Genomic DNA, 119,432 nt, shown 5'->3' with positions numbered 1-119,432 from the left:
AGACTTTTTGTGGTACTAAGACTGAAGGGTGCTTTATGCCCCATGAACAATGTGATACGTCACTTGATGTTGTTCAGCTCTACTTTTATTGCCATCAGACACGGAGGGGTTTTTTTTTTATATGTTTTTAACGTTTATTTATCTATTTTTGAGAGACAGAGAGAGACAGAGCATGAGCGGGGGAGGAGCAGAGAGAGAGGGAGACACTGAACCTGAAGCAGGCTCCAGGCTCTGAGCTGTCCGCACAGAGGAAGATGTGGGGCTCGAACTCACAGACTGAGTATCAGATCTTGGGAGCAGGAGTGAATATATATCAGAATATTCTTGCTGTATTTTTCAAATTTCTAGAATAATTTACATCAACAGTATCTACTACACAACATTTCTGTTCTTACACAAATGCTGTGAAGTGGTAAACCTTTCCTGAAATAGTGTATCATTTCCAATTCTACTGTGCTTATGAGAAACTGTCTTATCTCTGTCTTGTCTTTATTGGATTTTGTATATGATTAAAGGCACCCTAGAATGTTTAGTATCATTTTACCCACAACTCTTCAGTTCCAACACTGAATATCATCAATGTCTTACGATTCCAGTGGTTTTAGTGTAACGACGTTTTCTCATTCTGTTCCACAGCTAGAGAATCCTCCTCCGGACTCATTTTAAAGATAAAGAAGCTTTTTAGCTTCAACACAAAAGTGTTTAAGAACTCTGGTGAATATCGTAAAGCTTCTGGATTCAAGCAAGCACTTTCAACATCTAGTTTAATACGTTTACACTTGTCTTTTCTCTCTCTCTCTCTCTCTCTCTCTCTCTCTTTTTGGGGGGTAGCCTCTCAAATAGATTCGACAAACCATTCCATTTTTACCACTTTCTTCCTAGACCAACATACTATGGTACTTTTATAAGTGTTTGAAACTTTCGCTTGGAAGACACCGGCTACTTCCCTCATCGTTCTCTTCTGTGAACTTATTCTAGTTGTGTGCTGCCTTTGCTGTTGGCCTTTGCATCAGTGAACATTTATTAAGTGCTTTTCTGTCTGGTGGCAACACGTGGGCTCTGGAACTGGAAAGATATAACAATAAAGCCAATTTCAACCTAATAATGATTTATCCATGTCACGGAGCCCTCTCACTGGGTGCATGGGATCCCTTACCTGCACTCTCAGTCTTCTCAACAACCCTGCAAGAGGGCCAATGTTATTCTATTTCCTAAGTGAGGAGACTGAGGCTTAAAGAAGTGAGTAGAAGGCCAAGGTAGCATATTTGTTCAACAACAGAATCTTATTCATAGCCAGGCAGACAGAGAGTAAGTGCAGCAAACACCAACTATTCTTCCTTACAGAGGAGACTGTGGCCCCACCTCTGTATTCAGGTCATTAGGAGCCATTTGGAACACGGGACTTTCCTTCTACCAAGGGCAAGTATGAGCATCATAAAGAAAAGTGCAAAGTTCTTTGGGGAGATGGGGACATCGGAAGGAGTAATTGATTTGCTATGGTGTAACACAATTTTTTTTAACATTTATTTATTACTGAGAGACAGAAACAGATGGAGCATGAGCATGGGATGGGCAGAGAGATGGGGACACACAGAATCTGAAGCAGGCTCCAGGCTGTGAGCTGTCAGCACAGAGCCTGACGCGGGGCTTGAACTCACAAACCGCGACATCATGACCTGAGCTGAAGTCGGACGCTTTATCGACTGAGCCAGGCACCCCTATGTTGTAACGTTTTAATCCATAGTTTCCCACTCATCTATACTCCTTCATTCTGGAAATAGTATATTTTTTTATGTTTATTCATTTTTCAAAGACAGAGAGAGACAGAGCACAAGCAGGGGTGCGGCAGGGGTGGGTGGGTACACAGAATCTGAAGCAGGCTCCAGGCTCTGAGCTGTCAGCCCAGAGCCAGATGTGGGGCCCAAACTCACGAATCGTGAGATCATGACCTGAGCCAAAGTCGGATGCTCAACCAACTGAGCCACCCAGGGGCCCCTTGGAAATAGTATTTCCTGTACAACGCTTTTCCCCCTGAGACTGAAGGGAGGGCCATTCAGATAAACTGTATCTTAACTGCTAAGTCAGGGTTGGCCCGCACATCATGCACAACCATGATCTTGTTGTTTTATACTATTCATTCTTTGGCTCCTTTGCACCTTTTCTCCACACAAATCCCCCCATCTCATCTAATCGTTGTTGAGATTAGAAGTTTCATTTTCTTTTTTCCACGGATCAGTTGTTAGTACATTATTATGAGTAACAGTATGATTATGTTTGCTCATGTATTTAACAGTCCCTTCCAAAGTCTCTCTGTTTTTCCATGTACAAAGATAAAAATAGAGCTTGTAGAAACATTTCTGTATGTCCTCCTTTCTCAGGAACCGCCACGCCCATTGTGTCCATGACATTACTCTCTGCTTTCTAGTGATCTGTTGTTCATAGTTGTTTATCCCAAAAAACTTCATGACTTAGGAGAATGTCCCTCTTGTTCTTCTTTATACCCCCAGCTGGACCTTACACTGTACTTGGAAATAATGGATAATCAATAAATGTTTACTGAATAAATAGATGTGTGTTCATTTAAATATAGAACATTTTTAATAAGTTTATATAGAGTGTGCCTGGTCACATTGAGAAAATAATAGAATTTCCTTCAAGCTCTATTGATAGGAATGGCTCTTACCTCTTTAAAAACCTTATACTAAGCATATTTGGGGTTGTCTTTCTCTCGGCTCTGATTTTTCAATTGTTTGATCCTATCTGACCTTTCAGATTCTGTATGCATCATTCTTTATGCCTCACAGTGCTTATCATTATCAATGCTGCAGGAACATACGCGTTTATTTGTAGTATACGAGTGTGACCATTCATGGTTATGAATTTTATTTGAATTACCCTCTGACAAGAGTCTCATTCCCTAACTATAGGGCATTGGTAGTTGAATTCAAGGGACACAACAATTCCAAATCCAAACATGTATTTTTCTACACTCCCGTTACCACCTAGACATTAGACTGTGAAGGTAGACTCCTCATGGCTTGAAACTGAAAGTTATCTTTAAAATAATCTAAATTAAACCATCCTCTGTTGGATGCAGGCTGTGGCTTATGTAACCCCCACAAGGTCTGATTGCGGGCATCTCGTGAATTCGTGTAGAGTGTCGGCCACACTCCAGCAGCATCCGGGTGTGCACAGGGCCTGAGTCGATGAGCCCTCTTGTCCTCCAACACGGGCTCACAGTACAACCGCCCCATCCTGAAGGTTGCCTCAACTCTCCTCCATTCGATCTGGCTCACCTGGTTCTATAGATCCATGGTCTGCTCAAATATATACACAGACACATGGGGTTCTCAGTTAGCTTTGAAGAATTTTACAAGACTTCAGTTACAATGACAATTTGAACCAGAATTAGAATCCTGGTTCAAAAGCGAAAGTCCCTGAGAACTGGAAAAGAATTTCTCCATGGCCTTCGAGGACAAGTACTCTGAGAAGCAGCGTGATGCCGGCATGATGGCCATCCCTTAATTTTAAGCTTTTTCTTGGTGGTCCCTGTTTAGGAGCTTTTAAGATTTTCTTTTTGTATTTGTTGCATTGCTGCCTGTGTGATCTTTTTTGTTTGTCTGTCCTCTTCGCATTTTCAATCTGAAGCCTCGGACCTTTCTTTTACCCAGAAAAAGCTTCCCCTACAATTGCTTTCAATATTTTCTCCCGTTTACTCTTTGTGATTGCTGTTTCTGGAGCTTAGGATTTTTCCCAGGCTCTGTTGGAAAGAACAGCTCTTACCTCTCTGGTAACTTTATACTGTGTGTATCTTGGGTTGTGCTTTACTCTGGTTTTTCAATCAATTTGATCTCATCTGGTTTTTATCTTTCAGAAATACTTTTGGGGACATTTCATTGGGATTTCAGGAGTAAGGTACAGTGCTTAATTATCTTCGTAGGGCTGATTTTCTGACGGTAGGCACCAATTCAACTATTCCAGTTGTGAAAACACTGAAATGCTCACTACTGGTTGGTAAATATCTATTTCCCTGAGCTGCCATGAACCACCTGTTTATTTTCCCTAGAAAGTCCTCCCCAGACTGCAAAGGCTCCTCCTGATCCAGCTCTTGAAAGATCAATGCAAGGCTGGGGTGCCTGGGTGGCTTGGTCGGTTAAGCATCCGACTTCGGCTCAGGTCATGATCTCACGGTCCGTGAGTTCGAGCCCCGCATCGGGCTCTGTGCTGACAGCTCAGAGCCTGGAGCCTGTTTCAGATTCTGTGTCTCCCTCTCTCTGACCCTCCTCTGTTCATGCTCTGTCTCTCTCTGTCTCAAAAATAAATAAACATAAAAAAAAAAAAGAAAAAGAAAGAAAGATCAATGCAAGGCTAAGGAGGACGTCTCCAGGGCTGGCTTTGCCCGTCAGCATAGCTTACATTCTGACCGTCATTGCCTCTGTCTGCTTTACAATTTTTTTACTGTGTTGAAATATCAACCCTGACTATTGAGCTGGAAATCAAGTGGTCACATGCTGAAGAGCACTTCATCAATGATAAATTTATTTTAGGTCATGAATGCTTAAATAGGGGAAATTTAGGAATGAATTCAGAATTACCGAATGATCGTTTAATTAATTATCATTTGTTTCTAAGAAATGAATGCGATCTCTCAAAATGTGTGGTAGGGTGGTGGGACGTATTCTTCAAATTAGTCAGGAAAAGCATGAAGGAATGAGTCTTTGGTCATCAGATTCATCCTTCCTGCTTGCTAGTTTAATTGGAAGTCTGACTCATTGAATATGTTACTAGATTTGAGACAGTCTGAGCTTGGTTACATCACAAACATCAAATGGCTTCACCATTCTATCTACTAGAGCAGGCAAACACCCTTTGACTCTCCCTTACTCATTTTTAATAACACTCTAAGCAAATCTTATTGCTTTCCACTCAACTTCCACTACTTATAAGCCCATAATAAATTCTAGCTAATTCAGATTAAAATTTTAAAATCACACCCAGTTCCATATTCTTTCAGTAGTGTCGAGGCCCAGGCCCTTGGGCCCTAGAGTACGGAGGAGTGTATATCTACTTTTCACTCTTTCTTCCTCTCTCCTTTTCTGCTTCTGCTTCCACCCGCCCTCCAGAGTGGGGCAGCAATGGAATAAGGAGAATATTACTAATGGGACAAAAGCTGTCCTCAAGCCTGGTAGGGTCACTGTCTTGGTGGACAATGCCCTGAATGTGCCAGGTACCTAAGTGGAGGCTCTGTGATGAGGTGTATACATGACTTCTTTTGGGGGGCCAGGGAGCCTGCCCGCCATCTGGTCCCCTGGTATCAGTGAGCCACTCCCGTTGAACTTCCAACTCCTCCTTAGAGTCTGTCCATGAAGGGAAACCTTATAGACCTTTCTTTCTAGGGTCTCTCCAACCAGGGAACCACTCCATTGAAGAAGGTACTGGCAAGATGATTCAAACTGATTCCCTGTTTAGATCTGCTTATTCAGTAGCCCTGCTGACCTGCCCTGTCTTCATGTCAAGTAGGGGAAAGTAGAGTTGGAGGAAGATGGCTGTGAGGCAGACAGGCCAGCAGGAAAAGAGGCCTGTCTTGTCACCTACTCAGGTGGCACTGATGCATGCCAGGGAGCAGAAGGATGGACTGTGTCCTGCAGGGCTGCCTGAAGAACCCGCATACGCACTGCACAAGAGGGATGTTACTGGAAGGTTCACAACACCAGGGTCATGAGCATGAAGCAAATGTGATGAGGAAACCAAATTCGGTGTAAAATTATTGTTCTCCTCTTCTTCTACTCTACCTGTTCCCTATGGAGAGGAGCAGAAAAGGAGGATGCGGTAAGGAATGAAAAATCAGATGCGTCCCATCCCTAAAACCAGGCTTTTTAAGTTCAGACTTGGCTAGCATTGGAAATAGCGAGGACAGGGATATTCAATTAGATACAGAGGATAGTTTTAAACTTGAGTTTAAAATTGGAGTCATTTAATTTTTAGAAATTGAATTCAATAAAATTGAATTTTTAACACTCACGAGTGACTGTAGAGATATGCCTGAGATTTAATGAAAGAATAAACAGGGAAGATTTGCTAGAGCCCATTTTAGAGACTGTGATTTGGGGAAAAATTAATTTCATGCTGCTTCTCATCCCAAAGATTTCCATAAGCAATTAAGACACATCTCTAAGAAATACTTGTTAAACACAAATTAATTATGTGATGAATCAAAATGAGAACTGATTCAGTTATTCATTAACTTGAAGGATTGCTTAGACTGGCAATTGAACATATGGATTTTGTAACCAATGCCAACCAATGTTCATTTACAGTTTAATCCTCTGACTCTGATTAGTGTTTGGTTACCTCTCGCCTCTAGTCCAAAGAGACAAGAGTACAAAACATTTCCCTCCCCTTCCTCTCATTAACAAATGTATGAGTGTGAGCACTGGAAAGAACACAGAGCTCATTAATGCATCTTTCTTCCTGATAATGAGAATTGTCTCACACTTTCAGTCACTGGGGAGATGTTTATTTAATGACTTTTTATGTTAGGAATGTCTGAGAAGTTCAAAACTTTCAAAGCGATTGTCGAGTGCAGAAAGAGACTGAAAACTTTGTATGATGCAAGATAATCAAAAGTTTGCCTCCAAGTCCTGCCCTTGATGTTAGAAAATATAATCCCTGAAAAGCATGATTGCCACTTACCCTTGATCGTTATCTGATGCATTCCCTCAAGATGGTCTAATGAGCAAGATAGGAAGACTCATACATGTGCAAGAATTGTAGATTTAGGAAATGCCTCTAATTTACATGGCATCTCAGCTCTGGGCTAGTTGCTGTTTATAGACTAACCCCAGATATGAGTGTATAAAATAACCTAGATTCTGCTAATAACTTTCAATGATATAGAAGAAAGAAAGAAAGAAAGAAAGAAAGAAAAGGAAGAAGGGAGGGAGGGAGGGAAGGAAGGAGGGAGGGAGGGAGGGAGGGAGGGAGGGAAGAAGGAAGGAAGGGAGAAAAAGAAAAAGGAAATTTGCATAAGAATTCTTTTTCTTAGTAGAAACCTCATATTTCTTTCTCTAGAAGGTTGATTTCTTGGACATCTGCTTCCATTGGATCATGTCAGATTTATTAACAGTCCTTATTACTTCATTGTCTTTATTTAGCTTAGAGTTGACCAAATGCTGCCCAGGTTTATTTGAGGGAGTAATAAAAGGCTTACCTGCTGAAAACACTATGTTTGCTATTAAAAATATCAGTGGGGAGCCCCTGAGTGGCTAAGTCGGTCAAGCGACTCTCGATTTTGGTTCAGGTCATGATCTTGTGGTTCGTGAGTTCAAGTCCTGCATCAGGCTCTGTGCCGACAGTGTGAAAGCTGCTTGGGATTCTTTCTTCTCCCACTTGGTCTACCCCTACCCCCTCACTCTCTCTCAAAAATAAATAAACTTAAATTTTTTTTAAATAGTAATGGGTCAAGATAGTGGTTTCTAGAAATTTGGATCAGAAATAATAAAACTGGTTAAAAAATTTGGAGAACTAAACAGATTAATTACCAAATTTTAACTTTGCCAACTAAGGTCATGATAAAAAAGCAGCAATAGCACCAGGGACAACTTCCAGGTACTTTGCCATAATTTCATGTGAATAATGTTTTAATATCAAAAGTTGAAGAAGAATATAACCTAAGAATAAAGGACAGTCCTGTAAATTGAATAAAATTTCCATCATGTGACACGTGTCCCATTGTTATTTTTCTCATCTTCCTCCCCCCAGTGAGAGGTTTGCCAAAGTCCAGTGCTGTTCCCAGACTGGCATCTCCGGGTAAGACAACACCAAAATGCATAACTGTTGAGAAATAACATTAGAGACATGTTTCCTTCTGTGTGGAGTCCCTGCACCTTCCAGAAACCTAGCCCTCACCTGATGACTGTGCTTCCCAGCAGGCAGGTGATGAGGTGGGTATCCTCCTTTGTTTGTCCTCGTGGTCCTAGAGCATTCTTTCTTCACCCTCCCTGAATACCCATCTCCTATGCTCTCCTCAGTATTGTCCAGCATGGACCCCAGGGTGCTCTTTCCTTATTTCACGTGAATGTTTAATACCCTGCACTCTCTCAGTCTCTCCAGCACTGCTCTCAATACATACAACATGTAAAACATAAATACCTTGCTGTATTAGTGCTTGAGAAATAGTAATTCGTAAATAACATAAAAACAAAAAAAATAGAACTGTCGTATGATTTAGCAATTCCCCTGGATATATACCCAAAAGAATTAAAAGCAGGATCTCAAAGAAAAAAAAAAGAAATATTAATTCCTATAATCATCAAAATAACTCCACGAAGAAGGTAGTATTGGTATCCCCCTTTCACAGCAGAGAATACTGAGGCCCAGGAAGGCTGAGAAGTTGGGGAGAACTGGATTCTAGCCTAGACCGACTGGACCCAGGGTCCATGTTCCGGTCCATGTGCTAAGCTGCCTTCGGGGTCCTGGAAATCCTCTCCATCCCACCTCAGTCTCTCACTCACACCGTCACAGTCGTTTCCAAATTAGGGCATCATGAAAAGGGGTGATTTTTTTTTTTTTTCTCTTTAAGCCGCAGGATACCGTCTGGCTCTCAGGCTAGAAAACGCATTCACAGAAACACTAACTTTGCCATTCAAATTTCCCCACAGGGCCTGAAGGGAGCCAAAGCATGCCGTAAGAGTCCCCTTCCATTCCAAAGCCTTTCTTGCCAGTGAGGCAGGGTACACACTAATAAGCAACCAGTGTAGACTCGCTCCGCTTTGCCTGAGTACCAAACTTAATGAGGGGGCGCCTGGGTGGCTTAAGTGTCTGACTCTTGATTTAGGTTCAGGTCATGATCTCATGGTTTGTGGGATCGAGCTCCATGTGGGGCTCTGCACTGAGCACAGAGCCTGCTTGGGATTCTCTCTCTCCCTGTCTCCCTCTGCCCCTCCTCTGCTCACGCTCTCATGCTCTGTCTCTCTCTCTCTCAGAATAAATAAACATTTTAAAACATAAAAAACAAACAAACAAACAAACAAACAAACAAAACCCAAATGACATTCTCGGTTAACAGAGGCACAGGTTCAGGCCATCTTAAAACAAGCAGTTCTTTTCTGTGTAGAGTCTGATCTGCCCACATCACCCACTGTTCAGAGACCAGGAGAAGCACGTGCTCATATGTTCCCTAACTTCGTGGGCGGAAAGTACCGTGGCCGTGGCAGTAGCTTCTCCTTCTGATGCAGCCCCTAAGGGTGCGTGCATGAATGGACACGTATGCACAGAAGTGCACGCACATGCGTATGCACATATGTGTGCGGAAATGGCCCAGCCTTTGGGATCTCCCTGCGTGTCTTCAAGCAGAAATGCCACACATTCAGCCCCCGAGGCCCCTCTGTGCTCTCCCAGCCCAGCAGATCCTTGCGGAGTAATTCTCTCTACTCCGGAGCCCAACAAGGAAAAGGAGACCTAACCCATCGGTTGGGTGGCCCGTGGTCGTCAAGACTGTCCAGGCCGTGAGAAACGGGGCCCAGACCAGAGGTGGCTGGGGAGATGCGACAACGAAGTGCGATCCTGGATGGGATCCTGGAACAGGAAGTCATTAATGGAGACGCTGGTGGCATCCAGATAAAGGCTGGGGTTCGGTTAACTGTATTCTACCAATGGCAGTTTCGCAACCGTGACAGAGGTCCTATGGCAATATGTTAACAATGGGGGAGACAGAGTGCACGGTATTCAGAAATTCTGTACTAGTTTTGTAACTTTTCTGTAAACCTAAAATTACTCCAAAATAAATTTACTAAAAACAAAAACAAAACCAGGCAGTATGGGTGGGAAGGCCCCCTCTACTGAGGGCAGGACTTCCATGCTGGGAGGAAGTAGAATTACCGAGGTGAGACCCCGCAGCAGCCGCTTGCCTGGGGACAGCTACTGATGCCTCCTAGGGCCTCTTCCACCTCATTAGTTACAGTTTGAAGGGAAATACGTTGCTTAACCATGAAGGTTTAGGAGTTACTTATTTAAACAACATCTTTTTGGATCAGTGTCACCAGCTGGGACTTTGAAGGGAAAAGGAAAAATCTTTTTGACGTCCAAGGGATGCCATGCCATTTGAGTTCCCAGAACTTTCTTCCTTCCCACTTTTAGGTGCAAAGATTGAGGTGTGTGCCCAAGCCAGAACAGCTGGCATTTCCAGCGTCTATCCATGGATCCCCTCAACTCCCGAGTTCTCCCAAACCTTTATCTTCCCCTCTGCAAAAAATAGGCTAATCTGATTTACAAACATTCTTTCCCCCTGGTTAAAACCCTAAAAAACTTCAACAGCATGGCAATGTTATGGTTAACAGATAATGAGGGATCCAATGATCTAGTATCTTCACTGTTATAAAATTCATCAGGAATCAACTATAATAGCGACACTTGCTCAGCATGGAAATCATCCAAGAAGAAAATTTAAATGTCTACTGGCATGTTTATAGAAGTTAAAAAAAATTTTTTTGGTAATGTGGGCCAAAAGTAACTGCGAATACATTGTTGTATATGAAATAGATGTTTAAAGAACCTGCAGCAATAAAAAAAAAAAGTAGTCCCTAAAAGATACCAAGGCAGCTGCAATTTAGTTTCATTAGGTTAAGAAAAAATATAGCAAATATATATGTTCAAAAGATATTCTCCTAAAATAAAGCAAGGAAGCAAACAGACAAATCTAATTTCAATGTTCAGGTAAGAATAGAGATATATGTTAGAATATCAATTTTAGTATGTTTATTTCATCACAAACACTAAAATGATAAAGATAAATGCAAAGAAACCCCCTTCACAAACTGCCCATTATATATAAAGCTGGACTTTGTAAAAGCATATAGAAATATGTGCTTTATATATATGTATATACAGAAATATACATATATGGGAGCCGTGTTACATCTACTGTTTTATAATCTGAGTCAGAGTGTTTTGCTTCTGTTTTGATTTTAATAAAAAAATATATTGTGCTTGTCTTTCCCTGTCAAGAGTTATACAAAGAATGCCCTGGTCATGCTTATTTCCTTGCCTGGCTCTTTTCTTAGGATTACTTTCTAGAAATGGAACTACAGAGTTAAGTGACATGTATGATTTAAATTTAATATAAATATTTTAGTTCACTTCAGAAAGGAGGAATTAAATTATATTTTTTCCCAGATGTATAGGAGCATGTTCAACTCTTATGAGGGTGCATAATTTCCCACACTCTAATTAACATTGGGTTTTATGGATCCTTCTAATATTTGCCAATTTGATATATGAAACTCTAATACATTTTTATTAGTATTTTAATTATTTGTATATTTGGTATTTTAATGTGTTCGTTAGTCATTTGTATTTTCCCTCTATAAAACTGTCTATTGACATGTTTAGTGTAGTATTTGTCTATGTCTTACTGTTTTGTAAAAGGCTTTTATGTTTTGAAAGCTATTAACCCTTCTTCATCATGTAAACTGCCAATAGTTTTTTCAGCGTTGTCTTTTTTTCCTTAACGTGACTTTGTTTTCTTTTAAAGTTTAAAAAATCTTAAAGTAGTGCATGAATCCCTGTGGGTTTTCTGTTATTATTTCACCAATGAAAAATTATAAAAGCTTTATTTTCTTTAATTTTTATAAATCTGATAGAAATCCATTTTGATTTTGTGAAATACACGAAGCAGGATGCTGAACAATATTTTTATCAGAAAGTTAAATACCACATCAACATTTCTTTCTTTTAATATAATTTTTAGTGTTTATTTATTTTTGAGAGAGAGAGAGAGAGACAGAGTGCAAGCAGAGGAAGGGCAGAGAGAGAGGGAGACAGAATACGAAGCAGGCTCCATGCTCTGAGCTGTCAGCACAGAGCCCAATGCAGGGCTCGAACCCATGAACCATGAGATCATGACCTGAGCTGAAGTCGGTCGCTTAACCGACTGAGTCACCCAGGCACATCAACATTTCTTGAATCGTTTTCCCATAAACACAGTGTTACTTCTTTTTATCATGGAAAACATATAAACTGTGGACACTGTTTAATAGAAAAAAAAAATGACATAAATTTTCCTCCATGGTGATTGAAGATAAAAAAATAAACCTCGTGATAAGAAAACTATCATATGAATAGATAATCACTGTTGAAGAAATTGTGCCATCTGCTCATGATTATTCCCACATTTACATTATATGCCCCCAACATATAAAATATGAGTCTTGTCCTGAATTTGAAATAGCTCACCTTTATGGTTGAGAGACATCTTAGAAGCTTCAGAAAACTGCCCCTCCCCGCCCCGCTCCAAGAAACAAGCTGTTCAAAAGAAAACAAGTTAACCCAGTTCAATAAAAGGCAGGAAATACAAGACACTAACAGGGAACATGGGATCAGGAAATCTTTCACAGTGAAAGAAAGGTAAGAAAGGAACGTGAGTCCTGGAAGACAAAAACAGCAACTGACAAAGCAGGGAACTGCACAGATTTAAGGACCCTTGTGCCAACCATTATTGAGTAAATACATTTCTATCAAATGCTTAAAGATGTTCATTTCACCAAGGAAGTAAAAGCCTATAGGGTATGCTACTAAAATTGAGGTACCATTTCTCCGCCATCATTTAAAATGTCATTTTAATGTGCTATAATTCACATTTATAATTATTAGGAAATTTGCAACACGTCACCAGATTGATGTCTTTTTTTCTCAAATTAACAATTTAGGTTAATTTAGAAATTAAATTTGTGGTCGATGAATGCTCTTTTACTTATAATAAGTTTTTCCTGCTCTCCCAAACCAAGGGTAAAGCATATATCAAAGAATTTAGAGCAGAGTTACAATAACCAACCCAATAAAATATCTCATAACACATGAAGGTGTTATAAACCCCTAAAAAGAATCAGTGAATGAATCAATTGCATGTGGTAATCATGAGACCAAAAATGCTACACTGTGCCAGGGTATCAGCTGTTTTTCTCTCTTTTAGCCATCCTAGCCTGGCAAGTTCCTGATAATGATTTTGTTTTGTACTAACTAATATTTTCAATCTCTTTAGTATGTTTTCTAGCCACAAGAAAAATATTACTAGATGTAATATTAAGAAAGCTAAATGTGAAAAATAATAGAAATTCTATCACTATCCAGAATTGATTTATAACAAGCTAGCAACCACGTATGGAACAGAGGGCACTTACCAATTCCTTCATCCCATCCTCATAGGCACCCAGTGTATACGCTGTATACAAGAGGCAGGATCCAGGAGCTGCTGAAGCAAATTCCTGACACAGACACCATGCAGACATCCAGCATAATAGATTTCGCTGCTGCCCCAAGTTTTCCTTTGGGAAAAGCAGCAAAACAAAGCCAAAAACAAACAAAACAAAAGCAAAAACAAAAACAAACAAGGCAACAACCATGTGAAAACTAACCACAGAGAAATTTTTGACAAGTTGGGAGTGAGCAGAAAACTTTCTAAGGAAAAGAGGAAAGAATTTTTTTTTTTTTAAAGGTGTTTTCAGGCTACGAAGGGAAGAATCAATGAAATAAAAGAGCAAAAGGGAGGGAGGGAAGTATGTGCAGAAAAGGAGGTATGGTGAGCTCTGTAGCCGTTAACAAATAGGGATTTGACATTTACCAGTCATGCAAATTGTTTTTTGAGAAATGACAAGGAAGTGCACCGTTAATACTGGAAAGCATTGATTTATCCTGTTAAATTTGAAGAGTAAATGGTTTTCTTTTCATTAATAGTCTTACTTGATTTTTACCAACTCATGTCATATGGAAATTGTAAAGATTGAACTTCGTCAGTCCAAATGCTTACATTTGTTCAGAGAACAAATTCATGGTGGCTGAACTGTCCTCGAAAACCCAACCACTCATGATAATTTTTAAGGCCTTCCTGAACCACGGGTAAAATAAAGCATAAATCAAAGGGTTCATGGCTGAATTGTAATAAGCACACCAACAGCAAATCTCATAAATGTAGGCAGGGGTTATGAAGCCCATATAAGCATCAATTAATGAGTCAATACTGTACGGTAACCATGAAATCATAAATGCTACCACAGTGATACCCAGGGTTTTTGCTGCTTTTCGCTCTCTCTTGGCCACTCTGGATTTATAACTAGCTGATGACAATACTATTTTGCCCCCAGTGTCTTCAATCTTTTTAGCCTGTTGTCTAGCCACAAGAAAAATATTGCTATAGAGAATTATCATAACGAGGGTAGGTATAAAGAAGGATAGAAAATCGATCAACACCCAGTTTTGATTTACAACGGTCTGACAACCTCCTACGCAGTTGACTGCACGAGATAATTCCTCCAGCCCATCATCATAAGCACCTGTGTAGAACACGGCACCACTGTATACAAGGGGCAGGATCCAGGAGATGCCGATGCATGTCCCCGACACGGACACCGTGAACTTGGTAGGATAGACCAGAGGCTCAGTAACAGCGATGTACCTGTCGATGGAGATGAAGCACAGGTGGAAGAGGGAAGAGTAACAAAATGCCACATCACAGCACGTGTGGAAGGTACAGAAACTCGGCCCAAAGTACCAGCAGCCCTCCACAGACCTGACCATGCTGAAGGGCATGACGGTCACCCCCACCAGAAAGTCAGCACAGGCCAGAGAGGCGATGAGAAAATTGGTTGGCGAGTGCAGCTGCTTGAAATGCAGGATTGAAATCACCACCAGGAGGTTTCCAAAAGCGGCCAGCACAGCCCCCAAGCTGAACAGTGTGTAGAGAATGAGCCGGGGTCCTGGCGAGTAGGGGGCTTTCGCGCAGGATCCGGTCACGTTCTGGTAGCAGAGCTGCTCGGATGCAGCGGGGGACGGGTTGGTGCTCATGGTGCACGTGGAGACGTAAATATGCCAGGTTGTCTAAAGAAATTATCAGATACTATTACTAATGTTTTTCCACTTTCCACTTTCCACTTATAAATCTTAAATGCTTTCTATATAACCAACTAAAATTGAACAAAATTATATTGTAGGGGCACCTGGGTGGCTCAGTCGGTTGAGCATCCACCTCTTGATTTTGTCCAGTCATTGTCTGGCATTTCCTAAGTTTGAGCCCTGCGTCCCCTACTTGGGGTTCTCTCTCGGTCCCCCTCTCTCTGCTACTTCCCCACTCAGGCTTGCTCATGCTCTTTCTCTCAAAATAAATAGACATTTAAAAATTATATTGTATAAGGTTAGTGGTGTTAATTTCAACTAAATAATGCCTGGTTTCTTTAACTTGATAAAATTCCCTTTTTTTCACAAAAAAATATGGTTTTCTTTTTACCTCTAGTGTTCTTCTTTGCAACAGCTGCTGATATGGGATGTAACTGTGGAGTTGAAGGATCACCTCCTCTTTATCTCTGTGTTGTCGGACCTGTGTTACTAAGACATGCAGTCCTCCCACATAAATAAATGCTATCAAAGGGGAAATCCCTGCATGGAATCCCTATAGTATAAGGTGTGAACTTGGAAGATTATTTTCAACAGTGATGATTAGGAAAGGTATTCTATAAAACAACTCTTAACATTAAATTAGCTTAGCCATCACGCTTCTTGGGCCAAAGATTTCTTTTTTCTTAGACTTGAGTCTTTCCCCTATTGTCAGTCCTGATGAGGTACCTCTTTGGATTTTTGCACAGAGACACAATATGGTGTAAATAGTGAGAGTTAATACTTGGCTTTTTCTCTCTTGGCAGGAGCCATTCTTGTGTCTGCACTGGCTACCAAGAAACAAAAAAGGTAACATACATTAAGGACGGTTTGAGATTGGTGAAATACATCACACACAAGCTTTAAAGAACAGCATGGTATTTAGACACACCAGCACTTCTGAGGTATTATGACTATCAGTGCTGGTAGAAAGGAGATCGGTTCTGTGCTCAGACATTGTCACTGGAAGCATATCTGTGATGTCTCTGTCCACGTGATAAATGGGCAGTGAGCCCTCTGACTACACACATTTGTGGTTCTAACTGATAGAACTTCTGTTCCGATGCTGAGTGAATTCAAATAAGGAGTAATGACCAGAAAGTTGGAAAATGGGAACACAATTCCTTGGTAATTTCCTAGCCCTGCAATGTTGAACTCCACAGAGCACTACTCAGACTTCTCGAAGAAAGGGTCAAGACTCTTGCCACTGCAGGGCTGTGACCTACACATGTGTGAACTTGCTTTTCAAATTATAAAGTGCCACAGGTATTATTATTAATCCATCTGTCCATCTGCTTCCTAATCTAGAAAATTAGATTCTTTCTAATATTATTTCTAATATTTCCTGAGAATCTGGTTTTGTAAAATAATAGTAATTGTTTCCATAGGCAAAGGTCTAGGCCAGGCTTTCTCAATTTCAGCACTGTTGACATTTGAGATCAGATAACTCTGATGTAAGGATGTGTCCTGTACATTGAAAAGGATTTAGCAGCGTCCCTGCTACTAGATGCTGGTAGATTTCAGTAAAATTTCCCCAAGAGCGTAAATCAAAAATGTCTTCAGACATTGACAAGTGTCCTCTGGAAGATAAATGTCTCAATGACCTGCCTATTGAGAAACATTATTCTAGGCAAAAAATAATGATACATGATGCACACATTTAGGCCAGAGAAATAACTTTATATCTCCCTTCATATTCTGAGATATATTCATTCATTCATTAATCAATTCAATATATATTTGTTGAGTGCCAGGAGTTGGGTGAAAAGCAATGAACAAAGGAATGAACAAAAAATCTGGGTACACGTGATCCCTGTCTCATGAAGTTTGCAATCTTGAGCCGGAAACAAACCTTAAGCAAGTAAACAAACAAATGGATATATGAATACAAATTGTGAAAAGTAGTAAAAAGGTAAAAGACAGTAGCTCATGATGCAGGAAGCACTTAGGCAGGTGTGGATAAAGAGGTTTCTTCAAACAGGGTAAGGCAAACAAGCTACTTCAATATTTACAGAATTTTAATATAATATATGTGGGGGAAAGGAAATGAGAACAGAGTAGAACAATAGCTGGGGTTTTCTGATGTTTTCTAGCAGAGGGCAGCTTAATAAGAAAGGGATATTATGCCCAAAAAAGAAAAAGGCAGAGAGACGAGAGACAGAGACAGAGGCAGAGAGACAGGGATGAAAGTCTTGCTGTGGTCTGGAAGCAGGAATGAGGGGAAGACCTGATGCTTGTTCCAGAAAGAACCTGGACAGAAGCCCAGATCTCCGTACCTTAGTTTATAAAACAAAGAGCTAGACATCTTCCAGTTTTCTACCGGGTCTAATTTCTAATTATTCCCTCTTAGCTAATTTTTAGGATATTCAGTTAGTATTTATATTCTTCCCCTTTTCACCTGTCCCCCACAACTTTCAGGGTCCAATTTAGGACAGGTTTAGAAAATGCTACCACAATCAACAGGATCAAAACAAATTCAGAGTGTTACATTTTTTGAGCCGAGGCGTAACAGAGGAAGATCTTAAAGTAGGTGCCCAGCCCCACCCCCTTCAGCTCCCTTGAATGGACCCAACAATTTCTAAAATATAATCGAGAGACCAGAGAGAGGGGGCAATACCTTGTATGGTAAAATGCTATTTCCAGAATGAAGAAGTATGGATGAGTGAAAAACTGTAGATTAAAATGTTACACCATAGCAAATCAATTACTCCTTCCGATGTCCCCATCTCCCCAAAGAACTTTGCACTTTTCTTTATGATGCTCATACTGCCCTTGGTAGAAGGAAAGTCCCATGTTCCAAATGGCTCCTAATGACCTGAATACAGAGGTGGGGCCACAGTCTCCTCTGTAAGGAAGAATAGTTGGTGTTTGCTGCACTTACTCTCTGTCTGCCTGGCTATGAATAAGATTCTGTTGTTGAACAAATATGCTACCTTGGCCTTCTACTCACTTCTTTAAGCCTCAGTCTCCTCACTTAGGAAACAGAAGTAATAACATTGGCCCTCTTGCAGGGTTGTTGAGAAGACTGAGAGTGCAGGTAAGGGATCCCATGCACACAGTGAGGGCTCCGTGACATGGATGAATCATTATTAGGTTGAAATTGGCTTTATTGTTATATCTTTCCAGTTCCAGAGCCCACGTGTGCCACTTAAGACAGAAGCACTTAATAAATGTTCACTGATGCAAAGGCCAACAGCAAAGGCAGCACACAACCAGAATAAGTTCACAGAAGAGAATAATGAGGGAAGTAGTTCGTTCCTTTATAATGAAAGTTTTTAGAAACTTACAAAAATAGAACAGTATGTTGATCTAGGAAAGGAAGTGGTAAAATTAGATGATTTGTCTAATTTTGAAAGGCACTAAAAAAAGACAAGTGTAAATGTATTAAACTAGATGTTGAAAGTGTTTATTTGAATCCAGAAGCTTTATGATATTCTCCAGATTTCTAGAACACTTTGGTTTTAGCTTCCTTGTTCTTAAAATGAGGCAGCAGGATGATTCTCTAGCTTGCAGAACAGGATGAGAAAAAGTTACTCTACTGAAACCACTAGAATCAGAAGAAATTGATGATATTCAGTGTTGGAACTGAAGAATTGTGGGTATAATGATACTAAACATTCTAGGGTGCCTTTAATCATCTGTAAAATCCAATAAAGATAAGAGTTTCTTACAAACACAGTATAGTCAGAAATAATACACTATTTCAGGAAATTTTGCCACTTCATAGCATTTGTATAATAATAGAAATGATGTGCTGGTAGATAATGTTGATTTACATTATTCTAGAAATTAGAGAAAAATAGCAAGTATTATTTTTATGTATTCATTCCTACCCCAAAGATATGATGCCCCGGTTTTGAAATCTTGGTGTCTGATTGCCCCAAAACTAAAGCTAGAATAGAATCAAGTAGTTTAATTGCATTGTGCATGAGATGTAGAGCACCTTCCAGTCTTACTACCAAGAATAAGTCTTCATCTCCGAAATAACTATTCCATCCACTGTTAATTGCATAGCTAATCAGTTTCCCTTTTCTACCAAAACCAAATCTATGGGTCATAATGAAATACACTTACTAGGTTCTGTCTTATTATCATGTTATGCCCTTCATTTCAGTTTTATTTGACACATTTTTTGGATTAAATTTTATTTTATTTCATTTTACTTTATTTTATTCGATTTTCTTCCAATATAGTTGACATATGGTGTTATATTAGTTTCGTGTGTACAATATAGTGGTTCAACAATTCCATACATCATGGAGGAACTCATCACAAGGGTACTCCTTAATCCCCATCACCTATTTCACCCTTCATCCCTCACCCACCTCCCTTCTGTTATTTATAGAGAACATCAGTTTGTTCTCTACAATTAAGAGTCTATTTCATGACTTTCTTTCTCTCCTTTTTTTTAATTTGCTAATTTTTTTTTTTTTTTTGTGCTTTAAATTTCACAGATGAGTGAAATCATATGGTATTTGTCTTTCTCTGATTGGCTTATTTTGCTTAATATTACACTCTCTAGTTCTATCCATGGTGTTGCAAATGGCAAGATTTCTATCTGATTAGAGCTGAGTGATATTACATTGTATTTGCATGTGGTGTGTGTGTGTGTACCATATTTGCTTTATTCATTCATTTGTTGATGGACACTTGGGCTGCTTCCATAGTTTGCCTATTGTAAATAATGTTGCAATAAACATAGGGGTGCATGTATCCCTGTTAATTAGTGTTTTTGTATTTTGGGGGTAAGTACCCAGAAGTGCGATTACTGGATTGTAGGGTTGTTCCGTTCTTAACTTTTTGAGGAAACTCCATACCGTGTTCTGCAGTGGCTGCACCAGTTTGCATTTCCACCAACGGTGCAAGAGAGTTCCTTTATGTACACATCCTTGCTAACACTTGTTGTTTCTTTTATTTTTTATTTTAGTCATTCTGATAGGTGTGAGGTGATATCTCATGTAGTTTTGATTTGTATTTTCCTACTGATGAGTGATGTTAAGTATCTTTTCATGTGTCTGTTGGCCATCTGGGTGTCTTCTTTGGAGAAATGTCTGTTCGTGTCTTCTGGTCATCTTTTAATTGGATTAAAATCTGAATGTGTATTCTCATATTTAATATAATTGTTGCTGTATTTGGGTTTAAACCAACTAAATATATTTTTTCTTCACATTTTTTCTTTGTTCTTTTATTACTCTGGACTCATTTTAAATTATTATTTTTTATTATTCACCCTTTTTCTCCCATGAAATTATAAATTGGACTTACTTATACTGTTGTGTTGGAATCCTAGAGTTTTAATATGTATCCCTGATTAATTAAATTCTCCAGTGTTAATAATTTTGCCAATTCAGGGCAATGCAAAAGCTTGCCAGGCATTTCAATATATACTTTAACTCCATTTGTCTTGGCCATTTTATTGCTACCGCGGTCATTTATTTTAATTCTGCGTATAATTTAAGTCAAAAAGACATTTATTTTTACTTTTAGCATTCATTTTATTTTTCTGGTATTGACACTCTGTGGCACACTTCATTACTTCCCACACTACAGTGTTTCCTCTGGGATTATTTTCCTTCTAGGTTGAAAACTCCTTTTAGAGACGCCTGGGTGGGTCAGTTGGTTAAGCGTCGGACTTCGGCTTAGGTCATGATCTCATGGTTGGTGAGTTCTAGCCCCACATCGGGCTCTGTGCCGACAGCTCAGAGACTGGAGCCTGCTTTGGGTTCTGTGTCTCCCTCTCTCTCTCTGCCCCTCCCCTGCTCATGCTCTGTCTCTCTCTGTCTCAAAAATAAATAAAACTTTTTAAAACATTAAAAAAAAAAAACTCCCTTTAGTTTTCTCTTTGCATGGGTATGCTGGCAATGAAGATTCTCGGGTTTTATTCATCTAAAAATATTTTTACTTTGCATTCAATTTTGAAAGGTATTTATGCTACCTTCAAAATTAAGGCTGTCAGTTATTTGTTATAAAGGCTTTAATGATCAGGGCACCTGGGTGCGTAAGTCGGTTAAGCGCCCAACTCCTGATTTCGGTTCAGGTCATGATCTATCTCACAGTGGTGAGATCCAGCCCACTTCCAGCTCTGTGCTGAAAACACGGAGCCTGCTTGGGATTCTCTCTGTCCCTCTCTCTGCCCCTTACCTGCTTGTCCTTGCTCACATGCACACACTCTCTCTCTCAAAATAAATAAAGTTTAAAAGTAAAATTAAAGAAACAAACAAATAAATAAAGGCTTTAATAATAATACTGAGTTTTATCCAAGTGTGTTGGGAGCAAATTTACCAAGGAGATGAACTTAAAATGTGTCTAGTAGGTTAAGAAGAGAGATTTATGGTAAAAACAGAACATCCAGAGGCTCCTGGGTAGCTCAGTTGGGTAAGTGACCGACTCGGCTCAGGTCATGATCTCGTGGTTCATGGGATGGAGCCCTGCATGGGGCTCTGTGCTGACAACTCAGAGCCTGGAGCCTGCTTCTGCTTCTGTGTCTCCACCTCTCTCTGCCTCTCCCCCACTCACACGCGTGCTGTCTCTCACACACAAAAATAAATAAACATAAAAAAAAACAGGAGGATATCGTCAGAGAGGACAATGTGCACTAAGGTGTGGAGAGGGGAGAGGATATACAATATACACGGTGACAGGTACAGTTCTTGGCTACCATTTACTCAGGTGTGCTACAGTGCAATTTATTTTTCTGTAATGCTCTTTTTTAAAAAGTTTATTTATTTATTTTGAGAAAGACAGTGTGAGTGGGGGAGGGGCAGAACTCATGAAACTGTGAGATCATGATCTGAGCCGAAACCAAGAGTCAGAGGCTTAACAAGTCGAGCCACCCAGCTGCCCCTTGTTTTACAATATTCTTAAATCTTGCTTAGAGGTTCATAGCCCACCAGGAACAAGAAACAGATCCCAGTACATTTAGGGATTCTGCTCCTTCCTCCCCCCCCCCCCCCATCCCGGGGTGACATCCAAGCTCCAGGGGCCTTGGCCTCCACAGTAGCATCTATGGGTGTTCTGTGAGGTCTATTAAGGAATCCGTCTCCCTGCCTCTAAGGAGCAGACCCAGGGGCATCCCCTTCAGGAAGAGAAGTGCTCCTTCCAGCCTGCTGGGAAGCTGAGTCTCTCAAAGCAGGTGATGGACTGAACATCTGCCCTGTTGCTGTTTTCGCTTTTCAAGAGGGGACCTAAAGCGTAAAAATAAAATACAAATGACAGATTGAGAAGTGACTGTTGCTAGCTCCCATAGCTCCTGAATATAACACATTATTATTAGAGGGGAAGAGTTCGAGAAACTTAGAGATCTGCTGCAAAACAAACAAACAAACAAAAACCCAAATGCTTAACAACATTAAGATGTAATTCCTAAGATAATTTAATCACTTTAAGATGTAGTCCCTGAAATATACCAATGCAGCTACAATTTCAGTTCTTTAGGAAGAAAAATGTAGCAGAGATATATACTCAAAAGATCTTCCCCTGAAATAAAACAAGCAAATACATCGATAAACCTAATTTCAATGCTCAGGTAAAAGTAGAGACATGTATGGGTAGTATCTCTTTTGTTTGTTTATTTATTTATTTATTGTAATATCTATTTCAATATTTTCATCTCATTTTCATACATTAAAATGATAAAGATAAATTACAAAGCAAATTCTCCACCCCACCCCACCCCCCACCAGATACATACTGTCTATTACACATAAAGTTACACTTTGTAAAAGCGTGTAGGAAGTGTATCCATATATGGGAGCATATATCAACTTATACAGAACTCATTAGTGCTTTTTTTTTTTTCTTGACAGAGAGCTTGAGCAGGGGAGACGCAAAGGGAGAGGGAGAGAGACAATCTTAAGGAGGTTCCATGTCTATGATCTCTCGATCATGACTTGAGCTGAAATCAAGAGTTGGATGCTTAATCAACTGAGCCACCCAGGCACCCCTTGTTAGTGCTTTTTAATGGCATCAAAACATCCCATTATGTGGTTAGGGCACACACTGCTCCTAGATTATTCCAAGTAATAATTAAGAATTATACAGTAAATGTCCTTGTGATGTTTGCTTCCTTGACTGACTTTTTTTTTTTTGGATTCCTTACTAGAAATGACATGTGTGTATTAAAATTTATAAAAAAATTTTAATTCCCCTCCGAAAACTGATACTAAGTTGTATTCTTGAGAGATGTATGTGAGCAAGTTCTATTTTCTCAAGAGTGCCCAATTTTCCATACCCTAATTGTTATCAGGTATTTCTTATTCTTCTAATATTTGCCCACTTGATATATGAACCAGTGCCACATTTTAACATTTTAAAATTATGTGTACATTTGGCATTTTAATGTATTTATTAATCATATTTTTTTCCTCCGTAAAATTGCCTATTTATTTGTATGGGAGGTGTTAAGCTATGCCTGTTTTGGAAAAGGCCTCTATGTTTTTAAATCTATTAACCTTCCCTTCACCATGTTCGCTGCCAGTAATTTCCCTCAAGTTTGCCTCCCTCCCCCCAAATTTGGCTTTGTTTTCTTTTGAAGTTTTAACATTAAATTTTTTTTATTTATTTTTGAGAGAGAGAGAGAGAGAGAGAGAGAGAGAGAGACATACAGAGCACAAGCAGGGGAGGGGCAGAGAAAGGGGAGACACAGGATCGGAAGCAGGTTCCAGGCTCTGAGCTGTCAGTACAGAGTCTGACCCGGGACTCAAACACACAAACCATGAGATCATGACCTGAGCCGAAGTCGGACGCTCAACTGACTGAGTCACCCAGGCGCCCTTGAAATTTTAAAATTTAAATTATGTGCAGAAAGCTACAGGCGGTTTCAGTCAGGGTCCCTCCAGTGAAAAATTATAAAATATTTTCTTTGACTCTTCTAACATCTGAAAGAAATTTGTTTTGCTTTTGTGAATGGCATGACATAAGGTGTTTAACAATATTCTCCAAAGAGCTTTAAACCATATCATCCCTTCTTGAACAGTTCATCCTTCTACCATAACTTATAATATATTGTTATTTAGTTCACCAACAATGTACCACTCTGGATAGTGTAATAAAGAAAAAAGAAATGACAGAAAACGGCCCTCCACAATGGCTGGAAGGAAAAACAACATACCTCATAGGATAAGAAACAATCACATAAAGGACAATCTCTGGTATGCATTTTACAAGGTCTGCTCATAATTATTCCACAAAATATCTCCAACGATATAAAATATGAGTCTGGCTCTGAGTCTGGCTCTAAGTCTGGAGTGACCGATGTGTATGGCTCGGAGATCTCCAGGAGCTACAGAAAGATGGGCCCCCAAGAAACAAGCAGCTTAAAATGGAAGTCAAGCATACGGAGTCCAGAGAAGACAGGGATGGCGAGATTTCACTGGAAACCTTTGAAAGCGGCTTAAAGACAAGGTTGAAAGGGAGGCCTGGACATGAAAAATAAGTAAGAACCGACAAAACAGGCAAGTGCACAGATTTGGGGAAACTGGGAAATATAAACTCTGTGTCAACCATTGTTTAGTAAGCACATTTCTGTCAAATACTTGAAGATGTTTATTTAGTTCACCACGAAAACGAAGCAGAAAAGTTATGCGCCTGAAATTGAGGTACCATTTTTCCTCCTCAGTTTACTGGGTCATTAAATTCCCAATATATCAATAAATTCCTCAATTTGAAATTTAGGGTTTTTTAGAAAACAAATTCATCGTTGATGAACTGTCTACTCTTAATGCTTGACCACTTATAATGAGTTTTATTGCTCTCCTAAACCAAGGGTAAAATAAAGCATAAATCAAAGGGTTTACAGCAGAGTTGTAATAACCAAGCCAGCAAAATATCTCATAAACATAAGAAGGTGTTATAAACCCCCCAAAAGAATCAATGAATGAATCAATCATGTACGGTAACCAGGAGATCAAAAATGCTACCACCGTGATACCCAGGGTTTTAGCTGCTTTTCTCTCTCTCTTACTCACCCTGGTTTTGTATGTCCCTGATGCTTCTGTTTTGCTACTAATGTTTTCAATCTTTATAGCCTGTTTTCTAGCCACAAGAAAAATGTTACTGTACAGCATCATCATTACAAAAGTAGGTGTGAAAAATAATAGCAAATCTATCAAAATCCAAAACTGATTTATAAGTGGCCGACAACCGCCTACGCAGCTGAGGGCACTTACTAATTCCTCCAGCCCGTCATCATGAACACCTGTGAAGAACACGGCACCACTGTATACAAGGGGCAGGATCCAGGAGATGCCGATGCATGTCCCCGACACGGACACCGTGAACTTGGTAGGATAGACCAGAGGCTCGGTAACAGCGACGTACCTGTCGATGGAGATGAAGCACAAGTGGAAGACAGAACAATAACAAAATGCCACATCACAGCACGTGTGGAAGGTACAGAAACTCGGCCCAAAGTACCAGCAGCCCTCCACAGACCTGACCATGCTGAAGGGCATGACGGTCACCCCCACCAGAAAGTCAGCACAGGCCAGAGAGGCGATGAGAAAATTGGTTGGCGAGTGCAGCTGCTTGAAATGCAGGATTGAAATCACCACCAGGAGGTTTCCAAAAGCGGCCAGCACAGCCCCCAAGCTGAACAGTGTGTAGAGAATGAGCCGGGGTCCTGGCGAGTAGGGGGCTTTCGCGCAGGATCCGGTCACGTTCTGGTAGCAGAGCTGCTCGGATGCAGCGGGGGACGGGTTGGTGCTCATGGTGCTGCTGCAAACAGCTTGTAAACGTGGAGAAGTTCTGCCCTTGGCCAGTCGCACCAAGCAGAGCGGTTTCTTATTTCCTAAGGCGGAGAAAAGGTCCTTTGCAACTGCCTACCTTTGTTACAGTTATCAGACAACATCTCCATGGCCTGTCAGGTACTCCTATTAATTTTAATGTCTGAACACTTGAAGTAATATATTCAATTCAAATGTTCAACAAATCTTAGCTTAATTCATTGTTACCATTATTTTGCTTACCTTAGAATATACTTGGAATCCATTTTCTAAGTGCAATTGTTTAATTTCAAGTACATCTTTTACCAATTTGCTAATCCCAAAGATTTCTTCTTGCCTTACAACTTGTCAATAATCTTTTATTTACCTGGTCGTGATACAGGGATATTTCTCTTTGTCAACGTTAGTGAGATATGTGTGATTTGTTATCTATCGGTTACCTTTTATTACACCCACCCCAAGACTGTCTGAAGAGTAATGACAAAATCCCCAGAAGCACTGCTGAATCCCACACCCCAAATCCACACCCAAAAGCTAAGGTGGAATCCCTGTAGCGTAAGGTGTGAACAGGGACAAGAAACTTATATTTAATTATCTCCACTAAAGTTTGTTTGGCTGTAGCCTCAATGCTAAAACTCCCAGAGACAACTTGAAAAAGGAAAATGAGAGAAAACTCTCACTCATAAGCAACGATGCAAAAAATCCTACACAAACTGTTACAAACTCAATCCAGAAATATATAAAAAAGATCATACATCATGATTCGAGTTGATGCCAAGAACGAAAGTTTGCTTTGAAATTAGACGATCTATTAATACAAATCAGCATTGTAACAGATTAAAATCTAACAATCATCTGATGAAGTGAGAAAATGTATTTGATAAATTTCAAACTGTATTCATCACTAACAAGAAAAATTCTTAGCTTACTGTAAAAAACTAGAGGTCTTTTGTACCTATAGAGGTCTGTACAAAAAGGACCTATCGCATATGATACACTCAATACTGAAATGTGACAATATTCTCTTCAAGATGAGTAAAAAGGTTTAGATGCTTTAGTAAAAGATTCAGGGAACAGAAGTTCTCCCAAGACGCCCATAAATCTGCCTGCAGTTCAATCATTTGTGTAGTGCAATATTTATATTTGGTTATTTATGAAGCATCTATTTGTGCAAGGTCTTCAACATACAGGAATAAACACAAAATCTCTTCTTCCCTTAGCGGGAGTTTCCATGTTAAAGTGAGAGACAGACATAACATAACAATTCACTGTGCTTCCAGCTAAAATTAACACATGTAAAATCACAATGAGATACCCCTTCACACCTACCAGAATGGCTAACATTAACAACTCAGGAGGCAACAACAGATGTTGGGGAGGAAGCAGAGAAAGAGGATCTCTTTTGCATTGCTGGTGGGAATGCCAACTGGTGCAGTAACTCTGGAAAAACAGTATGGAGGCTCCTCAAAAAATTAAAAACAGAACTACCCTACGACCCAGCAATTGTACTACTAGGTATCTATCCAAAGGATACAAAAATGCTGATTCGAAGGGGCACATGCACCCCAATGTTTATAGCAGCCCTATCGACAATAGCCAAATTACATTATGGAAGGAGCCCAAATGTCCATCAACTGATGAACGGATAAAGATGTGGTATATATATACAATGGAATATTACTCAGCAATCATAAAGAATGAAATCTTGACATTTGCATCAACGTGGATGGAACGAGAGTGTATTATGCTAAGCGAAATAAGTCAGTCAGAGAAAGATAATGTCGTATGATTTCACTCATATGTGGCATTCAAGAAACAAAAGGGGAAGGGAAGCAAAAACAATATAAAAACAGGGAGGGAGACAAACCATAAGAGACTCTTAAATACAGAGAACAAACTGAGGGTTGCTGGAGGGCTAAATAGGAGATGGGCATTAAGGAGGGCACTTGCTGGGATGAGCCCTGGGTGTTACATGTAAGTGATGAATCACTGAATTCTATCCTGAAATCATTATTACACTATATGTTAACTAACTTGGATTTCAATAAAAAATAAAATAAACACATTTAAAAAGTGTAAAGTGAGAAATGACGTCAACAACTAATAGAACTGGGGTGAATAAATAGAATTCACTGAGGGTATAAATTTAGGGCCTGGATAGAAGGATGAGGAGGAAAGGAAGGTACTAATGTAAAGAACAGGGAAAGATTCAGATGTTGTGCACAGCTTTGTACATCCCAATGATCATTTCAGATTTTATCCGATGACTAGTGCGTGGAGGTAGAGAAAACATACATATTAGCAGGTGAAGATCTCACCTACCACAGAAGGCAGTCTTCTTGATTTTTTGGTAACATGTCTTTAACTCTCTTGTAAGCCCCTATGTCATGGGATCCCACTGTCTTCTTCCAAGCTTTCCTCTAAATTCCAGGGTCCTATGCAGTCTGCCTCGATGCTGCATGCATAGACTGGGATTGTCTTTGTAGGTGTCCTCTAGGATGAAATGGCCGTCTATCTCATAATGAAAACACGGATGTTCACAGGACCCTAAACGCTGAATAATGTGCTTATCAATAGCCCCCCTCTAGACTATGAATCTGGCAACCTTTTACACTGCTCCAGTCCATCCAGGTGTGGCTCAGTGAATGGCATGCTGTTTTGGCTTTTTCAGAATTCACAGCCTCATCAGTCTTTCCTCTATCTCCAGGAAAGAGTTCCACTCTTTTGTTTGAGAGTATGTGATTAATTGAGGGTCTTAAACCTGAGTCTCAAGCCCCTTCCTTTTCGGTGTCCTTGACTCAGAGATTTGAGTTACATCAGAGTAGTCTGTCATTTTCTCTCTAGCTTTCCTTCCCTCCTTCCCTCCCTTGCCTCCGCTCAGCCTCTGCTAATACCTCATGTCCGTCCACGAAATTGAAAACATTCTGAAGTTCTCTTTCAACTCTGTCTCATCATAGTAACCAGGTATTTCTCAACATGTAACTGCGGAGCACCTACCTAACATCTTTATACAAGTTTTCTCAGAGGGGCATCTGGGTGGCTCGGTCGGTTGAGTGTCTGACTCTAGATTTCGGCTCAGGTCGTGAACTCACAGATCGTGGTTTCAAGGCCCGGGTCAGACTCTGCACTGATGGTGAAGAGCCTATTTAAGACTCCCTCTACCCCCGCCCCTCTCTCTGCCCCTCCCCTGCTCAAGCTCTCTCTCTCTCCCTCTCTCTCTCAAAATAAATAAATAAACTTAAAGTTTTTTTCTTATAATTTGGGTAATAGCTCTTATCTTACGGCTTTTAATTGTCTGTTTTACAGAAATGCTTCCTAAAACATGGTAGTAAATCTAGAAAGACCCACAAGTATTTTCTGTGAACACAGGGCACAGGTGTGCAAAACGTGTTACTTTATTGTTTAGGCAACTATCATTTTCACAGTAGCAGACAACTTTTGAACACCTGCTATATCTTGGGAGTTTACATGTATTCAGTTATTAAACTGACACACACACAAAACCCAATGAGGTCAGCATAGCTGCTAACCCTATTCTGCAGATGAAGGACTGAAACCCTGCAAGTTGATCACTTATCCAGCGTGAACTTCTAGTAAATGGTAACTGGGGATTTGTATCCAAGCAGTTTAGCCCCAGGTTTTGTGTTCTGCTCCTCTATGTTGTACAACTATAAATGAACCTAAGGTCTGTGCCATGCCCCTAACTTCCAAGTGATAAAAACTTCCTCTCCGTCTATCTGGGCTTTCCCTACCTTCTTCTCTGAGTCAACCACACATCACCAATGACTCTGTAGATTAGAGATCTGGTCTGGGTGACCATCCACTCTCCCTGATATTCAATGAGATGTCCTGCCTGGTTTCTGGACGTGGGCCCAGTCCTGTCACAGAGCAGTCATCGTTCCTACCTGGTAGTAAGGCTTCTTTAGCTCTTACATTTATCGGCCAATTCCTTTCCCTTTTCAGAAAAATTCAGCTATACTTGTGGCATCACGGGCGGTGGAACATTTGGAGGGGTTTCTAGGACCTGTCATGACTCCAAGGCATGATCAGGGGCTCAAGAATCTTTTACTGTCCCTGTACCACGCAGAGCAATGAGGTGCTCTGTGGTGCTGTCTCAGGCTACGTGCTCAGCCTATGCAGCCATTTCTGCCCGGTGGTCTTTATACACACTGAGTTCTGTCCAGGGAAAGGAGAACGAGTTTCCCCTTGCATTTGGAGCTTGTCCCTGCAAACAGACTTGATATATTAGTTTCCTGTCACTGCTGTAACAACTCATCACACACTTGGGGGCTTATAACGACAGAAATTTTATTCCTGTAGAGTCTTGGAGGCTGAAAGCATGAAATCCAACATCAAAGCAAGGCGGTGCGCCCTCTGCGGGGGCTTGGGGACAATCCATCCTTCTCCCTGCTTCTGCTGGCTGCTGACATGCTGTGGTCTCGTCGCTCCAGTCTCTACCTGTGTGATCACACTGCCTTCTCTTCCGTGTGTGTCATCTCTCTCAGCCTCTTTCCTGTAAAGACTCTCGTGATGGCCTTTTGGACCCACCTGGACAATCCAGGCTAACTTCCCCATCTCAAGATGCTTAACTCAATCACACCTTCAGCGACCTTTATTTTTTTTCTCCAAATAATCTTTAATATGTATAGGTTCCAGGGTCTAGATATGGATCTCTTTGTGGGGTTCTTATTCAACCCACCACAATTGCATATCAGTTGCATATCACCCCTTTTCTCAGACCAGACCGTATCCAGGAGAAATCGGGTGCTCCTCCCTCAGAGACCTTCACTATTTTCTCACTTATTTTTGTACTCCAATTATCTTTCTACTCTTGCTCGGGGATGTAGGCAAGCTTTTCTATAGCCCTTACTTCCCCAAATCTGTTCAAGGTAGGCTCTTTTTCCTTTCTCCCAGGGCCTAGACTTTTGAGACTCAAGGCCAAGAAAACAAACATCTTTTTCTTTTTTCTTTTTAAATTTTTTTTGATTTTTATTTATTTTTAAGAGAGACAGAGACAGAATGCAAGTGGGTTAAGGGCAGAGAGAGAGGGAGACACAGAATCCGAAGCAGGCTCCAGGCCCCGAGCTGTCAGCACAGAGCCCGACATGGAGCTCAAACTCACGAGCTGTGAGATCACTACCTGAGCTGAAGTCGGATGCTCAACTGACTGAGCCACCCAGGTGCCCCAAACATCTTTTTTTTCCTCCATTTTCAACAAAAACCATTAGAATAAAATAAATATTCTAAAGAGTTTTTTCAAGTTTATCTTTTTGACATTTTGACTTACCATGTGGAAATATTAAATCTATAGTTAACCTGGCAATCTTTTCCATGAGAAACTATGAAAATAATCTCCAGCATTATCTTCTAAATTTTCCTGGCTTTATATTTTACACTAAGATCTGTCCTGAACAATATGTATGTAAGGGCACATGTGTGAGTAAGGGAAGAGTGAGAATCAGAACTTTTTTTTTTTTCCCAAATAGATATCAAAATATTCAAACACAACTTCTTGACTGGCTCATCTTTCCTCATGACTATGTCACATCATAAGTTTGCATTATGATCAATTATGACAGCGGTAGATGATGTTTATAATATGCCAGTCAGTATAGGGCAATTATTCCCATGTCATGAGGAAGAAATGAAGTGACATACCACATGAAAGTAATTATATTGAAGAACTATTTATTGTGGTGAATGTATCATTTTGTCATGGTTAATTGTCCAATGTCCTCTAAACATTAAATGTCAGGCTTGAGCCAGATCTGAATGTGACATCCGATTCCCTTACTGTTGGAAGAGAAGTAAGAGGAACTCAACTCCTCGCTAGAGCATGAAGCAGAGGGAGCTGAGGACATTTAAGAAAAGAACTCCAGCAAAAGAAAATGTTGGAATGAAAGTTGGCTGAAAAAAACAAGAGTCTAGGGGAAGGCCAAGAGCACATGACATTAATAGAGAAGAGGAAGAAGAAAATGAGCATTGAAGCTAACAGGGAGGTAAGCATAAAAAGTGAAAATACCAAGAAATTCACCACCCTCCCGAACCCCCCGCCACCACCACCACCAAAGACAGGGAAGCAGAAAAGTGACAGAGCAGAGAAATGGGCAGAATCAGCGGTAGGAAATAGGACCTCGTTCACCACGTCAGTCAATCTGTTTGTAGATGCTTGGAGAAGCTCACTCTAAACAATATTTAATTGAACTTGAAGAACACCTTTTTTCAAATTTGATATCATAATCAACACTGTATTCTACATCATAATACATCGGAAATTCCCAACATCCCACAATTTCCTTGATCTTAACTTAGTTTTATCCTGAAAACATATTTATGTTGATTTCTTTACTTTACATTTCTTTACTTCTTGACCAGTTATATTAAGTTTTAATTCTCTCCTAAACTAAGGATAAAATACAACAAAGAATTTAATCCTGAATTTTTGAATCCATATCTCGGGTAGTCATTCCTAGGAAAGACTATCATGAAATACATGGAAGAATCTAATTTCTTTCTTTTCTCTCCTTTGTGACGTTTCACATACCCAGCAGATTTCATATTTAGAATTGTATTGGAAGTCTTGGTAGCATTTGCCACAATATATTTTGCTTGCCCATAAGATAAATTTCAAAAATCCTTAATTTGCCTTTGAACTTCTGTCATATTCGTTGTAATTTAGCAACAATGTAATGCTATGAGACATTTATAAAATGGGACCCTTCTACTCTCTCAGTTACTTTTTTCTATGTTTGTCCTCTATACTCTAAAAATAAGGAACATGAAGTCCTTTTTAAAAGCTGTGACAGCCAATCTGATCTATTGAGTATATAGTAAGTGGCAGCACGAATTGGTCATTGTGCTATAATGTATTCATTGTCATACGGTTGGCCAAGCCAATCCTCTATTTGTGGAAATTAACCCTCCTGTCAAAAAATGTCCACACTCCTGTCTGCCTATGAAAGTCCAATGCTTGAAGACTCATCGAAAGGCCCTCCTACTAAGGAAGTAGAGTCTTTGACAATTTTTAAGCCCTCAGTTCATGAGACCACATGTGAGTGAGAAGACAATGTCCTAGAAATGCCCAACACCTAACACCACCCTTATGACAAATAGTGACAATGAGTCCTCTGTTCACAAGACTGAGCATCTCTGACACTTTTTTCATTCTCAATAACGTAATTTAAAATGTGTAGCCCCTATTACCTACAAAATCATGTTCCTTGAGGAAAACACTATATAAAACATACTTTTTATTGTTAGCTGTTCCTAACTCAGGTACTTGCCTGTAATTTATGCTCAATATTTGCTTGAAAAAAATGAAAAATCTCAGTGAACGCCAATGGGAAAAAAAAGATTTCAATCATCTTAATTGAGTGACCCAAAGATAAACCAAAAAGAGAAAAAAAAATGGTTTTGAAACCAGTACTCTATTACAATTTAGATTCACTATACAAAATACTGTACATATGCATTCCAGAATACTTTTGTTACATCAACAATGTAAAATATTCCAGAGAGCAAAATGTAAAATTAGAGCATCGTTTTTTATATCCTTTTTATTAGAAGTTTTTGCAGCACCAGCAAAGACTTTTTCACCCCCACAACATTCTGGGAAAGGGAAGCATGCAGTATATTCAGGTGAGAAAAGTTAGTGTCACTGATAGCAATAATTGATCATTCTTTCCCTTGCAGAATTTCCAATTGCTAATGATCGCTGGGCCACCTTTCTTGTGGCACATTTTTCCATTAGCGGTTTTTCACTTCTGTGCAATGTCCGTAGTTAATACCTGATTCCAAGGCCAAATTACTGACCCCAGGATGTTACAGGTGAATATTCCAAGATTCTGCCCAGCCATTAAGCAAGAAAGGCTTACCTCCTGCCCCAAAAGCTCCTGGAAGGTACAGACAGTATCACAAATCATTTGCTGAACAGACCCTTGGGTAGTGTCACCAACTCTGGGCTTGTGCCTGTTATGGGCTGCATGGTATCCTTCCAAAATTCATATATCAAAGTCCTAACCTCTAGTACTTTAGAATGGAACCATGTGCTGAGATAAGACCTTTTAAAAGGTAATCAAAGAGAGTTTTAAAGGGTGATCCCCAGCCCAATATTCCTGGGCTTCTTACAAGAAGAGGAGATAAAGGGATCCTGGGTGGCTCAGTCAGTTAAGCCTCCGACTCTTAATTTCGGCTCAGCTCATGATCTCACGCTTTGTGTCATTGAGCCCTGTGTCAGGTTCTGCACTGACAGCATGAGCCTGCTTAGGATTCTCTCCCTCTCTCTCTCTCTCTCTTTCCCCTTTTCTTGCTCATGCTTGTATGTGTGGGTGCAATGCTCTCTCTCTCTCTCTCTCTCTCAAAATAAATAAACATTTAAAATGTGTATTAACAAAGGAGATTAGGACAAGGACATAAATATGGCATAAACCATATGAGGACACAGAGAGAAGCTAGCCACCTATAAGCAAAAGAAGTGGGCCCTCAGATGAAACCAGACCTGTTGACACCTTGACTTTGGAAGTTTAGCTTTGAAATCATTAGGAACAGAATAAATTGTTCTGGTTTAAGCCACCTAGTCTGTGGTACTTTGTTATGACAGCCCTAGAAATTAATACAGTGTTGTAAAAGACCATTTGAAGATACATGAGAGGTGAGAGGTGACCATAAAAGAGAAAATGATTAGAGAGATCGCAACCGAAATGAGATTCAGAATTCAATGAAATTGGACGAGACAAGTACATATAACAAGGACGTGTACAGAGCACCCAGGCAGATTACGTACGTAAACCACTTCATTATTTACTGTTTGGTTCAGTAATATTTCTGCAATGATTTAATGCAGTTATCTTCTTGTGATGTTGTTCCTAGCTAATTTGAAAAATATATAGCTATTTCCCCAATTTTGAAAGGCTTTATTCATTTCTTATATCTAATTTCATCATAAATGTATCATTTTAAAAATATTTTTAAATTTCTCGACTTCGTGTTCATACTTATTCAACAAATAAACTGATGGTTGATGAGCTCTCCTTTAAAAATTCTCCACTTAAAATAACTTTGATGGCTTTCCTAAACCAAGGATAAAATAAAGCATAAATCAAAGGGTTAATGGCTGAGTTATAATAAGCACCCCAACAGCAAATCTCATAAATATAGGCAGGGGTTATGAAGCCCATATAGGCATCAATTACTGTGTCAATTGTATATGGTAGCCAAGAGATCATAAATGCTACCACTGTGATACCCAGGGTTTTAGCCGCTTTTCTCTCTCTCTTGGCCACTCGGGATCTGTAACTGTCTGAGGATGATTCTGCCTTGCTACCAGTATTTTCAATTTTTATAGCTTGTTGTTTAGCTACTAGAAAAATCTTACTGTAAAGAATTATCATAACAAGGGTGGGTATGAAGAATAACAGAAAATTTATCAAGATCCAGTCTTGATTTACAACAATTTGACAACCACCTATACAGTTGAGGGCACTTACTAAGTCCTTCATGCCATCGTCATTGACACCTGTATAGAACACGGCACCACTGTATACAAGGGGCAGGATCCAGGAGATGCCGATGCATGTCCCCGACACGGACACCGTGAACTTGGTAGGATAGACCAGAGGCTCAGTAACAGCGATGTACCTGTCGATGGAGATGAAGCACAGATGGAAGAGAGAAGAGTAACAAAACGCCACATCGAAGCAACTGTGCAGGCTACAAAATCTGGCCCCAAAGTACCAGCAGCTCTCCACAGACCTGACCATGCTGAAGGGCATGACGGTCACCCCCACCAGAAAGTCAGCAAAAGCCAGAGACGCAATCAAGAAATTGGCAGGGGAGTGCAGCTGCTTGAAATGCAGAACGGAAGTCATCACCAGCAGGTTTCCAAACACAGCCAGAAAAGACGCGAAACCAAACACTGCGTACAGAATCACCCTGGATCCAAGTGAGTAGGGAGTTTTCACACACGATCCGTTCACATTCTCATAGCAAAGCTGCCCAACAGGAGGTGGGGAAAGATGGCCGGGCATGGATTCTGCAGTTTGATGCCTGCTGTCTTTCTGCCCTTCCTTGCAGTAGGAAATAAAGTTTTTCAGTTCTGAGAATTAAAAACAAAAAAATCAAATCGCATATTTGAGCAATTGCTTTTAAGTATTGCCTCCTATTCTATCCTTTCCCCATTTTAAGTATAAAGAGAAGTTAAAAGAATTTCAAAACTCAGAAATGCATCCTTTCTGACTTTAATGCATGCAATTATTTCTGTAATTACATCTAAAGCTCATAGATACTGAATTCCAAGCTAATCTATTATGAATTTTCATCAAGCCCGAATCCATAGTATCTGAAAAATTAAAGAAATGCAATTTAAATACCTGATTCTTTATACCTGTGAGGTCCTTCCTTGCAACGAATAATCACATATAATATAATTACATATTTGAAAAGTCACCTTTTAATAGACTTCCACCTTCACATTGTCTGAGAAGTTAACACCTAGAATGTTTTAGGAAGCCAGCCAATAAACTTCACCCATTATAAATCCTCACTAGGAATCCCTACAGTGTAAGGTGTGAATCCAGAAAGGAAACTTTTGCTAATTATAATTAGTTAAGTCTTTCTGCAGAATGTATTACTTGGTGTTCTATTATGTCGCAGAAAGACATGATTTTCATAACCAAGAGATTTCCTTAAGTTCAACTGTCCCAAAATAGCCTCATCCAGTACTTGGCAGTATATTACCTGTTTACAAGACTGGCTGCATAATTTGTAGAGACCAGGACAAAATAAAAACATGGAGATCTTTTCTCAACAATATGGACAAAAGTGCCCCTGAGTATAAAGCTTTTTCCTTTTTTCTGCAGTCTTTCTTGAGCTGCTATGATGTTTGATTTTTATTTATCATGTCCCACTTCCTCAGATATGGAGGTGTTTGCAGGGCAAGTGCAGACCCCCACAGATGCCTGGAGACCCTGCCCTAGGACTCAGTACACCTGGCCCACCCATTGCCAGTTTTCCCCTCCCACCAACTGCTGAAACAATGTGCGTGCCCAGACTGGGGGTCTAGGAAGCCGAGGAAGGCATCTGCCCTTCCCCCGGGGCCTGCCACCTCAACCAAAGGCAGATTGCTGATACCCTCGGGATTGTAACCTCCACATCGGGCCCCACTCAAAACGTGGGCTGAGGGTGGGTAAAAGGATTGCACTTGCTGTGGCACCCTTCTAATGTGCTGTGGACCTACCAGCCTGGATGGGATAACAACTGCGGTGACTTACCCTAAGACCATGGAGCGCCATCTTGCTTCAACCCTCCCTGCCCTGTATCTGGTCCTCCAAGAGGGCAGTCTTAGTAGGTCAGGGTGAGGAAGGGGAGGCTGGACCAAGTTGAAGGTGCCGGTGGTGGAGGGGCTGGGGGACAGGCGGCCAAGAACTAGTCCAAGGGAGCAGGGGAAGTTGTATAATGCAGGATAATCGCATGTAATGTGTTTTGAGGTTCCAAGCCCCCCATGCATGCTGTGTTGTGTCTTAGGACTTTACATACAAACTCCAAGTCAAAGATAAAATTTTTGAACATTTCAAGATGACAAAAAACAGACATCAAACCCCAATAGCAGAGTTCTGTGCCACTGGGCTGTTCATGAGCCCAAAGAAGGGCCCTGCCTATTTCATTTCAGAGATTAAATGAGCTCTGCAATAGCAATTAAATGATGAAGCAAAGAAAATCCAACGGGGGTGACAGTGAAACTGCCAGATGGGAAGGCGCAGGAGCTGAGAGCTAGGGAGTTCCAATAGTAACAGCCTTTCCTGACACAGACGTTGCCCTTGCAATATTAACAGGAATTTAGGGAGCTCAAGTAGGAAATTGAAGATACTGAAAGCTACATAAAAAGATTTCGGGTCTGAGGAAATAAGCTACCTTTGATCTTATAAGGCTAGTAAGAAGTGCTAAACACTTCTGTCCTCCACAACAATATATTTAAGACTTGGAAAACACAAATATGATCTGTCACTTAGGATATAGTATATTGGGACTCCTGCGTGGCTCAGTTTGTTGAGAGTTTGACTCATGGTTTTGGTCTAGGTCACGATCTCACACTTGGTTGGGATGGAGCCCAGGTTCCACACCGACAGCACAGAGCCTCTGTGGGATTCTCTCTCTCCTTCTCTCTCTGTCCCTCCCCCACTTGCTCTCTCTGTCTCAAAAGTAAATAAATAAATAGATAAATAAATAAATAAATAAATAAAATATATTGGAATAAGAACAGAACAGATATTAAAGGTGTGACATGAAAACAATTATTCAACTGATCATCCACCAAATTCCTCTCGGTGATACTATCTTATCTTCTCTTTATATTCTCAAACCTGACTTGATTCCATCCCACTCTAATTCAGTAACTTTGCCTCCCTGCTTTCCGAAAATGTGAAACACACAATTGAAAGGCTGAAAGAATGTAGGGCTCCAGGGATGTATGATGGAGGCAGGAAACACGGATGACCCCTAGATTTTTAACTTGCCAACAGGAAACATACAGTGTGTAGAAGAAAGACGACATTTGGTGAGGAAAGATGATGGGTTAGGTTCGGATTGGACGGCGCACAATCTTGTGTTTTCAATGGCAAAGAAGGAAGCACATTACCTGGTGGACTTCTTCGGGATCCAAAACAACTTATTCCACCCTTAGGAATACTGTTCGGGTCCATATACTGAGTAACAAAAAAGTCTGCCAGATTTGTATAGGGATTGGAGTCTGGGTCTGGGCTACAGTTAATTGCCATGCAATTTAGTGGCCTAGTGGTGCTAGAGGTGTTCATAATGGTAAAAAAAAAAAAAAATGCAGTTTAGATTTTATGGAAGTTTTCAGTGGGAGAACTATAATGCATTCCTCTGGGGTTCTGAGCAAGGCTATGCTATTTAAAGCGAAGGATAAAACACCTTTTGAAAGATGGCTCTTTGGGTGCTATAGAGGCCAAATAGTGATGGGACACTTGACATTGTGATACCAAGTGATCATCTGTGTCTTACTAGCCATGATTATGTAGGTCTTCTTGAATCTTCAAAGTCATAAAGTTGGGTGGGTCTGGCAAATTCTTGGTGAAATGGAAACTATACACCCAGAACCAAGACTGAGCAAAGCCGGACAGCATGAGCCTGGAGCCCATGTCACCCACCACAGTTGCACCAGTGTCCCTTCCGTCTCACATTTCAGCAAACTGAAGAGGATGAAAAGATCTAGCCTGGTTTATGGATAAGCTGTCTCAGTCTGTGGGTGCAAACCAAAAATAGACGGCAGTGGCCTTACAGACTTGCGTTGGCCCAGGGATGAAAATCTTCTCAATAGGAAGACTTTTGTTTTGACTAATTATATTAATTGAAGGACACCAAAAAGTTATTCTACCTGAACTTCACTCTTCATTAGCATTTTATTCTTTTTCTAAAGTACTTCTCTCTGAATGTCCCCTAAAGTGTCTCTTGGGCCTTCATCCACTCCAAAGGGAAACTCTGAGAATAGTATGTTTTATTGTAAATGCTCGAATGTGAACAATTAAATTAACTTAGCCGATGGTTATTGCTTAGGAGCTCAAATTACTGGTGGGAAAGGACACAGCACAAATAGTTGTTCCCAGCCAGCAGTGAAAGGGAGCTCCTAGGAGATGGTAGAAAGTAGAGACAGGGCAGGCTGGGGACTCAAGTGGAATTTGTCTGTCCCGTAAATGCAACCAGGATGAGTCATAACAAGGATCTTATCCGTTCTTACCTTTGAAATGGTCTATACTCCTTAGCTTAGTACAAACCTCAGAAGCTAATGAAATTTGTCCTTTGGCATGAGACATAGTTGAGGGCTTATCTTTACACTTGGGCTGTGTGTGTGTGTGTGTGTGTGTGTGTGTGTGTGTTTGAACACAATAAATATGTCAGCACCCAAGCAATGCTTGGGAAGATAGTTCATGCGTTTTCATTTCTGAGACATATTGTTAGTTTTTCTGGCTGGGTCACAATGGTAGGAAAGCATTGACTTTGAAGGCTGACAGACAGAGGTCTAAATACGTAGCTCCAGCACTTAGTGCATATAATTTCTGCAGAGCTGGTTTCCTCATTAATTATTCCTATGACTAATAGTAGCAAGAAAAACAAAATACTCCTCATAATCCACATAATAGGAAAGCAAGGTAAGCAGTTTATACACATGTCCTTTTATTTATGTAGATATATGTAGTTTTTGATTCAGATTTTTAAATTTCTGCCTTCCTTGACTCTTATGAACACACTTAGAGAAGTTATTCTCCATGAAGGGTTTATTTTGACCTTACGTCATTTTCTGAACCAGCTAAGTGGTTCATTCCACAGAACCCTGCAGTTATTCCTGCATGAGCTCTGATTTCTAATCAGAAAATATTATGTTGGGTGGGTTTAGGGCAACTTTATCAGTAAGTGGCAGGGCTGTGAATAATCCGTCAATAACACATTACAAAGACAGCGTAGACCAGGACTAGGTGCTTTCAGAGAGCCAGCAGTGCAACTGGGCACTGCTGTCACGGCATTTCCTCATTTATTCCTGATGTCCTAATTGATGATCACCTGAACCACAGCTATTGTTCTGTGACTTTCAATGTCTGAGCTCTCCATTTCAACTTTTTTCTTTTTTTAATTATACAAAACCTTATACAATGTAGCAGCCGTACTTTCAGGATTTACTAAATTGAGAAAAATACATGTGGACAAAAGCTATTATGGATTCAGTAAGGCTTTTATGTGAATTTTTAGTTTATGAATTAAAAATAAACACGTATTTTAAATAGTAGTACATACATTGTATTTATGTGCCCTACAACATGGGGCATAAGTGGTCTAATTAGTTCTTTGCAAGAGTTCTGCTGCCTCCCGTTGGCTGAAGCAGACAACTTGGGAACCAGAGCTCATTAGGATTAAGAGACGCAGCTCAGGAACAAGTGTCAAGGTCAGGTTTTACTCTGAGGACAGTCTTGCAGAATGAAGCCTGTTTCCCATCGCCAATGTGTCTTGTTTCGAATGGATCGATGGCCCTGATGCCATTTGGTATGCAGCTAGCCAAGAAATTAATAGCTTACTTGTATAAATAATTGAGGTGTAGAGGAGGGGAGTAATGCTATAGCAATGGTCTAGTTCGTTTGGGGGAAAATAAGTCAGTATTATTTTTTTATAAAAAGCTTCCTACAAGAAGAATAGAAAAATAAACAAGAGAGAGCACATTTGAAGTATTATTCTCCATTTACCGATATGTACAACAGCTTCAAAACATCACTGGACAGAATTTCTGTAATTTTATCTAAAGATTACACTCTACATAGTGCGAGTGACCAGAAGTCTAGTATATATTTTTAAGCCTCCCTGATTGATTTTTCTTATTGTTTATGAGTGTCAGTGTAAGTTTACACTTGCACTTGAGAGAAGGACACGTTTCTATGAAGACAACATTCCTGACTCACCATCAAAGGGAAGGAATGTGGGCGGGGCACCTGAGCTGTGAGCCTTTGAAAGGTGGTCAATACACTTGTTCCTTGACTTTACCATCTCAATCACAAACAGGTACTATGCTACAAAGGCATTCATTCGTATTCCTTTCATCCTCTTTAAGTTATCTTTAACTTCCCCCCAAATTCTCTGAGCTCTGTCTGAAAGATATTAACATGCCAATATGAAACAGCTTAATTTCATATAAAATATTTCCAAACAAATTTATTTACAAAATCTGTAACATGTAAAGTTTATGTACCTCTATTTACTTAGCTATCTCTTCTTTTCATTTCATAAAACAGATTTGTAGAGAACAGTCTGTGAAAATAAGCAAAGATTTAAGGCTGTGAATCAAAGATTTGAGAAGGCGAATCACCCTATTACTAGTTTCTTTCAAATTTTAACTCTACCTTAAAATAGTCAACATATATTCTTTTAGTTAAAATGAATTAAAATTCATGTGGCTAAGGGGCAACCGGGTGGCTCAGTCAGTTAAGCGTCCGACTCCAGCTCAGGTCGTGATCTCACCGTTCGTGGGTCCGAGCCCCCCGTCAGCCTCTGGGCTGACAGCTCAGAGCCTGGAGGCTGCTTCGGATTCTGTGTCTCCCTCTCTCTCTGCCCCTCCCCCACTCACACTCTGTCTCTGTCTCTCTCTGTCTCTCTCTTTCTCAAAAATAAATAAACATATATTTTTAAAAATTCATGTGGCTAAGACAAGCTATCGTATGAGAAAACTGGAGCTATTCCTAAAATGTATAATGCCAGTTTGGGTGTTAGCTATTCCAAAATAATACTTGGTTATATTTGGGTCACTCAGCTTTATATTTCCAATGTCAAATACAGTGTCTGGTGCAAAGAAAGGACTCAAAAGTCACACATTTGTGAATGTGAAAATTATACATATTTTACTCCAAATTTCTAAACAAGAAGTCCAGAAACCATTTTCTTGTTCACCTGCTTTTTGATTGTAATAAATTATGTTACCCAAAAGTAAGATGTAGTGTGTAATCACATAATCATCACACACGCTTTTTGTGAAGGCAGCCTCTGTGAAATGGAGACAAAGCACTGTCAGGGTTCAGAAAACACAGGAGTTCCAGGGTTTTTTGCACAATGTTCAGTAACTAGGAAATTCCATATTTCAACTCTCTACAAAGTCCTTTTAGACTAAAAAAAGTTCCAAGAATTTTAATCTTGTATTTACTTTTCAAACAAAGTATACTTTAAAGAGGATTTTGGCCCCAGGGTGCCTGGGTGGCTCAGTGGGTTAAGCATCCGACTCTTGGTTTCAGCTCAGGTCATCAGTCTTGCATGGGGCTCCCCTCTCACAGCGTGGAGCCTGATTGAGATTCTCTCTCCTTTTTATCTCTGCCCCTTCCCAGCTCTCTCTCTCTCTCTCTCTCTCTCTCTCTCTCTAAGTAAATAATAAATAAACTTTAAAAGAAAAAAAAAAAAGATTTTTGTCCCTAAAACATCTAACTTACAAGTTAGGCAGAAACTCTTCTTTTGTTTCTCTGTTTTTTGAACAACTGAACATTGGTAATGAATGTGGGAGAAACTACAAAGCTTCAAATTGTTTGAAGAAACAAGTAGGAAATTCAGAGAAGATGTTAGAAATCACCATAGAAATTAGAAACCCATAGAGGAAAACTAAGAATACTAAATAGGAAGTAATCAGGATTTTTTTTTTTTTTTGGTCTATAACTAAATTCAAAAAAAAAAAAATGCTGAAGTACATAAGGACAACAAATGCTTTAGAACAACTAAATGTTGAATATAACATCCTCCCACTTGGCAGATGATAACACTTGCCTCTCTTGATTGAAGTGCTTAATTTCACACTTGACCTTAATTCCATGTTAGTTTCCAAATCCCTGCAGCCATCTTGTCACTCTATATCTGCTTCTTCAGACAACAAATTGATTGTTGACGAATCTCTCCTTAAGACTTTACCACTTATGATAAGTTTTATTGCCTTCCGAAACCACGGGTAAAAGAAAGCATATATCAAGGGATTCATAGCTGAGTTGTAATAAACACACCACACTAAAATCTCATAAACATAAGGAGGAGTTATAAAATTCATGTAAGCATCAATCACGGCATCAATAATGTATGGCAGCCAAGAGACAAGAAATGCTGTCATAGCAATACCCAATGTTTTAGCAGCTTTTCTCTCTCTCTTTGCTACCCGTTCTTTGTAACTCTCTGAGGAAGACTGAGCATGGCTGGCTGAACTTTCTATTTTCCTAGCCTGATGTTTGGCCACCAAAAAGATCTTACCATATATAAACACCATGGCGACAGTGGGTATAAAGAATAGAAGGAAACAAAGTAGAACCCAGTTTTGATTCAGTGGCGCCTGACACCCTCCTACACAGGTGAGAGCAACAACCAAGTCCTCGATTCCTTCCTCATTGGCCCCAGTGTAGAAGATGGAAAAGCTATAGGTGATGGAAAAGAACCAAGAGAGAACAATGCATATGCCTGATACCAAGACAGTAAACTTGGTTGGATAAGTCAGAGGATCGGTTACAGCAATATATCTATCAACGGAGATACAGCATAAATGAAATAAAGAAGCAAAACAGAAGGAAGTATCAAAACATGTATGAAATTTACAGTAACTCTCCCCGAAGTACCAGCAGCTCTCCACAGACCTCACTGTGCTGAAGGGCATGACAGTCACCCCCACCAAGAAGTCAGCGCAGGCCAGGGACACGATCAGAAAGTTTGTAGGTGTGTGCAGCTGTTTGAAGTGAAGGATAGCAATAATAACCAGTAAGTTTCCAAACATGGCCAGCACAGCCCCAAAACCAAGGACTGTGTACAGAATTGCTCGAGGACCCGGTGAGTACGAGGTTTTAATGCAGGATCCATTCACATTCTCATAGCAAAGTTCCACAGCTGCAGCTTGGGCGGAATTGTTCACCATTGCCCTGTGGTTTGAATTACTTTAAAGTTGTCAAATTCCCTATTTAAGCGATTTAAAACAAGAAGAGGTTAATTTCAAGAGTGTCTAGGAGGGGGAAAATATCCGGTTAAAATGGAGGCTAGTAATTTTCTACCTTTTTTTTTTTGGCATGTTAACTACCACCCCTTGATCTTTCTAAAAAGTATCCCCATGTTTTTAATATATTTAGAGTGGGAACTTGTTTCAGAAAGCCATTAAAGTATAGTCAAGTATAGTACAAAATAAATAATTGGCAATACATTTAGTCCAACGATATATATGTACATCTTAGGTATTAGATTGATATCAGATAATAATAGATTAATATATATTAAAATGTAATTGGCTCATCATTAGAAAAATCCCCTTTTTTGTGTGACTTTACCTTCGGAAATTTCACCTGTAACCACCTGAGTTGAGAAATAATTAGGCTACCAAAGGTTGAGTTATATTCACTAAGTTATCTCCCCTGAGTAGCTACTTCAGCAGTAATGACAAGCTATACTCCATTTTTTCAAGAAGGGAAAAATAAATTACGTCTTCAAATTATGACCTCCAAATCCCTATAGTATAGCATGTGAAGACTGAGGAAACATTTGTTCATAATAGCTTGCTAAACTTACTTAGGTAACACACTTCTTCTATTGCTTATATTTTCAGAGTTTGGGTGTTTTTTTTTTTTTTTCTTTTTTATTTACTCATGGTTTGGACAGCTTGAGATGATTTGCAGAACTATTCTTAGAAAGTGATACTAATATAATTTGTGTGTAAGTATTTTCCAGGCTAATAGCTAGTTTCAGATGTCTAAATTCGATAAGATTGTTTGAAATAAACAATAATTCCCCTAGATGATAAGATTGATTAAAGTAAACAATAATTCCTCTAGACCTTCACCTCCCCATTCTTAAAAAAAAATAGTATAGTTGTAAAACTAGCACAGAGAAGTAGGCACTCCCTGCAGTACACTGGATCTAATTTGTAGATTAGTCACGTCTCTGGCAGGAATGGATTCAAGCAAAGTTACCCAAAGTTCAAATAGAGAATACGTTTCTTTCTTTAGGTATCTGAGAGTTTTTCTTTTAATCCTGAGACACACAGTCTTAAAACAGTTTGCAGATCTCACCAAGTAACAGTGAATAATTAATTTTTACTTTATTTAATCATGAAAAGGTATAATCTTGCATCTAAATCTTAATGTTTGAACTAGAGAGTGGAGTATTTGTATTGCCATGTATCCCATATCATAGGTCTGACCTCTGTTGAAAGTGAAGGATCCTAGAAAAAGCTATATGCATGGGGCGCCTGGGTGGCCCAGTCGGTTGAGCGTCCGACTTCAGCTCAGGTCATGATCTCACAGTCCGTGAGTTTGAGCCCCACATCGGGCTCTGTGCTGACGGCTCAGAGCCTGGAGCCTGTTTCAGATTCTGTGTCTCCATCTCTCTCTGAACCTCCCCCATTCATGCTCTCTCTCTCTCTGTCTCAAAAATCAATAAAGGTTAAAAAAATTTAAAAAAAAAAAAGAAAAGAAAAAGCTATATGCATACATATAGGTGTGTTTACCTTTTATCTATTTATCTATACTCTCCAGGTAGTAGAAATCACTGGTCTGTAAATTTTAAGTGTTTGTGTACAGGGGTATGTCGGTGTGGGGGGTGTGGGAGGCGGGGGTATACACCCATGGTGTTTTCAGGCTTTGCCATTCTGGGTGTTTTAAGTCAATTCATTTTTCCTTTTATTTCTCAGTTTAATGCTTTATTTAGGCCCTCACTGGTTTGATGGCATAAATCTATGTCCCATCTTTACTCCTGGGATTCCCCACTTGAGTGCATCCATGTACTCACAAGTTAGTCTACCCAATAAAATCTCCATTTGACATGCTCTGTATTTTCTTCTTCTTCCTCAGCTATCCTGATAAAGTCTACCAGATCTCTTATTTTATTCTCAATCTGACTAAAGGAATTTTACCATTGCCACCATAGATGATGCCCTACCTGAAAGTCTGAGTGTCTATGTAAAAGATAATATCCTCCCCAACCTTTAACCACCCCCCCCCCCCGCCATTTCATTGGTGTCCAAGTAATGCTTCTACTGTGAAAAAAAAAAACAAAAACCCTGAGCCCTTCTTCAGGCCTTCATACTCGGACCTTAGAATAACAGATTTCAGTCCTATAGAAGGTCTTAAAATGTGTCCTTCCATAGAAGCAAAGACCCTTGAGAAGTAACGAGTACTCCTAAGACCCACATCTTTGTGCTTAATACTTTTCGCCAGTAAAATGAAATAGAGCTTCAAAAAAACATGGTTCATCCAAGTGATGGGACAGGGAAGGTATAGGAATAAACTGGAATATATTTTTATATCAGAAACTAAGACAGAGATTTTTTTTTTAATGTTGGCATTTTACAAAGACACTGTTGCTAACTTGAATAGACTCCCACTAGTCAAATTTGGATAATTTGTGTGCCAAAATAATGAGGGAGAATAAAAGGTTGTAAATGGGTGTGTTGTATGGGGAAAGGGAATCTATAAAGCCATGCTAATGATAGATAGATTAGATAGATAGATAGATAGATAGATACATAGATAGATAGATAGATAAAGAAGGGCTCTTCCTTATAGTAGAATACCAAGCACAACTGACATAGAGAGAGAAAGTGCTAGAGCTGGAACATCATAATTTTGGAAGCATCACATTAATATTGACTAAAGCAAGAATCATCTATTGATGCTAAATCTTAGAATAGGGGAGAAGAATTTTGATGAGAATCTGGTATTTATATGGTATAAAATGTCATCTCCTACTGACTCCTTATTAGTTGCAAGAGAAATAAAAATAGTAGCTATCCAGTGAAGAAACCAAATAAAACCTTGACTGGGTAATCAAATCAACATCACTAATGATGTTGATTGAGGAGGACATGGCCACATATACCTCTGGAGAGATATTCTGAGAGGCACACGATAAGACGTATACGGCATTCCAGTCAGGAATGCGTAACCAGAATCTAATCATGAAGAAATTTCAGATAATACCAAGTTGAGAAACATTCTATTTTTGAAAGGCAGGAGGAGGGAAGGTTATAGTCTTCAAAAATGTTTGTGTGATAGAAGACTGAAGAACCTTTCCAGAATAAAGAAGACTGAAGGGCAAGACAACTAAAGGAAATGTGTGGTTTTAGAATGGAATGTATTACTGGGCCAATCGACAAAATGGAAGTATGAGTGGTAGATGGTAAAAGTATTGTGTCGGTATTGAATTACTGAGATGTTTAGGGCTAATGGGCCATGATGTATACAACGTACTCTGAGATGGTTCAGGAAGAAAATTATATTCTCATACCGATAAAGAAGGTGAGAGAGAGGGCAAATGTCAAAGCAAACAGGGCAAAATTTTCCTAGGTGAACCCAGATAAAGAGTACGTAAGTGTGCTTTGTACAACTTTGCACAGCTTCTCTGCGGGTGTAAAATTATTTCCAAATAAAAACTTTCTTTTGCAAAACACAATTTTGAAAACTTGGACCTTTAGTAGCTTCCTTTTTATTCATCATCATGCGCAAGCCACTCTCAACCCCCCACCACCTTGCCCATAGAAAACCTCTATACCAGCAGTGGTTCTGGTGTCCTGCCTGAGTGAACCAACCTCTCCTGTTCACACCGCCACTGTAAGTGCAGAAAGCCTTGAGATGCATCTCATTTTAACATAATGCTACCTTTTACACCCCCGAAGCACAACACTTCACATCTTCACTCGTATTTCTGCAACTTCATGATTTCTCTGTGAACAACAGAGAACGTAAAATGAGTCTATCTGAGTGGCTACGGTTGTAGAATAGGGAGGAATAGTTTGCCCCATCCGAGAGGCAGGGCTGTGAATCATGGAGGAACTTAGGAAACCAGAGAAAGGGAAAGGGTAATTGTGCTTCTACCCAAAATTGACTTCGAAGTGGTTTTTCGGGTGCCCAGAATATAATCCTACACCAACAGAACCAGAATTTCATGTAAGGAACCTAGGCATTGTAGGTATATTCAGTGACCATATAGTGAAAGCCATTAGCAATTGCCAGAATTCAACCAAATGTCATTTTAATATCTAAAAATTGAGACAGTATTAGGAAAGAATGCATGAATAAGGCAGAAATGAGGTGCAAAGATGTTAAGAGGTAGATGGAACATTCATGGACAGGATCTTCCTTTAGAAAAAGAATACAAAATTACAAAAGCAAAGTTAGTTATGTAACTGTGAAGCAGAGAAAAGAAATCACCACGGTTTCTTAGCTTTTACCTAAGAAACTAGGTAAACTTGAGCCTAAGTGTCCATCTTGTTATCAAGCACCTGATGTGAGAGGTACTTCCGTGACCATCCACTTGAAAATTGCTTCTTCCCATAATAATCACTGTGGCCCTTGAGAGCTTGGAGATGTATCATTCAATAGAAGAATCCTTCCATATTAATTTCAACAAACGTGAGTAATCATTTAATTCAAAGCTGAGATTGTTATCTGGTCATTTTGGGCTCTGAAAGCTACCAGGCATAAAAGGGGATTAGGGGGGCGCCTGGGTGGCTCAGCTGGTTAAGCATCTGACTCTTGATTTTGGCTCAGGTCATGATCTCACAGTCATGAGATCGAGCCCCACGTCAGATTCCATGCTGACAGTGTGGATGGAGCCTGCTTGGGATTCTCTCTCTACCTCTCTCTCTGCCCCTCCTCTGCTTGTGCTCTCTCTCTCTCTCAAAAATAAATAAATAAACCTAAAAAAAAAAAAAAAAAAAGGAGGTTAGGATATTTGCTCCTGCAGCAGTAACCCTGGGCTGTCCCGTGCAGTGAGCACAGTAAATGATATGGCTGGAACTCTTGACCAGTGGCAAAGGTTAAAGAAATAACTTAGTCAAATAAAGGTAGGATTTCTAAAGGCTCGATTTGCTCAGAAATGAAGCACCCCCACTGAGTAAATAAACCTAACAGCGAAGGTACTGGCCAAAGGCAAAGGAGGACGAAATCAGTGGTGGGAAAAAAAAAAAACAAAACAACATATGTCAACTACAACCCCATGATCAATTGTAGAAAAGGGGATTGTTTCACTTAACATAATTTTCCCAGTATCTTAATTTTAAAACATGTATAGTATAATTCCCTTTTTCATTTCTTTTATCTCCCTCTATCTCACTACTTTACATAGGGTGTATTAGTGGTGTTTAACTTTATAATTTACTCTGTAAGCTATTGGACATTGAGAGAGGATTGTATGCCATCCAGAAATCATAAACTTGGAGCTGGAAGCAATAATTAAGAGGACCGAGTTGCCACTTGGGTAAGAGGTGAATGTGTGTGGGGTTATATAAGGAATACTATGTGAAGAGAAAAAGAAGCACTTGAAAATGTAAGTATGGGGAAAAGAGAATGTTGACTGTAGGCGACATGTATTAATTTGAATGCCCAGTATTCAAATATTCTTCCTATTGTGACAATACCAAGCTAGGGGAAATCAACAGCTGTGATATGACCCTCTCCTTACACCAATGCCCAAAGGGTGAATGCACATATCCATTCAGAACTCGGATAAGAGATTCTTCACAGCAGCTGCAGTAGAGTCCAAAGAGCAGGAGATAATGTTGTTCCATTAATAGGGTGGCAGAGGCCAGCTGAGAAAGAAAATTCCTGCAGAGGAATCTTCCTCTGGTTCCTCTCTGAATCTGGTTCTCCAGCCTTCCTAGAGATTTGGGGGCTTGATCTCATGACCCTGAGATCATGACTTCAGCTGAAATCAAGAGTCAGATGCATAACCAGCTGAGCCACCCAGGCGCCGCCCCCCCCCCCCCATCTCCTTTTATGCCTGGTAGTTTTTGGAGCTCAAGAATCTTCCTAGAGATCTCCTGCTTACCCTAAACCTTTCTAATTAGTTGAATTTCTCCATAAAACCACTTAAAATGAGAAATGAGAATGAGAAAAAATGAGAATTCCAGGGTGATTGCTTGCTTTGGGGCTTAGATTACCCACAGAGGAGAAAGTTGGGGTAGGAGCTGGGGAGGGCAGGGGATTTTCAGGTGGGGTTTGTTGAAGCTGAGATGCCTATGGACAAACAACCTGGGACTTGTCCACTGGACAAATGGATAGATTTTTGTAGAAGCAAAAGGCTAGCAAGTGTTATTGGGGACCATCATATGTCATCATCAATCGCTGAGGAAACTGACGGTGCTAAGGGAATGATTACTTATTATGAATATACTATGTGTCAGACATCTACTGAGAGTCACTATAACACCATAAAATTACAAGTCAGTGAATGACTTTACAATTCCACATTATGGCCTGAATAAAATTTTCCAAGATGCTAGATTTATTTTGTAGAGCATGGAACAAATCAGGTATAATGACGAAATTTCCATTATTAGATTCTCTCTGGACCAAAATCTTATTGATGCAATATTTTCCGTCACATAGTTCAAATGATATTATAGGGTTTTTTTCAGCCATTAAAAAAATTTCCGTTTCTTGACTTATCGGTGTCCAACATATCGTCAGTTGAGACAGTTTCTTTGATTTTAAGACAAAACTGTGTTTCTAAACACTATATTCTTGGTTTGGAGAGGATTTAATTTATAATCTAGAAGTCATATACTTAATAGTAATATAAATTATTACGCTTGAAAATTGGATCCCCAAAATAATAGGTAAAAATGTGAAGGGGAATGGGGCATATTAACTCATTACCTCTTGGCATGTTTTTTTTTTTTCAAATTTTTACTTAAATTCTAGTTATTTAACATATAGTGTAATATTGGTATCAGGACTAGAATTTAGCAATTCATCGCTTACATATAATATCCAGGCTCATCATAACAAGTGCCCTTCTTAGCACCTATCACCTATTTAGCCCACCCCCCACCTACCTCTTCTATCAACTCTCAATCCAATCTCTATCATTAAGAGTCTCTTGTGGTTTGTTCCCCTCTCTGTCTCTCTTTTTTTTCTTCCCATGTGTTCATCTGTTTTGTTTCTTAAATTCAACATATGAGTGAAATCATACGGTATTTGTCTTTCTCTGACTGACTTATTTTGCTTAGCATCATACACCCTAGCTCCATACATGTTGTTGCAAATGGCAAGATTTCATTCTTTCTGATGGCTGAATGCCCTGTCTTTCTTACGGAACTATTTCAAAAGTGAGGTTTCCATTCTCTTTTACGACGCTCTCATTTTTTCCCCCCATACTCTGCTGCCCCTTAGCGGTCACTCTGAACAGTACTGGGCAGCCCAAACAAAAGCTGAGTCGGTAAATGCCCAGAAGGAAGTATCTCTTTAAAAATGAGCCCCTTTGCCAACAAAATTAGCCCCTTCCCCCCATCCCTGCAAAATAAGCCCCACACCAAACACTTTGAAAGCTTGTCAGGTAGGTGGCTATCTCCACTCTCTCTTCCAAGCCAGCCCTCCATAGAAACGGACAATTTTTCAAACTTTGGTCCTCATTAGAATCATGTGAGGTTCTTAAGCTCTCCAGTTGCTACACCCCAAAGTTCCATCCTCTCTCTAGCACTGAAGTAAAACCCGAAATATGCTTCTTCAACCAAGCATCCCACACAATTCTGTCATTCTTCTACAGACCCCTTTTTTGAGAGACACTGCTCCAGGGGAATCAGCACAGTGGTCAAGGACAGAACTCTAAATTTAGGTCAGAAAAAATCACGTCCATTCATTCCACTCAGACTTGCTGAGCACCTTCTAGTGCCAGGCATCCGTGCGAGGTGCTAAGAACGCAGATAAAAGCCACAATCCCTAACTTGAATAAGTTCATAGTTGAGTTTGGGAGAGGCCAAGTAAACAATTACAGTGCTCTGAGATAAGAACTCTGGAAAGAGAGACTCAGACGAGCACTCCCAGAGATGTAGAGGGGGGTAGGGGAGGGCCTTGGGGAGAGCCAGTTTGATGGCATTTACCTTAGAAAGTTCTCCAGGTAGAGACTCTGAATTGAGTTAGGAAGGATGGATGAGTGGCACTTAAGCTTCCCGTTTCTGTGACCCTGCACACATCGCCAAACTCTCTGAGCTTCACCTGGTCACTTGCATAACTAAAGGACAGGTTATATGCCTGTGGATTTGTAATTGTGTGGCTGTTTCTGGTGCTTTTTGCTTTTACTTGACAGTGTGTCTTAGGGTTTGCTGTCATTGCAGTGTTTGTGACAGGTGAAATAAAGCACCCCAAGATGTCGTTCACTGACTCCAGATAGATCCACCCCCCTAATGTTTTATGGTCCCATTTACACATAGGGTGCAGATGCCTTATGAAGGACAGCTGCTACTCTTCCAACTAAAACAGGTAAGATCCTAACTGCTCACTGAATCTCCTTAATAATTTCACGATAATCAACCAAACGGAAAGCTGTAATGCATTTATATGTAGCCTTGTCATTGATCGTGCAACTTCAGTGAAACCCAAGAAATGTTTAAATGGAAAACAGGCTGAGACCATGTAAGATGAGAGGAAATGGGAAGGACCAGAGATGGAGGGAAGGGGTAATGAGAAGAAGACAGAGGAAAGGATGGTAATTCTCCCTCCTTCGCAGCCCAGCACCACAAACATCTCTTCATGAGGTCCCTCCTAAAGCAAGGTCACCAGCCGTGCACAGTGTTTTTTCTGGCCCACAATTCCTGCAATAGTGAAAATTAACACTTACCCTGTGCTAGGCACTCTCACAAAAGCATCTTTTCATTGTTAACTCGTTTAATCATCACAATTCTATGAGGCAATGTTATCATTTCTACCTGACGCATGAAAATGGAGGTAGGGGCTTTGACTCACTTCCCAGGATTCACAGAGAGTAAGGTGCAGAAGTAGGATTTGTATGAACCTGTCCTAGATTTCCACTCTTTCCGTAAGCTATCTGAGGACAAGGACTTGGTAGTGGCCTTTTATCTCCGTCTTCCTCATTTCAGTGGCTTGTGAAAAGGGAGGCACTGAAAATCATACTGATGACTTCAGGAAGGAAAAAGGAAGTTGGAGAAAGAGTGGTTTAGCAAGTTTTGAGAAGAGACATTGGAACTCATAACCGGGAGAATTCAAAGCCAAGACTCAGCTGATTATCTCCTAAACTATAGATGAGCTGACTACTGTAGGAAGTCCTTCACTATTTTTAATATTTACACTTTTTTTACAATCTCCAATAATCTTTACTCCAATCTTTAACACCATATTGCTTTTTAAATTGAGATATAATTGACATTAAGATGGTGTTAATTCTAGGTATACAACATAATGGTGATGAGGACTTTTAACATGGACTCTCTTAGCAACTTTCAAATATACAATACAGTATTATTAATAATAGTAACCACTCTTCCCTGGATTTATTCATTTTATAACTAGAAGTTTATAACTTTCGACCACCTTTACTCATTTTGCCCACCCCCTACCCCCTCCCCTCCCTCTGGCCACCACCAATCTGTTCTCTGGCAACTACCAACCTATTGTTTGTACCTTCAAGTTTGTTTGTTTGTTTGTTTTCAATTCTATGTATGTGACATACAGGTTTTGTCTTTCTCTATATGATCTATTTCATTTAGCATAGTCATAGTGCCCTCAAGTTCCATCCATGTTGCAAATGGCAGAATTTCCTTCCTTTTTATGGTTAAATAATATTTCACTGTGCATGTGTGTGTGCCTGCGGGCATGTGTGTGTGTGTGTGTGTGTGTGTGTGTGTGTGTGTATTCCAGTTTTTTTATGCATTCATCTATCAGTGAACAATTAGGTCATTTCCCTGTCTTCACTATTGTAAATAATGCTGCAGTGAACGTGAGTATGTAGATATCTTTTCAAACCAGTGACTTTGTTTCTTTCAGATAAATACCAAGAAGTAGCATCAGTGGATCATATGGTAGTTTTGTTTAATTTTTTGAGGACCCTCCATGCTATTTTCCATAGTAGCTGCATCAATTTACATTCCCACCAACAGTGCATGAAGGTTGTCTTTCTCTATATCCTCACTAATATTTGCTATTTCTTGATTTTTGATAATAGCCATCCCAACGGGAGTAAGAAGATAGGTCATTGTGGGTTTGATTTGCATTTCCCTGATGATTAAAAATATCTGCACTTCATATACTTATATATGTGTCTTCTTTGGAAAACTGTGTATTCAGGTCTTCTGCCAATTTTTAAGTTGGATTATCTTTTTGCTATCGTCATATGAGTTCTTTGTAATTTTTGGATATTAAACCATTTGTCAAATACATGATTTGCAAATATCTTCTTCAATTCCATAGTTTGCCTTTTTGTTTTATCGATGATGTCCCCTGCTGTCCAGGAGCTTTTTAGTTTGATGTGGTCCCACTTGTTTATTTTTGCTTTTGTTGCCTTTGGTGTCAAATCCAAGACTGATGCCTAAGAGCTTACTCCCAATGTTTTCTTCTAGAAGTTCTATGGTTTCAGGTCTTATGTTCAATATTTTGCATGTGGTTCTTCAGTTTACTTAACACAATTTGTTAAAGAAATTATTTTTTCCTATTGTATGTTCTTGGCTCCTTTGTCATAAATTAACCGATCAGATATGCATAGGTTTATCCCTGGGCTCTGTATTCTGTTCCATTGATCTATGTATCTCTTTTTATGACAATGCCATACTATTTTTATTACTATGGTTTCTAATATACTTTGATATTTAAACTTTCAAAGACTGCGTTCCAGAATAATCTCACCACAAATAGAATTTATGGAAAACATTCTCTCTTCAACTATAAAGACCAAAGGATATATATAATGGAATATTTTATAATATTATTATACATATTATTGTTTATATATGTATGTATATTGTGCATATGTGTATAATATTATTGCATATATAATAATACTGTAATATAGGTCATTTCATTATAGTTGCCCAACCATTTCCTCAGTATAGACTTCTAAAGGTGAGAAGGATGGGTTGAAGAGCTAGTACATCACATTTAAAAGTTTGCAGGGTCTGTGTCAATCTGTAGAGCTACAACTTTGTAAGCGTGTCCATTCCCCCCATACACCTACACCTGTCAGTACTGTGTTATTATTATTCTTTCTCGTATTGTCAGTCTGTTAGGTCTAACAACGGTGGATTTTACCTGAGCTCTGTGATCTTGGAAAACAGCTATGGTTAAGGTCCTCGCACCTTTGGTGCTCTGGGAAATGACTTATTGAAATAACCACCCTTCCTTATATGACACAGATAAGACTCACAGATGTCTCCCCACCCCCCCCCCACACCCCCCACATTTACCTATGACAAGGCCGGAAAGAAAAGGTTCCCATTCTTTGCTTCATAAATGATTAGCTGAACTTCTGGTCTCTACAGATCAGCTGGAACAAAATGCTTGTTAACCAAACTTTGCTTAACACTTGCTCCTTCCCCAGGTGCCTGAACTTTGGTCCACCACCCTCAGCCTGAGCCAGCACACAGCTGGCCTCTCCAGCTGAATAGACCCGTCTCAGGGTAAAACATTTTCCGATCTTGTTTTCCTACCCACTCCAAATGCTCACACCCAGTTCTTTCTAGTTCTGTTTACTCCCGTCTATAAAAGAAAAGTCGTATGGCCTGACTCCTGAGACATTTGCAGATCTTATGGTCAGAGGGTTCTCCCCATCACAACAGCCTCTTCCCCCCATTGCAATAACGTTTAAGTTAAGTCTCTCCTTACTAAGTCCAGATTTGTTTTTTACTTGACACGTCAAAACGTTGACGGCAAAACAGCTTGTTTTGGTTCACTTTCCTTTGCGTAATTTTGTTTGCTTTCCAGGTGTGGTTATTGGCTATTTTGGTGTCTCTCATTCAGTTTACAAACCTTCCCAGATTCGCTCACTCCCAGCGGATTCCAGCCATTTGTTCCCAGAAGATCCAGCCACCGGGTCAACACTGGTTCAACAGTGCTGGGTCTCTCAACATGCCTACCATGAACGTGGGTTTCTGCAAAGCCTTCATTGTGGGCCCTGAGTGAGCCACAGCAACAACAGGACACAGCCACAAGCCAAGCCAAGCCACCGAGGCCACAGCCTCTGTTTCACTTTTTCCTTGAAACAATGTACAGTTCTGTTTGGGATCTGACTTTCTAGAACTTAGGTAACACAACCCGAAAGTGCAGAGGGACTTAAACGCCCATGGGGTGACCTTTGGTCCATGAAAATCAAAAGACGAAAGGGAAGCAAACTTAAATACTCCTCCCTCCTCCCCTTTCCCTCAAGCTTCTCCAGATTTGGTTCCAAATCACTGTGGGTATCTGAAAGGCCGATCTGGAAGATGTCCCACGCCACTGGTCCCAACTGCCTAAGCCATGCTTTCTTGGTGATGTGCCACTTTATATTTCTCTCCCTCTCTCCTGCCTGGCTTCCCCTTTCCCCTTGCTCCTGCTGCCCTAGGATTACTGTAAAGCTTTACTATGGGGATGGGGAAGGAAAGGAGATGTTGCATAAAGATACAAACTTGCAAACCAGTAGACAAATAACCTGGAGCACAGTGTAGTGATTAGAGACAACAATATTGCATTATAAACATCAAACTTGCTATTAAGAAATGATTAAAGAAGACAGTTTAAGTGATAAAAACAAAAGCTATTTAATACTTCATGGGGCACCTGGGTGGCTCAAGTCAGGTGAACGTCTGACTCTTGATCCCGGCTCAGGTCATGATCCCAGGGTCATGGGATTGAGCCCTGCATCCGGCTCCGTGTTAAGCATGGAGCCTGCTTAAGATTCTCCCTCTCCCCCCCCACCTCTCTTTCTCTGCCCCTTCCCTTCTCACACACTCTCAAATAAAAAATAAAAATTAAAAAGAAACACTTCATGTAGTGGACAGTCTCCTTTCAGAGAGCTGCAAAATGGGGTGGAAGGCAGAAAACTTTTATAGGATGAAGAGTAAAGAACAATGAAGAGAAAAAAAATATCCGATTGACTGGGGCCACATAGCCAACCTTGTTTGGAGTGAAGAGGCCCACAGTTGGATGGGCATTTGGGGATTGGCTGACTGGAAATGCTGCTTCTCTGGTCAAGCAGAGCATATACAAGGACACAAAAGTTAATCTAAGCTTTGGTTTGCTCACATGCATCCCGGGTAGGAATGGCTTAATGTTGGGCTTAGAAATTTATTTCAATATTGCTAAGACACAAGATCTTAATTATTGGCACCACAAAATGAAATGGCAATTATGTGACATAATCTAGGTGTTGGCTAACAATACAATGGCAATATATGGCAATATATAAATGTATCAAAACAACAGGTTGTACATCTTAAACTTACTCTGTTACATGTCAAATATATTTCAATTAAAAAAAAAAAAGCTTTAGTATGTAAAATTTGGCCTTAGGCTCTATTTTTTAGGAAACGGATTAAGACACTTCTGTGAATTGTCCGTTCTGAACTTTTGTTAATTTTTCTAGTGCGATGTCTTAGGCTGTTTCTCTCAGTGTAGAAACTGAAGTGAGGAACAAGACAAGTTAGGGAGAATACTCACAGGAGAGAGGGACTTAGGAAAGTTGGATGAGCAAAGGGCAAGCTGGGAATGTGGTCTCTTCTGCAGAGAGCTTCAGTCCATCCCAAATGGAAGATCGGGAACACAAGCCACACCACACCACAGAACCACAGAATTGGTTCCACCACAAGCCCAGGAGTTGATGTCAATCAATCACCGACAGAGTCCTTGAGTCAGGGAATGTTGCTCCTGAGTGGGACAGCTCCCTTATGATAGGAGAAAATACGATTCAGCAGACAGAGAAAGATTAGAGCCTGAGGTCCCTGGGTGGGGAAAAACACCTATTTGGGAACAATGCTGGGAGTGTCTGACCACAGCAATGCCCCTCAGGCATGAGGTTCCTCTTAAGAATGTAACAGACCCCACCTTTGCCCCCTCAGGTTTCTCTTCAGGAATTTGACAAAAGACCTAAGTACAGCCATAGACCCCCCTCGTGCAATGGAAAAGAGCCCATCAGGAATGGACAACCCAGCACCCAGAGCTATCAAGCCAATAAGGGCAGAACCTGAGAAGAAACTGGGGGAAGGGATGGGGGAGGGCTCGCCAGAACCTTATAAAACAAAGACCCTTGCGTATAGCCTTTGGCCATTCACTTTCAAATGTCCCTTCTCTGTAAAGAGAGCTTTCCTACTATTTTTCCTTTCTGATCTTATACTCTAATAAACTTTTGCCTATGCTCATTTTGTGGCCACCTCTCCATTCTTCAAAGAGGCGAGACAACAAATCCCAGGTATTGTGGTAAACAAAAATCCTGCAACACCCTTGAGCCACAGGCAATTCTGCAGAGAAGGCCGGTGTGATTTGTTCTTAGCCCATATGGCAGCTGTGGTTTGGTGACAGTGGCCTTGAAGAGGAATCTAGTTGGGGTATCAGTAGCCTACAGTGGCCTTGAAGAGGAATCTAGTTGGGGTATCAGTAGCCTCTACCACATGAGATTTGTCTTTCTTACAAATGATAACAGGATGTAAACCATTTGTATTAGAACCTGTAAATACTTTCTCTTCATTTGTCATTCTTTCACTTTGTTGATGATTCTAATGAAGAAATTATGAATTTTTGTGTCAAGGGGATCAGAATATGCCCACTACAAAATATACCACTTTGACATGAAGGGGATTTTCAGCTGAAGGTATTTGAGATTCAACAAATGAAAAAAAAAAAAAAAAAGGGAGGGAGGTGGCCTTTCCAAAGCTTCTCTTATCTGACTAAAAGCAACACATTCTAAGAAATTAGGCTGCTATAAAATTTCCCTTCAGAGCAGTTATACTCTCAGACAGGAGAACATGAATATAACCTACTCCAAATCCTTTCTCTAAGGGAGTTTTACACCTGCTCAGAACTGTATAGATAAACATCACCACAAGCTTTCTCATCTCCAGTCTATTGTCCCAAAAATCTATTTGTTTTTCCTAACTAAACCTATTTTTTTTTTCCTCATAAGTCTTTTCTCTTCCCTACCTTTCCCCTGCCAAGTCAGGTATATAAGCCTTCAGCTCTATCCATTTGACAAGCTAGCCACTTCCTTTGTAGGCTCCTATATGCATGCAAAATCAACCTTTTTGCCCTGTGAATCTGTCTTTTATTGGCTTAATCCACAAGCCCCAGTTATTGAATTTAAGAGAGTAGAGGAAAAGCTTTTTCCCCCTCCTCTACATGTGTCATAAATATAAATCATTGTTTAAGTTTTCTGCTTTCCTTGTCTTTTTCACTCCAAGATGAAAACAAAAATCATTCAGGTAAAAAGAATATAATATAGGCTATAAACTGGGATCTATGCAAAGAAATAAAGAGATGCAGAAATATAATTTACCAAAATGAAGTCATTTTTTTCTCTCGTGTTAAATTGCTCTAAAAGATGGATGACTATATCAAAAGTAGAAAAATATATTATGTTTTTATAGACTACGTAAAAGTGAAATGCATGGCAACAACAGCAAAAGAAATGGGAAAAAAAAGAAAAAAGAAAAAAGACCTGGTAATGCACTGCTACAATGTCTTCAGAAATACATTACTTGAAAGTAAATTCAGATTAATTTTTAAAAGAGGTATAAATCAATTCTAAAAGAAGTATGTATACTTCTTTTAGAAAAATGTCAATAGAGGAGATAAAATAGAATTATTTAAAAATTCTTAATTAAACCGAGGGAAGAGAGAAAAAGGAGAAGAAACAACAAATGGAACAGACAATGCTTGGAAAGCTGATAGGTTTTAGCTCAAATAATAACTTTAAATGTGAATAACCTCTACATATCAGTTAAGATCAGGTGGAATTTGAAATTTAAAAAAAATATGTTCATTATAGCACCAAAATAAATGAATGTTTGACCCGCAAAACATGTGTAGGATCTTTATACTGAAAATTATAAAACACTGATACAAAATAAAATAAAATACAAATAAATGAAGAGATATACTATGTTCATGAGTTGAAAGTCTCAATATTGTCAATTCTTCTAAATGCATTCTGTCAATTCAAAGCAATCCCCACCAAAATTCCAGCAAGATTTTGTAAATATTGATGAGGTGCTTCTAAAATTTGTGCAGAAAGTCCAAGGAACTGAAATGGCCAAACAACACTGGGTAAAAAAAATAATAAACCAGAGCTCCATGTTACCCAATTTCAAAACTTATTCCAGAGCTTCAGTGACTAAAACAGCATGATGTTGGTGAGACAGTAGACACATCGATCAACGAAACAGAACGGAACAGAAATAGATCCATATAAATGCAGGCAACTGATTTTTGACAAAAGTGCAAAGGCAATTCAATGGAGAAAGGATAGTCTTCTGTACAAATGGTTCTAGAATAATTACATATCCATAGGCAAAAAAAAAAAAAAAAGTAAACAAAAAAGAACCTTGATATGTCCCTCATATATTATACAAAAGTTAATTCAATATGGGTTATAGTAAAATGTAAAACCATACAACTTTAAGAAGAAAATATAAGAGAGGCACCTGGGTGGCTCAGTTAAGTGTCCGATGCGGGTCATGATCTCCCAGTTGGTGAGTTCCAACCTTATGTCCAGCTCGCTGCTGTGAGCCTGTCAGTGCAAAGCCCACTTGGGATCCTCTGTACTCCTCTCTCTGCCCCTCCCTTGCTTGCAATCTCCCAAAAATAAATAAATATTTTTTTTAAAAAGAGAAAAAAATATAAGAGAAAAATCTACGTAATTCTGGGTTTGGTGATGAAAGATTCAACACTAAAAGCCTGATCCATAAAAGAAAAATGAGGCAAATCGGACTTTATCAAAATTAAAAAGTTTTGCTCTGTGAACGACACTGTAAGGAAAACAAAAAGACAATCTGTAAAATGGGAGGAAATATTTGCAAATGCCATATTTGATAAAGCACCAAAATATATGAAGAACTTTTCAAACTCAATGATAGGAAGACAACTGAACAATAAAAATAATAGGCAAAAGATCTGAACAGACACCTCACTAAAAAATAAATACGGATTTCAAATATGCTTCTAAAAAGAACATTCAATATCATTATGGACACGAAATTAAAACAAGGGGTGCCTGGGTGGCTCAGTCAGTTAAGCATCTGACTTCTGCTCAGGTCGTGATCTTGTGGTTCGTGGGTTTGATCCCCGCATCGGACTCTGTTATGACAGCTCAGAGCCTGGAACCTGTTTCGGATACTGTGTCTCCCTCTCTCTCTGCCCCTCCCCCACTTGCATTCTGTCTCTCATTCTCTCTCGAAAAATAATTAAACATTAAAAAAAAAGTAACAAAAATAAAACCACAAGATGCCACTACATACCTAATAGAATGCAAATTAAAATTAAATTTGAAACTTAAAAAGAAATAAAAGGAAAATGTAACAATATCAAATGGTGACAAGGATTTAGAGCTACAAAAATCCTCATTCGTTGCTGGTGGGAATAGAAAACAATTTGGAAATGGCAAAACAACTTTGGAAAACAATTTGGCAGTTTCTTACAAAATTAAACATAAACAACCCAACAATCCTACTTCCAGATATTTACCCAAGTGAATTGGGTAAATTCACTTGGGTAAATTGAATTTACCTGTCTGCTGATATTTATAGAAGCTTTATTAATAATTGCTAACTTAGGGGCGCCTGGGTGGCTCAGTCGGTTGAGCGTCCGACTTCGGCTCAGGTCATGATCTCACGGTCTGTGAGTTCGAGCCCTGCGTCGGGCTCTGTGCTGATGGCTCAGAGCCCGGAGCCTGTTTCAGATTCTGTGTCTCCCCCTCTCTCTGCCCCTCCCCTGTTCATGCTCTGTCTCTGTCTGTCTCAAATATAAATAAACATTAAAAAAAATTTTTTTTTTAAATAAATAAATAATTGCTAACTTAGAAACAACCAGGAAGTGAATGAATAAACAGCGTTACATGCAAACAATGGAATACCGCTCAGCCTTAGAAAAGAACAAACTATTGATTTTTATAACAACGTGGATGTATTTGAAAGAATGCTGGTAGGTTGTGCGACATCTGTCACCCCGTTGATCACCAGCATTGGTTCGGCTGATCTGGCTGGATTGGTGCATGTTCCCTTCCTCCCTCACCGCTGCATGTGGGTCCCTTTGGAAGCAGCGGACTCAGTTGAAGAGTCAGATCCTCCTGAACAGAGCGAGGCCGGTCTTGGTCAAGGTACAGGTAGCTGAGCTCCCCTGCTGGAGTCTCCAAATAAGCTCTCAGGGTCCTTTTGTAGGGAGAAAGCAGGGTAGTCTAGGTTCCAAGACTCCAGACACATGCAAATGAAGTGCTACCTGCAGCAGTCTGCCTTTCTGGGGAAAAAAAAAAAAAAAAAAAAAAAAAAAAAGCTGCTAAATGAAATAAGTCAGGTCCAAAAGACCTCATATTGTATCAATTTCTGTTTTGGAAAAGGCAAAACTATAGGGACAGAAAACATAAGTGGTTGACAAAGGCTGGGGAGAAACTGACTAAAAGTTACAGCAAAAGGGAATTTTTAGGGAGATAAAACTGTTCTGCATGGTCCTGGGGTCACTCCATACATTTGTCAAAAATCCATAGAACTGGGGCACCTGGGTGGCTCAGTCGGTTGAGCTCCCGACTTCGGCTCAGGTCACGATCTCATGGCTTGTGAGTTTGAGCTCCGCATCAGGCTCTGTGCTGAGAGTCCAGAGCCTGGAGCCTGCTTCGGATTCTGTGTCTCCCTCTCTCTCTGCCCCTAACCCACTCGCATTCTGTCTCTGTCTCTCAAAAATAAACATTAAAATTTTTTTTTCAAAAATCCATAGAACTATGTACCACAAAGTGTACACTTCACTCAAATTTAAAATAAAAAAAATTGGGGTGCCTTGTTGGCTCAGTTGGTTGAATGTCCAACTAGATTTCAGCTCAGGTAATGACCCCAGGGTCATGGGATCAAGCTCATGGGATCAGTATTCTCTCTCTCTCTCTCTCTCTCCCTCCCTCCCTCCCTCCTTCTCCTCCTTCTGCTCTTCTTCCCCGCTCATGCTCTCTCTCTAAAAAATATAAATAAATAAATAAATAAATAAATAAAAAAAATTTGGTGACTCCCAGGTGGAATGCAGATGTGTGACAAATGAATCTAACTGCAACACAAATATAACAACTTCAATGAAGGGAGTGAGGAAAAAGAACTGATCTTGGTAATTTTGGGAAAACACTGTTTTGACTCCATACTGTAAGGCTAATGACAAAAAGAATTGCCCATAAACACTGTCCTCCAGTTTTTAATTCACAGAACTGTGAATTAGGAATTCTGAAGTGGGGCACCTGGGTAGCTCTGTTGGTTAAACATCTGACTTCGGCTCAGGTCATGATCTCACAGTTTGTGAATTTGAGCCCTGCTTCAGGCTCTGTGCTGACAGCTCAGAGCAGCTCAGAGCCTGGAGCCTGCTTCAGATTCTGTGTCTCCCTCTCTCTCTGCCAGTCCCCCCGCTCACACTCTGTCTCTCTCTCTCTGCTTCAAAATTAAACATTAAAATAAATTAAAACAACAAGAATTCTGAAGCTACATTGCACAAGTAAGTACTTGAGTTATAGATAAGGAGAGCCAGATTCCTCACTGTTAGAGAAATATGCTAACAATTAGGGAAGCAGGGAAAGGTAAAAATAACGCTGTGATGTCAGATTAGAATTGGAAATACCTATGTGAACTTATGTTGATAGATAGATAGATGATAGATAGATAGATAGATAGATAGAACCAGATAAAATTATGGATACATGGGTATGCATGAGTTAATATGCATAGATTTCCTAGCTCTGTCCATTGAGAGGGCATAAAAGTAATGACACCCCAGTACAATGAGAAGGCGAGCATCCAGACCTTGGTCTCTAAATATAATTTTCTGATGAAAGGGACAATAGCTCCATAGTAAAATGACTGAGCTTGGAGCAACTTGTTGTAACAAGTAAAGAAGTGCTAGGAAAAAAAAAAAAAAAAATGACATAGGAACTAACCTAAAAATATCCCCAATGGTGAAAGTAACTTAATTATAACATAAAAAGTAAAATAAATATATATAAATCCATATTGATACAAAAATTATTTTTCATGTTTATTTTTGAGAGAGAGAGGCAGAGACAAAGAGCTCGAGCAAGGGAGGGGCAGAGAGAGGGAGACACAGAATCTGAAGCAGGCTCCAGGCTCTAAGCTGTCAGCTTAGAGCCTGACGCAGGGCTCGAGCCCATGAACTGTAAGATCATGAGCCGAGCCAAAGTCCAAAGCTCAACCAACTGAGCCACCCAGGTTCCCCAATATAAATAAATTCTTGAAAAAAAAATAAATTTGGGAGAAGTGATAAATATTCCTTACAGAAGAAATAGAGAATCACCTTTAGAACACAACAGTAAAAGCTGTTGTAGGCAAAATATACTGATGAATGCAAAAACCAGTAGGCAAAACTTTAAGGGAAAGCTAGATATATGCACAGCCTCAAAGAAACTCTCTCCAAATATTTATTAAGTACTGTCATAGTTTCAACATATGTGCATAAATTTTTAACATTTCTCCCCTCTGGAGGTGAAATTCAATCCTCCTCCTCTTACTTGTGAACTGGACTTGGTGATTCTCTTCTACTGAGTATATAATATGGAAATGGAAAAAATACCAACTTCACTTTGGAGAAACCTCACAAACATCACCTTAACCAAGTGATCGAGATTAACATCACCAGTAATAGATCCTGCTGATACCACGTATTCCATGACAAGATATGAAAAGAACACTCCACCTCCATGGTATTCCTTCCAAAAATCTACAGTCCAGTCTAATCATCAGACAAACCTAAACTGAGGCGCATTCTAAAAAAATTTGACAACATCACAACAAAAAAGGAAAGACAGAAAACTGTCACAGATCAGAGAAGACAAAGGAAACATACTGTGTAAGTAAAACGTAGTATCCTGGATTGGGAACAGAAAATGGACATTAATGAGATAAATCAATAGTTTAGTTGCTACTATTATACCAGTGTTAATTTCTTAGTTTTGACAAACGCACCATCATTAAGTTCACATTAGGAGAATCTGGGTGGGGTATATGAAGGAACTCTACTGTCTTTGCCAGTCTTCTGCAAGTCTGCAATTATTCTAAAGAATTTACTTAAAAAATGAGGAGGAGGAGAGAGCATATTCCGGTTAAAGGGAGCTGCCTAAAGAGCACCTAGATGGTTCAGTCGGTTAAGCATCCAACTGTTCATTTTGGCTCAGGTCTTGATCTCAAGGTTCATGAGATAGAGCCCCAAGATTCTCTCTCCCTCTCTCTCTGGCCTCCCTCACTTATGTTCTCTCTTTCTCTCTCAAAGTAAACAAAATAAACTTAAAAAATTCTTTTACAAGGGAACTGCCTGAGCAAAGCACAAAAATAAGAAAAACCCTGGTATGTGGTTAGCGCTGGTAGGAGGGCGGTGGGAGCAGAAAAATATGGAGTTCTTTAAGCTGGCATATTCCAAAACATAAATTTCAATGCAGGGAAGGGCAGGGTCCAAATCAGGTAGGTCCTTATATATAAAGTGACCCATGTAATTTATTATCTAACGGGGACACTTTTGAGAATGAAATGGGGTGCTCAGCAGACAAGAGACTGGGACAACAAGCATAAACTGGGACTGTCCTAGGCAAACTAGGACATATGACCAGTCACCCTATTAATGCACCATGAGAAGGGGTTTGGACCTGATTTTGAGAGCAATGTTTTCTTAATGTTTATTTATTTTTGAGACAGAGAAAGACAGAGCATGAATGGGGGAGGGTCAGAGAGAGAAGGAGACACAGAATCTGAAGCAGGCTCCAGGCTCTGAGCTGTCAGCACAGAGCCCGACGCGGGGCTTGAACTCACGAACCGCGAGATCATGACCTGAGCCGAAGCCAGATGCTTAACCGACTGAGCCACCCAGGCGCCCCGAGAGCAATGTTTTCTGTAACGCGTATTTTGAAGGTCCTTACATCTATTAAATAAAAATTCAGAAAAAACTAAGTTAAAGAAAGTTATCCTTGGGGCGCGTGGGTAGCTCAGTTAGTTAAGCGTCCGACTCTTGATTTCACCTCAAGTCATGGTCTCACAGTTTGTGAATTGAAGCCCCACATCCAACTCTGCGCTGATGGTATGGGGCCTGCCTGGGACTCTCTCCCTCCCTCTATCTCTGCCCATGCTCTCTCTCTCTAAAAACAAATAAGCTTAAAATAAGCTTAAAAAACAAAGAAAGAAAGTTATCCTTGTTACTTTGCTGAACCACATCTCAGAGCCTTTAATTTACAAATGTGTTGTGTGAATCTTCAAGAATGTATCACAATATGGGGCGCCTGGGTGGCTCGGCTCAGTCTGTTAAGTATCTGACTTCATTCAGCTCAGGTCATGATCTCCCAGTTCTTGAGTTCCAGCCCCGCATTGGGCTCTGTGCTGACAGCTCAGAGCCTGGAGCCTGCTTCAGATTCTGTGTCTCCTTCTCTCTCTGCCCCTCTCTTGCTCAGGCTCTCTCTCTCTCTCAAAAATAAATAAACATTAAAAAATTTTTTTTGAAATAAAGAATGTATCACAATATGGCTTCCCAGATGGTTCTCCATAGATGCCCCTCTCTGATTCCTTCCTCCAACCTATACAACATCCCACCTCTGCTCAGTTCAACCACTTTTATTTTTAAGGGTACATTTGGGGGCATGGGGAAAGCATGAAGCCTGAGTGATGGAGATCCCTCCTTCCAATGGTCAGTGGTGGCCTTGAGGATAATAAGGTTGAGTAAAACCGTATATAGAGACACCAATGAGGAGGCTGCTGCAGTAGACTGAGACACAGACAGAGGGACATATCAACAAAATTTAGAGGCAAAATTAGGATTGAACATACAGATCATCATATTATAATTGTTCATGTAAGATTTCTATGGGATGTCTATTACATCTGTGTTTAAAAGTCAGAAAAATCTGTTCTGTACTTGGCATATCACTAGGCACTTGTGTGGTTTTAGAAAACAGCAGAGGAACATGGATGGTTTTAGCAAACAGCAGAGGAATATGGATGGAGGTGCTTAAAAATAAGGAATAATGAAACAAACTCTTATTTATTAGATATTAATTTAAGCTGCTTTTTTTTTTACGTTTATTTATTTTTTTGGGGGTGGGGGGAGAGAAAGAGGGAGAGAGAGAAAATCCCAAACAGGCTCCTTGCTATCAGCTCAGAGCCCAATGTGGGGCTCAATCTCATGAAATGTGAGATCATGACCTGAGCTGAAATCAAGAGTCAGACTCTAACTGACTGAGCCACTCAGGCGCCCTAAACTGCCTTTTAATCTAGCATAGATTTCTTAGAACAGCTGTGGTTTTTCCATTTTATTATCAATCAAAAACACACTTTTACAACTCAACTTGTACCTCTCATTTGCCAATAAATTCCTCGTCTTGCTAGATTTTTCTTTTTGTATCTTTTACTTCTCTGGCTCTCCATGAAGCCAGAAAAAATCACATGGTGGTTTTTTAAAAATTATTTTTGGTTCATGGTCTATTGAATGAACAGGTAATTATTCCCTTCCATTCACTACAATTTTTCTTCCAAAGGCTAGAGATAGAACAGGGGAGAGTTCCCTATCCTACCTAGCAGAGGGGGTATTATATTAATAAGGACACAACAAATACACTGATACAATTCCCACTCAAGGACTTCTAATGCCCTTTAAAATCTTTCCAATAAGACCCAAATTCCCAAAATTACTAGCTCTCAAAAATCCAATTACAAGTCTTCACATATAAGTAACTCCTGCAAGTGTAAAAGATTCTCTTGAGAAGTGAAATGACTGCTAATTAAATAGGCAGAATTTTTGAGCCCTACTGGGTTCAAGGACGCTGGCTGAATTTGTCTCAGTAGCAGGTAGATATTCAGATGGGACACTCCAAATGTCAGGAATGCTTTGGGAATTCATTTTCCCTCTGTGCCTCTAAATTTCACAGGGTTACCCACACCCTATGTACTTTTTTCATTTGAATACAAAGGGGTGACGTCTCATAGGTTTTCAAAAGACCCGAAAGGAGTCCATTCATAACATATTTTAAAACATGAGGAATTGGAAAGAGCCCAGGAGGAGGATTCAGACAGCTGACCCTCTGTCCTGGTTCAATCAGTAAGCAGAAGCATAACCTAAGGAGGCCACCTAGCCTCAGGTTTTCTGTTGCATTTCTTCCTTCCCAAAGCCCTGGGTTCTCTCAAAGGAAACAGGAAGTTTGAAATATGCATCAGGCCTTATGAGTTCTTTTCATGATAGTTCCTTGAATGATTGAAATTCCTTTTCCTGTTCACCAACCATTTCCTAATTCTCAAGTCCAATGCACAACTTTTGGCTCTTAATTTACTTGAACTTTCTGTAACATGTGATATCATAGAGCATTTCCTCTTTTTGAACTGTTTTCCTTCATTCTCTACTTCACCTTTTCCTGGTTTACTTCCTAACTCTCTGATCACTCCTTTTCAGAGTTTTTCTTTCTCAGCTCCCCTTAAACCCAGGAGTCCGTAACAGTCCATACTTAAAGTTAGTGACCTCATCTCCTCCCACAGCTCCAGCCAGAACTCTACTTTGAACTCCAGTTCACGTTTTCAAGTACCCGGGGGGTGCTTGAAGGGAGGCACATCTCAAAAGTGGATATCACTTCCCCAGGATCTTAACTACAACCCGTCCAAAGCTAAACATAGGTAGCTTTGCTCCCCCATTCCACCACCTTCGTCCTCAAACTGCAATTACTTTATTAGCAATGTTAGATCTCAGATAACTACATCATATTCAACTCAGTTTTGCAAGTCCTGAAAATAGTAGCCCTCTCTTCCATTTTTCATATCTAATTTCCAAGTCTCCCTAAATATTTTGCAAAGCAGGCCTTACTGTTTCTTTCCCAATGCATTTGCCTTAGGAAGTCCTTCAACATCTCTGCTATTGGAGACATTCTAAATTGGGGATGTGCTACTATTCCAGTAGCCTTCTAAAAGGCTGCAGTCTCTCTGACTCTCTCTCTCTCTCTCTCTCCCTTCCTCTCCATTCTCAATGTTATTTCCTTTAAATTTCCCCCATCCCTCCAGAGTTTTCTTCATAAAATAGAATTATGAGCACATCACGCTTTTGGCTTAAAATCCTTTAATAGTTTAACTCCTCATAAATACTCATCTAACACGATGTAGAGGCTTTTCATTGTATAAACTCCACCTGCCTTTCCAATCTTATGTCCCTCCAGCCCATCTCCTATGCTTCATCTAAATAAAATTATACACAGATCCCTAAAAGTTTGCACTTGCCTACTAAATCTTTATCACAGCACCTCTTCCACTATCCTGGGAAGAATCTCACTCCTTAAGTTCCTTGAGGGAAAATACTATACACCTTACTCACCTGGATATGTGCTGCTCTGGCAACAGTACCTGGCACACGACAGGTTCTCAATGAATATTTGTTGAGTGGAAGATAATGGTGGGAAGAATTGGGGATTCTGAATGAAGTCATCTGGACCTGTGCTGCTCATAATTATTTGTGTGTTTTGATGAAGTTTCTTTGGCTTTCAGTTTCTATAATCTTCTTCCTAAATGAGGAAGTAGAGCTAGATTTTCTATAAGGCCCCCTCCGGCTTTTTTTTTTTTTTTTTTTTTTAATACTCTATGGTTGAAACTATTGCCTATTATAGAAGTTGAAATACCTACTTCATCTGATTTCAGAATGTTTTATAAAATTTTTAAAATATTGAAAAAGGGCATTTCACATAAAAATCTGAATTTCCTAGAAGTCTACACTTGGTGCTAGCTGAATTGTGCTGTCTTTAGATGGGATGAGTGCCTTCTGTTTGGGCAGTATTCTCACTCTATTGTCCCCTTTTCAGAGGCAGAATATTAGTTGTCGTTTATTAAAACACTTGCACTGTAGTTTTCTTCAGGAAAGATGTGAAATAGGAAATATCTCTTGTTCCCATTTTTCTGTTAAACGTAGAACAATTAAAAATAACCCGAGAGACCCTTGTGTTTCTTATTGCTGTCTGACCTCACTCCCTTACGTATATATGTATGTATAATGCTAAACAACCTAGAATTTTCTCAGGGGGTACCAATTCAAAATATCCTGGTTGTGGTTTTTATCGCGTTAGTGCATCTAGACCTTTCATGTCCTTAAGATCTTTTCAGAAAATAGTGAGGCCTTAATACAGGCAAAGGCCAAGTCTTTTCATCTTCTAATTAATTTGCCGAATATGTCTTTCACCAAAAGCAATCGATGCTTTTACCTAACAATTACATTACGTTTGAATATTTATCATCAGAACATTCTCTGCTCTTTTCAAACCTCGTTAAAACTACTCTCTATCCTTCAGAAATTCTTAGAATGGCCTGTACATGCTATGAAAACTTGTCTACGAAGTGGGCACACGGAGGTGACTCTTCACTTATTCTGTCATTGTTCCTGCCAGGATTGCATATTTGCGTTAGCATTTTTTAATGGATCTGTGAAAACGTTCTACTTGCAGACTAAGGACAAGATGGGCAGGACCTGATGGGGCGGGCTCAAGACCCGAGTGTAGGGAGGCCGCCATCACCCGATAAAGACGGCTGCTTCATTCCCTCACCTTGTTTAATGCAGGTTGGCTAAGGCGTTAGCCTTCCATAATTCAAGGCCTCAAAAAAAAAAAAAAAACCCACAAAAAAACACAAAAAAACAACCTCCCTTTCAATTTTCTTAGTACCCCCATTCCCAGCTTAGAGACCCAGGGGGCGTAGCAGAACGGCTGTCACTCAATCCCGCTGGCCAACGGGAAGGGAGCGAGGCCCTCCTCCTTCCTAGCGCGGTACTGCGGGCATGCGCACTGGGCGTCCCAGCGCCACCGCCCATCAGCTGAGAATCTAGCTGGGGGCTCTGGGGCCGGTGGGTGCCTGGGGCCGGCAGAGGAGGAGGAGAAAGCCGAGGAGGTTGGGGTAAGAGGAACCTGGGGAGGGGGGTGGTCCCTGGCCCGGAGCCCCAGAGGCGCGAACTCCCGGCGGCTGCCGCGCCTCCTTGTTTGTGAGCATGGTCAGGTGGCCGCCGCCCTGCGCTTTGCGGCTGTGGTCTGGAGGCGGAAGGCGGGCGCTGCCCCAGCCCCGGAGCGCCACCGCTGCTCACGCCCCCGGTCAAGCGGGTCCCGCCGGCCTTGCCGGCTCCGCGAGCCCTACGCCCGCAGCGCCGCATCCCCGCCGCCTCCCCGGCCGCGCTGGCTCCCGCGCACCCTCGGGCGGGGCCGGCGCCGGGGCCCGCTGGGGCGGAGCTCCGGAATCCTGCTTCTGCCTGGAGCGAGCAGGACTTCGAGTGACCTCTTCCTCTTTGCAACTTACAGAGTTAGAAGACACAGTTTAAAGTTCTCTTCCCGAATACAGAGGAACTGAAAATAGATGCTGCAGTAAAGGAACCATATGCATTTATTCGGGGGCAGCTTGTAGTTGGTTTTGTTTGGCCTGAAGACGAGCTAACTTTCTTTGATCTTCCCCGTACGCGTCATTAATTGGTTTACGTGAAGACCTTTAAAAACACGTAAAATATTTCAAGGTCCTCCCCGGAACCCCGGCTTCTTGTTTTTTAGGTCGTTACTTTGTAAAAATTCAGACACAGAGGAAAAAATAACATTACCTTTCTGGTCAAATGCTTTATTTGTTTGTTTTTCCTCTCAAGTTTCTTGTATTTGTTTGGCTCTTCTATACATATTTTGTTTAATTCAGATAATTGTATTTTAGCTGTAACTGTATATAATTTAAAACTCGAACAGAATCTGGAAGAAAATGATTATGAAGTGGTGTGCTGTTGAGTAATGTTGCAGGTGGACGTTTCTTCTGGGGGCAGCCTCAGCCTCACGCGGGCAGAGACTTCTAGCAGGTGTTCAGCAGTGTCTTGTGATGTGGACGCCCTCTGCTTTTCAGGCCGCCTTGAGAAGTTCGTCTCAGACTGTGACTAATTAAGAATTATGCTCTAGTTTCAAACTTTCTGTAGAAGTTAATATAATACCATTGTAACCCATTAATGATTGCATCATTTTTCTTAAGCTTTCTACTTGTGCTACTCCCGATAACGCAGTTGTATCAACTTTTGGTTTGTGCTGCTCCCGATAAAACAGTTATATATAGTTTTGGTTAGGATACCAAACTTTAGTTCAGTGCTGGGGGTGGAAAAATAAATTATATGAAACATCTGCAGGGAGTCTGAGTAAAGTTTGCCATGATTCCATTTAATTTGAAAGTTTAGTGTATGAGAAGGGTGAAAAGTAATCCTTGGTATTGTGAATGAAACCGAATAGTATAATAGTGCAACGGACAGAGATGCTGAGCTAAAGTATTGGGTTAATTTGGTTTAGATAGAGAATGCTCACGGCCATAGAGTGATCACCTTCATGTTCATGGAACATCTATGCACCTGATACTGCAAATTCCACAAGGTGACAAGGTTGTCTTGTGCTTATATCCCCAAGGTAGGGACAGATAATAAACAACACACTAACTAGATCATTTTATTTTTTTTTAAAGGTTTTTTTTTTTAATTTTTTTAAGTGTTTATTTATTTTTGAGACAGAGAGAGACAGAGCATGAATGGGGGAGGGTCAGAGAGAGAGGGAGACACAGAATCTGAAGCAGGCTCCAGGCTCTGAGCTGTCCGCACAGAGCCCGACGCGGGGCTCAAACCCACAGACGGTGAGATCATGACCTGAGCCGAAGTCGGATGCTTAACTGACTGAGCCACCCAGGCGCCCCTAACTAGATCGTTTTAAATGACGATTAGCACCATGATAAAGGAAATTAGATCAACAGAAAGTGGCAAGAGTGGTGACTTCTCACTTCAGATCCGAATAGTCAGCAAAGACTTCTCTAGCATGGGATGAGACTTTGCTGGAGTAAAGGAGCCAGTCATGTGGAGATCACGGGAAGAGCCTTCTAGGGATAGAAAACGGCACTCCTCAAAGGCCCTAAGGCAGTAGTAAGCCTGTACATTTAGGATCTAAAAGAAGACACTGGAATTTAACATCTTAGAATTGGTATTATTTATCCTCAGACTAGGTATGTGTTCTTTTAGGAAATAGGTACATTTATTCATTCAGTCTACAGATATTTATTAAGCACCTCTTACATAACCAGGTAGTGAGACTAGAGTAGCTCACAAAAAATACACAGCCTTGCCCCTCTGGGAACGTATATTTTGGGCGCAAGGGGTGGAGGGAAGTCCAGTGTTTTATGCTCGTACTCCCACTTCAAAAAGTGAAACTATTTCTATAGCTCCGTTTGTGTTCGATTTACAGAGCATGAGATGTATGCTTAATGGGAATCTAGGATTCTGCAACGTGTCCGGTATTACCTGGGGGAAGTGTTTGACAATTACAATTTCACAATTCCCTTTGTTCTTTAATTTGTGCTCTCCAGAAAGTCTTGAGAATATCCTCATTATGAGTATTGCACTTTGATCCTCTCTTTCCTTCTTTCCCTTTATAGCGTTTATATGTTTTCATAGAAAAGTAATTGCTGAGATGTCTACATGATCACTATTCAATAGAACTTTATGCTGTGGTAGAATGTTTTATATTTCTATAGTGGCTGTTATAAACTACTAGCCTCACATGTTATACTTGAGGACTTGATAGAGCCAGTATAGATAATGAGTTATTGTTATTCTGAGCAATAAAACTGGGAATTCTGATTGTTCTTTCAAAAATATTCATCAACAGTGCTTTAGTGCTTGTTAACTCCAGCCAGGTGCTGGAGACTGAAGTAGACACCAGCTATCAGAATAACGTGGTTGATTCCAGGCCAAAATGCAATGATCATAAGCTTTTGATGTCAATTTATAGTTAGCTATAATTATAGTCCATCTATCTGTATATATGTTTTTGCAGTAAAGTCATTTGGCTCCTTTATTTCACATGTTTTGTCATCAGAAAGACCAACCATTGTAGTCTCTTAGATATCACTATTGGCAGAATAAGAGAGAAAAGGACTGAGCTATTCATCTGTTGTTACCTTGATCTACTCATATAGTCATCCCAGGTCTGTTTCTTCATCCTAAGAGTAGAGTCTGCAAAAAGGTTAATGGATTGGGCTCACCTGCCCTGAGTTTTTGTTACACAATGAAGCAATATGGTTTAGTGTTTTAAAAATATGGGCTGTAAGATGTAGTTTCAAATTTTAGCTCTTAGATTAAGCAGGTTACTTATTCTTGTTATGCCTCAATTTTTTCATGTGAAATATCAGAATTACAAGTGAACCTACCTCAGAGATTTGTTGTAAGAATCAACTGAGAAAATAAATGTAAAACAATGCTTTGGAAATACCAGTTAGCCATGGTTAATCTTGTTGAATTTTTGTGTATCTTTCTCTTCCATCATTTGCAAATTTCTTTTCATTCTTCACTCAACACAGAGCTGAGTTAACAGTCACTGTGCCCTTTCTTTAAAGAAATTCCAGCCAATCCAGCAGCAGCAACAGCTCTTTGGATGAATGGAGCCCAGTTATCTCACCTGTAGGAACTTTCACTAATTTAGTTGCTTGAGTAAAGAGATGAGGAAAACTGGTAGTGTTTGTAAATGGTTAATTCTCTGAAGAGGAAAAAGAGGGGCCTTGAAAAAAACACAGAGAAGGCTTAGGTTAGGCTTGCATGAGTTTTGAGGCTTAAGGGGAATGCTATAAATCTATGTATGTTTAGGAAGGAGCCTCCCGAAGAGAGTCAATGAGAAACATTTCCTCATTCATTATGTCTGTGTTGGCTGTGAGACAGTTTTTCTAGAGATCTAGTTGATAGAGGAAAAGGAAAAAGAAAGATGTCATTGAGCCAGGAGAGAATTGCTCCTATCTATGCAGTGAAGTATTATTTGGCAGTGAAAAGGAATGATGTATTGATCCATGCCAAAATATGGATGGACCTTGGCAACATGCTAAGAGAATGAAGCCAGTCACGAGAGAGCTCATTATATGATTCTATTCATAGGAAATGTACAGAATAGACAAACCTATGAAAACATAGATTAGTGGTTGCCTACAGCTGGAGAGGTTGCAGAGAAATGAAAAGTGACTGCTAGTAGGTGTGGGCTTTGTTTGAGGGTAATGAAATGTTCTAAAAGTGATGTGATGGCTACACAAGTTTATGCATGTTCTAAAAACACCAGTAGGCTTGGGACGCCTGGGTGGCTCAGTCAGTTGAGCATCCAACTTTGGCTCAGGTCATGATCTCACAGTTTGTGAGTTTGAGCCCAGCGTTGGGCTCTGTGCTGACAGCACAGAGTCTGGATTCTACTTCAGATTCTGTGTCTCCCTGTCTCTCTGCCCTCCCCTGCTTGTGCTCTCTCTCTCTCTCTCTCAAAAATAAGCATTAAAATTTTTTTTTCATAAAATAAAACACCAATAGAATTGCTTTTTTTTTTTAAATTTTAATTCCAGTGTAGTTAACATACAGTGTTATAGTAGATTCAGGTGTATGGGATTGTACACTTTAAATGGGTGAATCCTGTGGTTTTGAATTCTATCTCAGGCTCTTACTGAAAAAAAAAAAAAAAAAAAAAAAAAAAAAAAAAAAAAAAAAAAAAAAAAAAAAAAAACAAACCATGCAGAATTTAGAGATCTAATTGGTGGTTTGTGGGATGCTTGTGATAGTGTTGGTTTCATTGAATCCCCAGGTCCGGTCTTCTCCTCTCTGGGCCCCAGCTCTTTAGGTGGCTGCAGGCCTAAGTGCCAAGCTATCTGCCACCTGCCGAAGCAGTTCTACCACCTGAGTTGAGATTTGGGTCTCTCTGGATGACTTGGTGAGATCCGAAGGGCCGGAATAGATAAATAGGACCTGTGGATCAATGAAGGAGAATGAAGAGTACCTAAAAGCTCCAGGAATTCCAGGGTGGCCAGGCACGTTCCACGATGCACCACTTTCCGACATGGAGCCAGTACTGATCTACTTATCCCAAAAGTTCTACCCATGCACTTCCTGCCGGCACCGACCCTAAGAACAAGACACACATTTCCTTGTGCCCTCTTCTCCCCTGCCAGAAATCTCCAGTGCTTTCTTATTGCGATATATTCAATCTAACCCTAGTTTCCAGCGCCCTCTTTCGTGACTTTAGTTTTGTGTGGTAGCTGTCATGGGTAGCTTTGGAACCAAAACCCTGGGGCTGAACCCCACGTCCAGCTGGTAGGTGGGTTCAATTACCTTTATCGTTACTTAATCTTTGTTAACCTCAGTTTGCTCATTGTTAAAACAAGGTTTATTTGCTACTATCTACTTTAAAGAGGAGATTTTGAAAATTAAATTAGACAATCTACGTGAAATGCTTTTCATTTCACAGATATGCAATACACGTTGGGTCATTCCTGTCTTTCTATGCTGTCTCCCACTTGTCCCCACCATGAATCATCTGATCCAGGGTTGACTGGCACCCACCCCTTTCTTTGAGAAATGACACACTGAGTTTGCCCTTTGCGTATGTTCTGTCTACCCATCCCAGGCTTCATGTCTTTGCCTTAGTCACTCTCTGGATGCCCAGTATCCAGATCTTCTGCTTGTGTTTTGTTAATTCTTTCTAGATAGGAGCCATAGTGAAATTTCCTTTTCCCAGCCTCTCACTTTTGCCTGCACATGACCTTTTGCTGATTTACGTTGCTTTTGCTGTTTTACTTTATCCAGTCTTCTAAATGACACACTTGAATTAGGCAGATTCTTTATGTTTGTTGTTTTGTTCGCTTGCGACTCCCTAGTGCCCGTTTGATGCCAGGCATGTAGCTGACTCTCAGCAGAGAGCTGCCGGACAAATTGCCTGCCTGCAACTTTGCAGCCTGCAGCGTGCTCGGTGGAAAGATGGGCGTGGCGTTGAGTCTGTGCTGGACACAGTCCTGTATGCAGGGACACCCTTTCCATCCTTTTTTCCAAACCCCAAGAGGTGTGTGGTGTGTGGACTGAACAAGAAAATTCCTTCTTGCCTCCTTCCTGTCGCGGTGCCCCAGCTTTGCTTCCTGTCCTGATGCCAGTCTCGGGAAGAGGAGAGCTGTTCTCTTTGCTCTGTTGGAAGGTGTGATGAGCATTTTATGGAACATTCCTTTTTTTTTTTTTTTTTTCCTCACTTGTCAGCTGTGCCTCTCTCAAAGTGGACCTTTCCTATTAAAATTGGACACCCGCTAGTCATATATTCCTAAGCTCTTCCTGTGTGTGTTAAATTAGATATGGTGACATTTCTGGGGACACCCTGCAGTTTGTGTACCATTTAATAGATATGTAAATAGCTGTTCTGTGTCGGGAGTTGTTTTAAATGTTGGAGAAAGAAAGATAAATAGCATGTGGGCCCCGCTTTATAGTTGCTTGCAGTTCAGTTAAGGAGAAAATATATAAACAATTAAGAATATACACGTAAAAGGGATTTGGTTACTTTTACTTAAAAGTTTTCAAAGGGAATGTACAGTTTGAACCTTATTTTAATTGTTTAACATGACTGTGTCCTTTGAAAGCCAGTATTTTTGAAAGCCATGAGAATTTTTCTATTTGATGTGTCCCTTTGCTATATTTCAACCCTGTTAGGTTAATCAACCTCCCAGATTGATAATTTTGAAATTTAGGCCAATGCTTTAAAAATACAATTATGTGCTTTCTGTTTTTTAGGTGACTGCTTAGGTGACATCTGATGAAATTAGTGAATAAGTAAATCAGCTATGTCTTACACTCCGGGTGTTGGTGGTGACCCTGCCCTACTGGCCCAGCGTATCTCTTCCAATATCCAGAAGATCACACAATGTTGTAAGTAGAAGTTTAAGTTGACGTCACTGTTTTTAATTCTTAAAATTGGGTTCATAACAGGACAACTCCAGTGACTGAGAGCAGGAACAGATTTTAGAAGGTTAGAACTCTTAAAATGAAAAAAAAAAAAAAAGAAAAAAGAAAAAGGCCAGAACTCTTTAGAGTGAATACAAAAGACAATTATATTAGAAGAGATAACACTTAATTGCATTTTTCTGTAGAGTGCCAGGCACATAATACACTATTTCATTAATGAAATAAAACTTTAAAAGGATAGATATTTGGGGGACCTGGATGGCTCAGTTGGTTAAGTCTCCTTTTTTTTTTATGTTTATTTTTGAAAAGAGAGAGAGAGAGAGAGAGAGAGAGAGAGAGAGAAAATGAATGGGGGAGGGGCAGAGAGAAACAAAGACAGAATCCAAAGCAGGCTCCAGGCTCTGAGCTGTCAGCACAGAGCCTGACACAGGGCTCGAACCCACAAGCCATGAGATCGTGACCTGAGCTGAAGTTGGGTGCCCAACTGATCGAGCCATCCAGGTACCCCCGTCCTACTCTTGATTGCAGCTTAGATCATAATCTCATGGTTTGTGGGATCAAGCCCCTTGTTGGGCTCTGTGCTGACAGTGCGGAGCCTGCTTGGAATTCTCTGTCTCTCTCTCCCTCTCAAAATAAATAAAAATAAACTTAAAAAAAAAAAAAAGGATAGAGACTTACATTTGCTTTAAAACCATCTGGTTCTAGATGAGACTAAAGAGACTTGTTGACTAAATTCCCTAGGTTTGGAATTGGGGAGCCCTACAAAGAGTTTACGTTTACTTAAAACAGGGAAAGGGAAAGGGAATATACATAGTCTAAAGGACCGTGCCCTTAAGGAGCAGGGATTAACTGATGAGGGGACGTTTTAATCCATTGAGGCAGATCTAGAAGATAACTCAGGGTTCCCACAAACAACTGTGCTACACCTATCAAACACAATGCTACTAGACTAAGCCCATGTAGCATTTTATTGGAAATTATTACTCCTTGAAAGATCACTGTAGCAGATTTGAGCCTATAGTTTTTGTGTTTTTTTTGTTTCACATTTGTTTCTGAATCATAGCTAATCACATGAGGACTATTCTAGTCACCTTGTAGTGGTCAGTATTCTGGCCCTTTGGGCATTAACCAAACTCTCTTTTGGAGTGTGTTAATACAGTGTTATTCTTTAGCTTAAAGTTTACTGCTCTCTTTACCAGAATGTGTTAACACACTGTGAAAATACAGAATGTTTTCAGATGACCAAACCATGTGTTCTTATCTAATCATTAACTTCCCAGAAGTTACTACTCTACCCAAGTGATTTCAGTGAAATGTCAGCATGTTTTGGAGGCCAAAGGATTAAAAGGATTAGATTATGGCACTAGAAAAGTGCTGTTGTGCACAGCGATATGATATAAAAGCCAAAGAAAATAAGAATTTTTCTCTTTGTTAGAAATAGTGCTGGTCTGCAGCACCTGGGTGGCTCATTCAGTTAAGCGTCCGACTTTTGATTTTGGCTCAGGTCATGATCTCGTGGCTGTGAGATCAAGCCCCATGTCGGGCTCTAAGCTAAGCATGGAGCCTGCTTGGGATTCTCTCTCTGTCTCTGTCTCTCTCTCTCTCTGTGCCCCTCCCCTCCTTTCTTTCTCTCTCGCTCAAAATAAATAAATGACGTTAGAAAAATATACATATTGCTGGTTTGCCTCAGGCTAATGTGTGTAAATTAAGAGAGATTGTCATTTTAATTTACATGTGTGGAAAAGTCAGGACCTTTATGCAAGAAAGGAGGCCAGGAGGCCTTACTCCAGAGGACAGTGCAGGTCTTCTGTGCTGGGAAAGATAAATGCATTAGGAATTCTAGGAAGAGGAGGAAGAGTGACTGTAGGCTCTGAGATTATAGAGGCAGTAAGCACCTAGTGGTATGAAAGATACACGGATTGGAGATTATTTGTGAGCTTGAACTGGTAGGAGGTAAGAGTTCACTTAAGTCATGTTCCCGAGAAAGAGATCGATTGATCTGCTAGATGGGAAGTGATAAATTGAACAAGAGTTGCATACTCCTGGCATAATTGATAGCTAAGTATGTGACTGCACTGTGATTCAGGGCAGCTTTGGAGTGTGGGGGAGGGTGGTGGTGAGACCCACAACTCTGCCTTGTGGAGAGGGGCCAAGAAGCCTGGGACCGTTTGGCCGTGAGAAGCCACAGTCCCCACCTTCAGCTACTGAGGCACGGTCTTGTGTAAAATACAAGAAATGCATGCTGCGTGATCATGAAGGCCTTTGCAAAGGAACAAAGCAACAGTAGCCAGACGTCAGCTCTAGGAGGAATAGGGCTTTTGAATAATCCTGGTTATTCAGGGATGGAATGGCTACCCTCAGGAGGAGCGACCAGCACATAGTGGTCAGATACTATTTCTCAGGTCTGGTGTTGAGAGGTTTAAACACTGGAGTAATGGTTCCAACTGAGTGACTTGTAATTATGATATTCTGCCTTCATTCAGCAAATAATTTATTGAGCACCTACTACTGGCCAGTCATTGTACCAGACCCTTGGGAATCCAGCAGTAAGCAAAGTCCACAAGGCCCTTTTCTCATGTGGGTCATAGTGTAAGAAAAAGCAGAGGGTTAAAAAAAACATTAATGGGTTGATGGGGGGTGGGAGGGAGGGCAGGGTGGGAGGGAGGGCAGGGTGGGTGATGGGTATTGAGGAGGGCACCTTTTGGGATGAGCACTGGGTGTTGTATGGAAACCAATTTGACAGTAAATTTCATATATTAAAAAATAAAATAAAAAAATTAAAAAAAAAAAAAAAAAAAAAAACATTAATGAACAATATGGTTTCCTGTGATGAAAATGAGCATGCTGTGAGAGCAGGTGACTGTGGGGAAGCTGCCATAGCTGAGCTTGTCCTCTGAGGGAGTGAGAATGAGAAGGCGCTGGTAGTGAGAAGATACAGGACAAGAGCATTTAGATGGAGCCAGGGAGCTGGCAGTAAACTCCTGAAGCAGTCCACAGCTTGGGCTGTTCAGAAAATAGGAAAGAGAAGTCCATTGTGGCTGGAACACAGCAACCTGAGGCAGGAGTGGCTAGAGAGGAGATCAGAGAGGAGACTGAGCAGGCCACCCAGAGCCTCAGAGGCCGTCTGGGGAGTTTAGCTTTCATTCTAAGAAGGAAGACACACAGTCATATTGCTTTGGCTGCTGCCTCTTAGAAAATAGACTTTGGAGAATTGGGGGTGGGGACACGATGGCCATCTCTGGGTCTGATGAGGGAGGTGTTGGCTTGTACCAGGGTGGTGGCAGTGGGGACAGAGAACTGATGGATATTCTTTGGAGGCAGAGCCAGCAAGATTTGCTGCTGAGTGTGGGTGGATAAGAGTGAAAGAGGGTAGTCCAGGGTGACTGCATGGCTTTTGTGTTAAGCAACCAAGTGGATAGTGGTGAGTATATACTGAGGTGAGAAGGACTACAGTTCGGAAATGGGGAGAATTTTGTTTTGGCTACGTGAAGTTCGAGATGTCTTTTAAACATCTAAGGGGAGATGCCAGACATCTAGTTTAGATACATGAATTTGGAGATCAGAATGATATCGGAGTACAAATGGTATTTGAAACTGTAGGTCTAAAATAATCACAAAGGAGTAAGAGAAGAGAGCTGGAGCATTAAAAAATGTAGAAGCCTGGAAGGGAGGGAGAAAGGGTGAAGAATCAGAGTGACCAGTGAGGTAAGAAGAAAATCAGGATATGGTGGATTTCCAGAAATCAAAAAAAAAAAAAAAAAATGTTTCAAGACTGAGAGAGGCATCATCTGTGTCTAATGCTGCCAAGAGACTAAAAATTTTAGCACTGAATTTGATGAGGCAAACTGGTGACTTTGAAGAGAATGGTCCTCTGTTCGTGTTCTGAATGTAAATGAAAAAAAAAAAAAAGAGGGAGAAGGACTGACCCTTTTTCAATTAAAGAGACTTCCTAGAATCCTACTCACCTCAGCTTGTGTTATTGATCAGAGTTTAGATACAGTCACATAGCTACACCTAGCTGCTAGGAAGCTGGATTACAGTGTGCTCACTAAAATTAGGTCTTGTTCCATTTAAGAAGGGAAAAACCAGTATTTAGTGGGCAACTGGCAGATTCCACCATGGAAGTAGAAAGAGGGCCAAAGAAGTGGTTGCATTTTTCCACCACGAAAGAGAGAATCCAGTGAGAGTATAATTGCAAAAGAAAGGTCTCTGAAGGCGAGAGGGAGAGGGAAACAGATCGCCAGTGTTCAGTTTGCCTGTCGTCCACTGTACAAGTCCAGGCAGAGTGTGGGGTGGACGGTAAGTGTGGTGGGCAAAGAAGGGAGAGTTCCTGTCCGAGTGAGCTGTTCTTAAATGAAATAGGAGGCAGAGGTATCAGACAGGGGGTGGGATGGAAGGCTGTTGGACCTTTATGGAAAGAAGAGAAAGTGATGAGTTGTAGTTTTGACAGTTGAGAGGATTGACATACCACAGAGGTAACGAAGGGTTGTTGGGCAGGTTGAGTACTCATTTGAGACTTGGGGTCTTGAATTTAGCGAAAACAATCATCACTATGTATTGTTTCTAATTCTGAGATTCACTGTCTGAATGAAGGGAAATTTAGATTAGGTAGAGTTAGTTATTGGTAAAGATCTAACCTACCAGCCAGTGCACATCACCGATAAGGACTATGAAGAAATCACGTGGAAGTGAAAGGCAGAAGTGTGAAATTTCAGTTCATTTTTTTCCCATCTGGCAATGCTAATAATACCGTGATCAAATAAGATGGTACTTTGCACCACATTTAGGTGTTTCTCTTTACATCTGTGTCTTGTAAATTTGTGTCAGTACAAATTCTCTACTTGTAAAAAAGAAATCTCTGGAGAATATACTGCAAGAAGGGTAATACCCTTGTCGTTGGAATATGTGCATCTGTTCAACCAGAGCTAAAGTCTTCATAAACACTTCGGTGGGGAAAGTTTATTTTCATATTAATTTTGATTAAGATCAGTGAAAAATTATAAAATATGAACTTGTATAGTTGAGTTTATAACAAAAAAAATAGCAGTCAAAAATTTTTGATTCTTGGAGGGATCTAAGAATAACATATATTAAGATTAGAATTTTTTTTAACTAGTGTATTCTGACAGGTCTCTTTTGCAAAGAGTAGAATAGATGAAATACGATGTTTTTAAGCTTTTTTTTTTTTTTTTTTTTTGCCTTAAGGTAGTTTTTGTTCAAAATAATCTGTAGTCTTATCAATTTGCTTGGCTAGTAAAGTATTTAAACCATATTACCATAATTTAATTTATATTAAACAACATATATAAATATGGTAAATACTTAAATATAAAATATATTAGAAATAGATTACATTAAAATAACAATTTTTTGAGAATGAGTAATAGGTATAACAAACTAGAATTTTATTAGGGATTTGTGGAGTATTTAAAATAAGAAAAAAAAAATTCTTTTTGTCTTAATGAAACTATTTGAAAATCTTCCTGAATATGGAATTTTATTGATAGATCATATGTAAGACAACGGGTTTGGGGGGAAGGTAGAAGCAGTGAGGAAAGTTATTTGGATCCCAATGTGATCTTGATTAAGAAAATATTTTTATCCTATGAGAGAAGGTGTTCTGTTGACTCTGTCACAGAGTCAGCTAGGTATTTGTGCCCCAGCTGCTCCATCCTTTGCCTGTGGCATAGACAATGCTCCTTCGATGGCCCTACCATGACATCCAGTCTTTCTCAACCCAGCGCTCCAGGCAACCATTCCCAGTAGACTGGAGTTGGCATGTAAATAAACAGTTTGTTATCCCAGGTCTAGAAGATCATCGTGCATCAAAGAAATGCTTAGATTAAACTCTCAGCTTTGGATTGAGACGTTGACAAGTAACATTTTTATTAGTAGTATCTGGAAATGAGGTATACACCCATGTACCCTTTATCACCTGTGTATTTTTTTTTTTTTTTTTTGAAGCAAACTCCTACCAGCGATGCATAGTACAAGGATAAGCAAGCCTTTGTGGGTTGCAATGGCTGAGTCTCTTATATAAGGTAAACCAGAGTAGGATAGTTTCCCTGGGGCCATTAATCCTTGCACAAACAAACAATATAGACAAGTGTATTCAGAACACACAGAAATAACTCATGTTTTTGAAAGAAGCAGAATAAATATATTGAAAACCATCACATAATTAAAGACTTTTTTTTATCTTTAAAAAATAGAACTATAATGCATAGAGTAGTGCACCAACTATTAGGGTATAGCTCCATGAATCATCTGTTACAATACCACACATGCAAGTACAACATTACCAGCCCCCTGAAGCCCTTCTCACGTGTCACCCACTCCATACTCTAAGAAGATAACTTCGAACATCACTGATTAATATTGCCAGTTTCTTCACTTTAATAGAGTCAAGTGTTATGTTTTATGTTGGACTTCTTTCTCCCATTCTGTTTAAGCAGTTCATCCATGGTATTACATGTAGCTATAGGTCATTTGTTTTCATTGTTATATAGCATTCCATATCCAAACAGACCATAGTCTATTCTTTCTACTGTTCATGGACATTTGGAGTGTCTGGATTTTTTATTTGTCTTTATTTTTTGCTATTATGAACAATGCTGAACATTCTTACGTGTTCTTTTGTCTCATGTGTGTACCTAAGAGTTGGGTTGCTGAGTTATAGGGTATGTATGTGTTTACCTATGGTAGTTACATAAAGTAGTTGTACCAGGTAATACTCCCACCAGCTAGTGTATCAGAATTCATTTTGCTCCAAATCCTTGCCAACATTTGACATTTACAGTCTTAACTTTTACCCATTCTAGCCATAGTTCTGTCTCATTTTGATTTATATTGCAATTCCCTGATTAGAATCAGACTTTTCAGAATGTCACTGAGTTAGGAAAATGAATGAGACAGTAGGAAAGGTTTCTAATTGAGTAAGCTCTATGTGAGTGCATGCACATTTCCTGAAATTGGATCCCAATGCCAGTGTGACCTTGAGTAAGCTCTTTCACTTTCCAGGACATGATTTTCTTATATATATTTTCTGTGGGCTGGCTTATGGCCTCTCTTGACATTTAATAGGCTACAACTCTAACCAACGCTTTAAAGAATCTTGAAAGCTCTTCTAACATATGCAGGATTATTCTCTTTGTTATTAAGAGACACATTGCCATATCTGGATCCATAACACATACTTTTAAAATTCCATAGGGGCACCTGGGTGGCTCAGTCGGTTGAGCGTCCGTCTTCGGCTCAGGTCATGATCTCGCGGTCTGTGAGTTCAAGTCCCGCGTCGGGCTCTGTGCTGACAGCTCAGAGCCTGGAGCCTGCTTCGGATTCTGTGTCTCCCTCTCTCTCTGACCCTCCCCCATTCATGCTCTGTCTCTCTCTATCTCTCTCTCTCTCTCTCTCTGTGTCAAAAATTAATAAACATTAAAAAAATTAAAAAAAAAATAAATAAAATTCCATAATTGAAATAGCCTTGCCAAGACTAGCTAGAGTTCCACTAAGACTTACATATTACTTGTAAGAATTAGAAGATGGGAGAGTTGTAGTCACAAGGGATTCTGGTATGAATCGTGTCTATATTAATTAAGGTATGAATTCAAAGAAATTGATAAATAGAATATATCGGCAGCTGACCATGAAACATAGCCATTGAAATAAAATTTTCACCAGCGGTAATGAGAATTCTGACATTTGAGTATTTTTTAAAAAGAATAATCTGAAAGAGAGTCTAAAAGTTAAGCCTGTGGAAAATGAACAAATTGGATCTATTGGTAACATAAAATATACCGAGTCGAATTTTATGAGTACAGGAGTTTTCTGCTAAAATATGCATAATATGTCATATGTACATGTGTGTTCATTCCAGAAGATTTGGGAAAGCAGAAACTTCTAGGGAGGTGTAAAATGTGTGACCTTAAACCCATGTCGTGAAGGTTAAGGGAAGATGACTGGAAATGTTTATGTTGAATCTTCATTGTTTCATTTTTTATCATTTATCTCCTATTGATTAGTTCTACACAGACTGTGTAGAGTTGCAAAAATATTATTGGTTTTCTTTGTGTTGTACTTAGCTCTCATTCTCTGTGGGTACTTTGCTTATTTATTAAAAAGAATCAGTGCTTGGCTCTTGTCCTCATAAGGTTCTTAGGATTTGAGATGACATATAAAGTCTGTATAAATGCGTGAGTCCTTTGGTTACTTTTGAGAGCGAACACAGCTATTTTGATTCGAGTCTAGTGAAAGAGGCACTTGTTTTTGCATCTAACACATGACTGCACAGAAGGGAAACTAGTATCATCAACTTCTCTTTTTTGGTGCCTGGGCACACTTGTCTTTACAAAAGACCTCAGTCCTGAGGAGTTAACAAATTTACTGGAACTGTGGATTTACCCAGGAATTGGGGATGTTCCTTTTTTTTTTCTTTTTTTTTTCTGGGGTGGTCTGTTGGTGGCTATTGGTGGATGGGAAGGTAGTTTATAGAGGAGGAGTTGAAACCTCATTCTCTCTCCCTCTCTCTCCTCCCTTTTCCCTCCCTCCGACCCTCTCCTAACTTGCTACTTGACATATCTACTTTTAACATCATACATCTGAAAATGTTTGGTTGGATTTTTTTTTTCCCCTTGAGGAGAAAAACTTTAGTAGCTTTGATTTCATTGTTGTAATTTTCTTCATGCCTAAGGTGTTGACACAGAATAGAGAACTAGGTGTGGAAATTAATGTCTTATCCAAGAGAATTTTCAGAGTGACAACTTTTCTTTTCTCTGGTGGCTTTTCCTACATGACAACATGAGTGCTGTTTATGACTGAATGTGAATCTAATGGCTACAGAAGTATTTACACATAGATTCTTTCTTTTCTTTTTTTTTTTTTAATGAAAATGAGGTCACTGTATGCTTATTTTATTTGCTGCTTACGTTTTTGTCTATTATGGCCAAATAATTTTCCATTATATGAGTGTGCCGTGCATCATTTAACCAAACCTGTGTTAATGGACATTTTATCCTAAGATTACATATTTAAATGTTGGAGAACTTACCATATATGCTTCTTCCACACGTGAATCCTTCTGAGGTCTATATAGATAAAGTGTGATGCTGATTAAATTCTCATGTATCTTTCCGCACCCATCTTATTAAAAACATTATAATATTCTTTTTTTTTAAACTCTAAATATAGTCAATATGCCTAGTAATTGTTTATTACAGAGTAGCCTCTGTTTTATTAAAATTCAAGTTTGTGATGGGTTGTGTAGCAACCTCTCACCTGCCTTGTGGTACAGCCGTCTGTGCATTTAGTTAGCTCAGTGTTGGTGTGGGAGCTGGATAGCAGATGTAGGCCAGGTGGTTTAGTTTTGGTTTCCTGCAATAGCTTTGACACTTCTTGTCCTCATCTCTTGGACTCTTTTTTGTCATTTCTCTACCAATTACTGAGCAGTATTTTCCATTAAAGAGTAATTGCCTTTTATACTCTTCTAGACTTTTTTCCAAAGCTGTTATTAATCGATTTGCCTATTCATTTATTTGGAAGAACCTAAAAGTCTTACGAAACAGTGTTCTGTAAGTCTTGGTACATTTATTTTTCCCAGTCTTTCTTCTTGTTGGAGTGTCATTCATTATCTTAGTCATTATTTGAAGAAACCATTGTTGCAGGAGCGTGTTACTGATTACTGAGTATGGCCATCTACTTCTCTGGGGTAGTTTGGTCTTTATCCCACTTAAAGTCCAAGAGAATGCCCACAGACAATAAGATTCCCTCCTAGCCTGTGGACTATTATTTTCTCATTGAGGACTGTGAAAGCTTTTAGCTAAAAAATCCAACTGAGCCCTGCTTATTTGTGAATACACAGAGCTGTTGTGCTGTTGAAGCTTGGGAGGAGAGCTGGGCAGGATGGCCCAAGTGATTTTAGTTGTATACTATTGCCTGTACACCCTGCTTTGTTCAAAAATCTCTAGAAGGTATGTAGGTTAATATCTTTTAACCACGGGCATACCTGTGGAGATACTGGGGATTTGGTTGCAGACCAATAAAGTAAGTTAAATTTCCATATCCCAGTGCATATCAAGTTATATTTATACTATCCTATAGCCTATTAAATGTACAATATCTAAAGAAACGATGTACATGCTTTGACTAAAAAAATGCTTTATTGTTAACCATACTGACCATCACCTGAGCTTTCAGGGAGTCAGAATCTTTTTGCTGGAAGAGGGACTTGCCTCAAAGTTGATGCCTGCTGACTGAGCAGTGGTGGTTGCTGGAGGTTAGGGTGCCAGTGGCAATTTTTTAAAATAAGATGACAGTGAAGCTTAGTGCGTCACTCGACCCTCCCCTTCACGAACGGTTTGTCTGTAGCGTGCAATGCTGTTTCGTGGCATTTACCTATAGTAGACCTTCTTTAAAATTGGGAGTCAGCACTCTCCAACCCTGCTGCTACTTTATCAACTAAGTGTATGTAATATTCTAGATCCTCTGCTGTCATTTCAACCGTCTTCACAGCATCTTCACCAGGAGTAGATTCCATCTCAAGAAACCACCTTCTTTGCTCATCCATAAGGAGCAACTCCTTTTATATTCAAGTTTGACCATAAGATTGCAGCAACTTGGTCCCATCTTCAGGCTCCACTTCTAATTCTAGTTCTCTTGCTGTTTCCACCACACCTTCAGTTACTTCCTCCACTGGTCTTGAATCTTTCACAGTCACTCACAAGGGTTGGAATTGACTTCTTCCAAACCCCTGTGAATACTGATGTTTTGACCTCTTCCCATGAATCACAGATATTCTTCATGGCATCTAGAATGGTGAATCCTTTCCAGAGGTTTTCAATTTACTTTGCCCATATCCATCAGAGAAATTGCTATCTGTGGCAGCCATAGCCTTATGAAATGCGTTTCTTAAATAATAAGACTTGAAAGTTGACATGACTCCTTGATCCATGGGCTACAGAATGGATGTTGTGTTAGCAGCAACGAAAACAACAGTAATCTCATTGTAATCTCCATCAGAGCTCTTGGGTGACCAGGCACATTTGTCAATGAGCAGTAATATTTTGGAAGGAATCTTTTTTCTGAGCAGTAGGTCTCAACAGTGGGCTTAAAATATTCAGTAAACCTTGTTGTAAACAAATGTGCTGTCATCTAGGTTTTGTTGTTCATCTATAGAACACAGGAAGAGTAGATTTAGCATAGTTCTTAAGGGCACTAGGATTCTTGGAATGGTGAATGAGCACTGGCTTCAACTGAAAGTCACCAGCTACCTTAGCCTCTAACAAGAGAGGCAGCCTGTCCTTTGGAGCTTTGAAGCCAGGCAGGGACTTCTCTCTAGCTCTGAAAGTCCTAGATGGCATCTTCTTCCAATATAAGACTGTTTCATCTTACATGAAAAATCTGTTGTTTAGTTTAGCCACCTTCATTAACTATCTTAGGTAGATCTGGATCTGGAGAAAGGATGTTGTAGTAGGGGATAACAAGTACAAGGGCCCTGAGGTGGGAGCAGAACTGGGGTGTTAGGGGAGTGGAAAGGAGGCCAGTGTGCACAGAGCTCAGAGGGAAGAATAGGAGCTGGGGTGGGGTTGGGTGAGGCCTTGCAGGCCATTGTAAAGACTCAGGCTTTTATTTCAGGTAGAACAACATTTTTAGCATTTGAATGAATGGAATGCGGAAACATAGGAGAATTTTATCATATAGTCAGCATCACACTTTATTTGATCTAGATAAAACTCAAAAGGATTCATGCAGCCTAAATTTTAAGTTCCCCACCTTTTTTTTTTTTTTTTTTAAGTTTATTTATTTTGAGAGAGAACTCAAGTGGGGAATTAGCAGAGAGAGGGAGAGAGAATCCCTAGCAGGCTCCACAGCACCAGCTCAGAGACTGATGTGGGGCTCAAACCCACGAACCATAAGGTCACGACCTGAGCCAAAGTCTGGTGCTTAACCAGCTGAGCCACCCAGGCACCCCAAGTTCCCCAACATTTAAACACACAGTCTTAGGATAAAATGTCTGTTAACAGAGGTTTGCTTTAATGCTGCACGACACATTTGTATAATAGGGGAGACACGGTTTCGGGCTCTACTAGAGTTCTGGATTTGTCAAGCGGTTAAGATAAATGGAGAGAGGGGCTGGAGGAGGATATATGCAAGAGAGTGAATAAGATGACTGACCATGGGGTTGAAGTTGGGCCAGGAGGCAAGTGAAGACATGGGAGGATGGGGAGGACACTGGCAAAGTGGTAGGACCAAAGGATGGAAGGTCCTGGTGGGGCAGAGGCTTGTTGTTAGAGCCAGGGTACCAGTGGGAGTGAGCAGGACGTACAGGAGGTGGTGGTTTGTAAATAGTGTGCATGACAGTAAGATTACAGAAGCGTTACAGTTACTGGTAGTGAGCCAGCATTCCATGTGATCTTGGAGTGTGTGCCTAAGGTAGAATGGGGGACAAGGTCTTGGGGTGGGGCATGCAAAGCACTGAGCCAGGGTGGCGGAAGGATCATCAACGTGTATGCTGAAATCATGGAGAACTGAGGCAGGAGTCTAGAGTGACCATGAGCCAGGAGCTAAAACCATGGGCCAGTGAGGTGGCACGGCCGAAGAACAGTTATTACAGCTGTAATGGGGAGTGGGGACAGGGTCTGTGTGTCCATTCTGTCTCAGGCTCCTTCTCATTTAGTCTTGCCTTCTGAACTTGCCTTTCTCTTTGAGTTCCTCAAGTTTCTGTTTTACCAGTGCCTGGTACCTAGCCATTTCATCTACTTCATCTAGTTGGGATCTAACTTTAAAATTGCAGTGGCCTCATTGAGTTATTTTGGGCTATAATTTTCACCCCAGCTAGGTTGTGGCAGCCTTTTTTCCTGCTGTGTTTTCTTTAAAGGGAGTTTTGCTGTTCTTTTCCGCAATTGTTATGGTCTTTTTGTGTGATTGCTGTATCTGTTCTTTTCCTCTTACTCAACAGAATGAATTTGGTTTTCCAAGGGGGGGTCCTGTGAAGGGAGAGGGAGCCGAGACCCTCTGCTCAAGGGCTCATTACTGTCTGCCATGCCCTGAGGCACCGTTTCTTTCCCCCTCTGCCTCTTGAAACCTCCTCTTGTGTGACAGGTCCTCCCCCTCCAGCTCTGATGCCCCCCCCCCCCCCATCACCATGGTGGCCCCACAACACACAGCTACCTTTTTGTAAAGCATCTGCCTGCTCTTCGGGAAAGAACTTTCAGAGGTCAGCAGCCTGCGGCCTCTAGCAGGGCCCAGGCTCCTCCTCCTTCCTCCGCCAGGAGGGTGTCTGGTTCCTTCTCAGCCCTGTTCCTGGTCCCACTCAGAATGTGAGCGTACTTTTCTGGAAGTGGGTACTTGTTGGTGACATCTTGGAGCTCTGCCTCCTTTATTCCTTAGGGATCCCACTCATGTGGCTTCCCACTCAGGATCTGCTCTTTTCTGTTGCTTTGGGCCACATGGATATATTTTTGAGAAGTTTTTGTTGTCCTCATTTCTCTGAAAACAAAACTTTTGTGGGTTTCCTCCCCCCCCCCCCCTTTTGTTCTCTGTAGCTTCGGAAGGGAAGAAGAGGGAAGATTCAGGAACAGACTTATACCATGTCCCGTTTTCAATCCATCTTAGCAACATCTGAGTAGCAATGTCTTGGCAAATGGATCAGAAATTAGGAGTGAGGTAACAGTTCAGAAATCACTGCCATACAAACTGGAGGTGAATTCATGACATGGCTAACAACACTGGGCTGCTTTTGGAGCAGAAGGAGAATTAATGGGCCATTTGGTGGATGACCGAAAGGCAGCTTGTCGAAAAGGAGGGTCAGGAAGGCTGGAGAGCTGGAGTACGAGTAGGGCTTGGCCACTGGCGAGTCCTTGCCTGGGTTTGCTGCTTACACAAATCACCTTCTCAAGGGACCACACGCGCCTCCGGGCTTTCCTTCCTTCTGATTCTAGGCTCCCTCAGAGTAGGTAAGCTGAGCAGATCCATGTGATAAAATGTTAGCACTGAATATCTTTGCTAAGAAGAGTTTGTAATGTTCCAGCCATCTTAGAAATCCAGAGTCTTGTTTACATACAGTTTTCAAGTGGCTTGATTTTGTAATTTATTTTTAAGAACCATGCCTCAGGGGCACCTGAGTGGCTCGGTTGAGCTTTCGACTCTTGATTTCCGCTCGGGTCATGATCTCACAGTTGGTGAGTTAGAGAGCCCCACATGCGTAGGATTCTCTTCTCTCCCTCTCTCTCTCTCTCTTCCGTCCCCCGCTCATGCACTCTCTCTCTCTCAAAAAATAAACATAAAAAAAAAAAACAAACCAGGCACTGTGCCCTCAGATTTAACTCTTTATTAATCTATAGTAGCTTTAAAATACCCTACATTTCCATTTTGTCAATCTACATGCCTTTCTACGTTTGAAATATCTGGGAAGAAAACCAATGAGAGATTTAAAATTAAATGTATTTGGAGTGTTCTGAATTTGAGATAGCTTGCAGGTGTGCTAGTTAGTTTCAGGAAGGAGAGCACAGCAAACCAGTGGGCTTGGCCTCTGGAGGCGCAGACTCCATAGTGGGCTTCTCAGCTCAAGACTCATCCTTATCTTCCTCTTACCCCTTTTTGTCTCCACAGTTTGCTTCAATTCTTTCACCGACAAAGAAGATAAGCTGCCTATCCAGGTCACAAGACAGAGCATGAGATAGAGAGGATATTGGAAAAAAGCCCATAATTATTTTAGTAGCTGTCTTTCAGATTCTCTGGGGGGATTTCCCACTTGTGATACACTTTTTAGAAGTATAATACTGTACACGTTTCTTAGTTTTTCTTGATATATGAAATAGTCCCATGTCACTCCATTTTTATTTCTTAAAGCCTTTTTGTGTTGATACTTCTTCCAACTAGCCGATAAGATTTTTTATGATATATTACCCTGTGCACCTTGTACTCTGTAATGAACCTAACCTAATGGTTCTAACTTGAATTATAGTAAATTTACCAGGATAGCATCTTTCGTTCTTACAGAGGTCTGTGCCGTTCCAAAATGTTTTCATATGTATCATCTTCTGTAGTACTCGAAAGTACCCTTTGAAACAGGTAGAGGGATTGATTGATAGATGAGAAAAGAGTGGAGGAGGAAAACAGTTTATTTCTTTCAACATTTAGTTGTTTTCTAGTTCAGTTTCAATTACATCATTTGTACATAACTGCTAGGTACTTCTCACTGTCAGGCAACTCTTCCCTTGTAATTATAGGATATAACTATTCTGTGTCCATTGATACATCGTCTCTGCAGTTCTCGTAACTATATCAGAAATGATGAAGTCTCAGTACCCTCCTAAGGCATGGTTCACATGAGTTAGCTAACATATGTTAATATTCTTATTGTTGGGGCGCCTGCGTGGCTCGGGCGGCTGAGTGTCTGACTCTTGATTTTGGCTAAGGTCACACAGTTGTGAGATCAAGCCCTGCGTTGATCATGGATTCAGTTGATCAGCATGGTGCCTGCTTGGGATTTTCTCTCCCCCCCCCCCCCCGCCCTGCACCCCCTCCCACTTGTATTCTCTCTCTCTCTCTCAGAATAAATAAATAAACATTAAAAAAAGAGAATTTTCTTATTGTTCACTTCTGACTTTCAGGAGAAAGACATAAACCCCTTCATACCATTAGTTCTCCATGTATTGAGTTCATTCTTACAATATCCAGTACAAAGTGCTTACATGCATTGTTTTCTGTTGAAGTTCATGGCAATTGAGAAAGAGGTAATTTTCTCTCCGTTTGACCGTTGAGGCAATGATAGCTTGGAGAGATTAGGTAAACGGCTGAAGGTCAGCAGCTAGGAAGAAGTGAGGTCAGGTTTCCAAATCAGGCTGTCTGGCTCCGAGGCTGCTGGCTGGTCAGCATTATACTTCTGAGTGTGGTGTGGCTGACACTGAGTCAGTCTCAACATCACCTGCTCAAGGGTTTTCCTAGTCACGGTTTTTTGTTTTTGTTTTTGTTTTTGTTTTTTCTGTGATTGGCTGTTACAATTCTGAGTTGTTTTTTGGGTTGAGCAATGGGAATATTTACTCTTAGAAGAGAAGATAGCCGTATTCTGTTTTTTGGAGATAGTTCTTTGAATGCACTATGTGCCTGTTAGGGCTGGCCTAGGTGCTCCCTCACGCCGGCCACTCTCACTGGTCAGACAGCATCCTCCCGCACCCCAGTGACCTCTGACAGGTTGGGACATTACATAGCCCCTCATACCAACTGCTGCCTACGATGGCAAAGATTTTTATTCTTTGCAATGGAGCATTTTTCTTAAGCACTCCACTAGATGGCAGCGGACCCGTGTGGAATAGAATAGGTCTTCTGTACTGAAGTAAGACCCAGAAAGGGGACTGCTTTGTTTTTGAGGAAATAATAATGTACCTTTTCTGGATGTGTAGGTAGTAGTATTCTCTTTATGTTATAGAAAAGTGGGAAGTATTCTTTAAAGTCACCTCTCTAGAAGTGTAATGGTGCAGGTAATGCAAAAATAATGTGTTCATTGCATTCTTATAGAGGTGCATCTTGATTTAATCGTACCTCTGTGTATTAGGTGAATTTTTCTTTGAGACCCTGTTTATGGTTATGTAAAGAATTTGTTCCTTAATTTTCATGTTTCATGAAACTCTGGCGGGTACTCTGCAAAAATTTTCCTCCAGTATGCAACAAAGTAACTGTAATTCTTTCTAAATTAATGAGAAAAGAGCAGCCCTTGAAATAATCTGTCAAACCAGCACCTGTGATGTACTGATTACTTATTCTTTCTGAAAATTGCAGAAATTCAACTCTGCCTTTACATGCCTGCTTGGTGAAAAATTTGCAACATTGTTAAATATTATACTACATAGGCTTAGTAACATAGTGAGTACTTAGTACATTCAAGTAACACACTGACTCAGAGTTTGTGAATACAAAGTTTTAGCAATTTTTACTTTTTTACTAATTTAGGACAGGGATTGGCCAACTTTTCTCTAAAGGGCCAGAGAGTAAATATTTTCAGCTTTGTGGCCATGTCTGGTCTCCTGCATATTTTTCTTTGTTGTTGTTGTTTGTTTTTGCTTTTTTTTTTTTTAATTCTTTAAAAATGTAACAACTAGTCCGAGCTGGAAGGCAGTACAAAACAGGCCATAATTTGCTGACACTGATGTAAAAGGGTAACACCAGTCATTGAAAATGAGGTCTCTGGAATCTTGCCAGTTCATAAGATCTGAAGAAAGGACAGGCATTTATTTCCTGATCAGTTGTAGCCAGGCTGACCGGCCTTTGTGATCCACCAAAGGGCCATGAAACTTACAGCTCAATTCTTTATTCCAAGTTAGCATACACTTATTTTTGTGTTTGCTTGCTTGTTGGCTTTGGCATACATACACCTAGATTATGCAGTAATCTTTTTTAAAAAGTCTTTTACTTCTAGCCCTTGTAGCACACTGAAAATATTGTTTTGAAAACCCCCAAATCTACATTTTTAATCTTAGCTCTTCTAAATAACTGATTTCTTGGACAAGTCAGTTATTCCGTCTGATTCTCAGCATTTTTGTTTATAAAATAGGATTAAACTAATGCCACATAATACTTCTCGTAAGCTTGATTCAGTAATTTCAGCTATGTTTCCATCGGCCTTTTGTCAGATCACATGATACCTTTGAGCCTTAAGTGTAGAGCTCTACAAATTAAAGGATCACCTTGAATCAGTGTTGACATACTAAACCCCTCCCACTGTGCCTGATACATAGTGAATACTCAGTAAATGTTGAATAAATGACTAGTTGAGCACCCTTCCTTTTCTTAACTCCCTTCTTACAGATGCTTTATGTTAGAAATACATACCCTTTCTTACATAAGATTTGTTCTTTCTAATGCCCTTTTGTGGTCAGCTTTTAAAATACTCATTGAGTGTTGGGGTGCCTCTGTGGCTCAGTTGGTTAAGTGTCCATCTCTTGATTTTGGCTCAGGCCACCATCTCATGGTTTGTGAGTTCAAGCCCCACTTCAGGCTCTGCACTGACAGCATGGAGTCTGCTTGGGATTCTCTCTCTCTCTCTCTCTCTCTCTCTCTCTCTCTCTCTCTGCCCCTCCCCTGCTCATGATCTTTTTCTCTTTCAAAAATAAATAAGTAAACTTTTTAAAAAATGAATGAATAAATAAAATATTCCTTGAGTGTCAACAATGTGGTGGGTGTTAGATATACAAAAACTAATAAGACTAGTTTACTTTCAAGTCAGGGAGACAGTAAGTAATACAATTATTTCAATTTATATGCAGGTATGGCATCGGAGGTTTCAGTCTCCAGGACTGAAGTGTCCCATTTCTTACACTTTGAAACTGTTACCAGTACCACCTCCATTTAGGCTTTTTTGATTACCCTCCCATAGCAGACCAATTTTGTAGCTCTTTATTTGAAGCATTTACTCTCCTGCTTCCCCTCAGGGTTTACGTGATGTGCTTTCTTTCCCTTTTTTGGACAAGAGAGTAGGAGGCCTTATTTTACTTATATCTTCATGAAAAAGCATTCATGAAAAGCATCTAGCACTCAATTCAATGCATTCTGTTAGGCAGTAACATCATGGTAGCATTCCTAATTAACTTCATTTTATAAGATACTGTGTTATTAAAAGAATTGTTTCAGAGTGAGAGGAAGGTCATCAGCTAGAACATTTGACTTGTAAGGAATTTCAGTATCTATAAAATCTAAATAGCACTGACTAAATCTGGCTTTTGTTTACAAATACCTCGTTTAAGAGTCTGCCTTTCTTTTTATGACTGCTACAAGGTCTCTTATTATTAATTACCCATATTACTCTTGGTGGAGGTAAGCAAAATGCAGAGACTCTGAGAACAGTTTTATTGCTTTAACAATCAGGGTTCTTTTCTCCCTAAGACTGGATCTGCGATGATATACTTCTCAGTGATCATGATATTATAACCAAGAAGATCTGGATATAATTAAGAATTCTAGGTATTAGGTGACCAAAAATAAATATGCATTATAGCTCGTCTCTTTTGTTTGCTATGGTGAACATACTTTCTTTTCTTTTCTTTTCTTTTCTTTTCTTTTCTTTTCTTTTCTTTTCTGTTTTTGGAAATGTGTAAATTCTTTACTTTCAGATGGATTTTCAGCTTCTACTTGACATTTTATTTGCCTGCACACATGCATAAAGCTATAGGACCTCCCCTTTTGTGAGAAATAACCTTTAAAAAAAAAAAGTTGGCGCGTTTATAGACTTTGTGAGCTTAGCATGAATTTTAACTCTTGACTTCTAATTTTGAATGTTTGAAACCTACAGAAAAGTATAGGGCAGCGAACTATACCTTTTACCTGGGTTCACCAGTTGTTGACGTTTTTACACTTTTGTTTAGTATCTCTCTCTCCAAATTCAAATTTCAAAATCGAAACCCAAGATTCTTCAGTTGCCCCACATTTTTTTTTTTTTTATAGCATGTTTTTTATCCCGATTTAGATTCCACTCCAAAATCCAACATTGCCTTATGGGTGCTTTAGTTCTTTAATTTGGAAAGCCCATCTGCCTTGTCTTTTTTTTTCCCTTTCGTGACAATGACATTTTTAAAAGCCTAGACCAGTTTTTTTGTAGATTATCTTGCAATCTAGATTGGTCCGATTTTTTTCTCCTCATGATTAGTTTCAGGTTAAACATTGCATGGATCATATTATGACCTTCTCATTGCATCCCATCAGGAAGCTTATCCTACCGGGTTGTCTCATTGGTGCTGCTAAATTTGATCATTTTGTTTTAAGCAACAAATTTATCTAAGATGAAGTTAACTCTTTTATAACTAATGTCATCTGTGTGGGGATAATTTGAGATTCTGTGACTATTTTGTGGTTTCAGCATTCTTTATGATGCTTGCCTGCCTCCATTATTACATAGAAAATTCCAAATTAATTATTTCAATTCTATTATTCCTCCCTTGTTTATTAACAATAATTCATTCATTTTATATTCTACTAACTTGACAATTATTTTCCTTACAGTTTTTATGCCTGTTAGAGCTAAGTGTGCCATTGTTCTAAATGTTCTGAGGGGCAGGGAAGAAAATACTTCTGGATCATAAGTGCAGTTTTACATGTTAATGGCCCCACACAATTTCCTCTTGAAAATTAATGCATTATTCTAATTAGATTTAAATAAACCACTCATTTTTAATTTTTTCTCAATGTTTTCTATATTCATCTCTTTATTTTTCTTTTTCTAAGTGCCCAGTTGCCTGTATTAATTTCTAATGTAATTTCTATTGCCCTAACATTTGTAACAATTGTACATTTATTTTCCATCATAATAGCTGTGGAAATACAGAGGACCCTGAATCAACTTGGAACGCCTCAAGATTCACCTGAACTTAGGCAACAACTGTAAGTATTTAATACAAAAAAGAAAGAAAGAAAAAAAAAAACACTGTTAGGTTGCTTTGATGGTATGTCATGTTATGTTCACCAGAGAAATAATGGAAAATTAATAAAATTTTTCAGCTACCTTATTTGAACCAAGCTTTTGTGTTGGTTTTTCCTTGTTCCGGGTAAGCAGATGTTTTTCATTGAAGAGCTAGCTTACTCCAGCAAAGCAGAACTTCCTTAGTTGCCTTTCTTACACTTCCTGAATAGGTTTTTCTGATGGCTTTTGGAAAATGATACTCTAAGCTTCTCTATGTGATTTTCTTCCCATAGCTGACAGTTCCTTCAGTGATTAGATTTTTATTTGGTTTAGATCCAGTACTTACTCAATATGAATTGTTAGCCCTCTAAACACTTATACCTACATCTTTGAATTTCAGAAAGCATTAGCCTCTGTTTAAAAAAAATAAAAAGTTCTGATGAAGTTATGCAATACATGTTTCAGTAAATTAATATGCTGCTAGAAGAACAGCAATGATATTTTGTGGTGTTACAGATTTTATAGTATTTTTACACAGTTTCTCACCTGAATCTTACAAAATTAGAGTGAAATACATAGATCAAAATAATTATTTTCGTTTCGCTTGTAAGGAAAATATGTCTCGGCGGGTTTGATGATTTGCCTAACATTATTCTGAACGTGAATCTTAAATCTTAATTCAGTGTTGTTACAGCCCAATTGCAAGTGATAAATATGCAGTAAATGAGACCCAAACAACATTAGCTATAGAAGGAAAAAATTGCAGGGACACCTGGGTGGCTCATGGGAGTCTGGGCCCCATGTCGGACTCGGCACTGGTGGTGTAGAGCCTGCTTGGGATTCTCGCTGTCACCACTCTCTCTCTGCCCTCCCCATCTTGTGCTTCTTCTCTCTCTCAAAATAAATAAACTTAAAAAAAAAAAAAAAAGAAAAAATTGCAAAGAGCAAGAAATTCAAAGATAGATGGTAGGAAATCATGTTTTTTATGAAGTACAATTTGAAGAATTTATAGTTAGGTCTAATTTATACTGATGTTTTCTGCAGTGGAGAGATGTTGGGGTAGTAAAAATGCCCCAAGTTTAAATAATAACCCATCATTTGTTAAACTAAAAGGGAATAGGAACACATAATTCTTAATAGTTATAATATTTGCTAAGGTTGGTAGTGGAGACTGTGAATAAGTAGATATCAGTAAGGTCTTCTTTTCAGAAATGTAGCTGTATTTCATTTCCTAAAGATTTTGAAAGGTTTGTTAAAGGCAGTGGACTTGGTAAATAGATAACAGTAGTTTGTAATTCTTCCTTATCAATCAAATACAGTTATCTGTGCTCTAAAATACTCTTATATAGTATCATTATTTTACGGGATCCTAAGTATGACTCATATAGGTATTTAAAATGAGAGATAATGTAAATGAGAAGTACTAATGTTGTAATTTGTAAAGCATCACATTAGTATAAGCTTATTTTGTTTTTAGTCAAGTTCTTTAGTTAAAAAATCTGACTTTTTTACTTGATAAGCTAGCTAGCAAGATACATACAGATACTGATATAACTTATTTCTTACGGTGCTTTCTCTTTACAGAGAAATGCTATTATTTTTTCCACAGCAAACTTAAAAAATAGTAAATGTATATTATTATTTATTACCTCCTCCCCTCTTTTTTTAAAAGTCTGTAGAAGGATACAAATGTCCAGATAGAGAAAGAGGAGAGGATACAGGTACCTCCAGCCCTGAGAACTGGACAGAGTCTCAGGCGACAGACCTTCGTCATTTATTCAGCTAACCTCCCAGTTGCAGGATGCAGACAAAAGGCTCCCCCCCACCCCCCAAATTATCTGCAACGTCACACATCCCACAGTCTGCCTTTGGCTCCAGTCATCTTCCTTTCTAAATGACTACTGATTTCTCAAAGCTTGGTTGCCATGTGTGAGTAAAGAACTTTCCATGTAATATTTGCTCAATATCTATCAAAAAATAGAACCTGGACATTTTTGTTTTCATAGAGAAGATTTAGAGCCAGCCTATAAAAAAAGGGGGGGGGGATTTTTGTCAAAGTATTCATCAGGATTGATTCAACTGGCAGCATTGTAACTTAAATCTCTTCGCTCTTTGGCAATAATGTGTGTTTTCTCACTGTAGGCAACAGAAGCAGCAGTATACTAACCAACTTGCCAAAGAGACGGATAAGTACATTAAAGAGTTTGGATCCCTGCCCACCACCCCCAGCGAACAGGTATCAAGCCTTAAGACACGTTGTTGATGTATTGAATGTGAAAGAAATCACATGCATTGTAGGGTCTTTGAACTGTTATGCTAGAAAGGAAATCAAGGGGGAAAAATTGTATTTGAGATTAGTTCACAGAACACAAAACTATATTTAATTGCCCAGGTAGTATCCTGTGGTTCAATAAAGCAAGAATTATTTCCATGAAGTTGCCCTGACCCATAATTAAGCAAGTGCTCAGAAAATGCTTCCTGAGTAATTGTTTCCTGGCTTTCCAGGGCTGACTCCTTGCGACGTGCACACTCATTCAAGATGTGAGGTTTCCTAGGGGCACATATTTGGTTCCTTGCTTATTACTTAGTGGAAGTGACTACTTAGGTAAGAGTACAAGGTTTTATTTTCCTAAAAAGAAAACAAAAGGAGCTACTTCAAAATAATCTCAAAATCATGGCCCAGTCTTTAGGATGGAAATATGAGGTGAGAAATCCAGCATTTTGGACCTTTTGTCTCAAGGTGGTAAATATACATAGTATTTGGACACACTGTCGAAATGTAATTGAAGGTTAATCAGTGAGGCCCCATAATTGGGGAGTGAGTGAAAATTTCAGAATAAAATAAAGAGCCAAGTAGTGGTGAAACAACTTCTACGAATTCTCTAGAACTTCACAGTTTGATTCTAGTACGTTTCTCCCCTTTCATCTAGCGTCAGAGGAAAATACAGAAGGATCGCTTAGTGGCTCAATTCACGACATCACTGACAAACTTTCAAAAGGTCCAGAGGGAAGCTGCTGAGAAAGAGAAAGAGTTTGTTGCTCGAGTAAGAGCCAGTTCCAGAGTATCTGTAAGTATTTAATGGGGCGTTATAAAGTGACCATGTCGTTCCCTTGAAAGACTACACTGGCATTTTTTTTAAGTCAGAACAATCTGTGACTATTCTGGACATTAATATTTGAATATTTATTTTCAGGTTTTTCAATTTTAAGAAGGATGGTAGTTCTGTAATGTTGTAGTTATTTTGTCCATGATATAGAACCAAAATTACAGATGACTGTATAAGAATATGGGAACATTTTGTCAGAAAAGATGAGAGGTCAGATCCTGAGTGACAGTCCCACATTGATTCGTACTAGAAGTTGTCACTTTCTGTCTGGACTAATGCAGGGAACACTTTACTCCCGGGTTATATGAAAATGATGAAAATGAACAGAGTGAATTATTGTGTGAATATTGAAAATAAATATAAGAGAAAATAAATGTAAGGATAAGTTAAAGTGGAATTTTTAGTTAATCTAATTTTATATTCCCTTAGAAACTATTGCAAGATGTTTCCTTGTTCCTTAACGTAGAGGTTCCAGGACTATATTATATTTTAATCAAATAATATTTATTATTTGGCCGTTTGGAATATTTAATAAATTCCTTTCTTGTCAGCTTAGGATACAATTTTAATATTACTTGAAGCACTTGACCTAAAAAATTAGAACAAGAACATTTCTCTTTTCTCTACCCATGTGTGCACATGCGTACATAAATCAGTTTAGATTATTATAAGAGAAAGTGTGAGTGTTGTGTGTTTTTTCTTTGCCCTTTCTCAATCTGTCCTATTACTAAATTATTCAGGGTGGTTTTCCTGAGGACACCTCAAAGGAAAGGAATCTTGTATCCTGGGAAAGGTAAGAAATACAAAACATACTGATCAAAAGATAATTTTCCAAATTCACTCTATATATTATGGTCTCTAGAACAGAATGAAAGCTTTCAGTTTCTTATATCTTAAATATCCTCAGTTATTTATAAATAGCAATAAATTTGAACTTTTTTTCAAAATAGTTATTTATAAAATATATAAATATATAAAATATGCTGGGGTGCCTGGTGGCTCAGTCGGTTAAGTGTCCGACTCTTGATTTCAACTCAGGTCATGATCTCATGGTTCGTGAGTTCGAGTCCCACCTCAGGCTCTGCACTGACAGTGCAAGAGCCTGCTTCACATCCTCTCTCTCCTCCTCTCTCTCTGCCCCTCCCCTGCTCACTTGCTCTGTCTCTCTCAAAATAAATAAAATAAAGATTAAATATATATATATGTATAATGTATATAATATTTCAATATAGCAGTAATAATTTGTAAATAATGATATATCCAAATAAATGTTATTGACTTATTATTTGATGTAGATTATTTCCTCATGTGAGGTTGAAGTCAACCAAGAAGAAATACCCAGTTGCTAAATATAGCTTCCAGTAATTAAATATTAACTCTGAAAAGTAATGTAAATGAAATGAAACATGAGAAAATGTGATTAATACTTCTGTTATAGTCTTAAAATTTAAGAAATTTAAGCAGTTCTCTGACTTTGAAGAAAAGATACTCTATTTCGTATTTCTGAAATAGGAAAAGAATTCCTACTATTTTAATACCAGTCTTTTTTTTTGCTTTTTTCCATATTCTGCCTGTTAGCCAAGCTCAACCTCAGGTGCAGGTGCAGGATGAAGAAATTACAGAAGATGACCTCCGCCTTATTCATGAGAGAGAATCTTCTATTAGGCAACTTGAGGTGAGCTTTGTGTGGCCATTGGGTGGCAGCTGTGTTCTCAGTGTGTTTGTGACAATTCTGGGGGAGGGGCTGGGAAAGAAAACTAAATGTATCAGTGTGGGGGTATTTCTTACCAATGAGAATAATTCCCTTTTAAAAAATAAATCCCTTTAGAATTTGTGCTAAAATGAGAGACCCGACCTCCCTCGTCTCCAGATTTGTTTTTTATCCTGTCAGGTCACCACCGCAGGTCCTTCACATGGAGGAAATCTCAGTTCAGAGATGTGTGTTCAGGGAGCCTGGATGGCTTCTGTAGCACATGGTACACCTCAGACCCGCCTGAGTGAGACTGGACAGGGGCTTGACACGTATCTTATTTCTCTGTTACATGTTCTTGACCTCAAAGAGCTCTAAAGGGATTAGTAAGCCTCAGTTCTTGTGGAACCCACCTATTCTCTAGAAGGTGGGCTGATAATAGCTAACAGTAGCTACAGTTTATTAAGGGTTTTCAAGCCCCATGTGATCAATTTTTTGCATGATCTCATTTAGTTCCCCTAAAAACTTGAAGTAGTTAACTATGTTGTCATCATCACCATTTTATAGGCAGGGAAATAAGGCACAGGATGAATATGTAAATTGCCCCCCCCCCCATAAAATATTTTAACTTTATTCTTTAATAGGGCAAAATAAAAGTTATTGGATATTAAAGAAAAGTAAATTTATAACTTCTTCATCACTGTTCCATTGCATAATCAAATTTATTAATGTGAGACTTTAAAATTATACCTAATGTTTTGTACTTTTACAGTGTCAAATTGATGTGTAAGTTTTTACTAGAAATATAGCCTAACAATAATTTGTTTTACTCTTGTGAGGAAATACTGCTAGTGATAACAAAACTATCAGATTACATGAACATAAACTCAGTAACCCAGGGCCCTTCTCTCATAGATTCCTGGTTTCTATGCTGCCTCGTTTGGTATTTTTAACGTCACAAACTTACTTTTAAAGAACTGGTTACAGTTGTTCAAGGTCATGTTACTTAGGATTAATTATAGTAAAGTAGTTTCCTGATATTTCCAAAATTTATGGTTTAAGTCTACATGCATTCTCACTTAATTTTTGCCTTTTGTGGGTTGGGGGCTGAATTTCTGATTGTAATAATATGTGCTTTTTTCTCTCAGGCTGATATTATGGATATTAATGAAATATTTAAAGATTTGGGAATGATGATTCACGAGCAAGGAGATGTAATAGGTAAGCCCTGCTGAAGTAGGAACAGTCTATAGCAATTTACCTGTGATAACTTCTTTTTTGTTTTGTTTTTATTTTTGAGAGAGAGAGAAAGTGTGTGAGCAGGGGAGGGCCCGAGAGAGAGGGAGACAAAGAATCCAAAGCAGGCTCCAGGTTCTGAGCTGTCAGCACAGAGCCCAATGCAGGGCTCGAACTCACAAACCACAAGATCATGACCTGAGCTGAAGTCGGATGCTTAACCGACAGAGCCACCCAAGTGCCCCCCCACCTTTTTAAAAAAAAAAATTTATTTTTGAAAGAAAGAGACAGAGCATGAGCTGGGGGGCGAGAGGGAAAGGGAGGCACGGAATCTGAAGCAGGCTCCAGGCTCTGAGCTGTCAGCACAGAGTCCGACCAGGCTCGAACTCAGTGAACCCCAAAATCATGAGCTGAGCCAAAGTCAGATGCTTAACAGACTGAGCCACCCAGGTGCCTCTACCTGTGGTTACTTCTCAACCGAGAGTAACCCCTCTCTCTTTCAGACCCCCTAGTATTAAAAGCACAACCTCTGCAACAGACAAAGCATTACCCTTGGCATTATCTAAAACAGATCTTCTTTTTGGCTCCTACTGATCAAATCAACTAGCTTCATTTATTTGAGTCTCTAAATCTAATAAGAACCTGCTGCTGCAGAGACCATGGAAGGCACCACATAGCCTCATTGCCACTTATTTGCAGGACCCCTGGTTTCCATCTCAACCCCCGTTAATTCTCATCCCACCAAGCACTTTCTGCAAAACTTGTGCTATTTATAATTGTGCATGCTATCTTATCTTTTAGATTGGAAGGAATAGGTAGCTATTTGCCTAATCATTTATTCTGCTATCTTTTTGGTAGATTAATTTAGTTGTATTAGATGGTAAGCATTCTTTTATAGATTCTTTTAAAAAATAATCAGTGACTAAGACTCCCTATAAGTTTTAAATGTGATAGCTTTTCAGTTAAGGTATAACTATCTGGACTGATCAAAATCCTGATCATTTTTATCATTTGGAAATATGAAGATACCAGTGGATGTATCTAAAGATACATTCAGTATATTTTCTGAATTTGGTTCAGTTTAAATACTTGGACCTATACTTTGCTACAAATAAGTGTTTTGTGTCCATTCTTACCCTTCTCTGTAGTTACAGTAGATCACAGGATAAAATTTCAAAAACCAGTTCTTTCATTCATCCAGTCAATATTTATTGAGTGCCTAGTATATGCAAGCACAAATCTAGGCATTGGGGATTTAGCTGAAATTAGACAAATGGTATAAGACCCTGCTTTCATGAATCTTATAATCTAATTGGAGGAGAGAGAGAATTTTTATAAAAGGAAAGAAAAGTAAGTAAATGCTGATTAGTGCTATCGGGGAAAATAGCAAAAGTAGGAGGATGGGGCTGCTTGCAGTAGAGAATGTTACGGCTCTTCTAGGGTAGTCAGGTAAGACCTTACTGGTAAGTGACATTTTAGTGAAGACTTCATGAAAATAAGGGAATAAGTGAAAGAAAATCTTCTAGGCAGAGCAAAGGACAGTTGCAAAGGCCTTCAGGTAGAAGCATGTCTGATGCTTTTGGTGAGTGAAATGAGTAAGAGGGAGTGGGAGATGATGTCAGGAATCATAAAGTTCAGCATCATATAAGATCCTGAGCCATTATGAGGACTTTTATTATTACTAATGGATGGAAAGCCACAGGAGGATTTGAGCAGAGTGTTATCATCTGACTTTTTTTTTTTTTTTATTGTATTGTATTGTATTTTGAGAAAGAGTGAGTGCACATGGAGGAGAGGGGCAGAAGGAGAGAGAAGGAGAAGCAGAATCTTAAGCAGATCAATACTCAGTGTGGAGCCCGATGTGGGGCTCGATCCCACAATCCTAGGATTGTGACCTGAGCTGAAATCAAGAATTGGATGCTCAACCAACCAAGCCACCCAGGCACCTGCCCTGACTTAGGTTTTAAAACACTCACACTGGCTACTAGTTTGAGAGCAGACTATCAAAGGGCAAGACTAAAAGCAAAGAGACCACTTAAAAGGTGATCACTGCAATCTGGGTGGGCAGTGTGTTGCCTTGGATCAAGATGGAAGCAGCATGGGAATGCAAGCTGGTGCGGCCAGTCTGGAAAACAGTATGGAGGTTCCTCAAAAACTAAAAATAGAACTACCCTACAACCCAGCAATTGCACTACTAGGCATTTATCCAAGGGATGCAGGCGTGCTGTTTCGAAGGGACACATGCACCCCCATGTTTATAGCAGCACCATCGACAATAGCCAAAGTATGTAAAGAGCCCAAATGTCCATCGATGGATGGATGGATAAAGAAGATGTGGTTTATATATACATTGGAGTATTACTCAGCAATCAAAAAGAATGAAATCTTGCCATTTGCAACTACGTGGATGGAACTGGAGGGTATTATGCTAAGTGAAATTAGTCAGAGAAAGACAAAAATCAAATGACTTCACTCATATGAGGACTTTAAGAGATGAAACAGATGAACACAAGGGAAGGGAAACAAAAACAATATAAAAACAGGAAGGGACGGAACAGAAGAGACTCATAAATATGGAGAACAAACTGAGGGTTACTGGAGGGGTTGTGGGAGGGGGATGGGCTAAATGGGTAAGGGGCACTAAGGAATCTACTGCTGAAATCGTTGCACTATATGCTAACTGATTTGGATGTAAATTTAAAAAAAAAAAAAAGCCATTCACCATGATTAAGTGGGATTTATTCCCGGTTTGCAAGGGTGGTTCAATATTCGCAAATCAAGCAACTTGATACAAATTGAGCATGATACACGCACTGAGCGTGGAGTCTGAAGGTTCTCCACCCCCCTTCCCCCTCCCTCCCTCCCTCTCGTTCTCCCTCTTTCTCTCTCCTTCTGTCCCTCTCCCCTGCTAATGTTCTCCTCATAAAATAAAATAAAATAAAATAAAATAAAATAAAATAAAATAAAATAAAATAAAATAAAAAAGATGGAAGTAGCAAAGTGGTGAGAGGAGTGGAATTCTGGATAGTTTTAAAATGTAAAACCAAAAGGATTTACTGACTGGCTGGATGTGGATATGAGGCAGAATTAATTCAAGGACAACTCTTTCTTTAAGGTTTTAGCCAAGCCCAGGAAAACAATGATGTTGCCATTTTCTAAGATGTAGGAATCTGTAACTCCAGCTAGTATAGAGGGCTAGGAATCAACAATTTTTGGATATGTTGAAATGAGGTAGGTTTGCTTGGCAGGCAGGAATTTGAGGTGAAATAAATTAATGTCAGTTCGGTTTTTTGCTCCCATGGTCAGCTGCAAGGGTTCAGGCTGGGGTTTTGTCACATAAATCTGACTAAAGTAGGTGGCAAGGGAGCCAAGGGTGAATGTAAGAAAGTGTGGGCAAGTGGTAGCCCTGGGGATCTCAGCTGGGTAAGGAGGAAAGTGAGGACAGGCAGTGTGTTGAGGGACAGTGACATAGTGCTAGAGTCAGTGAAGTCATGGTTTTCGAAAGAGTGTGCTGTAAAGGTCACGTGATGCTCAGAGACTGAGGTGTGGAACTGAGTTTATAGAGAAACTGCAGTTATTGGTCGTGATAAGGTTTGGGATACAATCATGGAGGTCGGTGCCCGGAAAAGGAGAATAGGCAAAGTCATTGAAAATGTGTGGTCAGGGCACTGAGAAGGCTGAGTATTAGCAGGTCAACAATTGGCTGGTGAAATCTCCAGTTGTATAATAGGAGAAGCGTCAAAGTGAATCTAGAGCTAAAATATTCCAAGAATGAAGGAAAGACCATGTTTGCTACAAGGGGGTTGGATGCATTTGCAAGCATGAGCTCTCCTTTTGAGAGTTGGTAGGGAGGAGGGAGAGGCAGTGATCTCGTGCTGCAGGGTGACCCCATTTCCACCTGTAGGCCAGAGCAGCTAGGGAAGCAGAACTTACGAAGGCTCATGGGTTCCCCAGGGGGGCTGGGTTTCAGCACAGAAGTAGCTTGATGATGTCCACAGAGCAAGTGCTGGTTTTCGATACTCTGTTTACCCCTCAGGAACAGTTGTTAGATGTTTAGTACCGCATTGGCCATTGGAGCCCGCAGACTAAATAGTACACTTCGGGGGTAACCAGGTAGACCTGGGGCTGTGTTGTAGTGAAGATGATCCAGTTTCTTTTCAAATATTTGTGTGTCATTTGGATCATTTGAGAAATAGTGCAGGGAAGAGTCACAGCCAATTTAACAAAAATTTTGACTTCACCCACATACTACTAATGTTAACATTTGAATAGTGAACATGGTTGATCTTACGTTGAATGAAATCTTGTGACGTGTGCAGCTCTCTTACTGGGGCATCAGCACCCGTCTAGCAGTTTTGCATGTCTGTATGTCTCTTTTCTTTTAAAGATAGCATAGAAGCCAATGTGGAAAACGCGGAGGTGCACGTTCAGCAAGCAAACCAGCAGCTGTCAAGAGCAGCAGAATATCAGGTAATATTTACTGCAGTAAATTACCTCATAACTTTGAGTTTCAGCTCTGTGTGCGTGAGAGAGAGAGAGATCGAGAGATCAGTCGGGTGTAAAGTAGCTGGAGATGTTCAAGTTTAAAATCCCATGGAAGACAGGTCAGATACCTGGTCAGTATAAAAAATAGCCTGTCTTGGGGCGCCTGGGTGGCTCAGTCGGTTAAGTGGCCGACTTCGGCTCAGGTCATGATCTCACGGTCCATGAGTTCGAGCCCCGCGTCGGGCTCTGTGCTGACAGCTCAGAGCCTGGAGCCTGTTTCAGATTCTGTGTCTCCCTCTCTCTGCCCCTCCCCTGTTCATGCTCTGTCTCTCTCTGTCTCAAAAATAAATAAACATTAAAAAAAAAAAAAAATAGCCTGACTGTTCCCAGGGTTGAACCAGAATTGTGGCCCACAGGGATAGGAAATTCAGTGTTTAGAGTCCTGAGGGGAGCAGGAGATACCTCTAAGCATTTCTCACAGCTGGTGATCTCTGATGCCAGCCCTCACCCTTTGTTTCTCTCACTCTTTCCTTTCAGCCTGTTTTTTTTTTTTTTTTTTTTTTTTTTTTTTTTTTTTTGGTCCGTGACTTTTTGCACCAAGGAGGCAAAGGTCTTTGTTCTAGAGAGTTCTCTTAATTCCTATGACAATATATTCACTTGGAGTGCCCCTGATCACTAGGTATTCTGTCCACATTCAGCAGACCCTTCAGGAATGAATTGATCTCTTATGTGAATCAGGTTAATACAGGGAGTCCCTCTATATGTGACAAACAGAAAGTATGTGAAAGTACTCCACCAACATTAGGACCATGAGCTATTCATATAGCTTATGATATGAAGACAGTAAGGATAAGGCCCTTTTAAAACTCCCCTTTTTGTCGTTGTTTATAATTATTTTCTCAGACCTTATTGCCTTCTTATAAAATATCTAAGATATTGTCACCATCTTAGGTATTTTCAGTTGCTTTTCACCTTTGTTACTAACCCCAGAAGTTTCCTTTCGTTGCAGTGCCGTTTTTCACTAGACAAACCACTGCATCCTTGGTGATACATTGAGAACAATGAAGCTCTATAGAAATTGCTGAGTTACAGCCCGTTGTATTCAGTGATGCAGTAACTGTCACTCACCTTTACCTTCTGTGGGCCAGTGATTCAGGTGTGTGGCTCAGCAGAATTAATGTCACAGACTGGAGGTATCATTCATAAATAGTTGAACACACCCGCATAGCCACAGATGCTAGGTTACAACTGCTCAAAACATAGCGGTTAGCAGGATGTATCAGTAACTAGGCTTACCTGCCATGTTGTTTTGCTTTTGGATTTTGGAGGGGTGTAGATATGTCTCCAAGTTTTACTTTCCCCTTGGGGAAGGGCCAGCCTACCTCCACCCTGGGGAAAAGGAGCACATCTTCCCAGTCTTCTCACCTCCGTATCTGGAGCTGCCCCATACTTAACCCCACAGGCCCTGGAGGGAGAACGAAAGAGCCATGCAGCACAAGCACTGGGGAGAAAAGCAGCTTCCCTCCAGTTCTCCTTCGAGGCCTTGGTATTAAAGTCATGTCTCTGCAAAATACGGCACTTCTCAATAGTGTGGGTGAACCCTGAGTGGAAGGGCAGCTGATAGAGGCTCTTATCGCTGCAGTACCCTAACCCCCACCCCACGCTAGCGAGGGTGCCCTGGGCACAGATGTCCTGTAGGGGGGAGCCTGTGATTGTTCTTAAAGGTGTATTATACTTGTGTCTGTGGTACTCACATGGAGTCTGGGGAAAATACGTAGGCAGGATGCTGCTGAAACTTCAGAGAAATCGTGCTTCATTTATGAGGAATATTCAGTTGAAAAAGTTGCTGACTATGTGGTATACGGAAAGTCATTATAGTTTTCAGGAGAATTTCACAGAAACCTATCTTTCTGGAAATTTTATGGTACTCCTAGTCGACACAAAGAAAATTTACAGATTTTTTTACTTTGTAAGAAAAAGGATTCCTGCATGTTGCTGTGAGATACGCAAGCCATTAAAGAAATCTGGAAATCTACAGCTGGGCCAGAAATGAAGAACAGAACAAAACTTTTAACCTTTGTATTTTAAATGACTGTATTATAACTTTTTAGCTGTTTGGTTTTTATTTGTATGTTGAGATTTTTCATGCAGTTTCTGTTGATATTGAAGAATGGGAATTTTGGAAACTAATACTTCAGGAAAAATTGCCAAGCATTCATGTTTGTTGATATTTTCAGAGAACTCATTTTGAAGAGCAACTCTTTGATAAAAATTTTAAAATGTGTAAGCTTTTAAGCTGTTCTTAGTTTTTACGCATAGGTAACCTCAGTCTTTCTAAGTCAGTAACCTATTTGCGTCTCTTTTTTAAGCCCAGAAAAATGACCGATAAAGGTTGAATGATTAGCCCCTGAATTAAACCACTAATTTAAGAAGACTATTTTTTGAAAGAATAGTGCCATTTGTATTTGAAGAGATTTTGGAGAAGCAAAAAAGTATAGCCAAAAATCTGAGGGCAGTTAATTACTATTGGTTTTACTCTAGAAATGAACCAAATGATTTTTCAGTTGCTATAGAGATGCTCCCCTACACATATAAACATGTTTTTTTGTTTTTGCATCTGTAGCGCAAATCCAGAAAAACCCTGTGCATCATCATTTTTATCATTGTCATCGGACTTGTAATTCTCGGTCTCATCATATGGAGAGTGAAAGGCTGAATTATAAAGGAGCACACTGTTGCACTACATTCTCTAAATTATGTACGAAGATTCCTGTAATCATTTTTTTTTTTATTATTATTATTCTAAAGCTACTGCATAAAGGATGGCTCCCATACTTTGTTATTTTTATTTGGCAGGGGGAAGTTTCTTTTAGATTCAATCTGATATTTTCTAATACTGAAAGTTTTCTTGCTATCACTGCTGGCGTAACTTCTGTGCTTTTCAATCTAGTAACTCTGAGGTTTTGTCCACGATGTATATGCTTTTCATTTATAATTTATTTGCCCTGTTGACTTAGCTTTTGGAATCAGTAAATTTAAAGGTGTGTGTGTGTGTGTGTGTGTGTGTGTGCGTGCGTGTGTGTGTGTGTTTGTGTTCTGTGTGCATCTGTCTCTGTCACAGAGTGACATGCGCCCAGATTTGTGTGACTTCAATTAAAAATGTCAAATTTAATTTTGATATGGGCCAGCAGAGGAAATATTCCCAGTAACGTAGGGAAAATTAACCCACCTGTTTGTGGTGGTTTGTTTTCTTTCGTTTTCTGGTTCATAACAGCACAAATTATCTATTTAACTTTTATTGTTGGTTTTCTCTTAAGACCTTCGTTTACTCTAAATGAAATCAGTGAGTAATTTCCTAGAATATCTCATCCTCCTGATGTGTATATATTAAACATTTGCTGTAGATTGCCTAGTAAAATACTAAGGATAATTGTTTTTGCATAGGACCTGTTTAAGTCTGATGTTTGCTGGGGTATGTGTAGTCACTATAAATGTTAAATGTAATTTGGAGGAAGAGTATGAAAAATCAGTTCATACTATGTTAGAAATCTGGAGACACAACTTGTTATTCTGCTGTGTACTTCCACAGCTATTAGGATGGAAAATTAATTACCTTCCCTGAAATCCTTCAGAATTATGGCTACATGTATATCCTTGGGTCAGAATTACTTTGGGGGAGCAACTTTCCCAGAATTATTGTTTTTGAGCACTAACACTTAAAATTTAATGTTTACCTTGCATACCATTTTGTACCGTCCTCCATTAGAAAACAATTTGGATGTTTGCCAATTAACCACTTGCCTTTTTAAATCAATGTTGTTTTGATGCACTAATCTGAATACTGTAAAGAAGTTTGTCTTAGTTTATAGTTTGTATTTTATAACAATGTTCTTATATAGCAGTTTGATAGTGAAGTCAGTGTTTTACATGGCAAGCTATGAGACTCCAAATGGGAACAAATAAAATAATTAAGTAAAAAGCGTGTCTTTGCAACCAGAATAAAGATGATTTTAAAAGTGTCTGGATATGAGGACTCTGCTTTGGTGGGACCAGCACTTGACATAACCACACAGCAGCCCTTCTGTCTTTCTGGAGTACCAGTTTACTCAAAGTGTTTTATTTTGGCAACCTTTAAAAGTTTTGCTACTAGTAGGAGCTGCCTTGCATGTCAGCAAAACTCCCATTGTTTTCCTACAGGAGACTGTAGAAAACGTTCTTGTGAGTGAGTGATTGGAAGCTTTGAGACTCTGTTTCCCAAATCAGCTTGCTTTAGTGAACAAGATGGGCTATGCAGGGGAATTTGTACAAATACTACCTGATCTGAGGTCAGTGCAAGCCCACCAGACCTGCTTGAACATGAAAGAAGTGTGCTGTTTCGTGTGAGAAGCCAGTATCTTACAGCTACATAAAACTCCCAATGGCTCCCACAAGTCAGCTCAATTTTTTGCCAGGGTTGTACTTGATAAAATGTTTATTCTCATATAAGCACATTCACTTATTCTGTTCACTTCATGGTGAGTTCCCAGTGATAGCAAAAGTACTTAATATTTTTTGACTGGTTTTAGCACCTTCATTTAAAGTAATATTTTATAAATTATTTTAACTGGGACACAGATCAGTGATTAAAAACAGGAACTGTAGCGGCTTGCATTCTTTTGAGAAATACTGACTTTGAGGGAAAATTTTACCCCGGAATGCTTGTAACACAAAGAATAGTCTCGATTTGAAAATATAAAACGAAAAACATAGTACAATAATAGCAAAGGTTTTCAGGTTCTTGAAGTTTCCTTTAGGTTAGTTTTAGAATCGCTTTGGAAGGTGAAGCTTACACTGTGGACAATAAAATGGGAGTGGTTGGTAGGACTGTCTACTTATTTGAATCTGAGTCCAACTGAGTCTGAAACTGAAGAAGCTTCCTCATCAGGTGACACATACTGTTCATTTTAACGTCCTCCAAAGACATTGTCGAGCAACGCAGATTGAGATTAACCAGCCTCTGTGCTTACATTGAGCGACAGTGTGGCATAAAGTGTTTGTTGTACCGGCCATTAAGTAGGAACGTGTTTGGGTTTTACACAGTGATTGCTGGCAAAGGAATAACGGGTGCCATCGCAGCGTAAAGCAGCTTGTCTTTAGTAGGCATGGGATCAACTCTAGAAAAGTATGCATGTGGGCACAGATGGGGCTTGGCTGAAGACAGCAAACCACGAAGGCAGCGTCTGGAGTCAGGCCCCCGGAGCCCCCCGCGGGCCCAGCAACGGCATCTGCGTCGTCGACAGAACGCTGCACTAGGAAGAAGGCTGCCCCTGGATCCTTCCCGGTCTTTGCTGCTTTTTTTTTTTTTTTTTTTAAATGTAGAATTTTGTACACACAAAAGCAGCATTTTGAATATCAACCTTTTTGGACAAATTTATAATGAAACGTGATTTTTGAAGACCTTTTGTTCCACAAAATCAGTCTGTGGTTTAGCAAGAAAAGTGTGGAATAATATTTCTAGTTGCTGTAATGTTTTGTTTCTTCATGTAGAAAAAAGAACACAATAAAAGATAAAACCTGTATAAAGAAAAAAGTCCTTGTCCACCTTAATAGTAAAGAACAATTTACAAGGGCAATGTATTCAGGATTTACTTTTTTTTTTTTTTTAAGTCAGAAACGACTACTGTTTATACATTACCAGGTTGCTGCAAAAAAATAAAAAATCAATTAAAATGGGATTTAGTTGTTTGGGCAAGTTATGAGTTAAATGACATTTTTGGTTCGTTTAAAGATAATGAAAAATTCTCATTACCAGTAAAGAACATTATCAGGCAGCCTCCTTTCCCAGAAAAAAAAAAAAAAAAAAAATCGTTTGTGTATTTTCATGATTCACTAAAGAAAATGAAACCCTGCCCTGTGGATCCCAGACCTCTTCCGTCCACCATAAGGTTTGAACAGCCTGAATGTCTCAAGCAAGGAAACACTTAGCAAAATTTTCACCAGCAGGAGCCCGAAAAGAGCTACACTACCACTTCTTTGACAGAATGCAATGATATTTTCTCCTGTTAACCCATTTTCTCATAATTCAAATGCATCAAAATGGCCATTTTAATCCTACGTTTTGGCACTTACTTAGTTAACAGAAAATTACATGATATCTTTTTCTCCAAATAATCCTCATTTTAAGTGCAGAAATAGAACTAAATAACTGACCCACTAGATAGATTTTTATAGACACCGCTGCTTCTGGCAGATTTTTAAGAGGTTGGTCACTTAATTACTCAGAGTGGGATTCCTGTAGGTTTTGTGTAGCGATGGCATTTCTCCTTCAAATGTAAGTGGTGGAAGGCAAAACCAGATTTCCTGTGCAGTCGTTACGTGCATAACACCCCTACTTGTTTGAGAGGGAGTCTGCTAGAACTGAACTGAGTCTTTAAATAAACTTGAAAGGGCACTAATTCCCACTCTGGCAAACCCAAAGTACAGATTTTTAAGTGTTTACGGTAAGTACTGCTAAACAGTAGTTGCTAACTCCAAAACCTGTTAGCATCAGTGGAAAACTTAGAAATGCAGCTGGTTATCCTCAGTGAGGATTTACTGGTACGAATTTCAGTTTCTGACACCTTCTGAAAGTTGCATACCACTGTGTAATGGCAGGTCTGACATACCGAAGCCAGAGCAGGTAAAGAGAACCAAGTTTACATCTCTAGAAATGAGAGATTTAACCCAAGACCAAGATACAAGCTTCTAGTAACTTGCATAGCCGAAGACCACTGATCATGAAAAGCTTTCGAATCAAGGCAGATTCCAGAAATAAACAGCCAAAGTCTAATGTAGTGGAGAATATTGTATTTTATTTCATTCTTCCAAACCCAGGTGCTGTGGTCATTTTAAATTCATTTAAAGGCGTTCTCAGTGTACCAGACCACATCTGACCTATTTTCAGTGCCAGACTTAATGTTATAAGCTCCCCAAAGGTTACCATAACCTTTTAAGATTTAATTACTACTTTGTGGTGGGAAGGATGCCACAATTCAATAAGGTAACCATCATATATCATTTAAATTCGTTCTATCTTGGATGCAGTAAGATAGCATTTATTCTAAATTTGGACTTCCCAGTTGTGTCTTTTCCTGATCTATGATCAAATATAGCTCTTAGTAATTGAGAAGTTTTCTATGTTCCATTAAACTCCTCAAGCCTGGAATGGAGGCAACTGACCAATACGTTGCTTTGGAATGGCATGGACGTTGAAAATGAAGAGGCCATTCTATACAATGTAAAACATGTTTAATGCTACTATTTTATTAGCATGCTTTCGTTTTGAGATAACTAGTTGTAAAAAAAAGAAAAAAAAAACAGTACAGAGATCCCTCTCATGTACCCTCCACCCAGTTTACCCCGTGGTAACTGTGCAAAACTATACTATCACACCCAGGATAATGGCATCGATAAAGTCAATGTGTAGAAAATTTCCATTTACAACATTCAAACACAAAGACGCCTCCTGTTGCCCTTTTACAGCCACACCTACTTTGCTCCCGCCCCCACCCGCTCCTTCCAACCATAATCTGTTCTCTACCTTTATAATTCTGTTATTTCAATAATATTATATAATTGGAATATTACAGTATGTAACACTTTGGGATTAGCTTTTTTCACTCAGCATAATTCTCTTGGAGATTCACACTGCTTATTTTGTGGGTCAAGTGCATCTGATAGTTCCTTCCTATTTTGGTATTGAGTAGTGTTCCATGGTATGGATGTATCACGGTGCGTTTAGCCGTTTACCAGCTGAAGGATCTCTGGTCAGTTTGAGCTGTTACGAATAAAGTTGCTATGTTCATTTGTATACAGGTTTTTGTATAAACATAGTCTTCATTTTCCTAGGATAAATGCCCAGCAGTGAAATCGCTGAGTCATATATGGTAATTGAATGTTTAGTATTTAAGAAATTATCAAACTGTTTGCCAGAGTGGCTGTAACCAGTTTACATTCCCACCAGCAATGTTTGAATGACCCAGTTTCCTCACTTCCTCATGGGCATTTGGTGATGTCACTAATTTTTATTTTAGCTATTCTGATAGGTGTGTGGTGATCTGGTGGTTTTATTTTATACTTCACCAAAGGCTGATCATATTGAACATCTTTTCATGTGCTCCTTGGTGCCTGTATTTCTTCTTCAGCGATGTGTTTCTTCACTCTTTTTCTAATTGGGTTATTTTTTTGTTTTTACTGTTGAGTTTTGAGTGTTTTTTTAATACTTTTTTTTAAAATTTATTTATTTATTTTGAGAGAGAGTGAGCGGAGAGGGGCGGAGAGAGAGGGAGAGAGAATTTTAAGCAGGCTCCATGCTTAGCACAGAGCCCAGCGTAGGGCTGGATCCCACAACCCTGGGATCATGACTTGAGCCGAAATCAAGAGTTGGGCACTCAACCAGCTAAGCCACCCTGGGCCCCTGTTTTTCTTTAAAAATATATTCTAGGGGCGCCTGGGTGGCTCAGTCGGTTGGACGTCCGACTTCGGCTCAGGTCATGATCTCGTGGTCTGTGAGTTCGAGCCCTGCGTCGGGCTCTGTGCTGACAGCTGAGAGCCTGTTTCAGATTCTGTGTCTCCCTCTCTCGTTGACCTTCCCCCGTTCATGCCCTGTCTCTCTCTGTCTCAAAAATAAATAAACATTAAAAAAATTTTTTTAGATATATTCTAGATACTAGTCCTTTGTCCAATACCTAAATTGGTTTGCAAATATTTCCTCTCACTCTACAGCTTGTCTTCCTCTTAATGGGGTCTTTCACAGAGCAAAGGTTTTTAATTTTGATGAAGTCTAGTTTATCAGTTTTTTCTTTATGGATCATGTTTTTGTTATCACAAACTCTAGCCCTAGATCCCAAAGATTTTCTCTTTTGTGTTCTTCTCTAAAAGTTCTGTAGTCTTACATTTTACTTTTAAGTCCATGATCCATGTAGAATTAATTTTGCATGAAATGTGAAACATTTAGGACTTTTTTTTTTTTTTTTTTGCCTTTGGATATTCAGTTATTCCAACACCATATTTGTTGTAAAGGCTGTGTTTCCTCCACTGAACGGCTTTTGCTCTATCAAAACCAAACTGGACAGAAATCAGATGGGCATATTTTGTGTGGGTCTGTGTCTGGGTTGTCTATTATATTCTATCAATCTATGTGTCTATACCTCCAATGCCAGACAGGATTGATTATTCTACTTAAAAAGGCTTGAAACCAAATAGACAGCTTGCTTCTACTTTAGTTTTCTTTTTCAAAATTGGTCTAGATACTTTATTGTCTTTCCATAAAAATGTAGGATAACCTTATCTATGTCTCCACAATATCTTACTGGGATTTTGATAAGAATTAAGTTAAACCTGTGTTTCAATTTAGGAAATTTGACATTTCACTATGCTGTTTTCCAATCCATGATCGCAAGATGTCTGTCCATTTATTTAGATCTTCTTTGATTTCTTTAGTCAGTATTGTGTAGTTTTCAGCATATTCAATTCTATATATGCTTTTATTAGGTTTACACCTAAGCATTTTATTTGTTTGAGAGATTGTAAGTGTTACTGTGTTTTTGATCCCCATATTAACATGTTTATTGCAAGTATATATACAATTGATTTTTGTATGTTTATCTTGTATCTCGAGACTGTGCTGAATTCGCTTATTAGTTTGAGGAGGATTTTGTAGATTCTTTGGGATATTTTACATAGACAGTCATGTCATCTGCAAATAGCGAGTTTCATTTCCTTCTTTCTGAACTGTATGCCTTTTATTTCCTTTCTTTGCCTAATGCAGTGCCTAGAACTTCCAGCACTATTTTTGAATAAGAGAGATATCGTTGCCCTATTCCCAATCTCGGGAAAGGATTTAGTGTTTCACTATTAAATATAACGTTAGCTGTACGTTTCTTGTAGGTGCTCTTAATCAAGTTGAGGAAGTGCCCTTTTATTCCTGTTTTTCTGAGAGTTTTTCTTTTCATGAATTAGTGTTAAATTTTGTCAGATTTTTTTTTCTGCATCAGTTGATATGATAATGTGATTTTTTCCCTTTAGCCTGTAAATATGGTAGATACATTGAGTTTTGAATGTTGAACTAGCCTTGCATCCCTGAAGTAAACCCCACTTGGTCATGGTTCTAGAATTTCTGGCCTTTGCCAGAAAAAACGCATGCTGACCTCTGGAAAATAAAACTGTGATATAATAGAGAGGGTCCAGTGAAACTTAGCTAAAAGTTAGTTTCTTAAAAATACATACACACACAATATCTTACTGGGATTTTGATAAGAATTATGTTAAATTTGTATATCAATTTGGGGAAATTTGACATTTTACTATGCTGAGGCTTCCAGTCCATGATCACAAGATGTCTCTTCATTTATTTAGATCTTCTTTGATTTCTTTAGTCAGTATTGTGTAGTTTTCAGCATACACACACACACACACACACACATATATTAACTGGTGAAACTGATGAAGAAAAAACAGAGACATAAAAATATTAGGAATGAGGGCCACTTGGGTGGCTTACTTGGTTAAGCGTCCGACTCTAGCTCAAGTTATGATCTCACAGTTCCTGAGTTTGAGCCTCACATCAGGCTCTGCACTGACAGTGTGGAGCCTGCTTGGGATTCTCTCTCCCTCGCTCTCTCTGTCCTTCTGCTCATGCACTCTCTCAAAATAAATAAACTTTAAAATATATATGTGTTAGGAATGAAAATAGAGATCAAGAAATAAACA

General features: G+C 39.7%; 4 protein-coding genes across 7 annotated transcripts; 1 reads left to right on the top strand and 3 right to left on the bottom strand.

The window, feature by feature from the left end:
• Positions 1 to 13,743: 13,743 nt before the first annotated feature.
• Positions 13,744 to 14,835, bottom strand: LOC102949477 (trace amine-associated receptor 6). The gene has a single exon (XM_007078618.3). The coding sequence runs from the start codon at positions 14,833 to 14,835 to the stop codon at positions 13,798 to 13,800; it is 1,038 nt and encodes a 345-aa protein (XP_007078680.2). The 3' UTR covers positions 13,744 to 13,797.
• Positions 14,836 to 23,694: 8,859 nt separating this feature from the next.
• On the bottom strand, positions 23,695 to 69,579 carry LOC102949781 (trace amine-associated receptor 8). 4 transcript variants are annotated; one of them, XM_042987166.1, is made up of 2 exons: positions 69,404 to 69,579; positions 23,695 to 25,705 (listed from the first exon to the last, which is right to left on the bottom strand). In XM_042987166.1, the coding sequence occupies exons 1-2, from the start codon at positions 69,531 to 69,533 to the stop codon at positions 24,588 to 24,590; spliced, it is 1,248 nt and encodes a 415-aa protein (XP_042843100.1). In that variant the 5' UTR covers positions 69,534 to 69,579; the 3' UTR covers positions 23,695 to 24,587. The 4 variants fall into 4 exon arrangements, 3 of the variants coding, with proteins under 3 accessions (XP_042843100.1, XP_042843101.1, XP_007078681.2); XM_042987167.1 differs by lacking the exon at positions 69,404 to 69,579 and adding an exon at positions 35,126 to 35,141; XM_007078619.2 differs by lacking the exon at positions 23,695 to 25,705 and adding an exon at positions 34,634 to 35,733.
• TAAR9 (trace amine associated receptor 9) lies at positions 42,918 to 44,061 on the bottom strand. Its single transcript, XM_007078765.2, has one exon. It carries the CDS (start codon positions 44,059 to 44,061, stop codon positions 43,015 to 43,017), a length of 1,047 nt encoding a protein of 348 aa, XP_007078827.1. The 3' UTR covers positions 42,918 to 43,014.
• Positions 69,580 to 70,847: 1,268 nt separating the features above from the next.
• On the top strand, positions 70,848 to 112,723 carry STX7 (syntaxin 7). Its single transcript, XM_007078620.3, has 10 exons — positions 70,848 to 70,965; positions 77,633 to 77,767; positions 98,098 to 98,167; positions 100,329 to 100,422; positions 101,117 to 101,254; positions 102,034 to 102,086; positions 102,872 to 102,968; positions 104,132 to 104,204; positions 108,607 to 108,689; positions 111,328 to 112,723. The coding sequence occupies exons 2-10, from the start codon at positions 77,683 to 77,685 to the stop codon at positions 111,418 to 111,420; spliced, it is 786 nt and encodes a 261-aa protein (XP_007078682.2). The 5' UTR covers positions 70,848 to 70,965; positions 77,633 to 77,682; the 3' UTR covers positions 111,421 to 112,723.
• The last annotated feature ends 6,709 nt before the right edge of the window (positions 112,724 to 119,432 follow it).

This window comes from Panthera tigris, chromosome B2 (genome assembly GCF_018350195.1).
Source record: "Panthera tigris isolate Pti1 chromosome B2, P.tigris_Pti1_mat1.1, whole genome shotgun sequence".
Classification (NCBI taxonomy): domain Eukaryota; kingdom Metazoa; phylum Chordata; class Mammalia; order Carnivora; family Felidae; genus Panthera; species Panthera tigris.
Note: the sequence above shows the minus strand (reverse complement) of the source record. Positions and strands in the feature narration are given on the sequence as shown.

What these genes read in the sequence shown, in the direction of transcription:
- STX7 (XM_007078620.3), top strand. Translation starts at nt 77,683, where the DNA reads ATGTCTTACACTCCGGGTGTTGGTGGTGACCCTGCCCTACTGGCCCAG. An exon ending in CCACCACCCCCAGCGAACAG is followed by an intron (nt 100,423 to 101,116) that starts GTATCAAGCCTT and finishes CCTTTCATCTAG; the next exon opens with CGTCAGAGGAAAATACAGAA. An exon ending in AATCTTGTATCCTGGGAAAG is followed by an intron (nt 102,087 to 102,871) that starts GTAAGAAATACA and finishes TCTGCCTGTTAG; the next exon opens with CCAAGCTCAACCTCAGGTGC.
- TAAR9 (XM_007078765.2), bottom strand. Translation starts at nt 44,061, where the DNA reads ATGGTGAACAATTCCGCCCAAGCTGCAGCTGTGGAACTTTGCTATGAG.
- LOC102949477 (XM_007078618.3), bottom strand. Translation starts at nt 14,835, where the DNA reads ATGAGCACCAACCCGTCCCCCGCTGCATCCGAGCAGCTCTGCTACCAG.
- LOC102949781 (XM_042987166.1), bottom strand. Translation starts at nt 69,533, where the DNA reads ATGAGCAGCACAGGTCCAGATGACTTCATTCAGAATCCCCAATTCTTC. An exon ending in CCAGAGCAGCACATATCCAG is followed by an intron (nt 25,706 to 69,403) that starts GTGAGTAAGGTG and finishes TCTCCGCCTTAG; the next exon opens with GAAATAAGAAACCGCTCTGC.